Below are 123,610 nucleotides of genomic sequence, written 5' to 3'. Positions count from 1 at the left end.
CATAGAAAATATATGTTTTACATCAAAGTTGAAAATATTTGATAAAAGAACGTAAAAGAAAAGCAGATATTTGCAATATATATAACCAATGAAGGATCAGTTTGAGGTCATATGCAAAAATCTAAAATCAGCAAGAAAAAGATAATACCCAAGATAAAAAATGGGTGAAGAATATGAAAAGTCACAGATGAGAACACCTGAATGACAAATACGTGAAAAGATGACAAACATTAGGAAATGCAAATCAAAACAAAATACCACTGTATCCCATTAGACTGGCAACAATTTAAAAAATCTAACAGCAAATGTTGGCAAGATGTGGAATAAAGGTGGGCATATAAACTTGGTATAGCCACTTTGGAGAAAATTCTGGCAAAACCTAGTAGAGTGAAAATGTACATGGGATCCACTTCTATGTACCTACCCTAAAGAAATGATCACACCATTACACATGTATAAGGAAAGATCTTCACTGTGGCATGATTGTAATGGAAGAAAGTAATGACCTAAAATTGATCACCAGGTGAAATGGAAACATTAAATATGGTTGATTCATGTGGGAGAATGCAATAAAGCAATCAAAAATGGACAATTTCTATATATCAACATAAACAATGTTGAGTGGAAAAAAGCAAGCAGCATATGTACAATATACCATGTAAGTAAATTAAATTCATAAAACAGCTCCACATTTTTTTTTTTAGATAAAGAGACAATAAATGAGGACTTAAAGGATATAGACCAGATTTACTAGAAACATTGCCTAAGGGCTGGAGGAAAGAGAAAAGGACTGGAGATGGGGTCAAGGGGTGCTTAAGCTCCATTTGGAATGCCATTTTTAAAAAAAATGATGAACATTTTTTTTTCCAAGTGAAAATGACAAATGTTAATAATGATCAATTCTAAGTAACAGGAATATAAATATTCTCCATATGTCTATTTTAAAAATATCTTAAAATAGAGAAAAAAATCACATTAAAAAGAAAAAGTGCAGGACGGGGGAGAAGAAGGAATAGGGAGCAACTGCTTAATGGGTCTGGGATTTCCTCTTGTGGTAGTAAAATGTTTGGAACTAGACAGGGCTGGCAGTTGCACCCAGGTGGTGGCTGCGAAGGCACTAAGGACCACTGAATGGTTAACTATAAAATGGTTGATTTTATGTTATGTGAATTTCACCTCGAAAAAAAAGAAGGTAAAATTTTAGAGCCATTTCAGGAACAAAAGTTCCTTTTAAGCAGGTAGTTTATTATGTCTTTGGCTAGAGTCTAGAGAGAAATTTTCAGGGAATTCTATCTTTCAAGTGATCGCTCAAAGACATAGTTTGACTTACACAGTATTAGTGTCTTTAAAAGTATGTGACAACAAAGATCTCTAAGGTGGTACCAACCCCCAAATAGCTTTATTAACAAAGAAAATAATAGGTGATGAATTAACTTGGATGCTTCAGAACTACTGGTCTGAGAAAAACCAACCTGCGAGATTTAGTTACATGAATAAAAGTAGAAAAGTATGAGTGTAATGGGCCTTTAATTAGCTTTTTATGAATAGTTTCTGAGAGGTATTTGATATTTGTTATACTGTCTTTGAACTTTTCTGTGGCTTTGAAATTTCTGAAAATAAATCTTTAAAAAAAAAAAAGAACCAGGTAATAATCAAAAGAGAATCAGATTTTTGCATAAAACTCTTAAATTCAGCCTGGCTGACAAATTCAGCAGTTTGAAGCTTCCAAATTGTTTTGTGCAAAATCAATTCATTGTACTCTCCAACAACACAGGTTTGAACTGCGTGGGTTCACTTATACGCAGATTTTTAAAAACAGTAAATACTAGAGCATTACATGATCTGCAGCTGGTTGAATCTGTGGATGTGGAATTGTTGATACAGAGGAGCCCTGTATATGGAGGGCCAGCTCCCTAAGTTATACTCAGATTGTCAACTGCTGGAGGGTCGGCACCTCCAACCCCCACCCCATCCCCCTCTTGCTCAAGGGCCAGCTGTACTTCTTTTCTTTTTAAGGGTAGGGCCAACTTCTGACTCCAAAAGATGTTTTTTATATTTGTTCCTATAAGTTTGAAACTTAAGCCTAAAATTCCTTTAAAAGGGAACAAAATATTCTACTCTTAAAAATCCATGGAACAGGTAACACACTACAGAAATCATATAAAGGTGTACCTACATGATCAGCGCTTTGCACTTTGTATAATCTTTAAATCCATATCTTTATCTACATTGCTCTTAACAAAAATTCTGTGACAGGACTTTTTATCATCCCTATTTTAAAATCTAAGAATATTAAGACCCAGGGTAAGTGATTTGCCCAGTTATAGAGCTAGTAAGTGGCAGAACTTAACCCATTTTCTGATTCTAAATCTATTTCGCCAATAATATAATTTGTTCAACGGCTTACAATAAAATATGTATACACTTATTTTTTGTAACCCTGTGAAGGAATTAAGGCAGATTTTATGGTTCTCATTTGATAAATAAGGCACAAAGGTTAAGTGACTTTCTCACAGTCATACAAAGTAGGACTTTGAGTTCTGTCTGGATAGGTGAAGACTACTGGGTGACTTAAGGAGGTGCTACTAATGTACACTGCCTCAAAATGGACATATAAGGTCAGTTAACTAATTCACCATCTATAAAACACTTTAACACAGATAGATATAGATATAGATATAGATATACATCACCTCCACAGAGGGAAAAAAAGGCAAAAGTCTGCTGATTTTACAGTCTGGGGCCCTGGCAAGATTATAGTGGAAAAGGACAGCATAATGAATAAAAACCAATCAAACAGTTCAATATGGGAGTACGGGGTAAAAACATATTGAAAACATACCCATTTTGAGGTCCTCCATCATTTATCACATTTAAGTGAGACAATTGCTTTTTCAAGTGGAGTTTGTAACTTGCATTAATTCTTAAAAATAACATCTGGAAAAGAAATAAAACTCAGTTTCTTAAAGCTCTATTGACATAGAAGACGTAAGTAAGTAATCACTATTATTTGCAGAAAAATTTAAAAAACCTTTTGCTTCGGCATATACTTTTAAAATGCTCCTCTGAAAGTATTTAATTGCTATTTCAGTATAGTTTGTCTCCTTAGTTGGATAAAAGCTCTTTTTGCTCTTTTCAGTAGTACTTATTTTAGTGATATGACTTATCACTGCCTTTTGCCCCTTAGTAGAAATCCTCTGGCATGTGTAAATGGGATCAACCATACAGGTGAAAAGAATAAAAAGAGACGGAGAATTCTGCAATGTATCGATATTAACTAGGAACTTGATAGAGAAAAAAGTCACAATGGTAAAGGCAAGGCTACCGTTATCCTTCCCAATTACTTGGAAGTATTTTATTGCTTCACATGCAGATTTTTAATGCAATACTTCTTTGGGAAATGCCTGACCTGAAATTATATACAATTAATCTATGGAAACAATTTTGTGAAATATATTTCCCATGGGAAAAAATATATAAAGTCATCTATGGAAAAGTTTTATGGAATTACTCGTACTCAAGTGACAATAATGACATAAATCTATAATTTGTGCCCAGCTTGACAAGAGTTCCCTTTAAATGATGATGCAGATAAAAATACATGAAATACCTATATACCCAGCTCCTGGACCTGGCTAAGCCTTGTTCTAGAATTAGAACTCAAATGGCAAATCCAGAAGGTCAGAATGTCAGAGGTGGGGGATCTTACATGTGGAATGAAAAGGATGGCTTGGCTAGGAAGACTGAGAAAGGAAGAAGAGACCCTAGTGGGTGCGCCACATCTCAAGCCTCCTCCTCAGTCCTCAGAGAGCCCCAAAGGCGCTGGATGATATTTAATCATAAAGATGGTATGATTAATGAAAACTTAGGGAAGCATGAAAAAATGGTAATAGCTAGTATAGGATGGAAGTCTGAGGTGGCATGGGAAAGGAGACCAGCAGGCGCAAGAGCAGGAAAGAGACACTGAAAAAGCTACTCTCTGCTCCCAAATACCATTTCCAAGCACTCAACCAATTCAAGACAAACTGAAATATTGATAAGAAACTTGTCTATTTAGCAAAAATCCCAGTGAAAACTAAGATCATTAGTCATGTAACAACTAGTTTTGTACTAATTATAACATATCATTCTACAATTAGACTTGAATGAGATCACCTGGTATAAAGGGAACAAACTAAGGTGGGTAAAGAAGACCAGAAGAAAAGAAGTACTGGAAACTTTAAAGTACTAGGCGAGGGAATCGAGGGAAGTCACGGGTAGGAATGTCACCGAAAAGTGAAGAGAACTCTGGTAATAGTGTAGGGAAGACAGTAGAGACAGAGGGTGGATACTTCAAAAGTAAGAGGTGCCAAAGACTACCCATTTTGCTATTTTTCCTGATCTGTGCCTACTACACATCACTTATGCTGATCTAACAAATATTAATGTTAAGGCATATTGATTGAGTTACTTTATATGTCATCTCATGATTAAGTCCATCACTAATTCCTCCCCTATCCAATTTGGATTATAATCACAATGAGTAACATATTCTACTATTCACTGATAAATGCTAATCCTGATTTTCAAACTAATAATGTAATAAATGATGTCAGTAGAATCTGGGACCTCTGATGACCCAATGAACAAATGAAAATCTGCTTTTTAGAATGGCTGACTACACAGCAAAGCTACTATTGCTCTGGCCTGTCAGGGCAAGGAGCACTTTGAAATCAAGTCAATATAACAACTGGAAAAAATAAACAATAATCATACTGGAATACGAACTAAGCTTAACTGTGCCAAAAGTACATAATAAAAACACTCCAATTCTGCATGCATATTATGTTATATATAATAGTTTTAGGAATTACTACTTACTTGTGTTTGTTCTTCTGGAAGGAGATCAAATATAGCTTCATGCATTTTTGCCATTTGCTTACAAATATTCCTGAAACAGGCAGAAGGAACGGGAGCTTTCACTTCATACTGGCAGGGAAAAATAATGAGAATTATATTCATGTCCTCTGGATTGCATATTGTCCCCACTGTTCCCTAAAACATGTATTTTCTGCCCCTACACATCTAACTCTTCAACTGTGATCTGTGCTACTCATGCAAATCTCAAAAACTTTTCATTAAAAAGCTTAATCTATTTTGAGAGAACCAGCATAATATAGTGGCTAAGAACATAGGTGGCTTCCCTTCCTAAGATGGACTGCTTGGGTTCAAATCCCAATTCTTAAAATTCTTAGCTATGTGAGATGGGGTGAGTTACTTCTCTATATTGGGTGAGATATTTCTCTATATCTCAAAGGGCATGCTGGGAGGATTTTAAAAGATGGCTCATAAGAACTCAAACCAGTGCTTGATACCAAGTAGGTACTCAAAAAATGTTAGCTACTATTGTGGCTTAATATACGATAATGAATCATTAAAGTAGGCCCTCCAAATTAACAGATTATTTTTTAAACATGATTTTAAGAATGTGTTCAACATGATCATATCTGAAATCAATATAACTGGTAGAATTAAAATGTTCTTTTTCTTGGTAGGTGGGCCAATATAGTAATCATATTTACCCTAAGGTTAAGAGAAGACTTTTTCAGGCTTCCCTGGTGGCACACTGGTTAAGACTCCACCTGCCAATGCAGGGGACACAGGTTCGAGCCCTGGTCCGGGAAGATCCCACATGCCATGGAGCAGCCTGTGCACCACAACTACTGAGCCTGCGCTCTAGAGTCCATGAGCCACAACTACTGAAGCCCGCACGCCTAGAGCCCATGCCCGGCAATAAGAGGAGCCACCACAATGAGAAGCCCATGCACCGCAACGAAGAGTAGCCCCTGCTCGCCACAACTAGAGAAAGCCTGGGCGTAGCAATGAAGACCCAATGTAGCCAAAAATAATAAATAAAATAAATAAATTTAAAATAGTAATAATAATAATAAAGAGAAGACTTTTTCAATGATCTATACGGAAAACTTTAAATTAGGTAAATTCACTTACTGTTCTTACATCTGGAACAGTATACTGATATGATTTAGAGAATCACCTTTTAGCCCACATTTTAGAATTCACAGCTTAAATTATATATCATTTTCATTTATAAGACAAATTTGGGCTAAATAATTATATTTTAGATGCACTAATCTTATATAGTTTATTAAAATGATGAGTTCCAATATACTGCTGCAGCAGAACCATGTGGAAGTCACCGTGTGACTGGACCAGGCAAAGTCGTGACCACTCAAGGGTGTGTCTCTCTTCAGCTTAGAGTTATATCAAACATCCCCTTATCTTTTTTATTAATAACAGCTTTAAGATATAATTCACATACCATAAAATTCACCCCTTTAAAGTGTACAATTAACTTTTTTTAGTAAACTCTTATACAACCATCACAACTAATTCCCAAACATTTTCATCACCCCAAGAAGAAACCCCATACCCATTAGCAGGCACACCCCGTTCCCCCCTCCCCTCAGCCCCTGGCAACTACTACTCTCTAGAAATGGAATCATACAATCTGTGGCTTTTTGTGACTGGCTTCTTTCACTTAGCATGCTTTCAAGGTTCATCCATGTTGCAGCATGTGTCAGTACCTCATCTTTTTTATGGCTGCATGATATTCCATTGCATGAATATACCATAGTTTATCCAATCAGCAATTAACGGACATTTGGGTTATTTCTACTTTTTGGCTATTATGAATAATAATGCCATGAACATTCATGTACAGATTTCTGTGTAGACAAATGTTATCAATTCTCTTGGGTATATACCCAGAAGTGGAATTACTGGATCATATGGTAACTCCATGTTCAACCTTTTGAGGAAATGTCAAAATGTTTTCCACAGTGGCTGTACCACTTTACAATCCCACCCAGCAGCCTATAAGGGTTCCAATTTCTCCATATCCTCACCAACACTTGTTATTGTCTTTTTTATTTTAGTATCCTACTGTGGTAATATCCCCTTATCTTAACTGTCCCCCTGTCCTGGGTTGAATAATATCTTCTCCAAATTCATGTTCACTTAGAGCTTCATAAGGTCATAGTGGATTAGAGTGGGTCCTAAATCCACTGACTGGTGTTTTTATAAAAGAAAGGAGAGGGAAATTTAGACACAGAGACACACAGAGGGAAGATGACCATGTGAAGACAGAGGCAGAGATTGAAGTGATGCATCTACAAGCCAAGTAATGCCAACAACTGATAGCAAGCACCTGAAGCTAGAAAGGGGCAGGGAAGGATTCTTAGAGCCTTCAGAGGGAGCATGGTCTAGGGACACTCTATCCTCCAGAACTACAAGAGAATAAATTTTTGTGTTATAAGCCACTCAGTCTGTGGGAATCTGTTATGGCAGCCCCAGGAAACTAGCACACCCCCAAAACCTTCCTTCATCACTGCTTTCCCTCAAGATACTATCCTTTCCATCTGACCTTCACCACACGTTTCTTCAATCACTTAAACTTGATACTGTACTTCTTTATTCCACACTATATAAAAAAATCAACTAAAAATGGATCATGGACTTATATATAAAACCTAAAACAATAGTGCTTCTAGAAGAAAACACTGGAAATTATCTTTGTAACTTGGGTGACAAAAAGTTATTGGGATAAGACACAAGAAGCATGAATAATAAAAGAAAAAACTGATAAACTGGAGTTCACCAAAGTTAAAAATTGCTCTTTTTAAGACACTTAAGAAAATGAAAAGGTAAGCCATAGACTGGGAGAAAATACTTACTTGATAAAGGACTTGTATCTAGGATATATAAAGAACTCTTTTCTTAAAGAACTCTTAAAACTCAATAAGAAGATAACCCAATTTTTAAAATGAGCAAAAAAAATTTGAACATTTTTCCAGAGAAAAAGTATGGATGGCAAATTAACACATGAAAAGATACTCAACATGTTTGTCATTATATAAATTAAAACCACAATGAGATATCACTCAATACAGACCTACTAGAAGACTAACATTAAAAAACAGAGAGACAATAGAAAATGCTGGTGAAGATAAAGAGTACCTAGAGCTCTTGTACATCACAAGTAGAATATAAAATTGTATAGTCACTTTGGAAAATAATTTGGCAGTCTTACATTTCCATGCCACCATCAATATATTCCAAGGTATTTACACAAAAGAAATGAAAACACATGTCCACACAAAGATGTGCCCATGAATGTATATAGTGGCATTATTCATAACAGCCAGAAACTGGAGAAAACCCAAACATCTATCAATTGATGAATGGATAAACAAATAGTAGTACATCCATACAATCGATATCACTCTATAATAACAATGAACAAGCCATTAACACCTGCTATAACATCCATGAATTTCAAAAGCGTTGGGCTAAATGAAAGGAACCTAGGACAAAAGGTTACATTCTGTATAATTCCATTTATAGGATATTCTGGAAAAGGCAAAACTATATGGAAGAAAATCAGATCAGTGGTTGTCATGGTTTGGGGATGTCGGGAAAAGGATTAACTGCAAAAATGCCAACAGTGATGGAATTGTTCTATATCTTGATTGTGGTAGTTCTACTACATATACATGTTAACATCCATCAAATTATATACTTAGAAAGGATGAATTTTACTGAATGTAAATTATACCTCCATAAACTTGCCTTAAATTGCTTAGCTTTCCACTGATAGTCAAAGCTTTCCATTATCTTTCCAACATATCTCCCACTCCTGGGTTTACCCACCCTAATACATTAGCTAAATGGAATTACTTACCTTTGTTACTATTAATAACAACAGCAAAAGCATTAGCAGTCAACATTTATTGGAACTGGCTATAGTCAGATACATGATAAAAGAAAAGTGCTCCACATATATTATCTCATAAATCTTCACTACAAGTTTATGAGGCTTTATTATTATCCTCATTTAGAGATAGGAACCGAGGCTTAAGGAGATTAATAATTTGCCCAAGGTTCTTCAGTGACTAATGTGTGACAAACAATGGAATTTGAATTTAGGTCTACCTGACTCCAAAACCCAACACTAAACTTCCTTCTTAGGATTCCTACCAACATGTCTGTCCATGCTGTTAACTCAGAGTATCTCTTCGCCTCAACTTCATTTGCTCTAATTGTATCTATCTTTAAAATCAAAACTTATATGCATGCCTCATCCATAAAGCTTTCCCAGATCTCCCTCCCCAGCTAACAACCATCTCTTTCAAAACATTAAAAGCTCCAATAGCACTGAACCGATTCCCTACTTATGATACTTTAATCTACCTCCTGTTATAGTAATTGATATAATTATCCTACTAGATATTTTACTATATGAGGACAAGATCAAAGGCTTCTTCACCCTTGTGAATCACTGTTAACCTAACACGATTTAACTCAATGAATGAATGAATGGTGGCTGGACATTAGTCTAGCCAGTAGTACAATTAGATGTTAATGTTTCACTCTACCCAAGGAAAGGTACCCTTGTTTATTAGCTTCTTATAATCAGCATATATTTTATTACTGTGTTATTCTTCTTTCCCCAAATTAAAATTCCTGATAAGAAAATGAAAAGCTAAAAATTGAGAGACTAATCCAAATCTAACACTGTCTGCTATTTTGGTGTGAATTAAAAACAGGGCCAAACTCCTGGGCAACCCATGGAAGCAAGTAGGGCAGGGAGTGGTAAAGAGAGACTTGATAATACAGGGAAAATGTAACATGTCAGGGTAACAGGAAAAGTCATCAGTGAGGAAGGTAGCAGAGAAAACGCTAAGTTGCAAACGTCTAGGCACACTCTTGACATTAAAAAAATGACATAAAAAATGGGGAGGGAGGTGTTTGAAATTTATAAAAGAGTTAAGAGACATAATAACCAAATGCAATATGTAATTTTGTTAGGTGTGATATAGTAGTGTGATTATATAAAAAAGTATCCCTCCCTAGTTTTTAGAAATATACACCCAAGTATTTAGGGATGAAATATTACAGTGCCTCAAATTAACTATAAAATATTTTAGCAAAAAAAGAAAAATGTTAATGACTGTTAAATATAGGTGATAAATACATGGGAAGCTCATTAAATAATTTTCTTTATTTTTCTTTACCAAAAAGAAAGAAAGAGAGAAAAAAGAATGCAATGAATTGTCACAGGAAAAAGTCTAGCCATAGTCCCAATTCTTGTTCATAGACTTTGGATGACCAACATGATAGAAAAAAGTCAAGGTTTTAAGAGTACCAGCACTTTTTTGGTTTTGCTTCATTCTATTCCCCAGCTTATTACTAGTTTCACTATTTAACATTTACCTTACTCTACATTATTAGGTGTTAAGTCCTCTGCCTTGTTAGATGATAAACTTCTTGAGGGTCACAGTGCATTATTCATTGACTTTTGGTACACAGAAGAATGTCATGTATCAAAAAGGAAACTGGTGGAATAGAACTGCTTTTGCATTTAGCTTGTACTTGGCAACCATGAAGAAAAAAGAGAATTTCTAACCAATAATTTTTCTCCATACAAAACTAGAAACTTAGAAGGCATAACATAACATAGGTATGTTTCCACATAACTATAAATTCCTTAAGCTTCTTAAAAGAAAAGCATAAAACATCTATACTATAAACTAACTACGTCAGAGGTTCTCAAAGTGTGGTGTGGGAACACCTGGGAGTCAGATGCTCTTTCAGGGAATATGTGAGGTAAAAACCATTTTCATAATAATAATAAGATTAGTATTATTCACTTGTGGTCTCTCATGATTGAATGGTGGGGATTTTTAGATGACCTGTGATGTCATTCTGAAGGCTAATCAAATGTGTGTTTATGTATTCTTGTGTTTTAAATTTTTTTTTAGTTTTAATTTCTAATATGGTACTTACTGATAAGTATATTTGCATAAAAAAAGCTCTTTGGGGTCCTCAATTATTCTTAAGAATGTAAAGGGGGTCCTATGATCAAAATGTTTGAGAACTTAACATTAAACAAATGCAATCTTATTTTCCAATCACTCCTTCTCACTGTCAACTTCAAAGATTTGGGTGTGAATGGGCACGACTTTATCTTGCCTTTTTATAATTTTTATGTGCCTGCTGCTCTTGCCATCTCAGAATCTGAAGGATCCAAGTAGAAGGAAAAGCATATCAAAGGGTCTTGCTTTATAAGATTACTCTAAAAATACTCTGGGGCAAAAGTATAAACTAAATAAACCTTCAAACTTTCAAGGTATGAGATTTCTGCTTTCTCTCTAAGACATGTACTGAATAATTTAGGGAAAGGAAAGAGTGAGGGATAGGGCAAAAGTGACTAGGGCTGATTAAGTGACATTTTTCTGAAGATACCCTCCCAGTGCAATTAAGAATTTTTTGGAAAACAGTTCTCCTTTTAATGACCTATGTGGAATGGGAAGCAAATAAGAAACAAGTACTGAAATTGAATATCTATGACGGAAATAAGAGAGCACCTCAGGCTCTGCCTTCTTGGCCTGGAAAATAAAATAACACTTTACTACAAATAATTTAATGTTTATTTTCTCAATTCTGTCTCTGGAAGGCTTTCAGACTAAAATACGCTTTGAAGATACATAATTTTCAATGCAGCTAATATAAAATTACTTCTATATAGGGTTTCTATCATCCTTGAAATCATCTTCCCCCACCCCTACCCCCAAGTCCCTTAGGAAATGAATATCACCTATTTGGGTGATCTGAACATTTGAGTTTTTCCCTAAACCCGGAACAATTTTGATTTGTTGGACAACTGTGAAAAGTCACAACGCTTTCAAGCAAAGCCTAATAATTTCCGTAAATTATTACCTTAGATAACAGCTTGTCAAATAAGCTATCCATTATCGCTACAAGCTTAGCTGATATTTCAGCTATGTGGTCATGGTAGTCCTGTAATGAGAAATAACGTTATATTTTAAAGTCCCTGGGACACATCTAAAATACTTAACAATTATGGAGTTAAATTTATGAAACTCCAGTAGAAAATACATGGAAAGGTACCTTAGTGATATGATCAAAATGCCTAAGCATACTATACTGCTTAGGCTGCAGTCGAGCTTCAAAATGAGCCCTGATCACAGGAATGTAGTGCACGATTAATTGCAAACAGCGTGAAGAAAGAGCTGAAGATCCGGGAGGTAGACATACCGTGGAGAAAAAAAAAGGTATTAGCTGATATTTAAGGTATTTAATTACCTATCAAATTATGTAAAAGGTATCAATTAATTTTATACAGACCCCAGTTTATTACATAAATGAAGAACACAGTAACAGAAACCAACATATTTCATATTTTTTGTTTAAGAAAATCAGTTGGTACTGAATGATGTAATGAATTATGCTGCTTTTCCAATGGACTCAAGTTGTGAGTAGTACTGGCATAAGGAAGCTAATGGGACAACTGATTCTCTTCTGACATTCAGATACCTTTCACCCCATATATACATACATACTTCATACATATTACATTTTAACATTTTTTTTTACAGTAGTGCAACTTTCTAGTAACTTATATTTATTGGAGTGAAAATTCCTCATAACATTTCTCCAGAAGTTATTTTTCAGTTATGGCAATACATAAGAAAGTGACATTGCTACTTTTAGAGGCTTTAGTTAGAGGCATAAAAACATCAGGTATAATGAAACATAAGTATAGTGACATCACTGTAATGCCTCAGCATGTGAATTAAATGCAAAAATCCATACCCAAATTTTTTGTAGTTATTGTTTTTAGTCCAACAACTTGCAGTGCACCAGCTCCAAGAACTAACTGGCAACTTCTTGAATTGAAGTACTAACAAAGGAAGAAAAAAAAAAACCCAACAATTTATTAAAAACTATTCTTTATATGCTGGCAATGTGTTAATTCTAAAAATACATTCCTCTTTCCTCTCATTGAAGGACCAAATGAGTTTTTCTACTAGGAGCAATTAGGATCTGTTTATGTAATGACAAAAAAAAAAAAAAAAAAAGGCAAAGGGTGTTCCCAAATGATAATATTTACAGTCTGGTAGGGAAAAAGTTGAAAAATTCTAAAAATCAGTTGTTCAGAAATTAATCTTTAATTGGCATTCACAAAACTAGTTGTTTCGGTCATTCTAATTGGATAGTCCTACTTTCGAAAGGGTAACAAAATCTTTCTGGACTAAAATATGACAACTTAATTTTGGGACAGAATTAATTGATAGATTAGGTATTTGAAAAAAATAAAGCCTTTTCTCTAGGCTAGCAGTTTAAAATATCTGTTAATATGAAATGGCTGAATAACACTATCACCACAGTTTCATTTTACATCAATGGTTCTGAAATAATGATTTAAGAAAAATCTCTAACCTTAGTGAGATGAATTTTGTAAAGTTCAGTGAATTCCTTCCATGCACATTTGAAACCAGTCCAGGTTTTTTGACCTAAGTGGCCTCAGTCATGTTCAGCACCTAACGAACAAATCATCTCCTGTCTCCGATATCATTAACAACTCTATGGGTGTAATGAGGAATCACTAAATGTGGAGTGAGAAGGAAGCAGGTGGCCTCCTTCAAATAACATGTTGTGTTCAACCACAATCAAATGTCACAAAATTAATGTCTTAAAGATAGCTTAACCTCGAAATGTCTTAGAGTTGGAAGATTACTCACGCCCTAATGAATTACTTCTTCCAACTATTTTTTCCATAGGAGTGAAATCATACACACCTTCAATAAATCTGACAGACGAGTGAGCATGTCAGTAGTAACAGATGGGATATTATCCACACACTGGCAATATTCAAGGATAATTCTTATCAACAGCAATACGGTTCTACAAAAAAAGAAAGATGACCCAGTAGACACTCAAAACAAGAAAAATCAAACTGATTTGGCATATAAAAATCAATATTGATCTTGGTAACTGTTAAATTATGTATTCTACCTATAAGTGCAACAGAGTAGGGACTTAGGGTAAGGCAACAGAAAATCCCTAGAGTGTAAAATTAAGGAGGCACTCAATTTCAGGGTTGTGCAATTGCAAGGTAATCACTTGCATGACACTGAGAAAGGGTACCTCCTTAAATTTTGTGTTGTGAGCACATCACTCTCTGTGTGACAGTCATACTAAGATAAGTCTCTTCCATAAGGCAGGTATCCCATTCCTTGGCCAATTTAGAAACACTGAAAAAAGCTTAACCAGTGTTTCTGATTATGTAGTAGGTCCTCATAAATGTTGAATTAATGAAGGGAACCTAGTCTAGATTTTCTTAGTGAGATGAAAGATAAACTGTGGCTTCTAAGAACAATATACCTTCTAAGAAGTTTATTGGTAAATCTCAAAAGCTTCTCCAAAGATGAGAAAGTTATCAGCTCATTATCAGGACATGTCATAAGCTGAAAAGAGGCACTACTGGGAGGTTAAATAAGGTTGAAACTAAGGGAGAAAGAGCCATTCATTACAGCACATCTAAATTCAATGAGATCCTCAGAAATGAGTGATCCATGTAAACTAATGTTTTATGAAAGTCTGAAGAGAGCAGTGATTCAAGAAGAAGAGTATCTAGCCTTTATAACAGCTTAATTGTCAGACCATATATTACTCTCCATGCATAGTTCTAGAGTCTGCTTTACTGGGCAGGAGTCCATTGCTTATCTTTTGTAATTTTCTCTCTGAAGATATAATACTCCATCTTTAGCCAGGAAGTTCCGTTTTTTGGCAGAAGCCTCTTTGCCTAAAGAGCAAGAAAGCCAGATAGCTAGAGGGGACCATTTCCATCAAGCAAGGGAAGAGTAATAAGACACAGTCCTTCCTCAGTATCCACAGGGGATTGGTTCCAGGACATCACGTGGATACCAAAAACCATGCATGCTCAAGTCCTTTATATACAATGGCGTAGTAAAGTCTTCCCTCTATATCCACGGGTTCTGCACCCTGGTTGGTTGGATGTGGAACCCATGGATATAGAGGGTCAACTGCAATGGGTAATTAAGGAAAGAAATCATGATTAGATTGAAGGACTAAGATTATAGGGAGGTTGAAAAAAGCTCTGTCCCACCAGAAATGGAAAAGAACTCCAGAGAAGAAAGGAATGGAAGCTTTACCTTACAATGGGTGTACTTCAGAGTTTTGGATAATATACAGGTTGAGAAAAAGCATAAATTCTATACACACTATTTGAGTGTTTATTAGGTGCTAAGAAAAATTAAAGTGGTAAGATATGATCCCCATCTTTGAGGAATTCAGAGACTAACCAGAAAGCGCCATGAGAGAGGCACAGAGAGTTACAAAGAGAGGATCATTCATTCTTCCTGGAAGGGATGGCTGTTTCAGAAAAGACTTACTTAGTGACAAGAAACAAAGAAGTGAAAAAGAATTCTGGTATAGATATTAGGAGCTAGATTTTTATTCTAATTCTGGCTCCATTTGGGTAATTTTATATTAACTACTTAAACTTTTAAGCTCCAATTCTCTTAACTGTAGAAAGGGAACAATAATCCCTGAAATGTCTATTATACAACATGGTTGTAGAGATCAAATGAGATCATATATATGAAAATATTTAAACTATGAAGTGTTATTAAAATTAAAGTATGTGAAGATATTATCTTAACTACCTATTTAATAAAAGGCATATAGTACTAGACAAACAACACTGGAATTTATATTTTTCTTAGTTAACTTGAATTTGAAATACTGTTTTTGGTAAAAGACCTAATGACAAATGATGATAATGGAAATAACTACCAACAACTATCAACTTCTTGTTAGGTACTAGAACTGTGCTAGATTCTTTACATGAATTACCTGTTTAATTTCACAATAATTCTAAGTATAGTACTATTGTCCACATTTTGTTTTATAAATAAGGAAACTGAGGCGCACAGAGTAACTTGCCTAAGGCCACAAAGTAACAGAGCTGCTGGGACTCAAACCTAAGCAGTCTGACTCACAACTTCAACTACTATGCTGTATACTACACACTAAAAAAGTTGCAGGAAAAAATGAAAGAGCTTGAGACACTTATAACATCATGGAGCCACTATAGCACCCTTGGATTATGTACCTCTAGGTTCTTGTTACATGAGAAAAATCAACCAACCCCTTTTTTTGTTAAGCCAGTGTAGTCCTAATGGATACAGAATACTACAAAATATAGAAAAATAAAAAGGAATCCATAAAATTTCTTTAAAATTCTTTGTAAGATTTACAATTGTTAATCCAAAATTTCCAATTCACATCAAGGGGTAGCTAAAAGACCTATGTTTTAAATACTTGATTCAACTAATGAAGAAAAACGTGTCACTCACCCAACAACAGCATACTGTTGTCCCTCGACAATGAGAACTTCAGCTGGTTTCCTTTCTTCTGTAGCTAGAGAGTAAAGCGAATAAAGAGACATGGGTAAAAGATGAAACAAAATATTGGATAAAAAATTTAAACTAGAAAAAACTGAAAAAGTTCCTATTCAGGGCCTGAAACTATCTCATTTCTGCAAATAAATCTACTTCTTGGGAAACAATTCAGCACAAAGTAAATAAAGTATACTGCATTTGGAATCAGAGAAATCTGGATTTGAATTCCAGTACTGCCAATTACTGGATGCAAGACTAGGCCAATTACTTCTTTTGAATCTCAATATCTGTATCCATTAGACATGGACAACAATATCTACCTTTCAGTGTTGTTACTGAAAGAGATAATGCTTATTAACTGGCTATCCTCTAGGTCTGGCACATGGCAGATGATCGATAAGAAGTAAAGGAAAAAGAATGTTATTAGTTGGGAAAGGCAGAACTAGCATTTCAACTGGTTATCTTTTCTTTATTATAACCCTTAGAGTACAATTTAATTCCTAAATTCAATGGAGAGATTATGTATTACTTTTCAAGATTTTAATCCAAAAGTTACTTTATTTTCAGCATGTGGTATTTCTTATCATTAAAAAACAAAATTCAGCATATTGAGGTGAAAAGAACAGTGGACTGGATTACTGCCCTGAATCAGCCAAATTAAACAGATTACCATGCGCAAGTAAGTCATCATGCTTCCCTAAGCTTCAAATCCTTTTGTTCTAAGACATTAAATATCTACTTCCTCATCTCTTTCAAGGAAAGAAATTCAGTGTGATATAATTTCTAATCACAATTCACTCTGTATGTCAGATTGAGTTTTTTGAGGACAGGGGTTGTGTCTTAACCAATTCTCAATACTGCAGAGAAATGGCTTAGCACAGTAGTTAAGAGGAAGGGCCCTAAAGTCAGCCTGCCTGCAGTTGGATCCCAGCTCTACCACTTCCTAGCCAGGTAACCTTAGGCATGTTGCTTAACCTCTTTGTGCCTCAGTTTCCATATTTTTTAAATGGGAATACTAACAGTGTCTAGCTCATGGATCTGTAAATGAGATAACAATGTAAAGTGCTTAGAAAAAACTGTCTAGTATCAGGTAAGCACCAAATTAATATTAACTGCTATCCATGAAACTTCATCTCCCCAATGCGTAGCTAAGTAGCTAGTAACTCAATAAATAGATGATGGATGCATGAATAATAACCAAGGATCCTTAACTCTGCATGAACTAGTAAAACGTTAATGGATTTCTATAGCATATCCTTCCTTCTTTCTCAGAGGAAAACAAAAGACAAAAGCAGGGTATATGGACTACCCTGATGGTACACTGGTTAAGAATCCACCTGCCATTGCAGGGGACACTGGTTGGAGCACTAGTCCAGGAAGATCCCACATGCCGCGGAGCAACTAAGCCTGTGCGCCACAGCTACTGAGCCTGCTCTCTAGAGCCCGCGAGCCACAACTACTGAAGCCCACGTGCCTAGAGCTAGTGCTCTGCAACAAGAGAAGCTACCACAATGAGATGCCTGCACACCACAATGAAGAGTAGCCCCCACTTGCTGCAACTAGAGAAAGCCCGTGCTCAGCAACGAAGACCCAACACAGCCATAAATAAATAAATAAATAAATAAAAATTTATTAAAAACAACAACAACAAAAAACACTTTAAAAATTATTCAAAACTTCATAATTTCAAATCTGGTATTACAGGATGAGTTGTACATAAGTTTATATTATTATTATTATTTTATTTATTTATTTTTGGCAGTACGCGGGCCTCTCACTGTTGTGGCCTCTCCTGTTGTGGAGCACAGGCTCTGGACACGCAGGCTCAGCGGCCATGGCTCACGGGCCCAGCCACTCCACAGCATGTGGGATCTTCCCGGACCGGGGCACGAACACATGTCCTCTGCATTGGCAGGCGGACTCTCAACCACTGCGCCACCAGGGAAGCCCAAGTTTATATTATTAACCCATGACAACTCCACTTTAACTGATATACAAAAATATCTCTAGCCACTGCATGTCTTTCATAAGAGACCCAATTGACATTTGATACAAATGAAAATCTTCTTGAAACTCTAATTTTTTAACTTCTGTGTTTTTCTGGATTGTCCTACCTCTCTGCCCTTCCTTTGTAGTCTCCTTCATAGTTTTCTTATTCTACAGTTCTTTATATTTTGGTTTTCTCTATCATATCACTACTACATTACTTGTGATTGATAATAAATACATTTTTCATCAGACTTAGACCTTTTAAAGTAAAATTATACCTCTTACCTATGTCTCAACATTTGACACATAGTAGAAGCATACTAGTGTCCAATAAAAGAATACATGTCTCTAAACAATACAGTACAGTGGTTAAGAACATAACTATGAAATTATATAAAGTTGGTTTCAAATCCCAGATCTTTATTTGTACCAAATTCCTTAACCCCTGGAAGCCTCATGCCTCCTCACTATTAAACAAGGTAACAATAGTATCTTTATTATAGGTTGTTGTCAGGGTAAACTGGAGTAATGCATGTAAAGCACTTGGTCCAGTGTCTGGATATGGTTAATAATAAATATCTGAAATTATTATTAAAAATTACCACATACTTTTCCAATCAACTACTTTCTAAGCTGGGAGTGTTAGTTCTAAGCTTCCCAAGAGGCACTATCAATTAAAGAAATATTAAGCACTCCTAAAAAATGAACAAACAATATAAAATTGAAAGAGAGTGTGTGAAAGAGTACACATACCCCCTGATTTTTTTTCAGGTAAAGCAATCTTTCCATCTGCTATAGAATCAACAAGATCCTGAAATTCTGCGGGAACATCAGCTTGCTTCCAGCGTTCATTGTCTAAGAGGAGGCTATTCAAAAGTAAAAAGAAAGGAAGATAAACTTTAATAATATTTCAACACCATCTCCTTGGGTGAAAAGAAAAGGAAGAGCTGAGTGAGTACATAAGACTTTTGTTATATATTTAAGACTACATGTATCTTAGTTAAATTCAAGTAGAGCCCATGCAATACAAGGCACTGAGTTTTTAAATAATAATGGCCATTACCTGTTAGTACGTAAGACTTTAAAAAGTGCTGAACACCTTAATAAACTGAAATCATTCATAAACAGTATGAATAGTTTCAGAAAATGTTTCTCTTTTTATGTCTCTTAGCCTAGTCAGGAAGAGTGGTAAAACATAATTAACTTCACTTTGAGTGGGAAAGGAAAAGTCAGTCTATTAGGATCTTCCTGGTAAGTACTTTAATGGAACTAAACATTCTAACTACACTTTCAAAAGCTAAGAAATGTGATTTTAATTCCACAATCTGTCTTTAATTAAAAAGAAAAAAATCTGTCAGGGGTTTTAACTGGCCAATTAATGAAGTTTCCTCTTTTAAATATAATTGTGTTTTGTAAAGAAAAGGGGAAAAAAATGAAGAACAGAATGGACATGGTAATAATACCTGAGCTTGGTTTTTCTCTCTTCATGAAACCTGTTTACAAATTTATTAGCTTGGCTCTGAAGTGCTCCAAGTAATGACATGCTTTTTCTTCCACAGATCAGTTCAGTTTCTAAAATGAATGTTTCCATTAATCTGGAAAGTGTTATGAATTCTGTGGAATTTAGCTTCTCAAGAAAACCATCCTAAATTTTAAAGATAACACAAAAATCATGAGAGTTAGTATAACACCAAATATGGATGAGCTATAAAACCAACTTAAACAAATATTGTTTTTATAATAGTTGTATTAATTCCTAAAAATTATTTTAAAACAATTTTAAATGAAATTTCCCAATACTTTAGTCCCAGAAATCAAGCATAAAAAGTTTAAGATGTCTAAATTTTATTCTGATCCCTTTGTAATACAGTAGCTCAAATAAATTCAGATCATACTATACAATTTTCATACTATTGGAGTACAACTAATTTTCTTAATAAATTATTTGGCTAGGTATACACATATGTGTATAAAAACAGCATATGAATTTCAAATTAATTATTAAGGTATTATATTTCAAAATAAGTCTTTTAATCATTTATTTGAAAAGCATGCTTAATTTTTTCTATTTCTTTTATTTGGATTATTTTGCATTTCAACATCTCCTTAATAGACCACACCAGTACCTTATTAAGTGTTCAAAATATGCATTATGTGGAATAGGGACACAAGCAAGGATATATTTCAGATCTTTAAAATAATGTTACTATGTATAAAATATCTAAATTTTATTAAAACAACTAACCTTTGCTCTTGACATGAGAAATTTGACAGCTCGATCATGGCATATATCTGAGGCACTATATAATAACTCCTGGACATTATTTGCCAGCTTTCCCAGCTCTAAGTCAGTTAATTTCATGTCTTCATTGACCCTGAAAATGATAGAAAGAGATTAAGTCAAGGAAAGTTGTGAACACACTGTTCACCATAGATGACCTACCAATAAAAAACAAAAAGCTGTAAAATTTACATTTGAGGGAAAATTCTGTGATGTATCATATACTTTTATTTTTGTGGTAGAGCATCACATAAACAAGCTCAGATAACACAAATATATTTTACCCTAATATTATATAAGAATAATTTTCTCTCTCTGCTGTAGTATTTTTAATACTTAGTTCAGACTCTGACTGGAAATTCTGCAAAAACTACAGCAAAAGAAATTCTCATTAGGTACAAGGGCGTAGCTGTGGCAGGTTGTGCACAGGTGCTTAGGATGACATGGTGGAAGCAAGAGGAAAGGAATGGAAAGAAGGAACAAACAGGCCCTCTTTTTACTTATAATTATGAATGACTATTAATAGTCAGATCAACTAAACTAATATTTCCTGAGTATTTACTGTGCTTAACTACTATGCACTGGAGGGAATACTGTTCTCAAGAAACTTACAATTAAATAGGAGTATTTATAATATGTAATGCATCTATTCCAGTTTCGAGGAAGAAATGTAAGACTTCCTGTTTTTTATACATTTTTCCCCAGGGCATGTATAAAGACCACTGATTCTGTGCCAACAAGTCAGTTTAGTGTTATCATGAACCAAGTGAAGTACCTTAGCATAATTCTTCTCCGTTTCAGTTGAATTAAAATAACTTTCAAAGATATTTCAAAGAGGATCTGATGTATATTAATTTGAGGCAAACCACCACTCTCACTGGGTTAAGGTATTAAAGAAAGTTATTACCTGCTATCCTTTAAAGTTATATCATTAAATTTACTTACCAGTGCTTTAAAATAATGGATGGATAAATATTTTTAAAATACTCTCAGATACAGTACCTTGCTTGGTTCTCACACTCTGAAGAAGATAGATAAATTTCTACTTTACAGATGAGGATACTGAATCTTGAAAGTTTAAGTGATCTACTCAAGGTCACAAGGTTAAGAGGGTGGGACTAGAACCCAGAATTAGTCTAATTCTATTTCTAATCTGATAAGCTTCTTCTACTGCAACATTTCCTTCTATATAAACAGTCCAAGTGCTATTTCAATTCCAGCTCCCATAAAACTGTTTGCTTAAATTTCAAAGCTAAAATTTTATTTCAATTGTAAATTCGATTTTCTGAAGGATTTCTAAAATTTGCCCCTAAGTAAGGGAATGATTAAGAATTTGGAACTCTTACCAATACGCCACCAATTCACAAAGATATAAACAGGAAATAGCAAAAAAAAAAAAACCAACTTAAGTCTTTAAGAAAGTAGGGTGACAATCCAAAAACCTGGGACGTTTGGTTTTCTAAAAAAATCATTTATTTGTAATTTTGCTTTTTAAAGAGATTTTTAAAAATTTAAGTCTAATGGATCTCTTTCACGTTACTAGGGAAAAGCAAAAAACAAAACCTCACAAACATGATCCAGTAATTCTACTTCTGGCTATGTACACACAAGAACTGAAAGCAGGATCTCAAAGAGATATATTTGCACACCCATGTTCACAGTAGCACTATTCATAACAGCCAAGAGATGGAAGCAATCCAAGAGTCCACTGACAGATAGATAAAATGTGGTATATACATACAATGGAATATTACTAAGCCTATAAAAAGAAGGAAATTCTGACACATACTACAACATAGATGAACCTTAAACACAATATGCTAAACAAAAGGACAAATACTGTATGATTCCACTTATATGAAGTACCTAGAGTAGTTGAACTCATGGAGACAGAAAGTAGAAGAGTGGTTGCCAGGGGATTGGTAGGGAAGGAAATGGGGAGTTGTTGCTTAATGTGCATAGGATTTCACATTTGCAAGAAGAAAAAGATCTGGAGATTGGTTGTACAACAGTGTGAATATATTTACCACTACTGGACTGTGCACTTAGAAATGGCTAAGATGGTAAACTTTTTATGTTTTTATTTTAACCATAATTTAATTTAAAATAAAAAATTTTAAAAACCTACAAAACTTTCTAATCCTTTCCATTATTTTTCCTTTCCCATTTCCTGCATGGGAAATTATTTACTCTTTTGTGCCCATGTCTGCATTGGAATAAACTTACAAAGTTGTAGATTATTTTGATAATGTAAGAAAATATGGAAAATCTACCACTAACATAGATAAAAAATCAGACATCATTTCTGCATGTACTGCATCTATGACACAATTACATACTGCACAAACACTTGATACAAGAAAGAACTAGTTAGGGTCACGTGTATAAATATACTCAATCAATCCATTGCCCCTTGTGGGTGGGTAGTTCCCAGACATTTATGTGCCTATGAAACACAGAAGAAACCACCTACAGAACCTCTGGTATCATGCTATGGGAGCATGCCATTGTGGAAAGCCAGAGAAGCTCCAAACTGTATAGTAAGCCACAATGGAGGTGGGAGGGGAGGGATAAAAACTATGAGGCTGCATTTGATTTAAAGGAATCTCAAATAGTACAGCAGATTTCTAGCTATCTTTTAATATCGTTTCTCACTTCTGCCATAATAGTTTTAGCTATCAAATAGCCAACAAGCTATAGACTATTTCTCAAGCCTCTCTTACAGCTAGATATAGACATGTGATAATATTCTAGCCACTAGGATGTGGGACTGCAAATTCTGAACTGTGCTCTTAAAAAGAAAGAAAGGATAAAACATGAACAAATTTATGTGAAAGCAACAGGGAACTAACAAATCTAAAATGTATATGGATTTGCAACATAAATAGGGCATACTGGAAGAAGAATAAAAGGTAGGAGAAATGACCAGATATTAAGACTAATTAAAAAGCGATCATAGGGTTTCCGTGGTGGCGCAGTGGTTGAGAGTCCGCCTGCCGATGCAGGGGACGCGGGTTCGTGCCCCGGTCAGGGAGGATCCCACATGCCGCGGAGCAGCTGGGCCCGTAAGCCATGGCCGCTGAGCCTGCGCGTCCGGAGCCTGTGCTCCGCAACGGGAGAGGCCGCAACAGTGAGAGGCCCGCATACCGCAAAAAAAAAAAAAAAAAAAAACCGATCATAACTAATACAATTTTACTTAATGGTACCGGTGCAAAGCAGACAAGTGAACAAAACAGAATCTAGAAACAGACTCATACATATATGAATATTTAATTTAAGACAAGAGTGGCACTATAGAGCAACGGGTAAGACAGTCTTTTCAATAAATGGTGTGAAGTTAAAAAGATATCCACATGAGGAAAAAGACAACAACCTCACACTATACACAAAAATCAATTCCAGATGGATTGTGGATCTAAATGTGAAAGGGACAGCAACAAAGCTTCCAGAAAAAAACATAAGAGAATATCATCAAAGTCTTAGGTTAGGGAAAGATTTCTTAAATAGGACACACAAAAAAAGCACAAACCATAAAAGGAAAGATTGAATCATAAGATATTAAAATTAAGAACTTTTATTCACCAAAGACCCCAATAAGAGAGTGAAAAGTCAACCCACAGAGTGGGAGAAGATATCTGCAGTATGGACAACTGACAAAGGGCTGTGTTGGGACTACATAAAGAACTCCCATAAATCAATAAGAAATAAAAGGCAAACCAATAGAGAAGTGGGCAAAGGATTTGAATAGGGCCTTCACAGAAGAGGATATCCAAACAGCCAATAAATATATGAAAAGTGCCCTCTTACCAATCATCAGGGAAATAAAAATTTAAACTACTATACCTGTGACATATCCACCAAAATGTCTAAAATGTAAAAGACTGACAATGCCAAGAGTGAATGAAGATGTGGAGTGATAGGAATGCTTCCACACAGCTGATAGGATTGTAAAGGAGTACAATCCTTTGGGAAATTGTTTGGCAGTAGTTAAATTGGCTATTCACAATACTTATTCATTCCTAGGTATATATTCAACAGAAATACTTACGTCATGTACACTGAAGACATCTACAAGAATGTTCACAACAATCAAACTGAAAATAATCCAAATTTCATCAACAACAGAATGATAAATACATTGTGGTGTAGTCAGAAGTGGAATATTTATGCACAAATAAACTACTGTTGCATGCAACTACTTAGAAAAATATCACAAATATAACGTGGAATGAAAGAAATTAAAGACTAAAGAACATGATTCCATTTATGGTTCCATTTATATAAAGTTTAAAACCTGCAAAAACCAATAGTTTTAATGTTTTTTGGGGGGAAAAAGTGAAAGCATAGTGGCAGGGGGGGCTTCTAGAGAGCTGGTAATGTTCTATCTCTTAACCTTGGTGATTACACCAGGGTGTTCATTTTGTTACAATAAATTGAACTGAACACTTATAACTGGTCCATTTCCCTATATGTGCATCACATTCCAATTAAAAGGTTAAAACAAAACAAAAAAGTAAGGAGAGTACCAGCCTTTGTCCTCTCCTTCCTGCTGCTACAGATTGAAATGAGATGATAAAACCTCCTAAGACACAGAGGGAAGCTACACAATGAGATGGTAGAGCTACCTTCTCAGCTCTGGACCTCCTACCTCTGAATTGTTACAGGAGAGAAACAAAACTCTATATTGTTTAAGCTACAGATGTTTTTACATCTCTTTTAACAGCAGTTTTAGACTGAACCCTAACTAATAAATGTGAAAATATAAGCCAGAACAGAGAAGAAAAAATTTTATTAATATGTAGTTCAGGGTTTGATTGATTGATTTATGGTGGGGAGAGGGAGGTATTATAGCTGACTTTACACTATAACTGCAACCTTTATAAGCTCCTGGGCTATAAGCCGACTTACATCAAAATGAACAAAAGTACTGAATTCTTATTATTCTTAGTAATAACAAAATACAAACAATGTTCTTGGACCAGAAAGATTTTAATGGCTATTTTATTTTTGTTCTTCCTATTCAGAACATTATTGGGACAACTGGTGAACTTTGAATGGGGTCTGTGCATTAGATGGTAATAATGCAGCAATGTTTTCTTGATTTTAATTGGTATAATGTAGTTATTTAAGAGAGTGTTATTGTATTTAGGAAATATACACTGAAGTATTTGGAACATCAAGTCTGCAACCTACTGTCATATGATTGAGAAAAAATTTTAACATGAGAGACAAAGAAAGGAGAGACGAAAAGAGAGTGAGAAAGAGAGAGGAAGGGAGAAAGAGGGCAATGTGGTAAACCATTAACTGGGGAAGCAAGGTGAAGGATATATGAGAGTTTTTTGTACAATGCTGACAACTTTTCTGTAAATTTGAAATTATTTCAAAATAAGTTTAAAAAAGTAATATTAAAAAAGATAGTGCGACCCACTTGGAAATTCATGTCTGAAAAACTGAAAATTGTAACTCAAACAGATTTTCACTATATACAAAATACAAAGGTGACATAGTAAAAGAAAGAAACATAACCAAGGAAATACTGACCTGAGTTCCAGGACAGGTTCTGCCACTAATGACTCTAAATAAGTCATCTAAACTCTCCAAATTGAGGGCATTTAATTAAATGGTTCCTTCCCAGTCTTAAAATTCTACAATTCTCAATTACTTCCAATGCTCACCTCCTTACCTTGCATACATTTTCAAAAAGATACATGTTTCAGAAAATTAATTTATTTTTGTTAAATTAAATTCCAAAAGACCAAAGTGTACACGGTTTCTCAATAAACTGAATAACCAATCTTATTGGAACCATTAGTAAGATGACTCAGAATCTTGTTAACTTGGCAGCAGTCACCATACTCACATAATATCCACAGCTCCTGGAGTAACAGAGGATGATGTCTGCTCTTTGCTGGATGAAGAATCAGTAGTACATTCTGGTTCGGATACCGAATCACTGCTGCAGGGCTCACTATTTGGAGATGCATTTCTTTGAGAGGTAGTGTCAATTGCTATAGGTGTTAATTCACTCTCACTGAATGCATCGCTTATAAACATGCCTTCATGGATTAAATAAGCCACCTCTGTGTCCAGTGAATTGTCTTTTGCAGCATTCTTCTGCTGCGAAATCTCCTCCAATTCTCTAGTCCTTTGGTTTTTGTCAAGAACTGAGAGAACAACACTGTGAATGATATGTAACGTTGCCTACAAGAAAACAGGGTACATTTTTAAAGGATTTAAAATATTTTGTACCTAAAGGTTCCAAAAGTGAACTCTGTGTATGTACTTTTGAACATCTTACAAATGAGTCAAGGTCATGCATATCAGAATTTCTTTTATTACACAGTAAAGGTGAATTGTGAAAAAGAATTGCTCAAGAGAGATGTTTCCCTAAAGCTTAGACATAGGGCTCCATTTACAAATTAATTTTGTAAATGGAAATCTCCCTAAAATATACTGCATATTTCTCTAACTTCTTAAATAGGTTACACTAAACATAACTTGCCTGTCAGAGGATCATATTCGTTGATTGATGTGCTTTCTTTTCTATTTTTTTTTAAAGGGGGGTGTTTGGAACAGAGCAACCAGTATCCAATCATCTACGCAACAAATATTCACTGGGTTTCTTTTTTAATTAATTAATTGATTTGGCTGCATTGGGTCTTCACTGCTGTGCACGGGCTTTCTCTAGTTGCGGCGAGTGGGGGCTACTCTTTGTTGTGGTGCACGGGCTTCTCGTTGCAGTGGCTTCTCTTGTTGAGGAGCACGGGCTCTAGGCGCATGGGCTTCAGTAGCTGTGGCTCGCGGGCTCTAGAGCACAGGCTCAGTAGTTGTGGAGCACGGGGTTAGTTGCTCCGCGATATGTGGGATCTTCCCGGACCAGGGATCAAACCCATGTCCCCTACGTTGGCAGGCGGATTCTTAACCACTGCACCACCAGGGAAGTCCTGCTGTGCTTTCTTAAAAGGAAAAAACAATCCGTATTCCTTACCGTACCTACCCTTAAATCCATCTCTCTCTCCTCATCTTACACCTTTTTGTCACTCATTCACTGCTCTCCAGACATTCTGGTTCTCTTCCTATTCTTCTAAATTCCACTGTTCCCATCTCAGTGCCTTTGTTGTTTCCTCTGCCTGGAATGTTCTTCACCTTGATGTTTGCATACATGTTTCCTTCTCATCACTCAGGTTCCTGCACGACTGTCACTTCCTCAAGAAGCCTCCGGGACGTCCCTGGTGGTCCAGTGGTTAAGACTCCATGCTCCCGATGCAGGGGGCAAGGGTTCGATCCCTGGTAGGGGAACTAAGATCCCTCATGCCGCACGGCAAAAAAATAAAATAAATAAATAAATAAAACTGAATCAAAAACAACAAAAAAAGCCTCCTATGACTCCTTCCAGCAACCCTATCTCATTAACCAGTTTTTTTAAAATAACAGTTACCACTATCTTTTTATTTTTTTAATTCTAGGTCTCTTTCCACTACAATGTTAGCTCCATGAGATATTATATCCTACTGCCTAGAATAGTAAGTACTGGGCACATAGGAGGTACTTAACAAATACTGAAAGCTAGATGAATTAAGAGTAAATTTATGTAAGTCAATGTCTTCATGGACTACTAAGAAACAGGGGCTGCATTCCTACTTTAACGTTCATGGTTGCGTTCTTGTAATTTGTTGCTCCTTTCTTAAAACTCTTGATTTCTTTTTTAGGATCTACATGGTTCTAGGCAAGCAGACTCCAACTTTAAGTCTCCAAAGATAGAATAAGGGTTTAAGCTAGTCCAATCAACTAATGGAACCACCTGAGCTTAAAGCTAAGAAGATACACAGAAGACAGACTGAGAGAAACACAGAGAAACAAAACCAAGGCTTGATAACATCATCAACCTCTCTATCAAGCACCTAAAGGCTGACCTACCTATGGTTATTTTTCAGTTATATGAACTAATAAACCCCCTTAATTGTTTAAAACACTCTGTGTTTCCTGTTATTTGGAACTAAACGCACTCTAAGTGATACAATATTCCATACAGTATATGAGAGATTCTGAGCCTTCGAGTGTCTGTGGACACTGCATATTTTCTTTCTCCATTAATCACTTCTCTATTGTCACAAGCTTGCTCCTTGCTACACTCCTCCATTGCTGCTTTTAATCCTCACTACTGTCTCGTCTTAATCTTGATGTGCTTTCTCCCCCATCTTCATTTTGCCTTTCTTCTTCCTTATCTCTTCTCTCTTGATGATTTTCTTTCTTAAAAAATTTTTTTATAAAAAATGGTCACGGTCTTTGGACATAGTCTTTTTCTCCCCAACAACTATTCTATACCTCCCCCATAGGAATACAGCTATGCAAAACTGAGTCCACCTTCTGGCTTCAGGTGTTAGTCCTACGTATCCCACACAGTATACTCCCAACCTCCTTGCCACAGGATTAGTTCAGAAGTGAGAAGAAAATCCAGACCCAAAGCAAGCAGTGCACAGCATTGTCCTGACCACAGTAACCTAAATCAGCCCAGTGGATTAAAACCAAGGACTTTGATGATTGAAGAAGAAAAAATCTTGTTTTAGGAAGTAGAGTATACAAATGTGGAAGACCTAAAACTGTTATGCATAGACATTTTGCTATAATTAGGTTGGTTACTTTGAAGGTGAAGCCAACAAAGAGGAGGTAGAAGTGAATTAAAACAGAGAAACTAAGGGAGAAAACCATGACCACGTCATAACTGAAGCCTATCCTCGTTTTGGACTATTTTAAGTTCCCCAAGCCAATGCATTTCTTTTATTGTTTAAATTAGTTTCATTTGAATACTTTGTCCCTTTTAACTGACAACATCTTAGCTAATACAATAAACTTTCCATATACAGTGTATCAGGTGTTCTCTTAAGGGTTCTTCTTCACTGTTTTCACCATACCTACAGTTTTAAAGGTTTGCTGATTATTTTTTTCCAGAAGATTTTACAATACATAGTAGATTCAACAGTAGGTACGCGATTTATTCTCTGAACTTTCATATTGCAGCAGTTTACAGTCAAGTTCATGTTCAAAGACCAGAACCGCTAACATAAATTTTTCCAGTCTTGAGAATAATGAATGAAATAATCTGGTAACCAATTCATAAGTCTTTAAAATGATAGTCCAGAATTATTTGTCCACATAACAAATTGAAAACTTAAGAGTTAAAAATTTCTTAAAAAAGAATGTAAGCTTGCATTTAAGGATTATTTTCTTTTTTAGCTATACAAATCATCTTACACTATGGGATACAAACAATAAACAAGAATTCTAATAAAAATACAAAATACAATTAATGCCCAGAAATAAACCCATGCACTCATGGTCAATTAATCTACAACAAAGGGCAAAATACAGCAAGAATATACAATGGAGTAAAGACAGTCTCTTCAACAAGTGGTGCTGGGAAAACTAGATAGCTACATGTAAAAGAATGAAACGAGAACACTCTCTAACACCATATAAAAAAAAAAACCTAAAAATGGATTAAAGAACTAAATGTAGGACCAGATACTGTAAAACTCCTAGAAGAAAACATAGGCAGAACAGTCTTTGACATGTTGTAAATCACAGCAATATTTTTGGGGACCTGTCTCCTAGAGTAATGGAAATAAAAACAAAAATAAACAAATGGGACCTAATTAAACTTAAAAGTTTTTGCACAGCAAAGGAAACCATAAACAAAGTGAAATGACAACCTATGGACTGGGAGAAAATATTTGCAAATGATGCAACTGACAAGGGATTAATTTCCATAATATACAAACAGCTCACACAGGTCAATATCCAAAAAAAAAAACCCAAACAACCCAATTAAAAAATGGGCAGAAGATCTAAATAGACATTTTCTCCAAAGAAGACATACAGATGGCCAACAGGCACCAGAAAAGATGTTCAATATCACTAATTATTAGAGAAATACAAACCAAAACCACAATGAGGTATCACTTTACACCAGTCAGGGTGGCCATCATCAAAAAGTCTACAAATAGTAAATGCTGGAGAGAGTGTGGAGAAAAAGGTACCCTCCTACACTGTTGGTGGGAATGTAAATTGGTGCAGCCACTATGGAGAACAGTATGGAAGTTCCTTAAAAAACTAAAAATAGAGTTACCATATAATCCAGCAGTCTCACTCCTGGGCATATATCCAGAGAAAACTCTAATTCAAAGAGATACATGCAACCCAATGTTCATAGCAGTACTATTTACAATAGCCAAGACATGGAAGCAACCTAAACGTCCATCAACAGATGAATGGATAAAGAAGATGTGGTACATATATACAATGGAATATTATTCAGCCGTAGGAAAGAATGAAATAATGTCATTCGCAGCAACATGGATGGACCTAAAGATTATCATACTAAGTGAAGTAAGCCAGAAAGAGAAAGACAAATACCACATACCACATGATATCACTTATATGTAGAATCTAAAAAAACTGATACAAATGAACTTATTTACAAAACAGAAATAGACTCACAAACATAGAAAACAAACTTATGGTTACCAAAGGGGAAAGAGCTGAGGGGGTGGTGGTGGTGTGGCAGGCGGGGGGATAAATTAGGATTTGGGGGTTAGCAAATACAAACTACTATATATAAAATAGATAAACAGCGGTCCTACTGTATAGTACAGGGAACTATATTCAATATCCTGTAATAAACTATAATGGAAAAGAATATGAAAAAGAATATATATATGTATAACTGAATCACTTTGCTGTATACCAGAAACTAACACAACATTGTAAATCAACCATAGTTCAATTAAAAAAAGTAATACCTCTTTTTGTAGAAAACTTAGGAAAAACAGAAAAGAATGAATCACAAATTTAAATTATACATAATACTACCACCTAAAGATAACCACTAAAAAGACAAGCTGTCTCTTTGGTCTATGGAGATGAAGAGGTAAAAAAATCTTTCTAACACAGCTAAGAGCAGACTATATATTTAAGTAGGTCTCTGTCTTGCTTTTTAACTTAACGTTATAATGCATGCATTTTCTTCAATCATTAAAAATCCTTGCCTGCATGATATTCCATGATAGTGAATATACCAGGCATAACTTATTTTACCATTCCTCTATTGTTAGACATCATGGTTCTTTCCCATTTGTAGTTATTTAAAAATTCTTCATTAAAAATGAACAGCTGTAATTAACATTATTTTTCAGCAAAATCATGCCCTCAAGGAACCACAAACTTTTTCAAAGAAAAAAGTACTATATTTAAAGATTAAACATCATTTTCAAAGATGTTTTACAACAGTATTAGTTTAAGTGGCCTAAATGTGAAAATAAGAAGCTACAATTAGGACAGATCACTGTTCCCATATTGTACATACATCAAATAATAATGTGGCTTAGTTTAACTGATATAGAAGCTAAAAGATAGCTACTTAAAAATAACTGGCAAAAAGTTGGCCAGTTCTAACTATGCAATGTAGGAGTTCTATATATCCAGACCTGTGTGTGATAAGGTCATGGTAGGAATATAAGAAAAAGTGAAAACAAGCCCTCGTTACTGTGCAATCCACAGATAAAGGTTTGCTATCTATCACTATCAATGGATAGGATCAACATTTTGGTAGGAGTCTGAATTAAGTATAGTGAATCACATTTTATAAAACTTTTCCCACTCTGACTGGAAAGCTTATGTATGTGACTTAGAGCATGTCAATGTCAATAAGGAAGTCATATCACAGATAAGTACCAAAGTCCCTCAGATCATTTTTAACATGAAACTCAGGAGATGCCAGGGATGTTAACTAGGACATAAATACAATACTGACACCTGATAATTCAAAGAATATCACATTTCACAAACAGTCTGTTATACTCAGTAATTCCTAATGACTGTCTTATTAAAACACAGTTATGACATGTTGGTAATCCCAACCAACATGTATTAGAGTCTGTGACATTGTTTCTTCTGAAAAATGCTGTGTGGCATGTGTTCTTTTCCTTATAATGATTGGATTAAAATTAAGTTGTTTGACCAAAGGGACAAAGTAATTAAATGCAATGCATGATACATGAATGGATTCCAGATTGAAAAATGAAAAAAAACCCTGCAATAAAGAACATTAGTAGAGCATTTTAAATATGAACCATATGTTTAAAAATACCATTATATCAACATTAAATTCCTAGAAAAATTAAGTGGTTTGGGATAGATTTTTGAGTGTTTCACAATATTGTAATTCTAGGTAATCTACAGAGATTCAAGCATCACAAAAGGAAATATTACTGTATAATATTTAATGCCAAGTTAGCATCATATTTCTTTTAAAATAAAACATATCATCCAAAATTACAAAAAGGTACCAAAATACTCTGAAGCACTTCAAATCTAATTTAAAACCCTTTAGAAAAATTACAGAAACAAAGAAATTTTGTTTTATTCTAATTTTCATATCTAGAAAGATGACTTAACTTTAGGGATATTCTGGACAAACTGATAAACACATAAGCTTACCTTAACTCTCTGTAGGAAAATTGTAAACTTAGAGAAAATATCCTTTAGCAGATCAAACCACTGAAGAAAATTCAACATTCTCATCTGATCTGCAAGCCTAGAAAAGAAAATTCAAACAAAAATAATGACTGTCTTCAGGCCAACATGGTGTTATCTACAAATTGGAGGAAACTACACTAAATACTAGCAACAAAAGAATAATAAAATGCAATTTAATCTAGATACCTAGCTAGAATTGTAAAACTGAGATGAAGATGTCAATTACTAAGCAACTTCTCCTTGTTTAAACATCTCTAAGACTAGTCAAGTACACTGACTTATGAATCTTATCATGTAGTAATTCCATGTGAACATGCTTCGTGATCATTCGATGAAAAAGCATAGAGAAATAAACTAATTTTGGTTAAATATGGAAAAGATATATTCTGGAATAAAAATAGAAACATAACATCTCCCTTAATAAACGAGCCTCTTCAATAAGTGGTGCTGGGAAAACTGGACAACTACATGTAAAAGAATGAAATTAGAACACTCCGTAATACCATACACAAAAATAAACTCAAAATGGATTAAAGACCTAAATGTAAGGCCAGACACTATCAAACTCTTAGAGGAAAACTTAGGAAGAACACTCTATGACATAAATAACAGCAAGATCCTTTATGACCCACCTCCTAGAGAAATGGAAATAAAAATAAACAAATGGGACCTAATGAAACTTAAAAGCTTTTGCACAGCAAAGGAAACCATAAACAAGACGAAAAGACAGCCCTCAGAATGGGAGAAAATATTTGCAAATGAAGCAACTGACGAAGTATTAATCTCCGAAATTTACAAGCAGCTCATGCAGCTCAATATCAAAAAAACAAACAACCCAATACAAAAATGGGCAGAAGACCTAAACAGACATTTCTCCAAAGAAGATATACAGATTGCCAACAAACACATGAAAGAATGCTCAACATCATTAATCATTAGAGAAATGCAAATCAAAACTACAATGCGATATCATTTCGCACCGGTCAGAATGGCCATCATCAAAAAATCTACAAACAATAAATGCGGGAGAGGGTGTGGAGAAAAGGGAACCCTCATACACTGTTGGTGGGAATGTAAATTGATACAGCCACTATGGAGATTCCTTAAAATCAGCCAGTATGGAGGTTCCTTAAAAAACTACACATAGAACTACCATACGACCCAGCAATCCCACTATTGGACATATACCCTGAGAAAACCATAATTCAAAAACAGTCATGTACCACAATGTTCATTGCAGCTCTATTTACAATAGTCAGGACACGGAAGCAACCTAAGTGTCCATCGACAGATGAACAGATAAAGAAGATGTGGCACATGTATACAATGGAATATTACTCAGCCATAAAAAGAAACGAAATTGAGTTATTTGTAGTGAGGTGGATGGACCTAGAGTCTGTCATACAGAGTGAAGTAAGTCAGAAAGAGAAAAACAAATACCGTATGCTAACACATATATATGGAATCTAAAAAAAAAAAAAAAAAAAAAAAATGGTCATGAAGAACCGAGGGGCAAGACGGGAATAAAGACACAGACCTACTAGAGAATGGACTTGAGGACACAGGGAGGGGGAAGGGTAAGCTGAGACAAAGTGAGAGAGTGGTAGTGTATATATGGACATATATACACTACCAAATGTAAAATAGATAGTGGGAAGCAGTCGCATAGCACAGGGAGATCAGCTAGGTGCTTTGTGACCAGCTAGAAGGGTGGGAGAGGGAGGGTGGGAGGGAGGGAGATGCAAGAGGGAAGAGATATGGGGATATATGTATATGTATAACTGATTTACTTTGTTATAAAGCAGAAACTAACACACCATTATAAGGCAATTATACTCCAATAAAAATGTTAAAAAAATAAAAATAGAAACATAACATCTCCCCTAATAAACTTAATAACCTACTTTTCTAACTACAGACTAAAAAGTACTCTTCCGTATATCATGTGGCATGGTGGCTAAGAGCATGGGCTCTTAAGCCACAATGCCTTGGTTCAAGTTCCAGCCCTGCCACTTACTAGTTGTGTGACTCTGGACAAATGACTTAACTCCTCCATGATCTAATTTTCTCATTTTAAATACGTAGAACCTACCTTATATGGTAGCTGTGAATATAAACTGAGTTAATACGAAGTACTCAGAACAATGCACAGTGCTATGTAAGTATTAGCCAATATTGTATTAGTTACATATATATTATATATATACTAAATATTACAATACATAATAGTACAGCCAATATTTTTATAACTGACATCAATCAACTTTAAGATTAAAAATTAATAAAAAAATAGAAATCCATAAAGATATTTTAGAGTACTACAATGACTTATTACTCCATATTTTTAATTAATGCTGCTACACCTAGGACTTTATTCTCAAAAGATACTCCTATACACTTGAGATATAGGATGTTCTCTAAGTTGAGAAAATTCCCTAGGGAAGAAAAATATTAAAAATAACTGACTCTCCATGTATATAGGGCTTTTAGCAAAGGTCCAGTAACTTAATTTTTCCAGCTACTAGTGATCCCTGCATTATTAGGATTGCTTCAACTAATTCTGAAACTGAGCTTTCACTAGGTAATAGTGTGGAAATTAAAACTCCACAATCCTCATTCTATGAGTCTGGCCCAGAGAAGTTTTACAGTTATCCATATTACTATTCATATCTTAGACCAGTTAATAAAGTTTAGATACCTATATGAACAAGAAATTCATAGTCATAAAATATTTATCACTGTTCTCCTTAAAATAAGAATAGTTATTTCAAGGGGAAAACAAAAAATTATAGACATGGGCAATTCAAAATCATGTACTCAAACTTCTCAAAGCTAACTGGGTTTTAATTATATAGCTAAATAATTTAAATTTAACACCGCTACTCCTCTTCAATTTCCACCCTCCATATGACGTTGTATCCTCTCCACCCTCTCTCTGCCCTGGGAGGCTGACCTGCTGGGCTTGGCCAGTGAGGAGCCCTTACAAAAGACTGAAAGGAGGAAAGGTGCTAATAGTCCGTCTCCATCCCTGAGGGGTTACCTCAGGATGACTGCCTCCCTCCACTGAAGATCACTTCAACTACTAAAAGACTTTTTTTTTTCAGCTACTTACATCTTCTTCTCCTGAATTCCATTAACTGCTCTCTTTCTTTGTCCCTTAAAGGTACTTCACTATCACTTGTGATTTTCCTACACTCTGCCCACACCTTAGCAAATAATTCCTGAACTAAATCCTCCTTAGATTATTCTAATGCGTTATCTTTTCCCTGACTGGTAACCCCAACTTAATATTTATACTTACTTCAAAACAACATCTGTGTCTATGTCTTCTATTTGTGAAACTTTATTAATCACACACTGCAAAATTTAAGAAAAAAATTTGATTAATGTCTTTAGAACTTTAAGTACTACATGTTCATTTGTATATTAATAAGGGCCTCAATGACTATAATTATTTGACCAAACTTCTCCTCTTACACCTCAGGGTGTTTAAAAAAACTGCAGCATTACCTTTACCCTATTAAATAATTATTCCAGGGTATGCTTGAACTGTATTAATCACAATTTCCTACTATTTAAAACTGTTCACACACAAATACACACACAACACACACAAACACACACGCACACACACAAAACCCCCATAGAACTATAATACTTAGGACATGGTTTAAGCCCCATACTAAAATTCCAAAAGAAATTCATTTTGGAGGTCACACTTCCTTGCAACACGTGCAACAGTTTAAGGTTTTAAAAAATAAATGCTCAGACTTTAGAAGTCTAGGAATTAAAACAGAGCAGTTTTTAAAAACTGTTTAAAAGTATAATATACATACAGAAAACTGTACAAATTATGTTTATAGCTCAACATTTTTTTTATAAATGGAGTGCACCTATTTAACCAGAGCTCAGATTATGAAATTGAATATTACCAGTAAGCCCCTCCTGCTCCCCTCCTGGTCACTACTTCCTCCCAAAAGACATTACCATCCTGATTTCTAACACCACAGATTAATTTTGCCCGTGTTTGAATTTTACGTAAGTGGAATCATACAGTGTGTACTCTTCCGTGTCTGGCTTCTTTGGCTCCACCTTATGTATGTGAATATCCATGTTGTTCCATGTAGTTTATTCATTCTCATTGCTGTATAGTATTCAATGATGTAAATATGCTACAATTCTATTTATCTTTTTTACTGATGATAAAATTTGAGTTTTTCCGGTTTTTTATTACAAATATGCTGCCATGGAATGCTTGTGCTGTCTTTGGTGAGCCTAGGTATGAATTTCTGTTGGGTAAATTACCTAGAAGTAGAATTGCTAAGCTATAATATACATGTATATTTAGTGCTAGTTATCAACAATTTTTGGAAGTGGTAGTGATAATTTTAAAATATGGTGTTTTAGTCAATGTTTGAAAGAGGTAAAAGATGGGGCGATTGTAACATTTTTCTTGCTTGTTTTATTTAAACATTAAAAACTAAGAAATGTACATTCAACCTAATGATGATGATCAATTAAGCCTAAGAAATTCATTCAAAATTGTTCTTTTTCACACACAGAAAAACTAAAGTTCAGAGAATGAGATTTATCTGAATAGAAAGTCAAAACAAAAATCAGGGAAGTGTATACATATAGCTGATTCACTTTGTTGTACAGAGGAAACTAACACAACATTGTAAAGCAATTGTACTCCAATAAAGATGTAAAAAAAAAACAGCTTATGGAAAAAAATTGTATCTCATGAAATATAGCGGCAACTTGAATTTCACATCTTTAAAACTGAAATAACCTTAAAATGTATATCTACTTTCTAATGAGTAGATGACAAATACTGAAACTTTGATAGCATTGTAGATGGTAAGTTTTTTCTTTTAATTTCTAAAAGTAATGCAGATGTAAAATGTCTGACAATTCCACTTTATCACTTTATGCCAATTGTGTTGTAATAAATACCAATTAGCTTGGGAAAAAAATCAGGGAAGACTAAAAAAAACAAATAGATTTTAGTTTACAATTATAATTTCTTAGAGATCAGAGTAAGAAGAAACGCTGGTGAAAGTATATACTATTGGTAAAACGTTTTTAGAAAAAAAGCAATTCAGCTCTATGTATCAAACAATTTAAAAATACATTTCACTCTCTGACCAATAGTTCCACTTCAGGAATCAGTTATAAGAAAAATAGTCTTAAATATGAGAAACCAAACAAACAAGACTTTATACCAAAGCATACCAAAGATGTTTGTCACAGTGCTCTTTATAGTACCGAAATGAAAATGACCTAAATATTTAACACAGAGGAAAGTTTAAACAGGTTTAACTAACATAATGTTGATGGAATTTTATACAACCATTAAAAGTGATATTTCTGAAGACTTATGAGCAAATGCTTATGTTATGATTCAAACGGAAATATATAATACAATTCAAAATTATATATACAGTATGAGAGTACCAATGATAAACACCAGTAACAACTTATGCTTAGAAATATTCTTTTTTTTTTTTTTTCGGTACGGGGCCCTCTCACTGCTGTGGCCTCTCCCGCTGCAGTGCACAGGCTCCGGACGCACAGGCCCAGCAGCCATGGCTCACGGGCCCAGCTACTCCGCGGCATGTGGGATCTTCCCGGATGGGGGCACGAACCCATGTCCCCTGCATCGGCAGGTGGACTCCCAACCACTGCGCCACCAGGGAAGCCCTAGAAATATTCTTAAAGTGATAATCTTTTTGACTGGTAGGGCTATGTTTTTCTTTCTTCTATTTTTCTATATTTAAAATTTTTTAATAAATGAGAAAATATTACTATGATACTGCATGTATTATTACAGGATGATGTAAAAATAAACTTCACAAAAGATTCTAGATGAAAATATATCAAATAAAAAAGTATAATTACCTGTTTAATGATATTCTTTGCTGTAATAATCATTTCTTCACTATATATTTCTAAAAAATTAAGTTTTCTTTGTTTTAAAAGTCCAAATACAAGAGATACTAGTCTTTCCTGTTAAAATAAAAGAAGGGTATACAATGTCAAAATTCAAATACAAAATAATCTCACTTAGAGGTAGAAATAATCAACGTCAAGGGTTTTATTGTTTGACCCTCAAATCTCTATCCTCCTTTTGGTATTTTCTAAAAGGCTTAAAAACCCCTTTCCATAGCAATCTTGTCATCAGATTTTTGGAGTCATTATTCTAAAACAGGTAAATCCTATCCTACTATAGTGGATCAAATGAAGCTGGTGTGGGGACAAAACAATATGAGTATATTTTGGTCTAGTTTCAGTAAGTAGCTAGAAAGTATTATTCTGAAACCCTGATGACCAATAAATACTCTATGAGCCCGGTGCTTTCTAATTAGTGGTCTAGAAGACTGGAATGATGACCTGGATTATTTGTGGAGCATTAACTACTAACATTTACAAAAATCTCTTTAACTACTTAGGCTGCTATCAGGGCTTTTTGGATTCTTTACAAATTCTTGGCAATAATCAGCATTGAGAAGTTACTAGATAAGTTACCAAATATGATATATTTGTACATGCATATGCATAAAACATGTTCATAATAGGTGCTCAGTGAATGTGAATGACTGATAAGTTACCATATAATAATGATCACTTTTTATAAAAGACACACTCCAATACATGCATATACATGGATATAAGTTAATTCATTCTATATCTACATCCTATATCTATATTTGGAACTTGGGTAGTAAGCCATATAAAGACTTCATTTTAACTCCCATTTCTAATTAAGCTACAAAATTATTTATTCTCTAATTTCACAGGATAATAAACAACTGTGTGCTTCCTAAAGTCACATACTTAGTGAAAGATTTCATAGGTCTCACAGGCTTGATATTGAAGATAATTTTGCTCACTATAACCTGAGGAGAATGTGTTCTAAACTAAGGCTGTTAGGAAATAACACTAAGCAATGACATCAATTTCATTCTACAGTTCAAAAGACATACCTCTTCTAAAATTTGACAGTCATCTTCCAATGGTCTATTTAAGTCACTGTGAGAATAAGTAGAAAATTCTGCAATCATCATTTTATCTATCAGTTTTTCTAATTCACAAAGCTGTGATCCCAAATGCCTACAAAGGAAGAGGGAAATGTTACCTCGTTTATTAAAACCCCAGATTTACTCCACGATCAAGGGAACCCGTCAGCAAAACTTTTCTAGCTGACAGTACTTGTGCAACAAGGTGATGTTTTAGTAAAATACAGTCTTTTAACTTAACAAAAATAACTGCGACAGTTTCACATCATCTCCCAAATTCTATTTTTCTCTGTATATCTTAACCTCCAAACAGTTAAATATACTATAGGAAACTTGGTTCTAGAAAACTTCATGACTGCTTTTTAGTCTGCTTTTCACAGACAAAATATTCAGATATTCTAAGTCCTTTCCTCATTAACCACTTACTGAATATAAATGTCAGTAGCTCCCCAGCCATTCACGTATGCAATAAATACAAGCGCTTACTATGCACCAGGCCCTGTTCTGGGTACCTATAAATATTTGAAGGACTATAGGCGAGACTGACTCAGCTCAACCTCCGTCAGAATCAGTTTGAGTTACTGTGCAATATCCCTCAGGCCATTAAAGTCATTAGAACACATGAGTGAAGATCTAAAGTCACTGAGCTATAATCTATCCATGGAACTTCTTCTCATGAAGTATGATGTTCCTTTTTAGTCCACCTCTTCAGTACCTGCAGATCCTGGCTAGGGTTAAAGTGAGCAGGACTCTAATTTTGGCAGAGTTGTAGGGGTGGTGAGGGCAAGTATTACTAAAGAGATTTGGAACCTTCTCCCTAGAAAAAGTAAGTACTGTCCAAGTGACAAGAGTGGTCCCAGGTAGTTAATCCCTGCTCTGAAGGGCACTAAGGATGAATACCGTCATATCCAAAGGGATTTTTGCCACACAATCTAATAGTTTCATAAAAACAATGGGTTGAAGAAACCTAGGTAATCTAGTTGGTCCAAGGCATTTCAAAAATTAAGTGAAATTTATCTTAAATGTAAACATTTATAATTAATTATAAAAACATTTTAAAAGTTTATGCTACATTTACTTGAAAAACAAGCCCTTAATGTTAGCAACTGTCTTTACTATGACCAGATATAGCACATTAAAAAAAATTAAAGCATGTGACCTTTTAGACAGATCCGTTGTTCTTCTTTTATGAACAACAACAATATGGTAAGTAGTGCAGTGATACTTTTAGAAAAAATCTGATAAGTGAAATAACATAAATGTGCTTTTTGCAATATGAAAATTATATTTCTCACAGCTAATTAGAAGTCTGATAACGGTTCTCATAAATGGTGACAACATCTCACAATAAACTAATTTATAACATATCCACTCTTACAAACTAAAACACTGCCATAAAAGGAATTTGGCAGTGTCTTGCAAAATTACATAGGCAATTAGCCTTTGACCTAGGAATCTGACTTCTCAGAATCCATCTCAAAGATACACTGGTAAATGACAAAAGAACATACATTCATTGCAGCACTGTTGGTAATTGCAAAGGAATGGAAACAACCCAAATGCTGACCAACAGAAGGCTAGTTAAATATATCATAATAGACCCTATAACACTTTTAAAAGAATCGAGGAATACCAATTAATATACTATATACTGCTACAGAGCAGTTTCTCAACTACTGCCCCCTTAAAAAGTCTTTTCAGACATTTTTATTTCTAATCACTCCCCATGAAGTTTTAATATCACAGATATACTGTAAATCCGTTTATGTACTGTGGTCTTTGGAGGGCCACAAACCATTGTAAAATCCAAGAGTTTTTTTCACCCTTCAAGAACAAACTTTTCCCCCCTTTGGGTGATATCCCCCATTGAGAATGCATACTGTAGCATGATCTACAGGGTATATACTGTAAGATAAAAACCCCACGGTGGAGAAAAGTATGTACAGTATGCTAATGCTTATCTAAGATGAGGGACAGACAGAGAGATGGATAAATAAACATAAACTAAAACTTTTTTAAATGACTTGTAGGAGTAGGTACAGAGGAAGAGAACCAAGATAGAAGTTAAATTTCTCTGAATATTTTTTGTTTTATAGATTTGACTTTGGAACTATGTAACTACTTAACATAGTTGTAAAACAATAGTACATTCAAAAACAGCAATCCTTGAATATCAAAAGCAAATGAAACAAATGAACTTAACTATGTATCAAAGTACAGGCAAATCTACACAAAGAGGAATTATTTCAAGTGACTTTAAAACACAGTAATTTATCCATTCATACCACAAGGGATATACCTTAAGAAAAAGAGGGAAAATTATTTTCTAGCTCTTCCCACTAAAAAGGCCTAGACATCATGACCAATCCAGTAGTAGCAAGGAACACCTCTGATACCTAGATTGTAACTTCTAAATACCATTTCCTACTAAAAGAAACTAGGGCTCCTTAGAGAAATGGCAGTTTACAAATATGGAGCAGAAAATGTATAATATGAATATCCTGTCATAACATGAAGAAAACCATTAATGACTACTCATAGAATCAAAAGGACTTGAGGAGGTTCCTACAAAAGATAGGACAATATGAACATCGATTAAAAAAAACCTTAATACTTCAAATATATATAAATCCATGTGCTTAAAAAACATTTGGAAGATGCTACATTTTTCAATTCATTATTTTAAAAACTGCTAAATAAAGGAAAAGAACCTAGACTTTATCTTGCCTATCCTTGTAAGAACTGTCCTTCAGAATTACCAAGTAATTGTTATGGAGAAATATGGCTTTATAGAAATATTCCATTAACAAATGAATAAGGAAGTTTAGAATTAGAATATCATGATTTGCAACCCATAATGAGATGATAAATCTAGGCAATGATCACCAAATGGCTGCTAATTTCATGAAAAAAGAGACAACCAGATATATGCCTCTTGGCTGAAATACACCTATTAGGTACTCTTACCAAAAAGAAAAACTTAAATCTGATCAAGGCTTTAAATCTAACTACCAGTTTATAGAAAATACAAGTAAAAGGAAAACACACTAAACATGGGGATGCAGTTGGCAAAATCCAGACTGTGAGAAGCACTACAAAGACAACTCAATTTCTTCAATAAATATTTTGAAAGGGAGAAAATGAGAAGAATGGAGAACTATATATCAAAAGACATTTGAAATATATCAACCAATTGTAATATACAGTTGTTATTATTTGGATCCTGTTTCAACAAATACACTGTGAAAAGAATTTTGAGAGAAATAGGAAAATCTGAACACTGACTAGCTATTTGAAACTATGAATGATATTCGAGTTATGTTTTTAAAGATCTTTATCTTTCAGAGATACATAATGAAATACTTATGGATGAAATGAAATCATGTTTTGGATTTGTTTCAAAATAATCCAGGAGTAGGGGGAGGCATATAGAGAAAACCAAGTTGGCTATGAGTTAATAACTCACAGGTGATATGCAATTTATCCAGCTTCATATAACTCTCTTCATATAATTTCCTCTATTTTTGTGTATGTTTCAGTTTTCAATAAGTTTTAAAAAGCAGTAATAGGGTAGGATATGAATCTACACATAAATTTAACATTGCTTCGTTCTCAGTTAATTGATTTTTATAAAGATCAAAAATTCCTTTTAAATGCAGACTAGAGGTTAACACCCCAGTATGTGTTACCTTCAGGTACAAATAGTCTTCAGCAAATCCCAACAAAGAATTATGGTAGGAAGTCCATAGGACTGTATCTACTGATGTTTGGGCATCAAAGTAATAAAACTCTATCATTTCAGCCTAATAACTTAAATGTGACGTTCTATTTAACGTCAGATATTGTCAAAAATAACTGAGTAGCTTCATTTTTACACATCTTGAGTAATTTTCAAGTCTGACAAATATAATAAAGAAGAGCAGATATGAATCTCAATACTAACATCAAATAGTATTTATTATGTACTCACAGGTATATGATAACATATATAAAAAGATTTGTCTAAGCAAATCCCTAAATAAAATTTCTAGAATTAGTGTTTTATAGGATTCACCTATTCATCCTTGCTGTTTTTAAAATATTTTAGACTATTTTAACAATAGATGCAATTATACTGGCCTGTATATTATTATTAACCTTACCAAAAATATTTAATAGATAAATCTGCTAACAGTTCATTTTAAAAGTATGTATCCTAATAATCACATATAATACTTTACAGTGGTGAAAGAAATCTCCTGAAATGACAGACAAGTAACTAAAAATCACTTTCTGAAAAAGTACATAGGCTCATATATCCAGCTAAACAAATTGGAGCAATTCTAATACTTTCTACTTTAATATGCCTCAATTTGTACATGAATTCAGAACTTCTACTAAGCTGTGGGTTCACTACAATGACCTTTGTGTTGCTTTTATCACAGAAACTTACATATCAATAAACCCTACAGTAATACTAGTTTCATCAAATAGCAGAAAATCTGTTGTTTTGGCTTCACCTCAGAGCACACAATGTGGATGTTTTCATATCATAATGTTTTTAAGATCTAAATTATGGGAGATTATATAGGAGTAAAGAAGATGTTAAATACCTTTTACTACTTCCAATCCTACTACTAAAAATACTACTTCCAATCCTACTACTAAAAATCCCTTAAGTGGAATCCCAAGGTGGCCTCTGATCAATGAAATCATAATAAGCTAGAACCTATAATTAACTCTGAATGTTTTCCACCTTTTCTTTCAAGAAGAAGAAGAAGAAGAAGAGGAGGGAGGAGGAGGGGGAGGGGAAGAGGGGGAGGGGGAGAGGGAGAGGAGGAGGGGAGGAGAAGGAGGAGGAGAAGGAGGAGGAGAAGGAGGAGAAGGAGAAGAGGGAGAAGGAGGGGGGAGGGGAGGAGAAGGAGGAGGAGGGGGAGGAGGAGGAGGGGGAGGAGGAGGAGGAGGGGGAGGAGGAGGAGGAGGGGAGGGGGAGGAGGAGGGGAGGGGGAGGAGGAGGAGGAGGGGAGGGGGAGGAGAAGGAGGAGGGGAGGGGGAGGGGAGGAGGAGGAGAAGAAGGAGAAGGAGGAGAAGGAGGAGAAGGAGAAGAAGGAGAAGAGGGAGGGGGAGAGGAGGAGGAGAAGGAGAAGAAGAAGAAGAAGGAGGAGAAGGAGGAGAAGAAGGAGAAGAAATGAAGAAGGAAGAAGAAGAAGAGGAGGAGGAGGAGGAGGAGGGGGAGGGGGAGAGGGAGGAGGAAGAGGAGGAGAAGAAGAAGGAGAAGAAGGAGAAGACGACGACATATGAGTAGAAAAACTAGTTTCATTAATTTTTATCCTAAAATCTATTACTATGGTAGATTCCTAGCTCAGCAAACCTCCAACTCAGTTGCCCACAGTTTAACATCTATTGCACTAGAAAATTAGCACTGATGTTCAGAGTGATGTATTTGAGGTCCTACAAAACCTCAATCAAATATATTAAAAAGTATACATAACTCTTGGGTCCGATGAGATCTGGGTTGAATCTTGACTCTACTGTTTTATAACTTGCTGTATGACTTGGAGCAAGTTATCTAAGATTTTCAATGCTCTAGTTTCCTTATCTATTAAAATGGGGATAAAACTATCTATCTCATAGAAGGGTTTTTTTGGAGTGGGGAGGGGGATCAAATAATATATGCAATATTCTTAGCACTGGTACAGAATACCAAAGTATTCAAAAAACGTTCTTAGGTTTTGTAGTGGTGGCAGTAGTACAGTAATGGTGGTAGTAAGTAATAAAGAAAAAAAAATTAACAGTGGTGAAAACTGAAGTTTCTACATAAACCTTTACAGTAAGAAACAGAAAATAACAACATTATATCCCTGAATTTCAAGGTAACTGAATCTTTTCTATACGAAACCTTCAAGATATCAAGGTTCAAATATATTTTCATATATATTATATTTTATATGAAGAATAAACACTCTTTACAAATGTGCAGGTTCTAAAAAAAATAATAGTAGATATTTGAGTAAAACATAGATAATCAGGGGCTTCCCTGGTAGCGCAGAGGTTGAGAGTCCGCCTGCTGATGCAGAGGACACGGGTTCGTGCCCCAGTCCGGGAAGATCCCACATGCCACAGAGCGCCTGGGCCCGTGAGCCATGGCCGCTGAGCCTGCGCATCTGGAGCCTGTGCTCCGCGACAGGAGAGGCCACAACAGTGAGAGGCCCACATACCGCAAAAAAAAAAAACAACAAAGAAAAACAAAAAAACAAAACATAGATAATCAGAATATTTGAAAGTCTTTTAAAAAATCATATACACTTTTTTATGAAGAATATTTTGTCCTTTGAGTTAAGGTACAAACAAAAAAAGTAAGGATGAAAATAAAGGTAAACTCTTTCTTGAGCTCAAGATAATTAAAAGATTATAAAATTTTCATTCTGCCTTCTGATAAATCATAATCTACTGGGAATAAATATCCAACCCTGTTCTTAAATATTTTCCAGATAGCTTTGGAGAACTAAATTTTTCATCAGTATTATTAGGCATAAACTTATGAGTCAGGAAAATGAAATAAAATAAACTGCATGACCTTTGGAGTAAAAATGAGAACAGTTTCAGAATTTGTGTTTAGCAGGCAAGCATTTAATCTTTGCTTCTATTGCTCTATTCAGAGGATAAAGCACTCTACTTTCTAGAAACAGCTCCCAATATTCATCAAATTCATATAATATAGTGGTGACAAGAAAAAACACAGCTTCTGTCATTACAGAAGTCCATTTTGCTAAAATACTGACAAAATTAATATTATTTATTTTAAAAATATATGCCATATACACATTCAAAAAAGAGAAATATTTAAATTTTCAGAGGTAAAGGGGAAACTAAAAATCATTTAGTCACCCTGGGTTCCCATGCTGAGAAATCCAAAGTAGGCCTCAAAGGACTACAAACCACCCAAAATTGATTGCAAAATTTTATGTACAGGTATATTTTTATGGAAAGAAGGTCCATCCACAGCTTTCAATAGATTCTCAAAGAGGTTTGTGATCCAAACTTTTTCTGTAAACATCCAAGTCTGGATAAGGTTCTTCCCCTAAGGTTAGGATCCATAGTAATCTGTACTTCATCATCGTACTGTACTGTACTGTATAATAACTACCCAGTAATTTCTGTCTCCCTCCTATCAAATAAATTGTAGAAACAGAGCAGAAAGCATCTCTGCTTTGTTCATGGCTATATTCCCAGTATTCTGCCTGGTGTCTGTCATGTAATCAATACCATTTCTTGAATAAATGAATCAATCATTCACTTGCATAATTAAAATTGGGCCAACTTTTTAAAAGTGCTTTCAAAATAAATATTCCAATTACATATCCTTAGTCAATAAGAACTTATAATTCAATTAAAATAAACTTATATTAAAGATAACCTTTCCAGAATATATTAAGTTACAGAGCACATCTCCCATAAAACTTCTTTGTAGTCACTCAGTAGTATAATGTTTCCCAGCAGATAGGAACTTCAACAAGGAAACTGCAAGCCTGCTTAACTGAATGAAATTTTGATGGCTTACAATTGGTGTAATCTGTAAATTAAACATATGACATGATCTCACATAAAATAACTAAAACCCTAATCTTAAAGGTATTTTCAAAATAAAAACTTGGAAGAAATAGGGTCTTTTCCATCATCGTGTGGAATTTTTTGCAATGTGATAGACTGTAAATGAGAAATGAATTTTAATAATTATCTAATTTAAAACTTATTCAATGGCTTTTAAAATGAACTTAATTTCAGCTATACTAGTATTCCTTTTTCCACCTTTATCTATTATCTTGACACAAAACTACTTCAACATTTTCAAAATATAATTTTCAAAGCTGTGACTGGCCCTTCGTTGATTTCATCTGCTAGAAAATTTAATTTTACTTCTTTATCCAAATGTCTCTGTAAATATTGGTCCTTATGATTTTTGTTTGTTTTAGTAAGACTAAAATATCAGAATGATAACATTATTAAACAGATCAATCTGGAAGAAAAAAATACCCTTGTAACTCTAACACATTCATAGATTTTCAGCTAACGTTACACACTAAAATTTATCCTTTAGAAAGTTCTAACATTATTTCTAATGGCTTACTTAATGGACATACCGGAAGCTGTGAATGCCCTGAAGTTCCTGCTGTAGAACCTCTTGCGTTGTTGCTATTAAGTCCAATGCTCCGACAAATTCAGAAGTAGATAACAACACCTGTACTGTAGGCTGAGTCTGGTGTACAGTGGCCATTAATTTCAGTTTATTGTATACTTTAACACAATTATTTCTGGTAAGTGCCAGTCTTAAAATGTGTAGTGATCCTTCACACATTACTTTATCAATCTGTGCAATTTTATCTCGAAGCATTTTTACAGCCTGGGAAGTTTTCTTGAGGTAGTCCTGCAATTCGTGTTGAGAGGTCATTGCATGAAAAAATGCTTCTGAACGTAGAGAGATCTGGTGAGCAATGTTTACTTCCACAATATCCAGATAATGGCTCAGCTTAAGAGGAAAGGAAAAGAAAAAAAAATCACAGCATATTATAAGTATACCTTAACTACCCAAATACTTTCTGAAAACGATACAATATTTCTACATGCATTTTAAATCCCACTGTGTGAACTGTTTGATTATGTGATGCTTGATACTAGGCATACAAAATAGAAGGGAGATGAAAGGTAGAGCCCAAAATTAATAAATGTAAGACAAAAGCATAGAAGGTGATTTACCTTCTTCCTCTGCTCCTGCCATTACTGTCCTCCAGACACCAACTACTTTCTAGAGAGTAAAAGTAGCCCACAGTCATCTCAGATTATAATCTAGTTTTAGAAGTTCCAAGATCTGAGACAGAATGATTGAGTTCCTTAACCTCCACACATCACTGCCATCACCAATATAATGTATCATTTATCTGACTGAAAGATGATTATAGTTACCATTTACTGGCTTTCTATGTACCAGGCACTGGTATTTTATATACATCATCTTCTAATTTTAACAATCTTGGAATACAGGTATTATTATTATTTTATTTTACAGTTGAGGACAATGAGGCTCAGAAACATTAAATAACTTGAATAAAGTCATATGATTAGTAAGTAGAAAAACTGAAATTCGAACCCAGGTTTGTCTAACTCAAAAAGTGAAGTTCTTTCTACTGTACCATGCTGCCTCAAAACGTTAGAGAATTCATGAAAGACAGATTGCTGATCCAGCCACAAATTACAGAGAGTACTAGAATTCACCTGGATCTTTTTTTTTAAGCTGTTAATTTCACATTTCAACAATTATTCTTTTATCAATTTATAAAACTCAGTTTATTTCCAATGTGTTTTCCTCTTAAACAGTTGACTGAAACAATTAGTTCATATATATCTTATTTGTAATACTACCAAAATTAATTCCTGGAGTAACATGTATTAATGAATGCTTTCTAATTTCAAATATGGACTTCTAAAACTTGAGTTGTCTTTTCTTCCTTCATAACTGCATATGCCTTCTTTGGCTATATTATTTTTCCATTTCTCTCCCACTTTTTTACTTCTAGATTCTTCCTATTCTTCCTATAGCTCAAACTTTAAGAATTATCTCTGAACATCTCAGGAGAATTTGTAGTGTTAAAGGGTTAATGGGCTTTCAACATTTAGGACTCATAAAATTAGAGGATTATTTGGTCACCAAGCCTGTCTCATTAAAACCATGCAGGATCATGCATATCTTCAATACAGCTCCTTCAATAATCTATTATAATATATAATAGGTTACAAACAAGACATTCTTCTATAGTTTAAATCTGTTGCATTTATACTCTTTTGCTGTTGTTCTTTTTACCTTCAACAGCTGTTCATTTATTTACCTAAAAAGCAATATGGGGATGAAGGTACTTAGGTACATCACAAGCTAAAGTAGACTCAATCTTCAGAAAATGGAGAAAAAGTAACTCCTGTAGGACAGGGGTACTCAGAATGCAGTTTATATGCTGCTGCCAGTTTGTGAACTGTTTAACAGGTCCATGATGAAATGAGGAACTCTGCTGGAAATTAAATCAACTACATCACTAAGCCCACGGTATTGCTTTTTCATAGAAAGGCTTTCTTAATGAAGGAAGCAGTGAAATGATGTACGTTCTAGAGCAAACTCATTGTCTCATCGCAGACCAGCACTTTGGGTAGCAGTACTACAATAAGACAAAAATTTCCCTAATTCTGGTTGTAGCATCCCCTCTTTAAAACTAGCAAGATAAAATGGGTGCTGTCAATCATACAGTGAGTCTGAATCCTGTCTTGGAATCCTGTCTTCCATTCCTTTTCTAAGAACAGAGCAGAATGAGGAGACAAAATGTAAATGTAATAAAGCTGATTCTGCAACTTACCAAAAAAAAAAAAATTTCCATTACTTTAGTCACTTTAAACATTTAGCATGAGAAAATTGTTTCATTTGAATTTCAAAGATTTCTGCAATTTATCAATACTCCATTGATCTATTCTTTTCAAAGGCATAATATTTTCATAATTCATTTCCGAGTAAAATTCTATAAAGGGAACAGTTTTTAAAGTATTCCTAAAAGTATCTGTATAGATTGGTGAAATTTTTATTGGCTTTTGTTGTTTTTCTCTTTTAAGGTATTCTACCAGGGGATATACTTGGAATGTGAAAACGTAGTCTGGGAGTGAGTCTGTGTCTATATATCCATTGTTTTCATAAGATTTGTGAATTTATTCTTACTCAAGGAAAACCTTTATAGATGAAAATGTTGCCAAAAAAAAAAAGTGAATTCATTTTCATTTTCAACTGTGAGAAACGGAATACTCACGATTCTTTCCCCACATTTCTTCTCCTCTCCTCCCTAAGTAGCCCTTTCTTCAGTTGCTGAGGACTGGACCCAACTTATTGAATAGTCTACCTGAGGCAAGCTTTCAGACTGCCAAGAGCTGTCGCCTGACTAAAATGAAATGCTTTCATCTCAGTTTAGGAACCACAGTCAGTTTTAGAAAAGCTCTAAACTGAATGCTAAGAAAGAAAAGAGATCAAAGGTCTTTACTTCCTATTCCAGTTTTAAAAGATTCTTGATCTATGAGTTATGTTTAAAGTTTTACATTTTAAATGACTTTCAAGATGTTGACTTCTGAAATATAGAACACTGTAAAATTTTGAAAAACTGCTGACTAATAACACGCAAAAGGCTACGCTTTGCAAAGCTAAAGGAACAAGGCATTTTTTAACTATGCTATTTTTGCTTCAAAATAATCATCATTACTATGTGTAAACGAGGAAAAATAGTACCTCAGGAAAAGTTAATTTTCTGTGCTTTAAGTCATAAAGAATATAAAATTAGCCAATATACTGTTTGGAATAAATGTAAAACAATTAATTGTGTTATCTAATACATCCTTTCAATTGAGATTGCTATCAACTGCTGTTTCAGATAAGAAGCACTCAAACAATAACCTTTTCCTTTTTCAACAGCACAACTTGTATTGCATTGACACAAAGTGCTATTACTTTATCAGTTAAGATCTGAAGGGTTCTAATTATCAGTAACAATAAAGATGAAATTAAAGGAATTAGTGCCTACTAAATAACTAACTCTGAACTCACACAAACAGTACCACTTAATTAAAATAGTTTTCTACATGGGAAAAGTAAAAAAGAAACTACCTTTTCTTGTAGCAACTTTGAGGAAGCTGCATCACGATTTCCTTTTCCACCAGCAGTATTAAAATGAGACCATGGTAAAACTGAATTAAAAGTTAAGGAATCGTCCAAGGCAAAATCTGGTTTCATAAAAATCTATTAAAAAAATGCATTTCCCTCAATTAGATAAACAGTTTCTTTACATCCATTATCCCTTCTAACATCATAAGACCATTAAACAATAATTAACTTGAATCTCAGGCATATACAGAAAAAGCAAGTGATAATAAGTTGAGTTATTTATACAAAAATCTGTAGAAGAAAAATATATAAATAATGTTTCATCAAGCTAAAAATGCTCATGAAAGATAGAAAAATGTTTTTTTGCCTTTACCAACAGAGATGGTCATTCCATTACTACCTGGTCAAACTCACGAATGCAGTCCCACTGGGCACATACAAAAGGGAGATATCATACTTATCCTAAAATTTCTGTATTATTTCCCACTGATAGTGGTTTTTTAAAAATGTCAAATATCAATATCTCTATACTTATATTTCTATTTTCTCTTGCTCAAAATTCTTTCAAACTTTCTTTTTTAGGTTAGACATACACTAAATTTTAAAACCAAAACAAATTCAATTTTATGAAGAGACTGCTCCTTTCCCTTGTATACCACATCCATCTGCGCACCAAGTACTACCATTAATATTTCCTCATTATCACTTGAATCTCCTCTCTACTCTATCTCCACAGTATTTCTGCAGCTCCTCATTATCTCTGGATTATAGTAAATGTCTACTTACTGATGTCCTTCCCTAATCTATCCTCCATATATCTTTAAAATGCAATTATAACTGAATTAACTTCTCTTTTTAAATCTCTCAATGGATTCCCATGACTGACAGACCAAACTCTCTTAGAATGGCATTAAGAGTTTTATTTATCTCATACTTCACAAAATTTATTTAACCCCATCTCTAAACACAAGTATACCATGTATACTTATTTATCTCATATTTCATAAATATTTTTACTTAATATGTATATCTCCCCCAGACCATATGTTCCTATAAGACTGGATTTATAGATTATTAATCTTTCTATTCCAGCACATAGCATAAGGCCTGAAACATGGTTTAATCAATTAATTTCTATGTTATATTTTATTATATTCACTGATTCATATGACCCATATCCAAAAATTAGTATGAATGTGATAGGGAAATATAACTAGGGACATGAGTATATTTTCTAGTCCCTCTAGTATAACTGAAAGTATTGATTAATTCAATAAATGTTGACCATCTATGATTTTACTCTTATGCTAGGCACTAAGGTGGAAACAAAGCTAAATTATTCCAGAGGTCCTAATCTCAAGGATCTTTAGCCCAAGGGATGTGATAAAATATATACATAAATATTTTATGAGGGAAAGAGTGACAAATGCCTTAAAAGGGAAGGCAGGGGTCTAGATAAAATGCTATGGCAGTTTGGCAAAGGGGCCAATGATCTTCATTTGGAGGAAATGTATTCATGTAAAGTTGTCATTTAAGCAAAAACTATAAAGGATTAGATATGGGGAGATAAGAGAAAAGTCTTCCAGGCTAAAGGAACACTGCAAGTAAAGCATGGAGCCAGCAAAAAAGTCTGGCTGAAGTAAAGAATGTGTAAAGATTAGTAGGCAAAAGTTAAGAGTGTGCCTATGATGGAAGTGAATAATTAAGGGCCTTAAATTACAGTTTGAATTTTATTTTGTAGGAATCAAAGAACTTTAAAAATGACTGCCCTTTCCTTTTTGTTTCTGTCTTTCATCCTTCTGTCTCTTTGCACCCTAAAGAGCAATTATCACAGACCTCTTTGAGAATATGATGAATGCAATGGACTCCTTCCCCAGAAAAAAAAAGAAAAACAAAAAAACACTCATCTATCACACATCTCTACAAAATTCTTCATACAAAGAAAATATCCCTAATAATTTGGAGGGGTAATAAGACCAATAAAATTATATTTTAAAATGAAAACATTTAAACATATTTGTAGGTTTTGGTGATAAAGAAGAGATTGATCATGCAAAAGAGAGAGAAGAAAAGTAAGAAAGTCCCAGAAGAGGCAAAGTGGTCAAAGCATCAGAAAACAGCCCAGTGAAAGCTTCTTACAAGGCAAAATTAAAGATCAAATATTAAAAAGCTGTATTCTCATTTTTTAGGTTTTGTTACCTTAGGTACTTGCTCCAGATCTGTCCTGGATTTATCTATTTTAAAATGGAAAAGGGAAAATATGATTTTTTAAAACTTGTTTTCATTTTATTTCCATAAAATATATTTTGACAGATTCAATACTATACTAGGTCACAATTAAATAACGATTTAAGTTTCTTTCTTCAACAAATATCAAACACCTTCTGTATACTTAGGAGTAGGCAAAGCAGTGAGTATGTTTCAAATAATTTTAATCAATTGTTTAGTAGCAATAAAACAACTAAATGTATTCAAGTCTTTTTTAAATGGACACAGAAAGCTTGGTGCTATCTTATAGAAATGCTATTTTTATTGTTCAAAAGATCCACCATCCCATCCAGTATTTCCTATGATCAAAAAAATTTTTAATGCCGTAGTAGTTTTCTTCTTAGACATCTTAGTTTGTATCCTCTACAAACTTCTTGCAAATGAACCTCCTTTATCTTCGTCTCACCAATCAGATTTCAGACAAAGTACCCTCCTTTCCAAAACTAAGCTTTCTGTACTCAGACTCCATCCTCTCCTGCCTCTTCTCTGAGCTCGCATCAATTACCCTGCCTCTCCATATCTTTAACATTTTAATAGCTCTTTTCTCTCTGCATATAAACATGCTCAGTTCTCTTCGATTAAAAAAGAAGAAGAAGAAGAAAGATAAAACTCAGGGCCTAGAGTAGGTTGAGGCAAGGGAGAACCTCAGGTGCAAAATTTAAGGAAGCACTCCTCTCAGTATTATGCAGATACCTCTCTTGCCTCATCTAATCCTGGCCATGCAAAAACATTCTTCTAGCACAACTGCTAGTAGAAACAAACTAGAGGGATTCTGTTCCCTCTAGTCAATACCTTAACATTTCAAATCTTCAAGTCACATCCATATTGGCAGTCTCCACTTCCTACTCTTGTACTCACTCCTTAATACATAGTATTGAAATTTCTGTAACTACTACTCCAGTCTAAATGTTCTCCCTAAGATCTCCCAAATTGCCAAATCCACAGAGATTTCTCAGAGTGCAAACCTGATCTATCCCTGAAGTATTCTGACACTGTAGACTAATTATTCGCATTCTTTGAAATTCTAACTACCTTCCATCTCTAAGGTGGAACTCTCTCTTGGTTGACTCTCCTATCTCTCTGACTACTTCTTTTTAGTCTCCTTCACAGGTACATTTTCTACTCCTTCTTAAATGTGACAGCCTCCTAGTGTTCTATCATCAGTTCTCTTCTCCTTACTACTCACATCCTCCTGGGTGATCCCACCTGTGCCCTTGGATTCAACTACCATGCTATTGTCTAGCATACTGTCTATGATAATGTCTATCATACTTGTATCTCCAGCCTAGATCTCTTTCCTGAGCTCTGGGTTGCATACCAGACTCCTCCTTCTATGCAAAACTTCAATTAAACCAGCCTCTATCTCCTCCAAACTTCCTTCTCCAATACTACCTCTCTCACCTAGCCAGCTGCCCAAGCAAGAAATGTGGGAATCATCCTTGAATCATCTTGCTCCATTACTAACAAACGACTGACCACCAAAACCTGTGCCTCCATTTCTGAGGCATCTCTTAAAGACCTAATTTCCTCTCTATCCTCATTATAACTGCTATAAGGAACACATGATTTCTCACTTGTATTACTGCAATAGGCTTCTACTGTATTCTTGCCTCCAGTTTTATCATCATCTATAAATTTACTACCCACAACTTCTTTCACAGTGAAATATATAATCATAACTCTGATCATGTCTGGTTTAAAATATTTTGTAACTCTATACTGCTTTTAGAAAAGAAAAATGTCTTAGCATGATATACAAGGCTCTTCATGATCTGACTCCTACCTACTTCTTCAGCCTCATTTCTTGCTCCCAGTGGAGCCAGCATACTGAACTCTTGCAGGTCCCAGAACATGCTAATTTCCCTCTTGACTCTACGGCTTTGCATAAACTGTCCCCTTTCCTGAAATGCCTTTTTGCACATAAATATTTCTTGATAGTTAGTTTAAAACACAGACAATCCTCATCAACTCCAGTTTTTATAAAGCTAAGTTAGGAACTCTTTACAATATTACCATGCTGAACTTACTGCCTGATATACAGTGTTGGTTTGTTTAACCTTGCTCAGGAGACCATCAGCTTCTTGAGGACAGGGACTATTTCTTATTCATTTATTTTTAGGCAACAAGCAAAGTACAAAGCACCTGAATATTAAATAACTATTTGTTGAACTGAAGGATAACACTACCATCAGATCCATGATTTTTCTCTTTAAACCTTTTAGAAAAGATTATGATTGCAGGCTATAGAAATTTCACTAGAAATAAAAATTAGATATGATAGTCAACAAGGTCCTCAAATTAAGATTTTGTTCATTAATATTTATGCTATGCTACAAAGAGCACATATTCATACCATGAGTATGTAAGAGAGTCCTGTCAAAGGTATCTTTAGGAGGACAAATTTTCTTGCATCTCTCATGAATCTTCTCTCTCTAATAAAAAGACAAATAAATAATGTGATCAATGCTGTGTGGCAATATGAGTATTCAAAGCATTAAAATATTTAACAAAACAGAATATAAGAATATACCAAATAAGTTCTAAATTTTTCTAATATGAAATCACTAGCCTCTTGAACTTAAATACAAGTAACAAGTATGCTTAATAAACCAAATACCACTGAGGTGTGTGAATGTCTATATACTTATACTCATCCCATTTTATACAATTATAGTAAAATCTCCATAAACTTAGAATGAAGTGGGAAAGCAAATAAAAAATCCTTATTCTTATAACAGAAATCAATTAAGAAAATAACTTTTTAAAAATAAGCAAGAAAATTTTAAACCTATATACCTAAGATTGAAAGACAGATTAGTAGTTAATACTTCCTCTGAGTCCAAAAAGAAAAAAGGAAAGACAGAAAGAAACCCCACTCTGAGTTCAGGTTAGATGACCACTAACAACACTGTTATCTTTTGAGATACCATACACAGGACATATGGGAAAGTGGAGTGTGGTAAGGAAAAAACCCTGGGCTAATAGTATTATCCCTGCAGCATTCTGAGAGCAGTTCTATCAGAAACTACAGGACTGTCTCCAAAGTGGCTGTACTATTCTGCATTCTTGTGCACAATGAATAAGAGTTCCTATTAGCCACATCCTTGCCAGCATTTGGTCTTGACAGCATTTTGGATTTTCGTCATTCTAAAGGACGTGTAGTGGCACCTTGTTTTAATTTGCAATTCCCTATAGACATATGATGTCAGGCAATTTTTCATATGCTTACTAGCCATCTGTATCTTTTCTTTGGTGAAATGCCTGTTCAGATCCCTTGTCCATTTTTTGTGGTGAAATATACACAACATGAAATTTACCAGTTAAAACCATTGGTGGAGGTGGCCAAGACAGTGGAGTAGGAAGACCTTGAACTCACTTCCTCCCACAGGCACACCAAAATTATAACTATTTACAGAGCAACTATCAATGAGAACCTGAAGAATAGCAGAAAAGATTTTTCACAACTAAAGACACAGAGAAGAAACTACAGCAAGACAGGTAGGAGGGGTAGAGGTATGACCCACTCGCCTGGGTCAGGGACCCAAAAATGGGAGAAATATCACAATTATAGAGGTCCTCCCCAAGGAGCAAGGGGTCTGAGCCCCACATCAGGCTCCCCAGTCCAGGGTCCTGTGCTGGGAAGATGAGACTCCAGCATGTGTGACTTTGCAAACTAGTGGATCTTATGTTCAGGAGAGCTGGAGAGCTATAGGAAACAGAGTCTCTGCTCTTAAAGGGTGCATGCAAAATCTCACATGCTCTGAGTCCGAGCCAGAGGCAGTTGTTTGAAAGGAGCTTGGGGCAGACCCACTGGACAATGTTGGAGAGCCTCTGAAAGAGGCAGGAGGCAACTGGGACCTCTCCGGGGAATAGAGATGACGGGAGCAGCCATTTTGGGAGCTTGTTGCACTGCAATAACACCAGTGCTGGTGAGCACCATTTTGGAATCCTCCCTCTAGTCTATTAGCACTGGGAACCCAGCCCTGCCCACCAGCAGGCCAGCACCAGCCCTGAACCCACCCGAGGCTGAAGAGATAGCCACATGGGGCCCCAGCCCCACCCTCCAGAAGGCCCATGGCCACTGCATGAGGCACAGCCTCAAAGCCAATCAGGCCGGAGGCCAGCCATGCCTACCAGTGCACCCACAGTAGTTGGCCCCCCCACAAAGTAGGGCACATGCAGACCCACATAGGGGCTACCCCTATAGGATATAGCTCTGGCAACCAGAGGGGAGCATGTTGCTGTGCCCCACAGGACATATCCTACTTAAGACCACTTCTCCACGATCAGGAAATATAACTGACCTAACACACAGAAATAAACACAGAGAATTGGGCAAAATAAGGAGACGGAGGTATATGTTCCAAACAGAGGAACAAGACATAACCTCAAAAAAAGAACTAAACCAAGTGGAGATAAGCAATCACCTCCACTAAAAAGTCAAGGTAATAATAAAGATACTCACCAAACTCAGGAGGAGAATGAATGAAAACTGTGAAAATTTCAACAAAGAGTTAGAAAATATAAAGAACCAAACAGAGCTGAAGAATACAATAACTGAAACTAGAAGGAATCAACAGTAGATTAGATGATACAGATCTCTTCAGCAGTCTCGAAGAGGAAGTAGTGGGAATCACAGAAGCTGAACAGAAAAAAGAAAAAAGAATAAAAAAAAGTAGTTTGAGACCTCTGGGACAACATTAAGCATACTAACATTCACATTATAGGGGTCCCAGAAGGAGAAGAGAGAGAAAAAAATGGCAGACAACTTGTTTGGAAAAATAATAGCTGGAAACTTCCCTAACCTGGGGAAAGAAACGTATATCCAGGTCCAGGAAGCACAGAGAGTCCCAAGCAAGATGACCCAAAGAGGTCCACACCAAGACACATTAAAATGAAAATGGTTAAAAAAAAAAAAAAGATTATAAATACAGAATCATAAAAGCAGCAAGAGAAAAGCAACTAAGTATGTATGAGGGAACTCCCATAAGACTATCAGCTGACTTTTCAGCAGAAATTTTACATGCCGGAAGGGATTGGCAGGATACACTCAAAATAATGAAAGGAAATAACCTACAGCCAAGAATACTCAACCCAGCAAGGTTATCACAAACCTGAAGGAGAGATAAAGAGTTTAACAGACAAGCAAAAGCTAAAAGCTAAGAGTCCTGCACCATTAAACCAGCTTTACAAGAAATATTAAAGGGACTTCTCTAAGTTGAAAAGAAAAGGCCACAACTAGAAATATGAAAAGCATATCCTATGATAAACCATAATGGAAAAGAATATTTCTAAAAGAATGTATATATACACACACACATATGTATAACTGAATTGCTTTGCTGAACAGCAGAAATTGACATAATATTGTAAATCAACTATACTTCAATTAAAAATTTAAATTAAAAAAAGAAAAGTATTAAAAAAACTCACTGGTAAAGGCAAATATACAGTAAAGGTAGTAGATCAACCACTTATAAAGCTAGTAGGAAGGTTGAAAGACAATAGTAGTAAAATCATCTATATCCACAATAAGTAGTTAAGAGTTACACAAAACAATAATATGTAAAATATGACGTCAAAAGCATTAAATGTGGGGGTGGGGTGTAAAAATGTAGGGTGGTTAGAATACGTTCAAACTTAAGAGCATCAACTTAATCAGTGTGTGTGTGTGTGTATGTGTGTGTGAGATATTTAAAACTCATGGTAACCAAAAAATACAAATACATACACACTAACTAATCAAAGATAACCAAAAACCTACAATACATACACATACAAAAAAGAGAAAGGAATCCAAACATAACACTAGGGACTTCCCTGGTGGTCCAGTGGTTGGGACTTCAGGTTCAATCCCTGGTTGGGGGGCTGGGATCCCACATGCCTGTGGCCAAGGGGCCAAGGCACAGAACGGAGGCGGTGTTGTGGCAAATTCAAGAGAGACTTAAAAAAAAAATGGTCCACGTCAGGAAAAAAAACTAAAACTCAAACAAACATAACACTAAAGATAGTCATCAAATCAAAAGGGAAGAGAGCAAAAGAAGAGGAGGAAAAAAAAAACCTACAAAAAAAACAAGGGGCTTCCCTGGTGCCGCAGTGGTTGAGAGTCCGCCTGCCGATGCTGGGGACACGGGTTCATGCCCTGGTCTGGGAGGATCCCACATGCCGCGGAGCGGCTGGGCCCGTGAGCCATGGCCACTGAGCCTGCGCATCCGGAGCCTGTGCTCCGCAACAGGAGAGGCCACAGCGGTGAGAGGCCCACGTACCACAAAAAAACCCAAAAAACAAAACAAAACAAAAAACCAGAAAACGATTAACAATATGGCAATAAGGACATACCTATCAATAATTACTTTAAAAGTAAATGGACTAAATCCTCCAATCCAAAGACATAGAATGGCTGAATGAATATAAAAACAAAACCCATATATATGTTGCCTACAAGAGACTCACTTCAGACCTAGCCACACACAGACTGAAAGTGAGGGATGGAAAAAGGTTTTCCATGTAAATGGAAACCAAAAAAAAAAAGGAAAGAAAAGAAAAAAAAAGCTGGGTAGCAATGCTTATATCAGACATAGTGACTTTAACACAAAGACTGTAACAAGAGACAACGAAGGACATTACATAATGATCAAGGGATCAGTCCAAGAAGAAGATATAACAGTTGTAAATACATATGCACCCAACATAGGAGCACCTAAATACGTAAAGCAAATATTAATGAGAAAAACTGGTTATACAATGAAAGTAGGGGACTTTAACACCCCACTTACATGGTTGGATAGGTCATTCAGATAGACAATCAATGGTCTTAAATGTCACATTAGACCAGATGGAACTAACAGATATGTAAAAACATTTCATCCAAAAGCAGCAAAATATGCATTCTTTTAAATGCACACAGAACATTCTCCAGGACAGATCATATGCTAGGCCACAAAATAAGTCTCAAAATAGACTACCCTGGTGGCGCAGTGGTTAAGAATCTGCCTGCCAATGCAGGGGACACGGGTTCAAGCCCTGGCTCAGGAAGATTCCCACATGCCATGGAGCAATTAAGCCCGTGTTCCACAACTACTGAGCCTGCACTCTAGAGCCCACAAGCCACAAGTACTGAGCTCATGTGCCACAACTACTGAAGCCCGTGTGCCTAGAACCTGTGCTCGGCAGCAGGAGAAGCCACTGCACCGCAACAAAGAAGAGCCTCCACTCGTCACAACTAGACAAAGCCCACACGCAGCAACAAAGACCCAATGCAGCCAAAAATAATTAAACAAATTTATTAAAAAGTCTCAATAAATTTAAGAAGATTGAAATCATATCAAGCATCTTTTCCAACCACAAGACTATGTGACTAGAAATCAACTCCAAGAAGAAAAAATTCAAAAACACAAACAGGTGGAGTCCAAACAACATGCTACTAGACAACCAATGGGTCACTGAAGAAATGAAAGAAGAAATTTAAGAAATACCTAGAAACAAATAAAAACATAAACATAACAATCCAAGATCTATGAGATGCAGTAAAAACAATTCTAAGAGGGAAGTTTATAGCAATACAAGCCTACCTCAGTAAACAGAAAAATCTCAAATAAATAAGCTAAACTTCCACCTAAAGTAACTAGAAAAAGAAGAAAAAGCAAAACCCAAACTTAGTAAAAGGCAAGAAATAATAAAGATCAGAGTGGAAATAAATAAAACAGAGACTTAAAAAACAATTGAAAAGATCAATGAAACTAAGAGCTGGTTATTTCAAAAGATAAATAAAATCGATAAAGCTGTAGCCAGACTCATCAAGAAAAAGAGGACCCAAATAAATAAAATCGGAAATGAAAAAGAAGTTACAACTGACACCACAGATACAAAGGATAAAAGATTACTACAAACAATTATACACCAATAAAGTGGACAACCCAGAAGAAACGAATAAATTCCTAGAAACATACAATCTCTCAAAACGGAAACAGGAGGAAACAGAAAATATGAAAAGACTGATTACCAGTAATGAAATCAAATCAGTAATTAAAAAAAAAAAAACTCCCAACATACAAAAGTCTAGGACCAGATGGATTCACAGGTGAATTGTGTCAAACATCTAAAGAAGAGTTAACACCTATCCTTCTCAAACTACTCCAAAAGGGATGCTTCCAGACTCATTCTGCAAAGCCAGCATTACCTTGATATCAAAATCAAAGACACGACAAAAAAGAAAATTACAGGCCAGTACTCCTGATGAACATAGATGCATGAATCCTCAACAAAATATTAACAAACCGAATTCAATAATACATTAAAAGGATCATAAAATATGATCAAGTGGGATTTAACCCAAGGGTACAAGGATGGATCAATATCCGCAAATCAATCAATATGATAGACCACAATAACAAATTGAAGAATAAAAATCATATGATCATCTCAATAGATGCAGAAAAAGCTTTGACAAAATTCAACATACATTTATGAGAAAAACTATCAACAAAGTTGATATAATGGGAAAATACCTCAACATAATAAAGCCATATATGACAAATCTACAGCCAACATCATACTCAACAGTGAAAAGCTGAAAGCATTTCCTTAAGATCAGGAACAAGACAAGGATGTCCATTCTCGCCACTTTTATTCCACATAATACTGGAAGTCCTAGCCACAGCAATCAGACAAGAAATAGAAATAAAAGAAATCCAAACTGGAAAAGAAAAAGTAAAACTGTCACTATTGGCAGAATACATGATACTATATATAGAAAATCCTAAAGAAGCTACCAAGAAACTATCAGAACTAGTAAATGATTCAGTAAAATTACAGGATACAAAATTAATAAACAGAGTCTATTGTGTTTCTGTACACTAACAATGAACCATCAGAAAGAGAAATGAAGAAAACAATCCCATTTACAACTGCATCAAAAAGAATAAAATACCTAGAAATAAATCTAACCAAGGAGGTAAAAGCCTTGTACTTGGGAAACTATAAGGTACTGATGAAAGAAACTGAAGATGACACAAACAAATGGAAAGATATACTGTACTCATGGATTGGGAGAATTAATAGTTAAAGTGACCATACCACCCAAGGTGATCTACAGATTCAGTGCCATCCCTATCAAAATACCAATGGCATTTTTCACAGAACTAGAGCAAATAATTCTAAAATTTGTATGGAAACACAAAAGACCCCAAATAGCCAAAACAATCTTGAGAAAGAAAACCAAAGCTGGAAGTATCATGCTCCCTGATTTCAAACTATACTATAAAACTATAGTAATCAAAACAGAAATGGTACTGGCACAAAAACAGACACATAGATCAATGAAACAGAATAGAGAGCCCAGAAATAAACGCATGCTTACATGGTCAAATAATCTATGACAAAGGAGGCAAAAATATACAATAGGGAAAAGAGCCCCTTCAATAAGTGGTGCTGGGAAAAATGGACAACTACATGCAAAAGAATCTAACTGGACTATTTTCTCATACCATATACAAAAATAAACTCAAAATGGATTAGAGACTTAAATGTAAGACCTGAGGCCATAAAACTCCTAGAAGAAATATAGGCAGTAACCTCTTTGACATCGATCTTAGCAAATTTTTTTTTTTTTTTGGATCTGTCTCCTCAGGCAAGGAAACAAAAGCAAAAATAAACCAATGGGATTACATCAAACTAGAAAGCTTTTTCACAGCAAAGAAACTATCAATAAAACCAAAAGGTAGCCTTCTAAATAGGAGAAGATATTTGCAAATAATATAACCAATAAATGGTTAATATCCAAAATACACAAAGAACTCATACAACTCAACATCAAAAAAACAAACAACTCAATTCAAAAATGGGCAGAGGACCTGAATAGACATTTTTCCAAAGAAGACATACAGATGGTCAACAGACACATGAAAAGATGATCACTAATTATCAGGGAAATGCAAATTAAAATCACAGTTGAGATACCACCTCACACCTGTCAGAATGGCTGCTACTAAAAAGACAACAAATAGCAAATTAAAAGTCTTGGTCAGAATGTGGACAAAAGGGAACCCTGGTGAACTGCTGCTGAGATAAATTGGTACAGCCACTATGGAAACAGTATGGAGGTTCCTCAAAAAAGTAAAAATAGAACTGCCACAGAATCCAGCAATTCCACTTCTAGGTATTTACCTGAAGAAAACAAAAACATTAATTCTAAAAGATATATGCACACCAATATTCACTGCAGCATTATTTACAACAGCCAAGATAAGGAAGCAACCTAAGTGTCTATCAATAGATTAATGGCTAAATAAGATGTGGTATATATACACAATGGAATATGACTCAGCCATTAAAAAAAAATGAAATCTTGCTATCTGCAACATCGATGGATCTCGAAGGTATTATGATAAGTGAAATAAGTCAGACAAAGACAAATACTGTATGCTCCAACTTAACATGTGGAATCTATAAAACAAAACAAACAAACAAAGCAAAAGGAAAACAGACTCACAGAGAATAAACAAATGGTTGTCAGAGAGGAGGGGACTTGGGGGGTTGACAAAATAGGTGAAGGGGATTAAGAGGCACAAGCCTCCAGTTATAATATAAATAAGTCATGGGTATGTAATACACAGCATAAGGAATATTGTCAATAATATTGTAATAATTTTGTACGAGGACAGTTACTTGACTTACTGTGGTGATCATTTCATAACATATGCCAATGTCAAATCATTATATAGTACACCTGAAACTAACATACTATTGTACATTAACTAACTTTTTTCGTAATTACAAAATAAAAAATGAAACATTAGTAACGTTGACCATCTTTTCATGTGCTTATTGGTCATTTGTATATCTCCTTCAGAGAAATGTCTATGCAAGTCCTGTGCCCAATTTTTAATTGGGTTGTTTGTTTCTTATTGGTGTGTTTCACATTGATTCTTAGAACTATTAGGAATGTATAATTCTGAAAAATCACTACTGTAAGAGAAATATATTTACATATATCTAAGCAAAGAATTAAATACAACCCAGGACAATAGAATGTATATGAAAAGAAAAGAATACCATAGGCTCATCAAAGATTATTGGTCAGAAATCTATAATAAATCAAACTAGAAATATTTCTTTTACTTTTAACCTGACTATAACTAATATCAAGATCAGATATTACCTGAGAGATTTCCTGTTGATATACTGTAAAATGTTCCTTGCTGATCTGTGGGAGGTAGAATGAAGGTATGACTTCAGTGTCCACAAAGTCCAATCCCCATGTTTTTGTGAAGAAGTCAGATTCTCTTTTTGCTAATCTAGGATCATTTAATGCTGCTGGGAGATTTACTTTGGAATGATATATAGTCCATCTATGTTGATCTGTAACTAGAGATGGGGCAACACATAAACTATTTGAATCACCTGCAAAAAGTAAACAAGAGAACTCTGTAAAGTAAGTTTTATGTTTGAAAGCACATTCTAGAAAAATAAAAATGCTTAGATTATACAAAGCAACTAAACTCTCCCTTCTATAGCAAATGCTTTAACCTTCAGCTGTCAGCATCAACTGCCAAGGGGAGGAAAAACATGTACAAGATAAAGGATATGCAGAATTTGAGGGTTGTAGTTGAAGGGTGGGGGGAAGAAAGTCTTTCATTAATTTCTTTCCTTAATGTACAATTTATCTTTTTTTCAACATCAAAACTCTTCTACCTTCTACTGTATGTCTTCTATCCTTTAATACTCCAGGTTTTTTCCACAGGTAGGCCTTTTTTCTATTGTTTTATGGCAGACACACCTGGGTCAATATCCTTTTTTTCAGCTTATAATTAGATAACCAAAATGCTGCTGTGACATTAACCATAGAGGAGAGAAAAATATACAGTCGGTTCTCGTTATTCACAGTTTTGTTCTATAAAGTCACTGGAACATTTAATAAGCAAATACTGAACCTTTGCTCCTATGGGAAATACAGGGTTACGTTCCTGCAAATCTTTGCAACTTTCATCATCCAATCAATATATAATCTTGTTTTGTGTGTGTTTCTGTTTAAAGATATCTTATTTAATATATATTGTTCATTCATTAACATTGAACTCACGGCTAACACCACTGTAACTCACACCTGAATGAAGCTTATGCAACATACGTATTTTCCTCATAAGACACAATATAGCCTTCCTGTGCTTAGAAACACTAGAAAGCACTTCAGTACAACATTTGGAAACCATTTTGAACAGCAAAATCATCAACAAAAATACAAAAAAATGTGGCACTAAATAGACCACAAAAGGGACATGTGTTTACAGCATGAAAGCTGAAGGCAAAGTGTTGCTTAGTTCAACCTCAGGTGGGAACGTGCATATCAGGCGATTCAAATTTTTCACTCCTCTGTGCTTGTCTACAAATGACCACAAATGTGCCACAAGTATTGATTTAGGCGTTACAACTAAATTTTAGGAATTAAGCAAATTTGCAAATATAGAATCGGCAAGTAATGAGGACTGACTGTACTATGTTTAACTGAAGAGCTTTCAATCTGTACCCTCATTTTCAAAACTTTTCTTTCAGTTTATATAAGTGACTTCGTTTATGGAAATGTATGAAAAGAACTATATTCCAATTTCTTAATCAACTTATTTCCAAATTATGTCTTTAGTTTTCATATCGTAAAATTTACTCTTTTGAGTTAAGTATATGATATCTGACTTCATTTAAAGATAAAACAAATCCTCAATAAAATTCCTCAAAAAACGGAAAAAAAGGTATTACCTGTGGGTTCCTTGGGACACACATCTGGCAGTGACTGCACAGGTCGAATGTGTTTTGTCGGGTCTACCTCTTTTTTAAAGAAAACATCACTGCTGCTTCCTTGAGGCACTGGTGAAGAACTGTGGCTTGAAGCCATTGCATAAAATCACCACTCAACTGAAAATGAGCAACAAATAATCATCAAGATACTTAATACAAATCAAAACTCATCTGTAAGTACTATACATGTCACAAAAATTTTCTTTCAAAAACAGACACATTATTTAAAATCCCTCAAGGTGTAAGTACATAATTTGAATACTCACTATCAATTGTGGGAGTCATTCACTATATTTAGTTTGCTAAGAAAGTTATTTGTCCTTGTTTAAAAAGTATTCTCCTCAAAGTGAAATATCCTTATTTAGTCTTTTATCCAAAGTGAAAATAGATACCAAAACTGTAACCAATATATATTAAAAATTCCATTCATTCAGCAAGTATATAATAATTATACATTACAGCAAAGTGGGTTAAGTGCATGGGTTTTTGAAATCTGACTGTCTGGGCTCATACCCCAGCTTCACTTACTAGCAATATAACCTTGAGGAAATTTACTTAATCTTTGTGTGTTTTACTTCATGTGTAAAAATGGAGATGAAAAAAGATCCCATCTCATAAACATTTTGTAAGAATTAAAGGAATGGATATATGTAAAGCATTTAAAACAATGCCTGCCTCAAAGTTAGTGTTCATAAATGAACACTAGTTATCATTATGTTTACAATTACTATGTGACTGTCACTATATTAAATGTTTATAAAAGAAGTATCATTCTTCAAAGTACTTGCAATTACATTAGGTAATCAAAAAAATCAAAACCCTAAACAAAACACAAGTTAATCTATGTCTACACTTTTTAACAAGTAAGAAAAGAATTTGTGGGGCCAAGACAACATAATAAAGGCTACAATGTCAGCTAACACTTTACAAATGAAGCAGTACATAACCTGGATAATGAAGAACATGTATTATTTTACTATCGGAGGGTAGAAACTCATATTGCTGATCATATCAACCAAACAGCAGACATTCAATAAATACTTTTTAATGAAGGAATAAATAAATGAACATAAACAGAAGCTTATAGTTGAAAAGGAACTTAGAGATCACCTAGTCTAAGTTCCCTGATACTAGCGATAAGTATGACAAGGCCCAAAAGGATTAGGTGGTTTACAAAGATACATGTGCTTTAACAAGTATTTTAAAAAGCCAATTTAGGAAACCTGGTGAATAGAAAAGTAAGAGTAAGAAATAAAAGGAGAAATATAAGGCTAGGACTCGTGACAAAAAAAGTCATCCCCTCTAGCTCCTCTATAGTTTGATGGAAAGCTAAAAATTACATTTCCCAGACTTCTTGTATACCTGTCTCAGTCCTTCTAACACAAAGGAAACACATCCAATTACACCATTCACTGAGACCATAAGAAACAAGCTGCTAAGAAAAGAACAAAGATAAATAACTTCCTCAAAGTTCCGGAAAAAGCAAAAAACAGCATGAACAAAGGTTAAGGGACATAGAATAATCATAAGACTATGCGGAAACTGACTTGGCTGGAGTGAAATGTTTGCTGACAAAAATGCTGACAAAAGTACTGACAAATAAATCATATTTACACACACACACACACACACACACACACACACACAAAGACAGTATGGTCAAACTACAGGAGCCAGTAGAGGTTTGGGGGAAAAGAGTACTATGATGAAAATATCCAGGAAAATTAATCAGAGTATTGGTTTGAAAGCCATCACCGGCCCATTGCATTTATATCCATATATATTAAGTGTACAGTTGTTTCTGTATAAAAGCATTTGCATATTTAAGAAGAAGAAACATTCAAGAATGTTTCCTAAGGATAGGAAACACTGATAACACAGAAGCCTGTACATTCAGTGCTTGGTAAAGACAATTCTACATGTGACATTAAGTCTGTTTAACTTTTTTGTTAATTTCATCAAATAAAATGGCTAAAATAAACACATTTTGACACTTAAAGAAGTAGGCTACAAATATATGGAAAATGTGTTTATGTCGAACACCCATTGCTTGATGTCAGATAAATTAAATATTGATTCCGACAATAGCACACTACAATTTCAATGTATTCTATTTACCATCATGTTGTTTTAACAGCAAAAAGAAAGCCTAATTGACATCTTAGGAATCTAGAAATACTTGAGGAGATGAGGACTTGTGGAAAAACATTTCTAGACTCCTATAAGTTACTTCTATATCTGGGTGGGGAAATAAAAATGGCTTATTTACTCCTTAAAGATTCTGAATTGGGAAACATGCACAAGTTTTCTGTTTTTTTTCCACACCCCTCCTAATTCTTATGAAAAGAGGGACAATCTCTAGCTATAAAGGGATTATGTACAATTAGGGTACTGCCTACATGGGTGAGCCCCAATTTCTATCCATCTGACTCTCAGATCCTCTCACCATCCTGTGTTTAAGATGATCTCCCCACAGTAAGAACCAAACTTTGTATTAATAACCACATAACATGTATGACACAGATACTTGGTAAGTGCAATCATTGGTAATAAAACATGGGAGATTTATTCACAAAGCATGGATGTATAAACAAATAAGCAAATCTACATGGCCTCTAAACCAAACAATTTCAACAAAGAAATAATCTTTCATAAGAAAGTTTTAGTGTAAGTGAAGAATAGTTTGTCTATCCAGAAAAAAAAAACAGACAAAAAAACAGAATACAGGAAAAAGGAAAGCTCTCAGCACTAAATGTAGGCAACCCTCGATTTTTAACACTTCCACTTGTAACTACCATCTAGATACAAATTGGGCATTTGACCAGTGGTCACCAATAATGAGAATCTATAAATAGATCCACCCTTCTTCACACGGTAACCTTCTCATAATTATATCATTACCATACTCAAATATTTTCTCTTGAAGTCTTCTTTGGTTTCTTACACTTAGTCGCTGTTTATTTCTATTTTTGTACCAATCATACTGAAATTTTGGTTTTCATACAGGTCTTTCCTATTAGACTGTGAACTTCTTGATGTTTCCATTTTCCTGTGTATTCTATATGCCTAACACAGTTCCTGGCACACAGAAAATATATTATATTCTATAGATGAATGAAATGGGTAGTATATAGAACAGAGAAGAGAGAAACATTAGTTAGACAACTACCAATAATCCTTGAGTGAGTAGACAGAAGCACAGGTCTGGGCTGATAAAGAAAGGAATAAACAGACTCATTCGTTCCAAAAGAAAAAAACTGCAAGGATGTATAAATCAGAAACATTTGATTTTTCTTTCTTGTAGCTCAAAATATCTTTTTATGCTAAAAGTTTAGTTAAGAGCTTCTATTTAAAAGGTCTAGAAGCACTGTCACTCCAGAAGCAATGACCACACCAAGTGCTCAGACCCTGGTTTCTAAATACCATTCCCCACAAAGAAACAATGGCTCTTTAAAGAAATAGTTGACTCCAAACCTGAAGCACAGAAAGAACAATTTGATCATGAGAACACTTGTGTCAGAAAGCAAGGAAATGCTCTAAGACCAGTAGGATCTATCAAAAGGAACAAGGACCAAGTTAAAGGGCTCCCACTGACCACATTTAGGACAAGTTGAGTGCTCAAAAAAAAAAAAAAAACACAACCCCGAGTGTAACATATTGAACAAATACAAAATAATGAATCTATAGTGTTACTTGGGGGGAGGGGGATGAGGAAAAGGGTGTGGAGTGGGAGAGGGGAAAGGAAATCTCTTATTTATAGAAGAATGCCAGTAAATGTGAATGACTGAAACAGAAAATCACCATTTTGTAACCCCCAATGTAAAAATCAATTTAGGCAAAAATCATCAATATATGCTAAAGCTACTAGGTGAAAGGCTGTTCAGAAACAGAAAATTCACCCAGTGCTAAAGTATTACCTCACAGACTACTTTGCAAGGCAAAGGGGAAAATGTATCTCTAAAATGGAAAGATCTGGCTGTCACCACCTTAATTAACTAAGTCATCAAATTTGGCATCATTCAGAATAATAAGACAACTTGATATTATGTGATTCATGAAATAATAATATGAAATAAACATCATCGCCTATGAAGCATTCTCACCAAAAATGTTTAACCCAATCTAATCAAGCCTCTAGACCAAGGGTTAAGCCTTTTGTCCTGTGGATTCCTTTGGCAGTCTGGTAAAGTCTACAGAACCCTTGCCAGAATAATGTTTATAATGCATAAAATACATAAGATTACAATGGACAATTATACTGAAATATAGCTGTCAAACTATCTTCTTAAATTTTAATACAGTAATATTTTTGCTTGATTATGCAAATTTATCCTAATTTCTAAGCAATAAATGAGCATAAATATTTTGAGATAAATTTAATATGATGTGAAAACATCTGAAATTTCTCTTGGTGACAAAGTTACAGGTAGTGCTAATACCCCTGTGAAAGGTTTCTTACATTCACAATTAAAGGAAATGCTAAAATTCAGTTAAGGTATGGCTGCTCAATCATGGCACCACTGACATTGACATTCTGATCTAGATAATTCTTTCCTTGTACATTGTAGGATCCTTAGATGCATCCTTAGCCTCTATCCACTTGATGCCAATAGCAGCCTCGCACCCAGTTGTGATAACTAAAAATGTCTTCAGGCAAAGCCAAACATCCCTATGCGGGGGAAGAGAGGAGAGAGGACAAAAATCACCTCAGTTGAGAACCACTGAATTAAAATAAAGATGTAATTTTTTCCCCATCCAAAGTTCCGACTCCCTGTATTCTATTCACAGACCCTACAGAGTATGTGAACTGAGTTAAGTACCTTTGCTCTAGACCTACCTTCCAGTCTAAGAAAACAGAGGGGAGTAGGATAGTGAGATTTAAACCACAACATGGGGAAACAAATAAACTGAGAATATGAGACACTCTACAAGAAAACTGGCCTGGACACTTAGATGAATGTCATTTTTAAAAGCTGGGGAACTATTCTATATTAAAATAAATAAAGAGACAACAACTAAAGGCAATATACAAGCCTTGACGGGATGCTGGTTAAAAAAGAAAAAAAAATGCCTCTAATACACTCTTGGAACAATTGGGAAATTCTGAATATGGATTGGATGTTATATGAGATTTTGGAATTATTATTAATTTTCTTAAGTGGATTGATGGTATTGAGATTATGGGAAAATGTCCTTATACTCAGGACATGAACAATAAAGTATTCAGGAATGAAACATGATGCCACCTACAACTTACTTTCAAATGATTCAGCAAAAAATACACACAGATAAACAAATATGGCAAAATGTTAAAAATGGTTTATCTAAGTCAAGTACATATGACTAACATGTTCTATTCTTTCACTTTTCTGTATGTTTTGTAGTCTTCACAATAAAAAGTTGGGGGAAAGAAACTATATTTTTCAAACATTAAATAGATAATGCAAAATATCAGAGAGAAGGAAAAACATTAAATTTGTAACTGTTAATCTGCCTGAAGATGGCATTCTTGTACAATTTCAAATATGGAGGAAAGAAAATCAATACATTTCAATCAAGTTTTAATGCTGCAGAAGAATAATACCATATATAGAAACGAATTCCTTAGAAGCTGAATGAGAAGGCAGCTGAGATGGACAACCATTTACCACAGGCATTGCCCAGATACTGTGTAAAAATCTCTTCCCTTGCTTCTACACTATAATATTAGCTGCTTACAGAGAACAATGATATTACAAAATCATTTACAGCCAACTCTGAACTATCTATGAAATTGCCTATTACAGGTAAAGTAATAGCAAAAGTCTTTTTCCCCCCTCTACCAAAGTGGTTAACAGAGATATACTAACTAATCATTTTACTTCCCTTCTATTCTTCAAAAGTGATACCCTACTTTATAATATACCCTACTTTATAAAACCTAAACTTGCCTGCCCTCTATCGGCCTTCTATCATACTGTGGTCCTCTAACTGGTCTCTGCTTTCAGTCTAGACCATTCTGCACATTGCTTTAGGATTAATCTTCTAGAATGTTTTCATTCTGTCATACTTCAGCTCAAAAACCTTTGCTTTCATTTGGAAAGTTATTCATTACTTTCCAAACAAGTGCCAAGTTTTACAAGCTGGTACTCAAGGATTTCTACAATCTGATGTTTACCTTCCTTTCTAGCCTGATTTCCTATTACCCATTGATAATCTCTATTCTGGATACGGTGGTCTAATTGTCCCTCTAATCCATCACACTATCAAGGCTTCCTTGTCTTTGTTAAGGCTGTGTCCTTCCTAGAATATTCATATCATCCTTCTACCTATCCAATGCCTCTTCTTCCATCAAAAGTCATTTCAAATTTCATTTCTAGATAACATATATTAAGAAAATATACAAACACTCTAAAATATGAACAAAAATAACCTCAGCATTATTTTTAAGAGTGAAAAAGCTGAAACAAACTTCTAAATAAGAAGGAATCGGTTATTTAATAAACTATAGTATAGCCAATGGATTACACTGTCATTAAAAATAGGATTGCAGACTTCACATCCACTAGGATGGCTACTATCCAAAAAAACAAAACCAACCAACCAAACATCATCAACAACAACAAAAAGTGTTGACAAGGATGTGGAGGTACTAGAAGCCTTATGCACTGTTGGTGGGAAGTAAAATGGTGCAGCCATTTCAGAAAACAGCATGGCAATTCCTCAAAAAAGTAAAACTAGAACTACCATATGATGCAGCAATTCCACTTCTGTGTATATACCCAAAAGAACCGAAAGCAGGGTCTTGAGGAGTCATTTGTACATCCATGTAATAGTAACATTATTCATAATAGTCAAGAGGTAGAAGCAACCCAAGTGTTCACTAACGGATGAATGGATAAACAAATGTGGTATATATGCACAATGGAGTATTATATTCAGCCTTAAAAAACGAAGGAAATTCTGACATTTGCTATAGCATGGATGAACCTTGACGACGTTATGCTAAGTGAAATAAGCCAATCACAAAAAGACAAATACTGTATGATTCCACTTACATGAGGTACATAAGCAGTGAAATTCACTGAGACAGAAAGTAGAATGTGGTTGGCAGGGGCCAGGGAAGGGAAAACAGGGAGTTGTTTAATGGATTATAGTGTTTCAGTTTTGCAAGATGAAAAAGTTCTGGAGATTGGCTGCACAACAATGTGAATACACTTAACACTACTGAACTGCATACTTAAAAATGGTTAAGATGATAAACGTTATGTTATACATATTTTTTACCACAATTAAAATTTTTTTGAAATACAATTGCAAAATATTTAATAACACAAAAATGTTTAACATATATTGTTAAGTGGAAACAGTTTTCAAAGTAGTATGCCAGTATGATCCCAATTTTCTAATTTAAAATAAGCATACATATTTCCAAAAAAAATTGCACGGACATATACCACAATATTAACAATGGTTACCGTCAAATGACAAAATTATAAGAAATTTTTATTTGTTTGTGCTTTTTTTGAATTTTCCAAATGTTTTCCTATGAAAACTTATTACTTTATATTTATTAGTCAGGGTTCTCCAGAGAAACAGACCCAATAGGATATTTATAAGAGAGTTATTCAAGGAATTGGCTCACCACCCAGTTGTGGAGGCCAAGAAGTTCTACAATCTGCCTTCTGCAAGCTGGAGAACCAGGAAAGCCAATGGTATAATTCAGTCTGAGGCCAAAGGCCTGAAATACAGGCGGCTGCTGCTATTAAGACCCGGAGTCCAAAGGCCTAGAACCAAGAGCTCTGATGTATGAGGGCCAGATAATTCGAATGTCCCAGCTCAAGAGGAGAGAACAAATTCACCCTTCCTTTGCTTTTTCTGTTTTATTCAGGTCTTCAAAGGATTAGATGATGATGATGCCTGCTCACACTGGCAAGGGCAGATCTCTTTACTCAGTCTACTGAATTAAATGCTAATTTCATCCAGAAACACCCTCAAAGACACACTTAGAAATAATGTTTTACCATCAATAGTGGGCATCCCTTAGTCTAGCCAAGTTGATACATAAGATTAACTATGACACTTTATTAATCAGGAACGATGCTATTACAAAAGTTCAGTTTCAGCCTTATACCTACCTCCACTATGAATCTTTCTAATGACTATAACCCTCAGAAAACTAGCTTTCCTTTGAAGTTGGAATAGTTAACGATCTATATCAGCAATTTACAAACTTTTTTGATCCTGTATCCCAACAGTTAAAAAAATTTTAAGCAATCACCGTTTACAAATTATATAGGGTACAACTGTACTAATGCAGGTTATATAAAATTGTGCTAAATGGAACTTTTTTAAAGATAGAGAGAAAACACTTTTAAAAATAATCTAGTTTATTAATTAATGGCAAAAAGTACTTTTTACTCTATTTTTAATCAATAGCAATGTGATTGCACTATACCTCATTATTATTAAAAATCTTGATTTAAATTTTATGAAATGGTGATTCAAAGGTTTGGCTCTAAGTTCAATTTATTTTTATACCTGGCTTTTAATGCCTATTATAGAAAATTTAAAAAGATACTCACGAATATATGTAGAACCAAATGGAAGAAATCACTGATCACACTTCCTAAACTCTCTATTTTGAAATTTTTAAAACAGGGTAGAAAACTCCAGTCTGGGTTTTTAACGAGTTCATCATTTAACAAAATAACATAATGATGGAATATTTCCAAACATCTGTTTTCAAAACAGATTTACCATAGCTTGAGTGTTTCTAGAAGATCAACTACTATTATACATTTTCTTATTCATTATTTAAAAATAAAAACAAACAAAAACACCCTGTGGAAACAGATTTAATGTGTGCGTCTGTCTGTCTGTGTTTTGTGTCTGTGTGTTTCACTATCTGTTTGGTTAAATATTACTGACAGTCACATGCCATTTCTGAAAAGATCAGCAAATTTGGAATGCTTTTTCTTATTAAAAAAAACACAAAACATACATAACATAGTCTTAAGTTTGACGGCTATTTTGAGTACTTTTATGTATGGAAGAGCTTGTACTAAGAATAGGAGAATCCAACTCTGTGCTTTGTTTATTTGTGGTTCCATTGTTAGTATTCATCCAAGATGTGACTTCTCTTCAGGAATCATTTTAGGTTAATTAAACATTTTATAAGAGTTGGTTTAGTTAAAACTAGATAGCATAATTTGTAAACCCAATTAACTATTCATGTAAGGCTATTACATGACAAGGATGAACTAAGTGAAGGATATCACTCTTAATCCCTTGAGCTTACTCACTTATCTGTAACTTGACTATCTGATAAACATACAGACGGATTGAAGATGCTGGTATCAATCCTCATAATAAATATTAGTACAGGTTCATTTCTTTTTTCTTTAGATAAAAAATGAATATTCCTTAAGCTGGGTGGAATCTTACAAAGGAGTTTAGACTTAATCCACAAGACTGTAGTGAGTCATTATAGACTTAAGACACGAGTGTTGAATAGATCACTCTAGGAGAGTATTAGTGAGGAGGGCCAAGTATAGAACCTAGGAGGACTCCAACATTTCTGAAGAAAGAAGTGAAAGAAAGATATAAAGAACAGCTTGTGATAAAGACAAGAAGGAACATCCAAGAAGGTGGGAGAAAAACCAGGGAAGAAAAATCAGCTCAGAATTGGCAAATAAAACACTAAGGCAAAAACCTCCTTTAGATTTGGAAATTAGGAAGTGACCACATCACATTGGGAAGCAATATCAAGTCCAATACAGGGGGTAGAAGCAGAATGCAGAGGTTAGAGTGAACTAGGTAAGGAAATTAACACACAATGGCTATTGTTTCAAGAGACTCAATTATGAGATTACAAAATAGAATATATAGTACAATCTCATTTTGGTATAAAAACTTTATATAGCTATATATAATGTATAAAAAAGTATATGACAAAATGTTAACAGTGGTTATATAATAGGCTTTTCCTGACCACAGTATCTAAGCACATCCTCCCCTTACTTTATCCCCCATCCAACACACATATCCCTGTTATTCTCTACTAGTAGCATTATGGTTTGTGTACTTTATAGTACTTTCTCAAATTATAACTATTTATTTACCTGCTTATTTCCTGTCTCTCTCTCTACATCATAAAATTATATTTGTTTCATTCATCTTCCTATACCACACCCAGCACAGATGAATGTTGGATGAATGAATGAATAAATGAATGACTCTCATGGAAAAGGAGGTAAGCACACACAAGCCACTAACAATATCTCATATAAGTTCACGTGTATTCAAAACAATCTAAAAACCTAAGTCGAGAATACGCTACCTTGTTTGTATAACATTACCTAACTTTCTAATATCTGATTCTAGATTTCTACCTTTCCTGTAACACAGTATAATATATTGGTTAAGAAAACTAGCCATAAAGTGAGTTAGATCTCTGTCATTTATTAGTTGTGTGACCTCTGACAACTTTCTTACATTCCTCTCAGTTTCCTCGTTTATAAAATGGGACAGCAACAGTGTCTTCCTCATAGGAATGTTGTAACATTTAAATGAAATACAATTTACATAATCTATGTACTTGGCACATAGTAGACATTCAATAAATAATTGCAACTACTACTATTTACCATTATAAACATCTTAAGCCTTAACATTTGGACTGTGCCATACAAAGTTTTAAAATAAATTTAAACTTTAGGCTTCTAAGCCTCCTCTATTCGTGTCTCTTGCTTGAGTGCCCCTAGTTTGGGTTGGGCGGGGGGAAGCAAACCAATATGGGCAGATATAATTTACTGTCAGAAAAGTAGTCAAAGCATAGAACAGTGGTCCTCAAAGCCATGCCAGTAAAAGGAAAGAAAAAAGAGTAGTGGAAAATGATGATGAAGCTAGAATAAATAGTAGCCTAAAACAGAAGCAATTTTTGATAAAAACTGTGAGAGAGAAGAGGGATGATGAGGCAGAGAAGCTAGAAATAATGCTTTGGAAGACATTTGAATAAAGGTCAAAATTCAATCCATGGGAGTAGAGTGGATGATATAAATATTACAATCTCTGAGTTGGATGGGACTTTCAGAGATCATCTGGCTCAACTTTCTACCGAATATATGAATCCTTTCTACAAGGGGTCTTTCTACCTCCACCTGAAAACATACAGTAATAGAGAACTGACTACTTCAAAAGCAGATTATTACTACAAAACAACTATAATTGTTTTAGGAAAAAAATTATCTCTTGTAGTAAACAGAATTCTGCCTCCCTGAACTTTGCATCACCGTTCCTAGTTCAATTACATTACAGAAATAATAGTGTAAATAATTCTAGTCGCAGGAAAGTAATATTACAAAGGAAGAAAGTGCAGAAAAAGAGGGCCAATGAGAGCTCAGAGCAAGGGGTGGGGCCAATACATGTAAGAGGTAAGGAAGAAAGCAATCAGAAAAACCATCCTACAGAAGCCAAGGGAGAAGTGTCCAGGAAGAAAGTGTGAAAAGTAGTGTCAACATGCTGCAGACAGAGAGGTCAAGAAGGTTATTAACTTCAGAAAGGATACTGGATTAGAACAGTCTTAGAACAGTGTTTGGGGCAGACGCCATACCACAAGAGGTTAAGTAAGTGATGAAGTAACAAAAGCAACAATATCAACATATGTTTGGTGATGAAAAAAAAGCGATTAGAGTTGAGCAAGAATTATTTAGGCCATGGGAGGCTGGAGCACATTTATAGGCAAACAGCAAGAAATCAACTGAAGGGTGAGATTAAAAGAAACAAGAAAAAGTGGTGGAGAAAGGAGATGAGAGAGAAAGAAGAGTTAGATACTCATGGGAATGGGATGGGGTGGAGAGGAGGAAGCAGAAAAAAAGATAAAGAATAATCATACCCAGAGACTATGAGGCACATTGGGCTATGCCCCACCTTGAGAAAAACAGGACTTTGTCAGGCAGCAGTAAGAAAATGAACAAGCTGATCCAGAAAAGTTGCCTTCCATCCTACTCTTCTGCCTAATGCCCTTATCCATGATGGGCAGGCAGATCAGCTGGGACTTGGGTGAACCTGGATTGCCTCACTCCTACCACTAGTTCTGAAAATTCTCTTAAGTCCTAAGATCAAGAGTGCAATGAAAATACGTTATCTATGAAATAAGGAAGGATGGCAGAGGAGAGGGAAGCAACAGAAAGACAATAATAAGATGAATTACATCATTACTAATATTTGACTAAACACTACACGGTTCATAATTGCTTGCTTTCATTCAGATTATTTTGTTGGTCTTCCTAACAACCTACCAAGAAAAACATTTCTGAGTGAATCTGTGAATGAATGAATCATTGATCCCTATTATGTGGATAGAGAAACAGGTTCAAGAGTAACTTGGCTTCAAACCATTTAGCTACTTAGTTGTGAAGATGCGACTTGCATTCAGATCTTCTGATTCAAAATTCCACGTCTCTGTCACCAAACCACACTGCCTCTCCGGAGAGAGAAAAAAACCCCAAAAACCTATGTTTTTCACTACTGCCTCCCATCCATTTCAGGCACCCAGTGCTCTACTTTTCTGTCTTCTTTTTCTCCTTATCAGATCAATTACTGATCCAATAACAATTATTTAGAAGAACAAGTCCATCTTGTTGGGGTTTTTTTTAAGGTTTTTTTGATGTGGACCATTTCTTTTAAAGTCTTTATTGAATTTGTTACAATATTGCTTCTGTTTTGGTTTTTTGGCCGTGAGGCATGTGGGATCGTAGCTCCCCAACCAGGGATCGAACCTGCACCCCCTGTGTTGAAAGATGAAGTTTTAACCACTGAACTGCCAGGGAAGTCCTCTATGTCCATCTTGTATTAAAAATAAATGATAGCAATAATTAACATCTGATTGTGATAATTTTTTAAAGACTATTTTTTAGGGCAGTTTTAGGCTCAAATAATTTTATAAGACTGGGACTGCTAGAAAATTATTACTCAAGGAAAAAGACACTTTTCATCAGTATAATTTACTACTTTTGTTAACAAAAGGATAATTCCTGAGCTGCAATGAGGGACAAATATGCTACTATGGGCTATCAAGATGAGAAGACAAATACTCATTTATATGATAGCATTAATTTGTTAGTATTTCTTGAAAGCCCAAATCTTTAGGTTTAAATTTTAGCTTCAGTATTAAGATAACTGTGAGCAATAATGTATATGATATACAATTTTTTAACATTTTAAGTACTTTAAAAATTACGATTAAACTAGATTCTGTCAGGTGATAAATCTTATATAGTAGAGAAGTTTATTATTTGTGTCTTAGCTGTATGAAAGAAGCTTAACTATACCATTTACCAGAAATTGGCTCTTCAAATTCCAAAAATGTTGTGGCAAGTGCTTTTTTTTTTTTTTACTTATATTTCCCAACACATGTGCATGCTCACATACAGATGCACATACATTCAATAAGTAAAGGGAAAAATCACCTAAATAATCACATAAGAAAGATCTTTTTAAAGCCCTCAGGATGTGTACTAACACTATACATGTTTGTGATTTGTGAAAAATAGATCTAAATTCACCAAGTAAGCAAGATAACTTCATGATGAGTCTTCAGAATAGCTCTTAGAATTTAAAAATTTCCTATAAATAAAATGACTTACAGATCTCTTTGTTACTCACATCACTCTGTTATTGGTCAAGTCAGTCATACAATCAACTGGGTCATTCCATCATTGGATGACTTGATTTTTTTTTTATATATATATACAGCAGGTTCTTATTAGTCATCAATTTTATACACATCAGTGTATACATGTCAATCCCAACCTCCCAATTTATCACACCACCACCACCACCCGCTGCCACTTTCCCCGCTTGGTGTCCATACGTTTGTTCTCTACATCTGTGTCTCAATTTCTGTCCTGCAAACCAGTTCATCTGTACCATTTTTCTAGGTTCCACATATATGCGTTAATATACGATATTTGTTTTTCGCTTTCTGACTTACTGCACTCTGTATGACAGTCTCTAGATCCATCCAGTCTCAACAGATGACCCAATTTCATTCCTTTTTATGGCTGAGTAATATTCCATTCTATATATGGACCACATCTTCTTTATCCATTCATCTGTCAATGGGCATTTAGGTTTCTTCCATGACCTGGCTATTATAAATAGTGCTGCAATGAACATTGGGGTTCATGTGTCTTTTTGAATTATGGTTTTCTCTGGGTATATGGCCAGTAGTGGGATTGCTGAGTCATATGGTAATTCTATTTTTAGTTTTTTAAGGAACCACCACACTGTTCTCCATAGTGACTGTATCAATTTACATTCCCACCAACAGTGCAAGAGGGTTCCCTTTTCTCCACACCCTCTCCAGCATTTGTTGTTTGTAGATTTTCTGATGATGCCCATTCTAACTGGTGTGAGGTGATACCTCATTGTAGTTTTGATTTGCATTTCTCTAATAATTAGTGATGTTGAGCAGCTTTTCATGTGCTTCTTGGCCATCTGTATGTCTTCTTTGGAGAAATGTCTATTTAGGTCTTATGCCCATTTTTGGATTGGGTTGTTTGTTTTTTTAATATTGAGCTGCATGAGCTGTTTATATATTTTGGAGATTAATCCTTTGTCAGCTGCTTCATTTGCAAATATTTTCTCCCATTCTGAGGGTTGTCTTTTGATCTTGTTTATGGTTTCCTTTGCTGTGCAAAAGCTTTGAAGTTTCATTAGGTCCCATTTGTTTATTTTTGTTTTTATTTCCATTACTCTAGGAGGTGGATCAAAAAAGATCTTGCTGTGATTTATGTCAAGCAAGTGCTTCTTAAAATATGACATATTTGAGATATTTTAAATTACTATGATTAAAAAATAATCTCTACTAACTTCCATCACATCGATCTTCGGTTGGACATTACAGTGTGGTGTTTTTTTTCTTGCATATATCAGTATTTCTAAATTGGGGGAAATCAAGTTGAAGCTAAAGGAACAGAAAATAAGAACAAAGTTGTGCTAATCTAATTTGCTTTTTCCTTACATTCCCATTTGACATGTATGAGACCCTGGGCCTTGTAGGAAACTCTGAATACAGGTGTTTCCTGAAGTTCCTTATTTACTTTGATTTAGTGACAAGAAGGAACAGTAAGAGAGAAATTTGGCCAGAAGGATAAAAAGTATAAATATTTGTAATATTAAATTTACGTATTTTTAAATGGCTATAAGTACTATTTCACGTGTGACATTCTTATCAGGAATAAAATCACAAATATCCTCAAAAAACAACATAAATATATTTTTAAAATCTAGATGTTATTAAAATTAAAAACAATGTCTTTTTTCCCCAGCACTCATCAGAGACTTAATACACTAAAATAACATACTATAGCAACCGTTGAAATTAATGAAGGGTTCACAGGCCTGGAACTGAATGATAAAACTGTATTGTGAAAAAAATCTGTCTCTAGCATGTAAAAAATTGAATGAAATCAAAATATAACTTGGATGCTTTATTATACTCCGTTAGGGCATTGATATTACTGTATTACTAGTGAAATTTTTGTCAAAGTAAATCAGATGAGAACACTGGTATTCTGTTCTTGGTGTCTTGACCAAAGATTAACAAATAAATCCTAAAATCGCTCAAAGTTATTGGAGAGTACAAATGTCTTAAATATGCAAACCAGTAGATACTTATTAACATTTCTACAAAAAGAGTAAATTTAAAAGAAAATCTGTATAATCGACCCTACCTTGAAAATAGTTGCTAAGAGAAAATTATATATTAATGTTTTCCTAAGAAAGACAAAAATGACACTAGGATTTATCCACTGTTTTGGGTTATCCCTGCCTTGCTTCTTTCTAGAGTAAAAACAATCTAGTGTTAAGTCTATCTTTGTAAATAAAATACACTTTGTATCTAGATCCTTGAAGAGAACGGTCTTCAAATAATCTAAACAAGTATGTACTCTATAAATGTTAAGTAATAATAAAGATGATGCATTCAAGAAATTGTTTTTAGAGAAAATAAAGCAAAATAGCTAGAAACTCACCTGCAGTGAGTCAGTAAGTGGTTCAAGAATGAAAATATTAAATGTTAGTTTGAGGTATAAAGTAAATAACTATAAAGTTTATTAGTACTATAACCCCAAACCAACAATAAATTAGCATTTTAATTAATTACTGCTTGATTACCTCTATACCTCCTCTCCCCACTGTTTGGGTCTCTTAGCCCAGTTCTGCCTCACAAGCTTCTCCACTTAGCTTGGATCTCATGGTCAATTACTTCAACAGTCTCCCTTGGATGTTCAATTCTCCCTTCCCTCATCCATCTTCAATACAATCTGTCTTTGCTTTGTTCCTGGCTGCAGAACACTGCCAGAGAAAATTTATGTAAAACAAGCAGATTATACATTTATGAGTTCCAATCTCAGATGAGGCTCTGCTTAGCAGTCCTTTCACTTATTTATCCTCAAGCACTTCTCTTTCCCAATCCCCACAGTATTCATAACAAATTTTCATTACTCTCATGTCCCCTAGCTTACCTCCATCAATCTCACGCTCAAAAAGTAAATGTCTACCACATAGCAATAAAAAAAAGTCCTCAGATATGACTTCTTCCATCCATATCCAAACGTACCTAATTCTCACCTATACACAACTCCTAACTTTCTGAGGTACAGTATAGGTGTCTACTCTTTTCCAGAGTTAATCCCCCAACCTGCTGTTCTTGATCTCATCTTTCTGCACTTCATCTGAGACCTTGTCCTATTAATTATTCCCTGACTCTCCTATTGTCAATCTCATCAATCCATCAAAAAAAATGTTCAAGTACTAAATTAGAGTTCTTTCCTTCAACTCTATCTATTCAAGCTACTTCTTCTTGCCTCCCCTTCACTGGCAAACCTCTATTTTCTCTCTGGTCTACCTCCTTAGTTATCCATCTTCCATCTTCACCACTCACTTGGCTCTGGAAAAGGTGAGGAATGACCTGATTTCTAAATTCAATTGCTTATATTCAGTCTTCATCTAACCTGACCTCACTGCTCTCAAAAATCAATGAAGGTAATAAATGTAGATGGAATGAAAGAATTAGAAAAATCACCCTTTGTAACCCTCCAATGCAATGACTGATTCAAACAAGGATCATTAATGGATGCTAAAACCGTTAGTTTAAAAGATTGTTAGGAACAGGATATTTACATGGCAATGAAGTATCATGCTATCAATTATGTATTAAATAGTAGAGATCTGTCAGTTCTCACCTTTACCAAGTGATCAAGCTGGAATCACCAACAGGGGACAGCCTGACATTATGTGTCTCCTGATGTGATAAAGTGGTGGGTATATATATCATCTTTGTGGTATTCTTGCCAGAAATATTCTACCAGAATCGAATCATAAAGAAACTGACTAATTCAGAATATGGAAGATACCTGAGGACAAATGCCTCTACTTTTCAAAAGATAAATCCAAGAAGAAAGGGAGACAGTGGGACTAGTCCAGATTGGGAGAGACTAAAGAGACATACAAGCCAAATGCAATGTATGAATCTTGACTGAATCTTGCATTAAAGGGAGAAAAAAAGCTATAATTTTGGGACAAATGGGAAAATTTAAGTATGGACTATATGTTGAATAATGTTATTGAGTAATTGTTGACATTCTTAGGTATCATAATGGTATTGTGGTTACGTGAGAGAATGTCCCTGTAACTGGGAGATGCATGCTTAAGTATTAGGAATGAAGCATCATAATACCTACATCCTGTTTTCAGGTTTGGCAAAGGGGTGTGTGTGGTGTGTGTGTGTGTATGTGTGTGTGTATGGTGTGTGTGTGTTCGTTCTACTATTCTTTTGACTTTTCTGTGGGTTTAAAATTTTTCAATAATAATAATAATGCACAAATGAAGGTTTACTAAGAACTGAACGTAAGTAGAAATGAGTCAGATAGATGAAGGGGAGAAAGGGTGTGATAAGGAGAACCCTTCAGGAATAGTGAACAGTAGTGCAAAGGCTTGGAGGGAAGAGAGAGCTTATTGCCAGAAACCACAAGTAATTCAATCTGTCTATTTTAGGGGAACAGGGAGTTGTGGAGAGTCATTAGGCTAGAGAGATAAGTTGGGAAAAGAACTTAAATGAATTTATAAATCTGTTAAAGGAATAAGGAATGTGGGTTTCATCATGAGGAAAGTCACAGAAATAATTTAAGCTGAGGAATGATATAATCAAATTTGTCCTTAAGAAAAATCACTGATTATAGTACTGAAAACAGATTGGAGAAGACTAATACTAGAAGAGACCAAACAGGAAACTTGTAGGTGAGAGATGACAGTAGCCTGAACTCAGATAATGGTAGAGGAGATGGAGAAAACTGGATAGATTCAAGATATACTCTTTTCAGTATTCCATACCCAAATTTGTAACTGCCTACTGGGCATCTTCACCTACAAGTCTCAGAGATACCTAAAATTCAATATATCCAAAACTTAAATTCATTATCTACCATCTTTATCCACCCTCTCCTACCTGCCAAAAACGTTATTCCTTCTCTAGCTCAGTTAACAACACCATCTATGTAGTTTACCAAGCTAGAAACACTAGAGCCAACTTAACTCCCTGACCTCTCCACATTCTTCAAAGTCTATACCAACTTAAACTGTCCTATGGATTCTACCTTTAAAATTCATCACAAATCCATCCCTTGCTCTCCATCCCAACTGACACTGCTATAGTTTAGGATTTTACTTAGCCAAATTGAAAAACAAAACAAAATAAAAACAAAACAAACAAGGGCACAAACTTTCTTGACATAACAATTATGATTTCAAAATTTTACTTTATTCACTCATGAGAAAAACATCATAAAATATGATGAATTACCACAATATTCATATACAACCCTTAAAATATGAAGAAAGGCATGAATAGTAAATGAAGACAGAAGGAATTATTCCCAGCAAGGTAACTGATGCAGATAAACTATAGCTTACTCTTGATAAGGCTAAAACTTTTTGTATAAGGCACTTTTGAAATTTTTAATTCTTAAATTATACATTTTTATGACTTTTCAAAGAGCATATTTTGAAAACAAGGTAACCTATTCTTTATAACTTAATTTCACCATTTTAATAATCAGTTTTTTTGTTTTGTTTTGTTTTGTTTTTTGCGATACGCGGGCCTCTCACTGTTGTGGCTTCTCCCGTTGCGGAGCACAGGCTCCGGACGCGCAGGCTCAGCGGCCATGGCTCACAGGCCCAGCCGCTCCGCGGCATGTGGGATCTTCCCAGACCAGGGCACGAACCCGTGTCCCCTGCATCGGCAGGCGGACTCTCAACCACTGTGCCACCAGGGAAGCCCAATAATCAGTTTTATACTGTGTTGTAATAGTGATACCCTCAGGTGCTACTGAAGGAAGTCAGTCTGCCCCTAGTTGGAAGAGCTCCAGATTATGGCGATAATACTAGTTCTTTTACTAGTTTGTTAGCAATATATTCTTAGAACTTCTCTCTTCTCCCTAGAGAGGTTGACAGCAGTTACTATTCTCTGCCTAGCTTTCTATATTCCTGCTTTGGCACCATCTAATTTGATTCTTCTGAAACAAGTAACTCTTTTTTTATTAACTGAGGTATAATTGACATATAACATTATATTCGTTTCAGGTACATTAACTAACTCATATAGTATTTTACAGTTGACATAGCATCTTAACACACATTACCTCATTTAATTCTCACAATAAGTTTATAATGCAGGAATTATCACTATTCCTACTTTATAGATGAGAAAACTGAGGCTCAGAAAGATTGAGTAATTTATCTAAAGTCATAAGGCTGGTAAATAGCAAAAGTGATTCCAACTTTTCAATCTTTTCTTCTTCTTTCACCAAATTAAGCTTGTTATAAAGAAATTAGAGTCAAAAGGGGCCCATAAGAAAAAAAAAAAGATGAGATTCATGTACAAGCTTTGAATTTTTCTTCATCACAACATACACAATTAATTAAAACACTTTAGCTTACTTTCTCTCCTTTCTTCGCAGTTGAAGCTACCAGGAAAAGAAATCTAGATAGAGAAAATACTATTTATCTATTTCCAATTTCAAAAACCTATGCACCAGTAACAAACAATTCAAAACATAATAGTTCAAATCTGCAGTAAAGTAAGGCTGCCATTTTCAGGAAAAAATTTTTTTACTTCAGATTTGAAGACAACTAAACAGACTAAAGAATATCTGCATTATGTCACAGATTTCCTTTTAATTTTCCCTCAACCGCCTCCCCCTGCAAAGAGAGAGAATTGCTAGAGGACCTAAAGTTTTATGTAACCCACCAAACAATGCCCACTGAAAATATTTTCCAATCTGGTGGGAGTCAAGCACATTTGCTCAGGCCCTTACCAGAATAACACAAACTACAGGATTAGAACATTACTGATATGTAGGGTCAGATAATTCTTTGTTGTGTGTGGGGGGTAGGATGGAGTAGGACATGTCCTGTGCATCCTAGGATATTTAGCAATAGCACCGCACCCTCAGTTGTGACAATGAAAAATGTCTTCGGACACTGCCAAACGTTCCTTAGACGGCAAAACTGCCTTTATTTTAGTACCATTGGTTTGGATGTTAGGGTCCTGGGTCTTTGAAAAAGGAGGTCTCCAACCAGCCCTGTATAATTTTTAAAAATTAATTTTGTTTTTAAAATTTGGATTTTTAAAAATAAGATGGTAATAGTACAAGAAGATAGCTAAATAATATATATGCCATCCTCCTTTAGGTTAAAGCATTTTAGAGGATTTTGTAACATGAATCGCATCTACTGTCACCTCTTCCCCTCCATCCCAAAGTTGGGGAATGTCCAGTTCTCTCCCTACTCTGCTAGTAAAATGTCAAATACTTACATACATATATACATACATACTTATATATACATAGGATCTAAACAGTTCTAACTTGCAAATCCCCATTTCTTGCCTTACATTGCCTCATTGTGGTTCTTGAGCCATGCCTTCGAGAGATTCAACCTTCCACTCTTCAGATTTCCTCATCTGGTTTCTGCCATTTATTTGCGAAGCAAGCAGGAAGTAAGCTGATGACCTTTAAGATCTTTTCCAGCCCTAATATCCAATGGCAAAAATACTCCTTCAACTTTTACTTACTGACTTCCAGCTGACTAAACCACCTCCTGAGATCACTTAAGTCATTAATCCTAACTTTTTTCTTTCTCCACTCTTTATAGTAATCCATGAGGAATACAACCAAACAGTATATCAACTGTTTAAAACATCACTTATTAATACCAGTGATCAGTTGATTATTTCCTGTCCAGAACTATTTTAAACATGGAAATTAATCTTAAAAGAAAAACTTTTCAGGGAGCTGATACTATTTATGAGTGAACCACAATTCACTCATTGAGATGGAAAGTATATTAGTGGTTGCCTAGGTCTGGGGCTGGGGTGGGGAGTAAGGAGAGTTTCTTTTTGGGGTGATGAAAATATTCTAAAATTAGATTATGGTGATGGTTACACAATTATGTAAATATACTAAATATGGATGAATTTAACACTTTAAATAAGTGTACTTTTACTCAATAAAGTATGTAAAAAGCTAAAAGCAGGAAAAGAATTTTAATCAACTTTTACTGATAGGAAAGGAATGTGATTAAGAGCAAATTCTGCAGTTTGCCATTTCAAGAGTTATGTAAGATTTGATTTTAATTCTGACATAAAAACTAAATACCTATTCAGAAATAAACCTTAACTTTTCCAGAAAACAAACATATGCAAATTTAATCTTTTCTTAGTAAACTTTGGATAATTTAAAAGCAACGGAAAACACTTCAGAAAGCCCAGTGTTAGAGTAACAATACCTCTCCAAGACCAAAATATATTAATATCATCAACAACAAGAAAATGTGAACAGCCTTTATAGTTTGGAATGCATTCTTTATAAAGAAAACCATAAAACATTTATTTCTTTTAAAAGTGACCCTCAGATTGTAATGTCTGTCCTGATAGTGCAATAATTCTGAAATTAACAAGCATAATTTTAAAACAGCCAAATCACAATAAAATCTCAAACATCTAATCCCTCAAACCACAACTATCAGTCGCCCAAAATTTGCACGCATTGATCATTTTTACCAAAACCTATCATTAGCAATGATGACCACTATGAACAATCAAGTAATACCTATTTCTAGGAAATCAGACTCTGACTGCAATACAAATACAGTCAAACAAACAAATCCCATCATTCCATCTGTTCTATCATAACTGCTTAGAAGTCATTAAGGCTCTGAAGGTACTTTTCCAACTAGAACACTTCATCAGATATAAAAGTCAACCTGACTGTCCATCAAAATCTGCAGTTTAAGTTACCACAATAACACATATCTCAGTATACTATCATGACATCACTTGCCTTGTAAGCGTTTACTCTTAAGATTGCCCTGGGGTTTGACAAATCAGATATAGAACCAATTAAAAGCAAAACACAAAAACATTCTAATTTAATTCTTCGAAAGTAAGGAGAGCCCCAATAAAGACCAGAATAAAGCTGGTGAAAGGGGAACTTTAAAAAAAAATTGCAACCCGGGTCAACCAAAATTCTAAAAATACCATCCCGAACTCAGTACACGGACAGACCAAGTGTTAATTATAATGGGCAGGCAAAAGTTCCCTTGTCAACGACAGGAGGGCAGGGAAGGCCTGCCTTTGTACCAATGCAGAGATGGAAAGACACATAACTGAAGAAAAATTAATTATTGAACAAATGCTTGCGAGCTAAATTGCCAAACTGCAAAACACCGAGTTATTTTCTGGGTTGGCTTTCGGCAGGGGGAAAAAAATGACTTTTTTAATTTAAATTATTCCAGTAGGATCAAAAAGGGGTAAGGGCCCGGCTAGAAAAAGAAAGGGAAAGTTTGGGGGCAGCGTCTAAGGCGGGTGGTGGCGGTTCCACAGCCCGGATCCCCGAGGGAAGACAGGGGCGAGAACGGCGTACCGGCCGCGGGCTGGAAGCGAGGAGCACAGCTGCCGGCCCCGATCCCGGAGGGAGAGTAAGAAGGAAGAGGAGGTGGTGGTGGCCGGGAGGAATGGAAGCTTCGGCGCTGGTCAGTTGTGACCGAAACTCTGCCGGCTCCGGCAGGGGAGGAGACAGAGGGGGTGGGGTCTCGGTCCTCCCTCTACAGGAGGTCGGGGTGAGGGTGGGCCGCGAAGCGCTGGGGGCCGCGTGCGGCCGGCCCGACACCTACCTGCGGGTCCCGGGCAGCAGCCCCAGAGCGAGGCCTAGTGCATCGCCGCCGCCTCCAACCCTCCACGTCGCGCCGAGGCTGCTGCTCCGCGGCCGCCGCCGCCCGGAGCCCGGCTGGGCCCGAGCCCGGCTTCCCGCCCCCGCCCCGCGCCGGCTGGCTAGTCGGCTGGGGGAGCACAGGGCCGCCCTCTCGAGCCCAGCTCCGCTCGGGGGTGAGAGGCGGCAGCGGCAGCTCCCTCACGTCTCTCCCGGGTGTCCTGTCAGCCAGCAGTTTCCCCCGGGTCCGCAGCGCCGCCTCCGCCGCTCCTGCCACCGCCTCTCCCACATCCCCGGCCTCCAGAGGAGCCGCCGCCGCCGCCGCCGCGCCGCGACCACTACTCTAGCGCTTCTGCTCCCTGCTCCACTGGTTCCCCTCACTCCGTCCGCCTGCCTCGGCCCGGCTAGGTCCGGGGAGACAGTGTCCGAGGCCGCAGTGAGGCCGCCGCAGCCCCCAGCCCACAATCCACCGCGCGGCTCCGCCGGGGCGGGAGGCCGCGGCCCGGACGGGGGGTAGCTCTCGCCGCCTCAGGAGAAGGCCGGGGCCGGCGCTGGCGCCGCCGGCGTTCCCCCGGAGCGGGGAATACCCCGCGCGGCTGCTCGGCGCCTCCTCTAATCTATTCTAATAGTCCTCCAGGCAAAGAGAGAAACCCACGCTGAACTCGGCTTTTCCCCACGACCCTTCCCCCACCCCGAGGTGCTCTCGGCGGCAGCCAGGTGCCGTCTGCCGCCTTCCGAGGGACGGTCCGCGAACCCTCAGGGTGGCCTTCGCCCACCCCCCAGACCAACTGACTCCAAGCATCTCTCAACCACCCAGCTCCTATTAAGAAGATACTTCCACAACATTCCACCTCTCCTTTCACCCCCTTCAAAGTGAAGGCTGCTCAGAATTTCCCAGTTAAGCGTCCTTTTAAAGGTTTAAGGTGACCCCTCCCCAACAATCCACTGGACTCTGGAAACTGCATTGTCTCTCTCTCGAGGCCTTCCCTCACCAAGTTCTTCTAAGTTTTCCCCTAGTTCCAGGCCTTCCTTCCAGGCACCTATCAAACTTCTCTGGCACTGAAATCAGTTATTCCTGCTATTTGACTGAGATGCTTGAAGTGTGTGTATATTATTAATACCTCCTCCCTGTGATTCTCAACGGTAATCCAATTTAGCCGGGTTTCAGAGGGCTGGTGATCTTAATCCAATAAAATACAATCCACAAGAAAGGGGATGTCTTAGGATATTTTTTAAAAGAGAGGAAAGGGCCATTTGAGTGCTTACGTCTTAATTTTAGGAAGATTTCTTTCAATTTTGAAATTATTTCTTTGCCTAAAAATATCAAAGTTTCAGGCATTTATAAGACACTTAACAAATCAAAAGTGAAAATATAAGTCTTACCTTTGGGGATTGAAAAAAAATGATTCAAATTTCACTTCTAAGAAGTCACTTTGAAAACTGCAAACATAACTCTTTGTGAAATAATAATTTACACACTAAGGAGCTAAAGTTGGGGGGAAGGGAAGGACAAAAGAGAAGGAAGCAACAAAAATAGCTGAGAGGAAATTCTTACAGTATGTTTTTCAAATTCAATTCTCTACAGTTTTGTAATAAGGAGAATGAGAATATCAATCTCCAATATGAACTAAATTTAACTTTAAAATAAGAAATCCTCCTAAATCCCCAATCTCGTATAAAACCAGATGAGTTTACGTTATGAACATATCAAGGAAAGACTCACCAAATTTCATCAAAGGCCAGAAAGGAGAATAATTCACTTTAAATCTGGAATCAGTTCACAGATTATACTAAGAAATATAGCAGGTTCCTATATTTTGGAACATCAGGAAATCAACAATAGTTCAAAAGCTGCCTTAAACCTGGCAGTTTGGCCTTTTAAAAAATATTTGCATTTATATTATACCCCACCTTGTTTCAAAAAGATTCCAAGTTGCTGTAGTTGGCACTTGGGTTAGACAATAGCCACGAAGTATCTCCCAGACACTAGAAGAAGACAGACTGGTTTGCTTTCCTCATCCACCTGTAGATAACATACCATAGGAAGAAAATATACACTGAGTATTGCACTTAGTTCTTTCAGGGATCCAGCATGATTTTATTTTTACTTTTCCACGGAACAGTTCATAATCATGAATCTAAATGTAAAAGTAAATGGTAATGATCAGGTTTGCCAAAAATAAAACAAAACAAAAAACTGTTAACTGGACAAGTAATTTAATTTAGAAGTAGATAAATTTCAAATTAATTAATATGTTCACTTGTTATCCCTTGAATCATTTCAGTATTAAAAAGAAAAGCCAATGGTGGTGTGATGAATTGGGCGATTGGGATTGACAATGTATACACTGATGTGTATAAAATTGATAACTAATAAGAACCTGCTGTATAAAAAATAAAGTTAAAAAAAATGATGGAATACTGAAAACTTGTATATTACTCCCAACAATTACTGAGTGTATTATTATCACGTGAAATATTATAACATTTCTCGTGTTAGAAAATGTTTGCATCTTCTAAATCAGCTGCTTGATTACTTTGGAAACAATTATTTAACTCTGTTAGATTGCCCTGTTACATTTCTCTTTGACACTGATATTCCACATTTTCATTTGATTACCATAATAACAACTACCATTTACTAATAATTTACTGTGCTCCAAGATAGGGAAAACCAAGGTAGCATGGTGTATTAGTTTTCTATTGCTATGTACAAATTATCAAAACTTAGTAGTTTAAAATAACACATATTTATGATGTTATAATTTTGTGAGTCAGGAGTCTTGGCACAGTTTAGCTTGGTCTTCTGCTCAGGATCTCATAAGGCTGCAATCAAAACATCAGTTATGCTGTGTTCTCATTTGGAGGCTTGACTGGGGAAGAATTTGCTTCCAAAGTCATTCATGTTGTTAGCAGAATTCCCTTTCTTGTGATTGTAGGACTGAGAACCCTAGCTTCTTGCTGTCTGGGGGCTGCCCTCAGCTCCTAGAGGCCTCCTGCAGTTCCTTGCCATATAGGTTTTCTCACTATGGCTGCTTATTTCATCAAACCAGCAAGGCGTGTCTCTAAACTCTCTAAAGTGAGTCATCTAGCAATACAGAATGATATTCTATCTTCACCATGTTCTATGGTTTAGAAGCAAGTCACAAATTTTACTCACACTTAAGAAGAAGGAATTACACAAAGTTTTGAACACCAGGAAGTGGGAATCATGGGGGCTACCCTAGAGTCTGTCTACCACCTGCAATGATTAATTCCACAGGCTTTGGAATTCAGCTAATTTTGGGTTTTTCAACCTGCTTTGACACTTTAATTCTGTGATTTTGATCCCAATTTCTAATCCTTTGTTTCTTCATCTGTCAAATACGAGTAATATCTCCTTCACAGTTTATTTTTCTCCAATGTAAAGTGAGGGTAATGATAAAGTTGTTGTAAGGATTAAATGAGCATTTTAGCACAGTAACTGATAACATGAGAGGCTCAATAAACACTTGTTAGTTTTCTTCCTTTTCCCTCCTCTCTTTTTTTGTTTTGTTTTGTTTTGTTTGCAGTACGCAGGCCTCTCACTGTTGTGGCCTCTCCCGTTGCGGAGCACAGGCTCCGGACGCACAGGCTCAGTGGCCGTGGCTCACGGGCCCAGCTGCTCCGAGGCATGTGGGATCTTCCCGGACCGGGGCATGAACCCGTGTCCCCTGCATCGGCAGGCGGACTCTCAACCACTGTGCCACCAGGGAAGCCCCCTCCTCTCTTTTTTTATTTTGATCTTGGTCTCCTAGAAGTCCCCACTGTCATTTCTACTTTCAATGGCTACTTTGGTAGCCTGTGTGCAGAGTACGCATATGTGTGTACCTGTGTCTAGGGCCATGCAAACCCAACTCTACTATCAATACCTTTAAAAATAGGACTGTATTGCAAATGTTCTCTCTAACTTCAACTAGGAAAATTAAAAACTGATAAACCCATAACATTAGAAGGATAATTATTAAACATAGAGGCTTTGAGAGTTTAGAGAAGTTTGTTGGGATTGATATTTTTTCCTCCCTCAGAATCATGTTGAATATGCATATGGTACAAAAGACATGTTATTGCATAGTAGTCTTCATGGACTCTGGGTTTGCATCCTAGACCTGCCACTTTCTAGCTGAGTAACCTCAGGCATGTTCAGCTCTCTAAAGCTCAGTTCCTTGTAGGAATAATGATAGCACCCACTTCACAGACCTTCTATAAGGATTACATTTAAAGTATACTTAAATAGCATCACTTACTGCCTAGCTCATAGTCAGTACTTTAAAATGTTAGATATCATACTCATTATTATAATCTTTACTATCTCATTATTATTAGGAAAGCTGTGTTAATGAAAAGTACAGAACAGGAAGCAGCAAGACATGGCTATGAATGAGGTGGGTGAAGTGAGGCATGGGAAGTCACAAAATCTCAAAAGTTCTCATAAACCAAAGGGCTGCAAGTAAGATAAATGGTCAGAAGTATGAAAATTTGCAAGTCAGAAGTTGGACAAGTAGGAACTAGGGGCCAAGGTAAAATTGTGAATTCTCAACCAAACTGTGAGTAATGCAACCTAAGACATCAGCAAGAGAAGGTCACATAAAACAGGTAATTCCTACCTCAGACATGAAGTCTTTTATATAGTTCCTCCTGGAGCAGGAGTCAACCATATAGCATATCTAGTTGCATTTGGAACAGGAAACACTGAGTCCTGTTACTATTGGAAAATAGTGAATAAATTGTTGAATAGATTAGGAGAGTATAGCAATCAGAAATATGGGCATATCCTGACAAATGTAAAATTATTTTCAAATTGGACCATTTCCCTAGAGAAGTAGTTATACCATTTAATCGGTCCCATTATCATATTTTTTCTTATGTCGCTTTTTACAGTATTGGTTCTTTTATTTATGGAGGCTTTGTCTAACAAACTAAGTTATAAGTATTTCTAGGACAGGATTTTCTGTTGTTGCTGCTATTGTACTTTTTAAAATGTCCTACAGAATCTGGAACAATGTACTACATAGTAGACTTTCAATAAATGCTTGTTGAATTAAAAAATAAATATGAATTACTCCCACTTAGTAAATGGTATTTGGTATAATGAATAGTAATAATTCATGAAATTAATGAATGACCTTGAAATCATACTTGACTCTTTCATATTCCACATCTACCATGTCAGAAAATCCTATTAGTTCTACCTATTAGTTCTAGATATACCTTCAAAGTATATCTTGACTAAACACTTCTCACCACTCACATTGCATCCACCCTGGTCCAAGCCATCTTGCCTACAGAGCTGCTAACTACAGCTGCTGGGCTATACACTGCTCATTATGGGAAGTACCATTCTCAGTCACTGCAGGGTGAATGATGCTTCTTGGAGTTGTATAGTGCAATGATCCTACTTGCCTGGATTACTGCAAAAGTCTCCTAGCCTTTGTCCCCCACCAGCTTATTCTCAACCCAATAATCAGCTTGATCTTGATGAAACTTTAGTCAGGTCATGTCATGTCATTCCTCTGCTTAGAACACTCCAGTGGCTCTATCTCATTCACAGCAGAAGATAAAGTCCTGGCAAGGCCCTAGTTGATCTCATCCCACTCTTACCTCTCTATCTTTATCTCCTCCTAGTCCCCCCATTTCTCACTGCTGTAGTCATATTGGGCTCCTCACTGTTCCTAAATCCAGGCATGCTCCTGCCTCAGAGTATTTGCACTTGCTCTTCCCTCTGCCTGGAATGCTTTTCCCCCACATATCCTAATGGCTAACTCCTTCACCTTCTTCAGGTCTTTATTCAGATCTTACCTTCTCAGTGAGACATTCCATGACACCCATATTTCTCATTGTAACACCATGTCCTATGTGTTTTTCCACTTTATTTTTCTCCTTAGACTTTATTATCACCTAAGCCCCCATATGTTTTACTTATTATCTGTCTTTCCCCCACAGGAATGTAAGCTTCATGAGGACAGAGAGTTTTGTCTGTTTTGTTTACCACTTTACCCAGCCAGTACCTGGAACAATGCCTGGTGTGAGCTGAGAGCTCAGTAAATACTTGTTGAATAATGAATGAAAGATAAAGACAAACTAGTGCTTATAAACATAAACCACTTTCTTCCACACATTAAGCAGAATGAGTAACCAATTAGTCTAATGTTTTTTCAAGACTTGCCACTGATATGTTATAGGGCTCAAGATTTTTGTTAAGTCACTATTAATTTATTAGATAATGATAGTCTTGGCTTATTTTACAATTGGAATATTTTAAGTAATAACTATATGGAATTATTTTTTAAGCATGCTATTCTATAATGAAAAGACAATGGTTAAACATCTATTAGAAAAAAATTTTTTTAATTTAAAACTTCTCTAGGTTAAGGAGAAATTTCATTTAAACTTTTCTAGGAAAATTATGGGCAATTTAGAAACCATATATTTTCAGAGAAACAGAAGCCATGGTTGGCCTCTCAGGGATTTTCCTCAAGAACGACCCTCTAGGGCTTCCCTGGTGGCGCAGTGGTTGAGAGTCCGCCTGCCGATGCAGGGGACACGGGTTCGTGCCCCTGTCCGGGAAGATCCCACATGCCGCGGAGCGGCTGGGCCCGTGAGCCATGGCCGCTGAGCCTGCGCGTCCGGAGCCTGTGCTCCGCAGCGGGAGAGACCACAACAGCGAGAGGCCCGCGTACCGCAAAAGAAAAAAAAGAACGACCCTCTACATCAACAGGGTACGTGACTCAACACCAACCATCACACAGAAAGAACCCCCTAAGCAGCAGGAATACAAATTCTTATACTGCTACGTAATATTTTTAAATAGAGAAAAAAATAAAACAGGAAATATTTTAGAAGCAAAATAAACAGAGACAAAAACAACAACAACAAACCGTGGTATCATGAAAACAGGACAATTTCGCAACATAATCCAGAGTAAAAGATTAGTATAACAATGGATTGCAATTATATAATGGACTTTCGTTGGATACCAAAATGCATCAGAAAGGCCATTTAATTCTCATGCCACTGTCTGGTCATTTTGATTCCGATTCTACCAGGAAGTAAAATATCTGTGTTTTCTTGCCCTATTCTCTTTACTTCTGTGAATTCCTGATCATTAATAAAAACAAGTTCTCAGTCAGAATTTGATTTCAATCTAGAAGTCTTATTTCTGAAAATCTAGCCTTAGATTTAAAACAGTATTTTCCCCTTCCATACTATTATTTATTAACTTTTAAGGATCTATATAAAATAAAAATAATGAAAAACTCAAAAGAAAGAAAACATCTTTGAAATCAAAGACTTTTGGAACGGAAGAGGTTTTTCACTTGCACATGAGGAAATGGAGGTCCAAAGGGCTGAGACAGATAACATTTTAGCAGTGGCAGCCGATTTCTAATCAGAAGCCAGGTTTAAGGGCTTCCGGTCCCATGCCGTTTGTCCCACACTATATTGTGGGAATGCCACACCAAGAAATTACTGAAAAAGAGAAGAATTATGTTAAGTGGAATTACTTATTATTTGAATCCAAAAAATGTCAGATTCTCCTTCTTCTCCAAAGAAAAGTTAAGGCTTTCTCGAAAAGTATGGAATTTGAAGGTTCTCAATACTTATAAGAAAAAGACATCTTGTAGGGAAGATTTTGCTTGGAAATAAGTCTTTAATAACTTAGTAAACAATCAATTAGATTAATTTATTATTTCAGGTATTCTTTACCAGTTCACAAATCCAAGAGACAGTTCCTATATTTGGTTGCAAGAATGCAGTATTTTAGAAAATGTATAGCTTATTTTTGTGTGTTCCTCCTTTATAAATATGCAAAAGCCTATTTCCATTCTTCTAAGTTTACCCTAACTTTATTTTACAGCTCAATATGCCCAGCAAAAGAAACGGTAAAGAAAGCATACAGGACACATTTACAAAATGTAAGTATTTTTGTGTCTAATACACAAAAATTGAAGGTCAGACTAGTGACAGTTTTTTTTCCACAGATCCCTACAACAAGCGTATATCAAACCAGTGAGCAAACAAAAAGCCTGTATAAATGGCTTTGTCTTTATGATTAAACTGGCTCACTGATGCGTGCCAGGGAGTGCTGCTTTGATTCCAGGTGGTCAGCATATCCCTCTAGTTAATGGCATCCAGAGGGAAATGGCTCTCCTCTCTGGCTGTCTGATTCTTTACTGCCTGCCTGAGCTGCCTGCCTTTTGCCCCAGTATGTTAGAGGCTACCTCAGTTACTCACTACTTGTCCCCAGAATGAAGTTAATTTTTTGTCAAAATCATGACTCCTCTTAATGGTGGAAGAAATATTCTGATTCTAAATCTCTTATTAGAATGAAGAGGTAGGGAAAATGTTCCTACACCAACACTCCCTAACCCCCTACCGTCATCCTCATTCTCCAGTAGACATCCAAACATCCGTTCACACTCAGTGGATATTTATCAGAGATGTTTCTGGGTCCTAGATGCTAGCAGTAAACAAGATTGATTCAGTTCATGCTCTCATAGCACTCACAATCTGGGGGTGGTTTGGAGAGGGAGTACAGAAAAGAGACATTCAACAAATATTATAGAAAATGTTCAACAGTTGGGATACATGTCATGGAAAAGTAAAAGAAGCTATGAGAGCTTGTAAAGGTGAGTGTAACTTAATGTAGGTGAACAGGGAATCCTTGCCCATGGAAGCAGCATTTAAACTGAGAAATGAATAGGAATTGGCCAGGGAAGGGGAATAGTGGTGGTGAAGAGTCCCAGGCAGTGGAAAGAGCCAGCAGAAAGAAACTCTGAGACATGAAGGAGCTAGGTAAGCAGAGGGAAGAGAGAAAAGGCTGAAGAAGGCCTAAGCCAGACCATTCAGGGAGTTACAGGTCATGGTAGAGTTTGGACTTTATTATAAGTTTTTACAGGGCTCTGGGGAAAGAGATGACACAAGCATGTTTTTAAAGGGTCAGTTTGACCACTCTGTGGAGAATGAGTTAGTGGAGATAACCAAGAAAATGTATGGCACTAGCAGCTAGAAAGGTATCTGTTATGGACTGAATGTTTGTGCCCCCCATACCCAAATTCATATGTTGAAGCCTTCATCCCCAAGGTGATGGTATTTGGAGGTGGGAACTTTGGGTGGTAATTAGGTTTGAATGAGGTCATGAGGGTGACGCCCCTATGGTGGGATTAGTGTCCTTATTAGAAGAGGAAGAGTGAGAGATATCACTGTCACAGTGAGACACGGTGAGAAGGTGGCTCTCTGCAAGCCAGGAAGAGGGCTCTCACCAGGAACTGAATCTGCCAGCACCTTGATTTTGAACTTCTTGGATCTTGGATCTCATAACTGCTAGAAATATTTGTCTGTTGTTTAAGTGACACAGTCTACGGTATTTTGTTATAGCAGCCGGAGCTAACTAACACAGTGTCTGAGTGGTCCAGGTGCTGGGCTAAGGTGGTAGTGGTAAAGACAAAGAGCAGTAGACAGATTGAGAAGTATCCTTGGAGACAGAATTGACAGTACTTGGTGACTGGTTGGACAAAGGGGCTAAGAAATAGGTAGATGTAAAGGATGATTCCTAGGTTGATGATTCCTAGGTTCCTGACAAGAGCAACTAGGAGGATGGTGGGACTATTTAATGAGGTAGGAAACATTGGAGGAGGAAAAGATTTGGCACCATAAGTTCAGTAATAGACATGTCCAATTTTGGATGTCTATGTACTAGCTATCTGGAAATACTAAGGAGGCAGTCAGATATATGGGTCTGGAACTAAGAGAGACCTGAATGAAGATATAAATTCAGAAGTTGTCAACATGCATTTAATAATTGAAAGGATGGATGTGTATGAGATTCCTGAGAGAGTACAGAGAGATAAGAAGAGAAGAGGAGGGAAAGGAAGGGAAGAGAAAAGAAGGGAAGAGGGCCTACGACTGATCACAGATCCATACAACAAGCATACATCAACATATATCAAATCAATGAACAAAAAAACATTTATATAAATGGCTTTGTCTTTATGATTAAACTGGCTCGCTTATGTGTGTTAGTGAGTACTGCTTTGATTCCAGGTGGTTTAGCATATCCCTCTGGTTAATGGACTAGGTCCTAAGAGGAGGAAAAGCAACCAGGGGAGACTAGAAAGAGGAACCAGAGAAATAATAGAAAAGCAAGGAGACCATGGGGTCACAGAAGACAAGGAAGCAATTTTGTTGGAAGAAGATGGGAGTGGTCAACTATGGCAAATAAGATATGTTGTTCATTAGATTTAGCAGCCTGAAGGTCACAACTGATCCTACCAAGAAAAGTTTGGTAGTTGGTAGAATTAGAAGCAGATTATCATGAGCTGAGGACCGTTATATGAAAAGAACAAAGAATGAGTAAACTGTTTCTAAAAGCTTAGTTATAAAAAAAAAAAAGTGGAGTAGGGGGAGGGACCAATGGAGTGGTAGGTGAATGTAAGGGAGGATTTTCTTAATATGGTACATATTTGAACATGTTTGAATTCCCAGAAGTTCTCTTCAAAAAAAAAAACAAAACAAAAAGTAACTCCATTGGGCATAATAATTAATTTTCTCCCAAATATTTTTCACTCATGTTATTCTGTGGGTCAGGAGATCTAATATCACTTAAAACTTTTGATTGAACTTGACAAAAAAAATCTGGCTTAAGCTAAAAATTGTGGGGGGAGGGGAAAATTTATCACCTTATGTAATTAAAAAGTTCATGGTTGGGGATGACTTAGGACATGGTGATATTTAGATGCTCAAGCAGGAACCAATTTTCCCCATCTCTCAGCTTTACTGTCATTCATTTATTCATTTGAAAATATTCATTGAAAAGCTACTATGTCTATTTTAAACACTTGAGATACAATGATACAAAACACAAACCCACTTTCACTACTTCTTTTCAGCATTTAACTGGAGGTTCTAGCCAGTGCAATAAGTTAAGAAAAAGAAGTTTTAACAGTATAACAATTGGGAATAAATAAAATTGTTATTATATTTATGTAATATAACTGTATTTAGGAAATCTCAGTGAATCTACAGATATATTACTTGAATTAATTAGCCAGTAAGGTTGCTGGATACAAGGTGTGGGAGGTAGAATTCTAAGTTGTCCCTCAAGATTCTGGTCCCCTGGTGTACATACCCTATGACATTCCCTCCCCTAAAGTGTGGGTGGACCTGTGAATGAGATTTCACTCACATGATTAGTTTATTGTGTATGGCAAAGGTGAAGAAATTTTGAAGATGTAATTAAGACCAGTTGAACTTGAGGTAATCAAAAGGGAGATCATCATAGTGGCCCTACCTAATCAGGTGAGCCCTTTTAAAAGAGTTTAGAGGTCAAAGATGTCAGAAATCAGATATATTTGAAACAAGAGAAATGGTATCCTGCAGGCCTTGAAGAAACAGAATGTCATACTCCAGAGAGGACTACATGACAGGAAACTGCAGTGTCCTCTAGGAACTAAGAGTGGCTGCTAAATGACAGCCAGCATAAAAGAGGAACCTCAGTCCTACAACTGCAAGGAGCTGAACTGCAGCAATAATCAGTGAGCTTGGAAGAGGACTCTCAGCCTGAGGTGAGATCATAGGCATGGCTGACACCTTGACTTCAGCCTAGTGAGACTTTGAGCAGATGACCTAGCTAACTCATATCCAGACTACTGACTCATGAAAACAGTGACAGAATAACTTTATTTTTTAAGATGCTAGGTTTGTGATAATTTGTTATGCAACTATGGAAAACCAATATAGAAGGTCAACATGCAAAATTCAATTATTTTTCTATATAACAGCAACAAACAGAAAAAAAAATTAAATTGTTACCATTTATAATTGCACAGAAGTATCAAATACCTAGGAATAAATCTAATTAAAGAATGCAAGACTTATCTACACAGAAAACTATAGAACTTATGGAGGGAAACTGAAGATAACCTAAATAAATGGAAATATGTGCATTGTTCATGGATTCGAATTTCAATGTTGTAAATATGTCAATCTCTCTAAATTAATTTATAGATTCAATGCAATCCCAATGAAAATCCTAACAGATTTATTTGTGGAAAATAGCAACCTGACTCTAAAATGTATATGGAAATGCAAAGAGCCAAGAATAGCCAAAACACTCTTAAGAAGAAGAGTAAGATAGGAGGACATACTCTACCAGTTACCAAGGTTTACTATAAAACCACAATGTAATATGGCATGGTATTAAGGTAGCAACTAAAGATAAAAAATTCTTAAACCTCTTACAAATCAAAAAATAAAAGACAAGTAACTCAATAGAAAAATGGGCCAGGCAGTTAACAGGCATGTCATGGAAAAGGATATCCAAATGGCCACAGGAAAAGGTATTTAAACTCATTAGTCATGAGGAAAATGTAATATGATATACTATACTACACATCCACACTTAAAAGACTGAAAATACCAAATGTGGCCGAGGATGTGCAGGAACAGGTACATAACAGGGTGAATTCGTGTGATCACTTTGTTCTTTTAATTAAAAAAAAATTTTTATGGTACGATCATTTTGGAATGTAATTTGGCAACATCTTCTAAAGTTGAACATATGTACACTCATGTACACTCTATGACCCAGCAATTCTATTCTTAGGAATATATCTGATAAAAATGCGTGTATATGTTCATCAAAGGCATTTATAATAATGTTGAGTAATAGAAGCCAGACACACAAGAATGAATACTATACTTCCATTTACACAAAGTTGGAAAACTCAAAACTATGGTGTTAATAGTCAAGAGGAGAGAGCAGGTAGTGACTGGGAGGAGTATGAGGCGGGTGATGTTCTATTTCTTGATCTGGGTGGTGGTTAAATATGTGTATTCACTTTGTAATAATTTTTTACTCAAATTAGTTTTGTGTGTTTTCTTCTGTATGTGAATGATGTATCAATAAAAAGTTAAAAGAGTGCCAAGCTTCCTCCCCTCATGGACTTTATATTCTTCTGTGAGGATCCCTACGCTCCTCTGTGTTGGTAGCTTCGATGTCAGGCTTCAAGTGGTGGGAAGAAGTAGGAAGATAGCTCCCAGCAGCTCCTCATCTACAACTTCCCACGTTCAAACCAGAAGCCAAGGTAGGCCTCTCTGCTGAGTCTTACAGGCTCAGCAAAAGTTCCAGGTTGCCCCTCTCTGGCCCTGATTGAGGGATGCTCTGATCCCAGTCACTGAGGCCAGTGTGAGGTTCTTAACTGGGAAGCCTGAATCACAGTCAACCTGAAACCAGAATGAAATAGGGTCAACTTCACCAGAACACATAAAATAAGAATGAGGAAAGATGTGGTTCTCCAAAAAAAGAAAAACGAAACAAAACAAAAAACAAAACTGGGGCCGCATTTCAGAAAAGGAAATAAATGTGGGCTGAAAACCCAGGAAGCGTGTACTACGGGTCTCCTGCAAGTGAAAAACCAGATTTGCCAATTCGTATTAGGTCAACTTCCCTTTAATCTCTTTCATTTACCACACATGTTTCAGGGATTTGTTTTGCTTACTTCTTCCACTACTAACATGATTGCAAATAGACTCTTTTCTTCCCTTTCATTAGCTGAGAAGTAGGGTACTCCCTGTTTCTATGGCTTTGAGACAAGCTGAAAACAATCAACCAAACAAAAATTAACAACAAAAATCCGTTTAGAGTTTTAAATATCTGTGTCTGCTAGAGACTACAATGGTTAATAAAAATAATCCGACCTTGGAAAATAAGTTCTATTTCCGCTCACCTTCAGAGGCTCCTTTCAGGTGCCTCAGGGGATACCTTCTCTGGTAAGCTTTCTTTACCATCTCCTTCCCTGATCTGAGTTACTCAGCTCCTCTGACTGCTTGCTTACACTGTACTGTAATTTCCTGTTTTCTTATCTGTCTTACCCATTGCCTCATGTGTTCCTTGAGGACAGGCTTTGGCCTATATCGCTGTATCACCAGTACAAAGCTCACTGTCTGGGACATACACGACGGAGGGTCAATAAATATTTTCTGAATGAATGAGTGCTTCATATCCCACTTGCATTTAATTCTGGTAACAGCCTGTGAGATAGAGATTATTAGCCTGAGGCTTGGAGGGGTAAGGTAGGTGACTTGCCCAAAATCACACACAGGTAAGTGGAGTCAGGATTTGAGCTTAGATCTATCTGATGCCAAAGTCTGGGCTCTTGGCTACTGTCTTGGTCAAAAATGTTCATTTATTTGGAATAAGGTTCAAACTCTAGCTTGCAAAAGTTGTCCATAATTGGATCCTATCTGCCTTTCTAAGCCTTTCTGTCATTCACCTTCACATATCTTTCCTCACAGCCCCTAAACAGACTTGGGTTTTCCTGCCTCTGTTTTTGCTAGGCTCTGCCAACTCTGCCTACTAATCTTATTCCTTCTTCAAGGATCAGCTCAGATGTCATCTCTTTGATGAAATGTTCCCTTATCATTTAGCCAGAAGTGATATCCTCCTCTTCTCAATTTTCATATCCTTTATTTCCTGAGCCATGGACATGGCATTTATGACACACTAGTGTCCTGTTCAAGCTATTAGCAGACCTCTTAGTTTCCATATTAGACTATTGCTCCATGGCCTGTCCCTCTATGGCCCCTCATACAGTGACTTGCACATGGTAGACTTTAAAAATGCTGGATGAATTAATGGTGGCAATGGTGACTTTTTGGTATGCCACCCATCTCCCTCCCTGTCTAGGGATTATGACTGTGCAAATCATTGTTAAATCTGCCTCATATCTCATATCCTCCTCATATTCCATAGTCTGTGCTCTCTTGGGACTCAAATGGATCTTCTGCATTCAGAACCACCAGCTCTTAAGTTGGAAAATTGAAGTATAGAAGGGGTTTTTTAAGCTGTCAAAAACGTGGTTTCACAAATAGTTTGGTGACATGGCTTTGTGAATAATATCTTTTTTTTTTTTTTTTTAGTTTAGAAGGCCTAGTGACTGTGAGAGGAAAAAAAATAAGGGAGTTTATTCTAGGTGTTTCTAGAGCTGAGGTAATTTGGTCTGTTAACAGTAAAACCTGAAGTTAACCACAACCCAATTAACTAGCAGTAATTGGCACCTCCAATGACACAAACACACACACACACACACACACACACACACAAACACACACACGCGCGCAGAAGAGGGAGAGAGAAAGAGAGAGGATTTGCCCTTAGAAGAAACAAATGACAAGAACAACACAATATTATCAGATGCACTCAAAACAACCACTAGAAGCATGTGCCCTCCTCTCTCAAAACATCGTTTACAGAAGTGAAACAACTCAAACTTCTGAATCATGCAACGTGATAGAAAGATAGAAGGGTTTACCAGAAAATTCATTTAACCAGCACATGTTATTTCCCACAAATTGTGGTTAAGCAGTGTTATATCTTAAGACTATAGTGAGCTGCCTAGGAGTTATGGGCAAGTGTAATTCCTTAAAAAAAAAACAACTTTGCAAACTTGTTCAAGAATTATAGCAACTCAACTAACTAGAAATGTAAGCCATTTTCAAAATGAAACCAGAATCCTCAAGGTACAGCTGGAGCAGAAGATTCTGGAGTGCCTTGTTTTCTGCTAAATTGCAGGCTCCTTCAATGATCAGGTTGCAAGTTTTACTGCAGCAACTGACTCAAAGTGATTACTTAGCTTGCGAAAGAGGAGTGTAAAGGAACATGACTGAGGTACTGAAAATTGCAATTAAAGAGGGCACATGAAACTTGATCTGTTCCTCCTTTAAATCTGGTTGAACAATACATGGACAAGAACATTTAAAATAAAGTTTAATATTAATGGAAATACTAGAGAAGCAACTAAGATTTCTGGAGACATTTTTAAAGGCATAGTATTTATAATGGCAAAGGGGGACATGGAGAAAAAGGCTAAAATAAGATATATTTTTAACTGAGTAATCACACGTATTAGCATTTGATGACAAAGTCAACAATGTCAAATTTCAGGTGATTAGAACCCAAGAACTTGGTGGGCTAACCCTGAAGACGCTGCTGGAAGAACACAACAATAGCCATTGTAAGGTTGGAGGCAAATTAGCATGGTGAGCAAAGTGGCCAGTACATCAGATCTTCAGATGATGGTGACGATGAGGAGAACTGGCATGTTTACAGCTACTTCCCCATCATTTGAAAAAAAATTTCCCTGAGTTTCTTTGTTTTGTTTTTCTCCATTTCTTGGATTACCTTCCCTGCACCTCTTCCTACCTGCCCCACCCCCAACTCTGCATATCCAAATTCTACCTCTTCTTCGAACAAACTTTTAAAAATGCAGTTTATTCCAGAAAGTGATTTCTGAGCTCACTACTAGGAAAAAGCAAGCCTCTTCTCTTTATCCCTCCTCCACACCTCTTGTGAGGCACTAGTCATTTTCTGCCTTATAATATGGATACGTATAATGGGGCTTGTTTTCCATACTAGGCCTTAAGCATAAGATTCATGATTTATCTCTGTATTCTCTACCTTATCACTTCTTTCTTATGTATAGAAAGCAACCAACAAATATTTGTAAATAATTATAAATTTGTGTTTAGTGAATGGAATAGTAGAGATGGAGTTGCACTGATGTAACTTTGTCTTATCCAGATTCTCTTTGACCAATGTCTCATCTTTTCAAAGGCTAAAGATGCAGTTCTTATGACTTCATGGGCTAAGGATTATCAGTATTAAGACAACATATGATACACATGTTTTAGAATCTTTATGTGAATTAACTTTATAAATTTAATTATATTTTAATGCCAGAGGGGTTTTGCTATTTAGAGGAAAAATGTATAGGATCCTTTTGAAATACTTAGCTCCTCCTAAGTATTTTGCTGTAATTTTAATGCATGGAGATAGTTTTTTATTTAAAAAAATATTTATGTACAATAAGTCACTTTTTTGATGCCTAGCATTATAAGTTTTGACAAACGCATAGAGTCACATAATTAAGACACAGGACAGTGCCATCACTCAAAAAGTTTCCTGATGCTGTCCCCTTGTTAGTCCATCCCCTCACCACAAACCCTTGACAACCACTGACTCTGTCCCTATAGTTTTGCCTTTTCCAGAATGTCATATAAATTGAATCAGATAATATATAGCCTCTTGAGTCTGGCTTCTCTCGCTTAGCATAATGCATTTGAGATTCATCCATATTGTTGGCATATCAATAATTTAATTCTTTTAATTGCTAAGTTGTATTCCATGGTACAGAGGTATTACAGTTGAAGGATATTTGAGTTATTTCCAGGTTTTGGCTATTATGAATATATCTATTATAAATACTCATATACAAGTCTTTGTGTGAACTATATTCTTTTCTCTTGGGTAAATACCTAGGAGTGGGATTATTTGGTCACATGGTAAGTGTGTAACTTCATGAAAACTGCCAAATTGTTTTCCAAAGTTTCTGCAGAATTTTGCATCCCCATCAACAATATATGAGAATTGCTTTGCACCCTAACCAGCACTTGGTATTATAAGTTTTGTTTTTAGAAACCATTCTAATGAGTGTGTAGTGGTATCTCATTGTAGTTTTAATTTGTATTTCCCTAATAACCAAAGATGTTGTGCATCTTTTCATGTACTTACTTGCTATCCATCCTCTTTGGTTAAAATATCTGTTGAAACCTTTTTTTTCCATTAAAAAATTGGGTTGTTTATTTCATATGGCTTGCCTTTACTTAAATAATTTTTTAAAATCACATAACTTTGTAGAAAAAGAAGAGAATTAAAATCACCCATGAATCCACAATAGGTGATAACTATTTTTAAATATTGTATATGTACTTCCCATCTATTTTCTTAATGTGGGTTTACCCTAAATTTCCTTGGTTGCACCAGCCTAAATATATAAATGAGGTCAGCAAGTAGTAATAAGTCAAATGTAACTCAGGTCCTTTCTATGCCTTGCTCACAAAATGCTTAAGATAGAAGAATGGAGGATTCTTCAATGGAGAAACTAAATAGCCTTAGAAAAAAATATTTTCACATACTGGCTTTAGGTAATTGGCCAATAAGAAGGCTGTTATACCAACTGATCACCCTAAGAGAAGCCCATCATTTGATCTGTTCCCTTCACCCCAGCAAGTGCTTTCAATTTACTTTTTTAGTTGATATCTGTCACTTAGAAAAAGAACAGAGACCCAAGAGTCACCCGACAATTAAGAAAAGCCTTGGAATATTACTCAGTCATAAAAAAGAATGAAATAATGCCATTTGCAGCAACATGGATGGACCTAGAGATTATCATACTAAGTAAGTCAGACAGGGAAAGACAAATATTATATGATATCACTTATATGTAGAATCTAAAAAATGATACAAATGAACTTATTTACAAAACAGAAACTGACCCAGACTTAGAAAACAAACTTATGGTTACCAAAGGGAAAGGTGGGGGGAGGTTGGGATTAACATATACACACTACTATACATAAAACAGATAATCAACAAGGACCTACTGTATAGCACAGGGAACTCTACTCAATATTCTATAATAACCTATACAGGAAAAGAATCTGAAAAAGAATAAAAATATGTATATGTATAACTAAATCACTTTGCTGTACACCTGAAGCTAACACAACATTGTAAATCAACTATACTCCAATATAAAATAAAAATTTAAAAACAAGTCCACAACATCAGAGGTAACAAAGAAAAAAGGAACTCAGAGGAAACAAAGATGATGCAGGATGCAGGAAAAAAACCGAAAAAACAAAAAAACACCTTTTTTAAAAAAAAATACTTGAGGGAATTCCCTGGTGGTCCACTGGTTAGGACTCCGTGCTTTCACTGCCAAGGACCTGGGTTCAATCCCTGGTCGGGGAACTAAGATCCCATGAGCCATGCAGCACAGCCAAAAAAAAAAAAAAAAAAGTATTTGAAAAGTAAAAATATGATCACTGAAATAAAAAGTCCCAAAGGAGATCAAGAGGAGAATATTGAAGACGAAGAAGACAAGGAGATAGAAAGTAGGGGGAAAATGTAAGAGACTTTAAAAATCAAACAGAAATTCCATTGTTTAGCTAGTTAGAGTTCCAGAGAGCACAGGACAAAAATGAAGAAGAAAAAATTATAAACGAAATCCTAGAAACTTTATCTGATGTAAAGAACATAATCACCAGGTGAAATACCCAGCCCAATGATTGAAAAAAGGCCTATAACAAGGACATGATGATAAAATATTAGTACACTGAACATAAAGATCATAAGACCTTCTAAAGAGGGGAAAGATGATTGTATCAAAAGGAAGAAGAGGGCTTCCCTGGTGGTGCAGTGGTTGAGAGTCCACCTGCTGATGCAGGGGATGCGGGTTTGTGCCCCTGTCTGGGAGGATCCCACATGCCGCGGAGCGGCCGGGCCCGTGAGCCATGGCCACTGAGCCTGCGCTCCGCGATGGGAGAGGCCACAACAGTGAGAGGCCCACGTACCACAGAAAAAAAAAAAGAAGAAGAAACAATAACTTCAGCCTTCTCAATAACATCACTCAATTCTAGAAGACAATGGAATATTATCTTCAACATTCTGAAGTGAAATTATGTTTAGCTAAGAATTTTATATCCAACCAATACAGTGTGAGGGTAGAATAAAGACATTTTCAGAGATTCAAGATCTCAAAAATTTATGTCTTATGTATTCTTTCTAGGGAAATTACTATTTCAGAAATATAAGACAATCAACCAAGAAAGATGACAAGGAGCCCAGGAAATAGGAGAGCTAACCCAGAGGATGGTGAGAGAAGTCCTAGAATGCTAGAATGACAACCATGCCTCAAAGCCTAGGGCTCATTCAGTCCTGATTAGATCAAGAAGACAGAGATTTTTTTTTTTTGAGAATAAAAGTGGAACTGATAGATTAATGGTTCTGTGTTTGGAGGCTTGGAAAATAATATTTCTAGCCTTTTGAGACTTGAAAATCTTTATATATAGTCGTAATTATGTAAGTTCTGACTACTGGCTTAAAACATTTTTGCCTTGTGACATTTTGCCAAAAAGTCTTGCCATATGACATTTAAAGATTATGATAAATCTATAGTGGGAGGAGGTGGGGAAGGGAAGTGGAGGTGGAGGTGGAGTAAAAGGGCTAAATCCTCAACCACCATAACAGGATGTCAATAGACAATGTCTTAAACTGAGAAATTGAGAAATAGCTGAATGAGCAAAGTACTTAAACACAAAGAGGTAAATAATAGATAAAACAGTTAGAAATTGAAAGTGGCAGCCTCTCAAGAGCAGTATGGATAAGAGATGGAGCAGAGGTCCAACTGTATCCCCACATAAGTCTTCTAGCATAATTTATTTTTTTAGAACCATGTGCACATATTACTTTGATGAAAAAAACACAAAAATTAAGTAAAAATACTTGCATACACTCTTCAGACAGAATTGGAGTTGATGTTTCAAAAGGCCTTACACTTTTTAGGTATTTGCTATATACTGTAAAATTGTCTTCTAGAAGTTATCAGTTTTATTGCCACCAGCATGTATAACTAGTATCCATTTCCCTACCTCTTTGCCAATCTATATTATTTTTTTTCAAATCTTTGCCAGTTGGATAGGGGGGAAAAAGTTTCTAACCATTATTTGAAACACATTTTCTTTAATGGGTCCTACTTACAGTTGAGGCTAAGTGGCATTCTGTCAGTTTGCTTCCTGTTAAATTCCTGGATTGCTACTTGATGAAATTGCTAATCTTCTATATGAGTATATGTCTTAACATCTAGACCTAGAGCTAGACAGACTGCAAAAACTGCCTTAACTGTGAAGTAACAGAAAACATATCTCAAACAGAATTATTATCTGCTTTCCCAAGCAAGTACCTCTTCCTGACTTTCCTACTTCTATTTAAGACCCTAGTAATTTTGGACCCTTTCCTCCATATTTAGTCAGTCATCTAATGAATCAACTTTGACTCTACGTAGACTCTTATACTGGTTTCCTTTTTATCCCCTCTTACCACTCAAATGTTGCTTTTGCTTTCAGAAGAATTTTGATAGATATTTCCAAATTTCCCTTCCAAAAGATTTTATATGAACTTATATTTCCACCAATAGTGTAGGAGAACAACTTTGTCCTTGAACTGTCAACACTTGGTACTAAACTTTTTGATCTTTATCAATCTAATAGGTGAAAAATAGATGATAACTCATTGTTATTTTGATTTGTATTGCTTATGTATGTAGCTAAAATGTATAATTTCTGCCTACATCTCAGTAACCGACATTAGGTCACATAGACAGGCTCAGAGGCAGGGGGCTCACAATGCCAGCATTTCACTATACAGCCTTTACAGTGCAAGGCAGGGAGGAAGGGGGCTGGAATGGATGTTGAAGCCATCGTCATTTTTCTCATATATGACTGTTGGGTTTTATGTCCTTCTCTACCCTAAGATTAAAATTTTACTCATTTTTTATAACTTTTTATTATAAAACCATTGAAATACACAAAAGTAGAGAGAACAGAATTACGAACTTTCCGGTATCTATCACACAGCTTAAAAATTATTAACATTCTATATTTTGTTTCACTTATCCTATGCCTAATTATTTTTCTGAAGTCTTCTAAAATAAAATCTCGGATACTGTATTATTTCACTCATGAATAATTTAGTAAGTTTCCCTAACAGGTAAGGAGTTTTAACTGATGTATAACATATAGACATTAAAATGTATATGGCTCAATGAACTTTCATAAAATGAAAACACTCATGTAACCACATCTCATATCAAGAAAGAGAACATTACCAATACTCCAGAAGCCCCCTTTCTGTCTTCTCCAGGTTATTACTGTAGGGAAGAAAAAAGTTTTCTTTGACCCTCTTAGGGTCCCTGGATGGGTCTGACAATTAAACTGACAGAGACAGGTTAACAGGAGAAGAGCATACAATTTTAAAATAAATTTTACTTGACATGGGAGCCTTCATATGAAAGTGAAGACACAAAGAAACAGAGCTGTGTATTTTACACTAGGTTTGATGAAGAGTGGACAGTGATGGAGGAAGAGGCTAGGTTAAGGAGTATGAGATAATGTAGTAAACTAGGGGAAATTCACAAGGCCTGTTTGTTAGGATGCTGCTTGGTGTCCCTTTGTCTTCCAAAATTAGGATGCACCTTTACTCCAGCTATAGTGAGGGCACCTCTCACATGAGAGTTTTATGACCTGTTTCAGAGGAGAAGGGTAGGAAGGGGGGTGAGTAGGGGAAGGTGGGAGAGACCTTCTTGCTCTGCTGTTTTTTCAACTCCTTCAGTTTAAAATAGTATTTCATTGTATGAAAATTTCATAGGTTTTTAACCATTCATTATATTAATGGATATTTGGGGTAATTCCAATTTTGGGCTATTGCAAAAAGTGCTGCTATGATCATTCTTGTACAAGTCTTGCTGCACATATGTCTGCATTTCTCTTGTGTATATACCTCGGAGTACCATCATTGGATGTTAGGGTATGCTTATGTTCAGTTTCAGTAGATACTTTCAGTTTTCTAAAATGTTTGTACCAAGTTACAGTCCCACAAGCAGTGTATGAGAATTACAACTGTTCCACGTGGTCATCAACACTTGGCATTGTCAGTCGTTACAAGCTGAGTTCCCTGGGAAGTAGACTCTGAGAAGGAGATGATCAAGCAAGGAGTTTATTGGGATCAACACCTGCAGAAGGGAAAGGGAGTCAGCAGGACTGGACAGAGGGAGGAGTTGGACTGTGATGCAGTTTCAACCAGTGACTCAACTGACCCCACAGAGAGCCAAGTTTTGGGGCCATTACAATAGTCCCCGCCGTGCCACCATGGCTGCTCTGTTTATATGTCTATTAGATCAGCATAGGAGCTGATGATAGAGGCTGAGTGAATCAGCCAGCTGAGTCATTTTGTCTCCTGGTGTTTAGTGCCTCTTCTGTGGTAGATGCTCTCGGTGGGTGTTCACATGCAATCTTCATATCCACTTTATCCCCGCTCCTACATGGCCATCCCACCCCAGACTTCTTCCTCCCTGATCTCCCAATCTTTCTTCTTCCAGGCCCTGACCAGCTGGCCAATGCTTTGTCACTGATCATGACTCTATGTATATTCTAACCTCCGGCTGCTTCTCTTTCCACACAAAGTAGATGATGAGTACAGTGAGATAATTGTTTATAAAAGCACCTTGTCAGTGGTTCTCCATGCCCAGGCTATATACCTCAGGCCAATTAAATAAAAATCTCTGGGAGTGGGACTCAGACATCAGTGTTTCTTTAAGGTTTTCCAGGTGGTTCCATTGTTCATCTAAAGTTAAGAACCACTGCTCAGGTGTTCAGCTTTCTGCTAAAACTTGAAAGACAGTGTTGCTCCAACTTTGTTGTGCATTAGAATCAACTTGTAGATGCAGATTCTTAAGCTCCAAACCCAGAGTCTGATTCAGAGAACTGAGTTAAGGCCCAAATCTTTGGATTTCTTAAGTCACCTGAGAGATGGGTAGATACAAGTCAACCAAAGAGGTAACTCTGACAATCTCTGATATAAGTAAACCAAGTTTCTTGCTTACAAGGAACTCAAATCTCATAGAGAGCAATTTATTTTAATTGGTGGCAGGAGGAATTTTAGCAAACAGTGTTGAAAATCATCTCTACAGGATTTTAGAAATCAGATAATTCATTATCTGCTAGTATGACAAATAAATCTGTACTTGAAAAATAAATGGGTCTGAATTACTGTGAGACACTAAATAAGCTTATATTTCAAGCTCTCCATAATAAATTTGACTTTTTTAAAAGCCAGGCTGTACTATTGAGAATGTTTTCAAAAGAAGCACCCAACCTAAAATTACAGCGGCTCTTTGCTGTCTTTAGGTTCATGTTCTTAATATTCATGATGGGTTCTCCTTTCTGCTAAAGCCCAGAGACAACTAGCAGCAGCAATTTTCACTGTCAAGAGTACTGCTTCTCCAAGACAGCATCTTCAATAAGTGGTGCTGGGAAAACTGGACAGCTACATGTAGAAGAATGAAATTAGAACACTCCATAATACCATACACAAAAATAAACTCAAAATGGATTAAAGACCTAAATGTAAGGCCAGACACTATAAAACTCTTAGAGGAAAACATAGGCAGAACACTCTATGACATAAATCATAGCAAGATCCTTTTTGACCCACCTCCTAGAGAAATGGAAATAAAACCAAAAATAAACAAATGGGACCTAATGAAACTTCAAAGCTTTTGCACAGCAAAGGAAACCATAAACAAGATGAAAAGACAACCCTCAGAATGGGAGAAAGTATTTGCAAATGAAGCAACTGACAAAGGATTAATCTCCAGAATTTATAAGCAGGTCATGCAGCTCAATATCAAGAAATAACCCAATCCAAAAACAGGCAGAAGACGTAAATAGACATTTCTCCAAAGAAGATATACAGATTGCCAACAAACACATGAAAAGATGCTCAACATCACTAATCATTAGAGAAATGCAAATCAAAACTACAATGAGGTATCACCTCACACCGGTCAGAAAGGCCATCATCAAAAATTCTACAAACAATAAATACTGGAGAGGGTGTGGAGAAAAGGGAACCCTCTTGCACGGTTGGTAGAAATGTAAATTGATACAGCCACTATGAAGAACAGTATGGAGGTTCCTTAAAAAACTAAAAATAGAACTACCATATGACCCAGCAATCCCACTACTGGGCATATACCCTGAGAAAACCATAATTCAAAAAGAGACATGCACCACAATGTTCATTGCAGCTCTATTTACAATAGCCGGGACATGGAAGCAACCTAAGTGTCCATCGACAGATGAATGTATAAAGAAGATGTGGCACATATATACAATGGAATATTACTCAGCCATAAAAGAAACAAAATTTAGTTATTTGTAGTGAGGTGGGTGGACCTAGAGTCTGTCATACAGAGTGAAGTAAGTCAGAAAGAGAAAAACAAATACCGTATGCTAACACATATATATGGAATCTAAAAAAAAAAAAAGGTTATGAAGAACCTAGGGGCAGGACAGGAATAAAGACACAGACATAGAGAATGGACTTGAGGACGCGGGGAATGGGAAGGGTAAGCTGGGACAAAGTGAGAGAGTGGCATGGACATATATACAATACCAAACGTAAAATAGATAGCTAGTGGGAAGCAGCCGCATAGCACAGGGAGATCAGCTCGGTGCTTTGTGACCACCTAGAGGGGTGGGATAGGCAGGATGGGAGGGAGACTCAAGAGGGAGGAGATATGAGGATATATGTATATGTATAGCTGATTCAGTTTGTTATAAAGCAGAAACTAACACACCATTGTAAAGCAATTATACCCCAATAAAAATGTTAAAAAAAAAAAGAGTACTGCTTCTCCACTTCATGTGCATAAGAATCACCTGGAGCTCTTGTTAAAATGCTGATTTGGATTCAGTAGGTCTGGGCTTCTGCATTTCTAACAAGTGATGCATTACTAACATCTTCTGTATTTCTAACATCCCAGGTGATGCTGATGCAGCTGGTCTGGGAACCACAGTCTGAGTAGCCAAGATCCATGGCCTCTTGTCCTTCCCCTGTAGCTCATACTTCACCTTATAACAAATTCTGTTCCACTTTGGTCCTTTGGGTTCAAGTCAATAAACCCAAACTGCCTAAGATGTTAAAATCTGGGAGGTTAACTGATCCCATTACATGTTCTGCTTTGCAAGTTAGAATGAGGACTTAAAGAATTAAACTATATTAAGCATAGACTTTAAAAACAATTAAAAACGTGACTCACGCTCCATATTGATTCAGACTCTCCATATCCTTTGATTTCAGCAGTATTATTGTCATGCCTTGACCTCTTGTTAATTAACAAGATTTTAAAAGATGGATCGATGAAAATGATGTGCTGATCAACTTATCTGATGACATTGAAACTAAGTAAAAATTCTTTTGGAAATTTACTTAATCCATACCAAGAGACATTAAGTTTGTTTACACCAGCACTGTTTTGATATTTGATCTCATATTCTCATTCCTGATAACATATTACAAATAATTTACTTATACAACAAAGATTTGCCAAGCATTTACTACATGCCCCTCCCTGTAATAGAGGTGAATTAACTTAAAAGAAGGAAAAAAGCACTTTCTGCAAAGATATTTATTTCAGTATTAACTAAAACGAAAAACTTGGAAACTAAATCTTCAACAACTGGGGAATAATTATGTACATTTTGATATAACAACTCAAAGTAACAGTTCAAGACATTAAAAATGCTGTGTAGATTACAAAATTGTGTGCAAAAGGAATTTAAAAGAGGATTAAAAAACTGTAGAAGCAAAAAACTGAAATAAAAGCTAGGGAGGTGTATTGTTATAATATTACCTTAAATAAAATGTTGCCGTAAAAAGCTTATTAAAAAACACACACTCACACACACACACACACACACACTTGTAGCAGCATCAAATACTATAAAGGTTCATTTCTTTGACTACTGATGCAACTTTTAAAAAGCCTTCTCTTACACCAACAAAAACATTTCTGTCCTTTCCTGTCTCCATAGCCTGCTTCTTCCTGTCTGTAAATGCAGGCAGGAGATGTCGAGGAGGTAATCTAGAGCTCTCCTGATTTACAGTGAGGAAAATAACGGTTTCCTGAAGAGGCTGGCAAATGTTATGCAGACATTTTACATCCGTATCAGTGTTAACAATGACATGGATTCTACAAAGCTAAACCCAGGCACCAAGGTATTTTTCTTTCAGCTATTTTTGCTTAAAAGTTATTCGTTTGGGGTTCTATTTTTCTCATATTGCAAACTTTATGGATATTGGGTTTTTAGTTGTAAATGTCATCTTGTTTATATTTGAGTTTACTCAGTGTTGGAATCCCTATGTAATTCTTTAAGTTTGGTAAGTTCCCAGGTACAAAGGCATAATTTAGGGAGGGGAGTGGGAGGTGTGTGTGTGTGTGTGTGTGTTTAGGTAGACTACCACAGCTAGTGGGTGATGAATGGCGTTGGGGTGGGAGTGGGGGAAAGGGAGCTTGGGGATTTTTTTTGCAGAGAGAGTGCAAGGCTCAGGGATGCTGTCCTGCAAACTAACAATTTTTATTCTTCTCTCATCCTTTCACCTACCAAAGACTTGCCAGGGCTGTGAAGAATAGATAAATATACACAGAACTAGAAGGACTGAGTAAGTGATAAGCCTTTTAACAGCAGAGATTTTATGAAGCTTACTATGAGCTAATTTGAAAAACAGTGTTGCTGAATGGTGAAGAAAGGATGCTCTCATATTCAGAGTTAGAGTGATGCCAATTCCTTCTGAGCACCATTCATATGGATAGGTTTGCTTCTTTGCCCTATGTCAAGGAATTAAGAGGAATGCCTCCTGGTTTGCCCTCCTATTTACACTCCTGACACACAGAGGTGAAGGCAGGTGGGGTTTTGCATTATTTTGTACGTGCAAGTGGTTGTTCAGTGACCTTGGAAAAGCCCAGTGCTAATGTATTACAGCAGGTGGCAGCCTTTCCCTGGGAGAGAAGGAAGAGCTAGTCTTACCTAAGGCAAAACTGTTTTTGGTTTTATAGCTTTTCTTTGATATAAGTGTAAGGTGATTCATCTAGGGCCTGAAGTTAAGACTGGCTTTATAACAGAGGGAAGAGGTGCAGGAACCCTGGAACCCAGAAAAGGGGATGTGGGCTCACTTCCAGCACCCAGCCGCTTAGTCACTGACTCTGAGTGACTCAGTGGCTGCCCTTGGGGAGCCTGGTCAAGTTCAGACTCCGCACCAACAGGTGTGGGTGAAGGCATCAGCCTGAGGCTCAGAAAGGGGCTCTGAGCAAGAGGCCACAGGGAGGTAAAGAGCTGACCTAAAGGCATGGAATCAGAGCAGATCAAGAAGACTCTGCTCTATACAGTGAGGAAGGGCGTTTGATAGCAGAAGTATCCCTTTTTCATTCCAGATCTGTAAAGAAACATCTAAACTGCCAAATGTTTTTTTGAAACGGTTATTAAGTTAGTCTCCTTCAAGTTTGCAAAGTGCTTAATGGAGAGCCAGACCTGGCTGAGAAGCTTGACGCTGGATATATATCCAGTTCGTTTCTACTTTCTTAATGGTATGATTGTATTTTATCATTTATCAAGAAGGAACTATGTCAACTATATTTCAATTTAAAAAGGTTTTATGTCAAATGATGTTATTCAAAACAGTGTGAATAAGGAGACATTTACTAAAGTACTTACAAATGGATTTGCTTTGTGACTAAAGGTAATTACTGTGATGAGATGGGGTAGGAACATTCAGATATCAAGAAACTAGCTGTGACTATTTAAATTAATTAAAATTAAAGCAAAAATTCAATTCCTCAGCTGCACTAGCCACATTTCAAGAGCTCAATAGCCATCTCTGGCTAATGGCTACCATATTGGATAGCACAGATTATTGACCATTTCCATGGTCACAGAAAGTCCTACTAGTCAGCACTGGACTAGAGGAAAAAACTGGGGAGTGCCGCCAAGTGAAAAGGCATGCTGTTAAGAACAAGCCCTCCTTGTAATACTAAGTATTGTAATCATAATACCTCAGTGCAGCAGGAGTTTCAAATAGAGTATTTCATATAATTCTGAAGGCAATCCACGACCATAACAACACTGCAGCCTACATTTGTGGAGACCTTAATGCTGGCCAGGCACTAAGGGCTCTGTTGTAATAACTCATTGGTCTTTGCCAAAAAAACGGTGACTTCTAACTTATCTGTGGTTACCTGGCTTGTAAGGAACAGCTGGAACTCAAACTCATGTTTTTCTGGGTTGTAATAATTAGAGAGAAGACGTGGGAAATGCCTAGCACACTCTGTATGTGAATAAAATCTGCTTTTAAGCCACTTTCCCCTTAAACTGGGCCAACTCTTTGGATTCTCTGTCACATACTTGTCTTTCTGGCTGAAGAAGGCTTTTATGCCAATTCTGATAGAGTAACAATGATGCCCTGTTTGTCAGGATGTGAGCCATTTCCTTCTCCTCCCCGCCCCCCAAAGCAGAATCGGCTGTCTGCACAAAGTAAGTTGGTTTCTCAGAAGCTCACCTTTGTAGAAATCAAGCCTATTTGGGTGAAAATTTTGAAGTAAGATATTCTTGTTTAAGACAAAAATATTCTTATTTAAGACTGGAAGTATATATGGGAAAATGCTGTTTTCTCTAGGTTGGTACAATTATGAAAAATATTTCCTCTTTTTGCCCTTTTCTCCTTTTTCTTCAAAATGTTTGCTCTATTTTGTAACTTTTCTACATGAATATGTGTAATAACATTTAACAAAATCAAATCCAGATACTACATCATGAAACTGGTTAATTGGTTAACAATATTTTAAGCTTTTGATAATATAGCAAATACTTTAATACTAGCCAATAAAAAACTTTAAATTGAATGATAAATAATACTTTAACCAATAGCCGAGGAAGCATGGAATTTAACTATAAGGTTAAAAACATCAATAAACAGTGTTTGGGTACTCACTGCCTCTCTGCAGGTGGGGACTCGGGGTTGTTTTATGTCAGTGGCCCCATGGATGCCTGCTTTATGTCATCCCGTTCAAGATGAAGTAGGGACTGGTCCATAAAACAGCCTGTGATTCACGCTGTTACTTTTATCATCAATTAGCACCATATGGTCTTTGAAAACTAATAAACGTGGTGTGAGGAAGAGAAAAGGGATCTTTTCAAACTATGGCATAGATGTCTGTCCTTCCCAGGTGAGGCTCATTATGTAGGAGTGCTGAAACTGCAGGGAAGGCAAAGGGGAAAAAAGAGGTTGAGAACTGGCCCGTACTTGCTATATTTCTTTTCTCCAATACAATTCAGACTTTGTGATAGTTTTACTTTGAAAGCATGTCTTTACCCACTTTTAACACACCATTGTAAAGCAATTATACTCCAATAAACATGTTTTAAAAAAAAGTGGTGTTCTTTTAAGTGTGTATGCATTTTAATTTTCTTTAATGAAATTTGGTATGCTGCTAACGGATAGCTTTACACTTTTAGTTAAACCTGTAGTGTGAGTCTACTGTGAAATAATAGCCAAATGAAATGGTAGCCAAAAACGTTTTCAAATATCTAAGAATTCTGATTGAATACAGTTTATAGATCATTCACTTTAATGGCCTAATAAAAAATTTTTAAGTATAAAAGATAATTTAGAGGATCAAGTGATAATGTAGCAGCAGAGAATCAAGAATTTACTCCTTATTCCCTCACTTTCCCACCTCTGAGGCGTCCATTTAAAAGCATTACTGCTAACTTTAGAGTGTAATTTAAGTTAGGTGGCTATAGGTTTAAAGCTAAGGAAAAACAAAAGACATGTGAATTCCCAGCAATCATCTGTCTAAGCAGGCAGTTGGAGATAAGAAAGAATGAACTGAAAAAGGGCAACAGATTCATTCCACAGGTGGTGTACGCAGCTGCAAGGACTCGGTGAGCCAAGCGCTTTTCAGAAACACAGAGAAATATTCAGCCTTGTCCGCTCTCATTCCCTGCAAGAGGATAGACCTGGCAGCCTCAAAAAGGAAGAGTCCTGGAATCGGACCAGGCTCTTTTGTGTTTCCTGTTTGATTGAAGGCATTTTGAAAAAAAACAGAATCCTGAGATCAATTCACTTAAAAAAATTATGTATATAAACATATGAATACCATGCATTTTATACTGCCTGATGGATGCCAAACAATCCACCTCTGCCAACTAAATTGTCTTTGCAGATGTCTTGGAGCTACCTGTTTGTCTCCTCTATTCTGATTTTCATAGTAAGATATTATTTCAAATAATTTTTCTTTTTGCTTATGAAGTAACAAGGCTAGGGTCACTGATCTGATACCACAGAACGATATGTTCATTCTTGGTTCCACACTGCACTTCTGGTTTCACAAAGAAGGCTGCATTTAGGCTTTGGTTTACAGAGTTCAGTTTACACGTGTATCCTCCACTCTATTTTATTCCCATCCTCTGGCTTTCCATTGTTGTGTGCTTTGCTCAAGTGTGGTTAAATGGATGAGCTACTCACACAGCGCTTCACATGGATTATCTCAAAAGGCAGGCATCACATCTCATTTGTGGAATGAAAAAACTTCAGGAAAGATAGGGTTTACATCTTTCCTTTTTTTTTTTCTTTTGGACTTTAAGTGCAAAGACTTGAGTTAATCACCCTCCTCAGTTCATGATGGTACATGATCATTCATCCATGCACGGTCTTTCCTTGTTTCATTTTATCATTTTCTTCTTCTACTTTATTATTTTGTCCTTTCATCTCCAGCATCAGCAGCCACTCTGATATATTTAATATGTGCTTGGATATGCACGGACCCCCAAGTTTTTAATATAATATTGTTTTATGAATGTGTTTTAATTCTGTATTGTTCAATGGATCATTTCTGTTTATTGATTTTTTTTAATGCAGTGCTGTTTTTAAGTTCTTTCCATGTTCCTTTATGCACATGTAGCTAATTTCTTTGAACTGCTACATAAGGTTCCATAGCATGTGTCAGATACCTTTAATATGTCCATCCCCCTAGTGACAGGACACCTGGACTGCCTCTAACTTCCTTGTATCGCAAACAACCCTGTGATAAACATCTTTATACACATCTCCTTATGAACCTGTGCAGAGAGGAATTCCCCAGTCATAGGTTGCATGTGTACATGTGAATGTGTGCAAGCACACACACACACACACACAATTAAATACTGCCAGAGTGCTCTCTAGAATACCTGTATCTATTTACCATCCCACCAGCAGCACACGGGGGTCCTTGTTTTCTCTTTGCCGAGAATGCCAAATCATTTTCCAGCTTTCTAATTTTTACAAATCTGTGTGTAGGTGGTATCTTAAAAAGTCTTAATATGCATTTCTGTGTTTACTGGTGACACTGAACTTCTCTTCAACCCTTCTTAGCCATTTGGGTTTCTACTTGTGAGAAATGGCTATTTTTACTCTTTGTCAATGTTTTTTTTTTTTCTCAGTCCAGATCTTTTGTATTTTATTTTATTGAAGTATAGTTGATTTACAATGTTGTATTAATTTCTGCTGTATAGCAAAGTGACTCAGTTATTCATATACATATTCTTTTTCATATTCTTTTCCATTATGGTTTATCACAGGATATTGAACATAGTTCCCTGTGCTATACATTAGGACATGGTTGTTTATCTAGTCTATATATAATAGTTCGCATCTACCAATCCCAAACTCCCAGTCCTTCCTTCCCCCATCTCCCCTCCCCCTTGGCAACCACAAGTCTGTTCTCTATGTCTGTGAGTCTTGTTTCTGTTTCATAGATAGTTCATTTGTCAATGTTTTCACAAAGATTCTTTACTTCACCAAACTTTAGTCAGGCTCCTGAACCTTCTCCTAGGCCCATCTCTTCTCTGCACTTCCTTGTGAAATCCAGCTTTAGCAAGAACCCCGCTAAGTCAGTTTAACCAGAACCCTCCACCCTCGATATCTGATCACCCTTGATATCTGATCAGGTTCCTCATCCTCTACCATCCCTCAGGTGATGTCTGATCACCCAGGTCTATCTTCAGCAAAAATCTTGTTAGTTTGATTTAGCCAGAATGCCGCTTACTGCTGATTTTCCTCTTAATAATTTTCCATTCACTGACCCCTCCACCCCTGCTCACTTACCCATACTCTATTTGGAGTTGAGCCCAGTCTATCTCCCTTACTGTATAATTCCATTGCAGTGGTCCCTATACCACTAAGTAATCTGAACAGGGGAAGTTTAATATAAAGTATATTAACTGAAAGTGGGATTAACTACTAAGGAGTAAACAGAACTCTAAAGAATACAGGAATAGTCTATATGGGGAGCAGTACTTTCTAAGGCAGTGTTACTGAACTTCTTTCATTATTGCTCCCCTAAGGAGATTTTTTAGACATTTTCCCCCCTTAATGCTCCCCTCCATGAAATTTTAACACTGCAGATATACTGTGTATCTGTTTATGTGCCGTGGCCTTTTTCAGGGCCATAAACCATTGTAATACTTAAGATTATTTCACACCTCCCCCCGCCAAGAACCAGTTTTTACCCCCACTGAGAACGCTTGCCCTAGGACTAAGGCTGAACACCCAAGGAAGGGACATATTTGGAAGAACCCTTTCTCCCCTCAAGGCTGAGATTCTGATCTCACTGAAGAGGGTGTAGCTGTCATCCATTGGGTGGTAGAGAAACTCACTGAGGTGCTGCAAGTCAGGATGGGGAAGAAATCACCTCGTGGAGTGCCTGTGAGACGTGCTGGGTGGTTGAGTGTGGTCGGGATTCTGGTACCCACTGGCTGCCATGCACTACAGGAGAAGGAAAACCACATCAGAACAAAGAAGAGTAGTACTTTCCTCCTGCAGTGGCCCTCCCGTGCTCTTTACTGACAAGGCATCATGCCAGCTGCAAAGGAGAAATATTTACAGGGTCCAACTCCAGCATCACAAAGCAGGGTAGTAAAGGGTGGATTTGAGCTGAGAAGAAATAAACTGGTAACTGGAACATGCATCAAAAGAAATTCTTTTAAATTTAAGGTTCTAGTTAAGTTCTGGCTAATCAAAG

The 123,610-nt window shown here is 36.0% G+C and overlaps 1 protein-coding gene across 1 annotated transcript; it reads right to left on the bottom strand.

Annotated features, from left to right (window-relative positions):
* Window positions 1-1,983: 1,983 nt before the first annotated feature.
* On the bottom strand, window positions 1,984-90,186 carry VPS54 (VPS54 subunit of GARP complex). Its single transcript, XM_060168955.1, has 24 exons — window positions 90,046-90,186; window positions 66,790-66,945; window positions 65,198-65,439; window positions 58,505-58,531; window positions 56,393-56,471; window positions 53,971-54,005; window positions 51,775-51,906; window positions 48,233-48,618; window positions 40,080-40,206; window positions 38,995-39,102; window positions 36,395-36,450; window positions 33,055-33,151; window positions 26,420-26,760; window positions 20,524-20,653; window positions 19,742-19,923; window positions 19,032-19,144; window positions 16,245-16,308; window positions 13,662-13,767; window positions 12,676-12,763; window positions 11,971-12,092; window positions 11,779-11,859; window positions 4,861-4,968; window positions 2,843-2,937; window positions 1,984-2,062 (listed from the first exon to the last, which is right to left on the bottom strand). The coding sequence occupies exons 2-24, from the start codon at window positions 66,923-66,925 to the stop codon at window positions 1,984-1,986; spliced, it is 2,934 nt and encodes a 977-aa protein (XP_060024938.1). The 5' UTR covers window positions 66,926-66,945; window positions 90,046-90,186.
* Window positions 90,187-123,610: the final 33,424 nt, after the last annotated feature.

This window comes from Lagenorhynchus albirostris, chromosome 13 (assembly GCF_949774975.1).
Source record: "Lagenorhynchus albirostris chromosome 13, mLagAlb1.1, whole genome shotgun sequence".
NCBI lineage: Eukaryota > Metazoa > Chordata > Mammalia > Artiodactyla > Delphinidae > Lagenorhynchus > Lagenorhynchus albirostris.
Note: the sequence above shows the minus strand (reverse complement) of the source record. Positions and strands in the feature narration are given on the sequence as shown.

Excerpts from the sequence above, each read along its gene's own strand:
- VPS54 (XM_060168955.1), bottom strand. The coding sequence starts at position 66,925 with ATGGCTTCAAGCCACAGTTCTTCACCAGTGCCTCAAGGAAGCAGCAGT. Across the intron at positions 11,860-11,970 it reads ATTTTGATCATATCACTAAG|GACTACCATGACCACATAGC; the intron begins GTACCTTTCCAT and ends TTCTCATTACAG. Across the intron at positions 2,063-2,842 it reads GATGGAGGACCTCAAAATGG|GAACAAATATAAAAAACATC; the intron begins GTATGTTTTCAA and ends TCAAACTTATAG.